Source organism: Macrotis lagotis, chromosome 2, assembly GCF_037893015.1.
Source record: "Macrotis lagotis isolate mMagLag1 chromosome 2, bilby.v1.9.chrom.fasta, whole genome shotgun sequence".
Taxonomy (NCBI): Eukaryota; Metazoa; Chordata; class Mammalia; order Peramelemorphia; family Peramelidae; genus Macrotis; species Macrotis lagotis.
The window spans coordinates 180,132,764-180,276,942 of NC_133659.1; the positions used below are offsets into that span (position 1 = coordinate 180,132,764).

General features: G+C 33.5%; 1 pseudogene; it reads right to left on the reverse strand.

The window, feature by feature from the left end:
- Positions 1-8,517: 8,517 nt before the first annotated feature.
- LOC141512031 (brain mitochondrial carrier protein 1-like) lies at positions 8,518-101,717 on the reverse strand (annotated as a pseudogene).
- Positions 101,718-144,179: the final 42,462 nt, after the last annotated feature.

The following is a 144,179-nucleotide window of genomic DNA, read 5'->3' on the forward strand; positions in this document are numbered from 1 at the left end:
TTAGTATCAAGTTATTTGCTCTCCTTTTAAATTAGAATCTTTCTTCAAAACATATTAATTGATTAAAATTTTGTTATGTTTTATTGTGTTGCAAAATCTTATGTGATGTTAATATTTCTAATTCATATGTAAATGATTGAGTCAATCACTCAATCCTGCTTAGTCCAAATAATTTATTAGATAAGAAGATACCCAGATAAAATACATCTGAGTTATGAACTAATGGGAGTCTCCTTGAATCATAAATGAAGCAAAGCCAGTTTAATTGCATGTGACTGAAATATTTTTATGGATTGGTTGAGAGACTTGGTTATGCCCTATTGAGCCAGTATAAAGCACTCAAATTGATTTTAAATAAAAATATGTTTATTTGGAAGCCCAAGAAGAAAGCCATTTAATCAAGTCCTTAAGAAGAAATGATCGGGGGCAGAAATAAGCACTCTGGTTCTTGGTGTCTGTCTCCTTTCTTCACCTTGATCTGAGGAGGATCTCGTGAACTTCACAAGGTCTAGGGATTTATGTACATTCAACTGACATTGTACCCATGTCCTTAGAACATCTGGTGTCATCTACCTTGAGAGTCAGAGACAATTTGAATGCAATGTGAAAAGGAAGTTTTAGGGTTCTATCAGGAGTCCAGTAGAAAAGAATCATCTTGAAGGCTTCATCAAGAGAACTTCCATAAGATGTAAGCTATTCAATATGGCCCCAAACTTTTCTAAGCTGTAGCCCACTTTCCTTTAGATTACATATACATATATATGCATATGGATGAGTAGACCCCAGGTTTAGCAGAATGACTTTATAACAATTACTTTTTAATATTACCTTAATAATTATCTGCTTAAAATTTAATTAAGTATGGAATATCATCTACTTATCAATTGAGATAGGGTGGGGGAAGAAAACGAAATACACTGGAGGTATAGGACAAGTCTGATCATTAGCAAAATGCTTTCCTCCTTTCTCCACTCCCGAAATCCTGATGAAGAAGTAGCAGTTGCCTCTGTGAACTTAGCACCCCTACCCTTTTTTCCCCCTTACAGAGATATAATTTCATTTTTATTCCTTGCTTCATTTATTTTGAGGCACTTTTATAGTCCTTATGAACAAAATATTTTTTTTGCCTCCTCTGAATCTCTCTATATAGAGTTTTCTTAGATTAATTCTCTTCATCAGGGTTTAGCTCTTGAGACTCTCTTAACTAACCTTATTTCTTTATTATATTGGGTATTTGTTTTAGTCTCATATCCTTTTTATTCCTGGTTTGAACCTTTCTGCCAGGCTCAAACTCCATTTTACATTATGAAATTTTAATTTGGATACAAATTTGAATACAAATTTATATTATTTAATAGAGTGGTTACATGCCTTTTGTTCTGTGCCTGACTTTTGGAATTTCTCTCCTATTTTCTACCTCTGTTCAGTGTTTCTGAGTTTATACCTATAGAAGTCCTAACCTTCCAATTTCCACCATACAGTAGCCATTCTTAACCTTCCTGAAGTTTCCCTAGATAGTGTACTGAGAGCTTCTGGGTTTCTGCACCATTCCTGGATTAGCATCAGGTCTCTTATCTTGAGTTTGCATTTGCTGTCTTGGCCCTCTCTCAATGCCCAGTCTTCTGGAAATTTTTCTGAAGATTTAGCTCAGATGATGGAGAACACTGCTTTATTTTCATTTCTGAATCATATTCAATCTGATTACTTGTAAAAATATCAGAAAAGTCAGGCTATCATTTGACCCTTTTCCAAAAAAAATCTTAAATTTTGTTCAAACCCCACATGTTCATAACAGACTTTATTATCATTTCCCCCAAATCCTTTTCTCTTTCAAATTACCTATTACACTGGTTAAAAGTCTGAGTTTCATCCATAGCTCCTTATTTCATCACAATATCCAACCAGTTGTCAAATCTTGCCATGTCTTTTTTTTAATGTCTCCTTAGTATTCTCTTTCTTTATGGGCACACAGCCATTATTCTTATTTAGACCCTCATCACTTTTTTTCTGGACTATTGCAATAGCACACTATTTGGTCTTCCTGCATCAGATTTCTATCTATTACAATTCAGAGAGTATGTGCTACTATCTGACCAGGGAACTCTCCAACTCAATGTAGTTCAATGGCTTCTATTGTTCCCAGTCTCAAATAAAAGCTCTTCTTTTAATTTGTAAATGCTTATATCTGGCCTCTTCTTTTCCAGCATTTTAATATTTTCTTCCCTTCCATTGAACTCAATTATCTTTACATTATCCCCTTGGTCAGAGATGTCCTTCTTCAATTCTTTTTCTTGGAATTCCTAGTTCCAAGAATCATGGTAGCATTATGGTCTTTTCGATTAAAATCTCTTTGGAGATATCAACTTGTATCAACCTTTAGGTATCACTTGTATAACCATATATGTTCATAGAAGTTCCCCCTTTAGAATGTAAATTTTGGGGGGGCATAGATTACTTTTAAACAATTAGCAAGAATTTCTTAAATATTTGCTATATGCTTATATTGTACTAAGGACAGAAGAGACAATAGGAAAAGTATGACTGTTTTTACTGTCAAGATACTTATGCATCTGGAAAAATTAAATGTACCCATAAATTATCGTTGAGATGCAGCTATATCAAACTGTGTCCAATTCGTCGTGAACTGATTTGGGCTTTTCTTTTTTCTTTTAGGTTTTTTATTTTTTCAAAGCAATGGGGTTAAGTGGCTTTCCCAAGGCCACAGAGCTAGGTAATTAATTATTAAGTGTCTGAGGCTGGATTTGAACTCAGGTACTCCTGACTCTGGAGCTGGTGCTCTATCCACCTGCACCACCTAGCCACCCCCTGGGCTTTTCCTGATATAGTTATTAGAATGGTTTGCATTTCTTCTCTCAGCTCATTTTACAAATGAGGAAACTGAAACAAACAAGATCAAATGACTTGTCCAGGATCACACAGTTAGTATTTGAGTCTTGATTTGAAGTTGGAGCTTCCTGACTCCAGTCTGGATGCTCTATCTACTATGCCACCTAACTGCCTTTGCACCTATATAAGAAAAGAAAATTTACATAAAAAGCAAATGCAATGTAGTTTATGTCGGTGGGGTTAATTTCTGTGGGAGGAGGTTCTAGCACTTGGGATTCAGGGAAGGTCTATGTAGGAGGTGTCACTAAAACTGAGATTTAAAGGTACCTAGATATGCAGAAAAGAAACTGAGGAGTCAGTGAATTCCAGGGATTAGGAAACAGTTTCCAGAAAGAAAGGGAAAATTTCATGTTTCAGGTGTGACAAATTCTGGAATATTTCATTTCTGTTGACCCTGAAAACTCTGGCAAATAGACTGTGCCCACTCTATGAGCCCTAGGTAGAATATCAGACTGACAATAAGCACTAAATATTGAGTATACAGATAGATAAAACTTTATAATTAACTCCCAGTTTTATATTTTATTAACTGTATATTGAATAATGTGTGGACTGGCTAAATAAAAGTAATCAGGAAATTGGACCTTTTATTTTCCTGCTGAGAGTTATAAACAGAAAGTTAATTGTTCTAAATAGGAGCTGTCTAAGGATTTCCTAGTTCTATACCTCTATCATAAATGAACCTTGTCATCACCACTTTTATACCTTCATAAATGACAAGTAGACCTTTTAATTCTAAGTGCCAAAGAGGCAAGTCAAAGAGAAGCTAGACCCCCATAGACATAGAAGGGAAACTTTGTTTGCTGGCGCTAAGCTAATGCAGTTCATTTTCTGATGCTCACACACAGATTTACTGAACTAGCCCCTGGGCTGTTGCTTTTTAAGTGACAAGAGCATTCTTAATCTTGGGAAATCTTTTTTTTTTGACAAATGTCAAAGAGAATTCTGCATTCTTTGATTTGATGTTTCATGCACATATGTAGTTATGGTGAAGTCCATGCTCCTTAAATTCTTGGAATCATTGCTTTTTGGAGACTGTCAGATCTTCCATGCAAAAACCAGATGGTGTGTGCAAAAGAAAAAATTTTAAAAAATTTAAAAAGGAAAGAAAAACCTATATTTCCTAACATGGTTTTGCCTCTTTTAAAAATGTCTCAATTAATTGATTTTTATCACATATAGTCATTTCTGGGAAAACAGGTCCTCCTCCAACCACATTAGATTGAACTCTCCTTGAGTAAGCAAAAGGAAGCCAAAAGTGACCATATCTAACTCAATATAAGGTATTCTCTCTTAATAGTCCTTCACTTCTTTCCTGAGAAGAGGGAGGTAAGTTTCATTATTGTTCCTTTAGGACCATCATTATTTTCTGTTTTTGCTTTTTTTTTTTTCAGTTGCTTCAAACCTTCTACCAAACTGTTTTCCAATTTTTAGCGGTTCTTTCAAAAAGGTTATCCTTCATCTCATAATTTGTATTCTTGAGTTTATCAAACACTGAGCTACCAAATTTCATTGAAGTCCATTTAGTCATCTTTCCATTTCTGTTTCATTCAATTGATGTATATTATCATTTTGGTTATGATTATTTTTTCTGTTTATCAATTTGTACATACCATTCATTACATTTAAAAAATTTCTTATGTAAAAGTAATAATAGCTAGAATTTCTATAGTGTTTCAGCATTGGCTTGAAAGGGCTTTACCTTTGTAATCTCATTTGATCCTTACAATAATCCTGAGAGATAGGGGTTATTATTAATTATCTCCATTTTACAGAAGGGGCAAGCAGATGAGACAGAGACCAAATAATGTACTCAGGATAACACAACTAGGAAATGTTTGAAGCCAAATTTGAACTGAGGTCTTCCTGACTCTCAGACCAGTGACATTGATGCATTTACCAATCATTTCTTATTGCAAAGAAGATATCTTCATTACATTTTCATGCAACTTTTCCCAGTCTTTCCTCACATTGACAGGTTCCAATTTTGTTTTTTTGTCTTTATTCTTTCACAGGATGCTATCGATATTTTGATGTGCTTTAGACTATCCTCTTATGGCTTTGATTCCCCTAGAATTATGTGACCGGAGGTAGGATAGATGAATCAAAATTTATTAGAGATTTAGTCACTTTTCTTGTATATTTTTGCAGGAGGTATATTCAATATTATTGCCTTTCAATTAGCATCACAAAAAATTATCCATTGAATCCATCAATCAAAGATGTAAACTTTGCTGTGAACAGGATTGTAATCCCCTAATTAATTAATCAAGTTCATAAACTAGGGATGAGTGAAACACTCCCAGGTAATATTTTGGGAGAGGTTGAAAGAATCATATATGTATTTGGAAAAATTAATTAATCAATTAAAATAAAGATTCACACATGTCTCTAGGTCTTTGTATATCAGAGAAGGAAATTCTGGGAAAGTTTTTAAGATCCCTATATTTGTACCTCAGAGCATCAAGTTGGTGAGGATTGAAGCCAGAGATGGTGTTACACTATCCTCCATCTGCTTCTGATATTATCTTCTAGAGGATGAACCTATAAACTTGAAAAGTTGTTAGAAGATTGGAATTCTCCATTGACTTCGGCAGCCAGATTGTCTAAAAAAAGAGGCAAGAAGTCCCACTGTCATTGACCAAAGGCAGCTCTATGTAGACATTGGCCATCAGTGGCAAGAAGAGAAATACATCTAAAGTGAAATGCATTAGGACTCCAAGAAGAGACTAAAAGATTTTATGTAATGAGGTATTGAGCTAACCTCATAGTTAAAATTTTTTTTGACATAATTGCTTGCTAAATTTCCTAAGACTTTGTACAGAATTGATCCTAGATACTTGAGGGGATCATTTTTGAATAGACTCTTCTTATTGTAACACCTTAAGAAATACTCCTTTCTAAAAGTTAGGTAAAATAATTAAGTAGCACTTTGAACATGGGTTCATAAGAGATAGTAATAGAAACCTCAGACCTTAGGATTATGTCTGAAACCATCAGAGGAAAAGTGAAAGTTGTATTCTAGATACTCAGCTAGCCATTTCCAGTGGAAATTTAAGAGGAAAACTAAAGAAAGTGCAATATTCTAAATAAATCATTATCCAAGCTGGAACTAATTTATCCCTTAGCAAAAAGTATAATAGTGTGCCTCTTTTCCTTTTTTTCCCTCAGTCTTCCTCCATAGTTTGCAGCAGTTTTTTTTGTTTTTGTTTTTCATTTTACCAATTTTCAAAATTTATGAAATCACAGGTTTGTTTTAATTTTCCTGTCTCATACTATCAATAATTTGGAATCATAGATGTGCTCAGTTCAATTTACCAGAGTATTTTTTTCTTTCTTTTTCTTTTTTTTCTTTTTTCTTTTTTTTTTAGCTTTTTGCAAGGTAAATGGGGTTAAGTGGCTTTCCCAAGGCCACACAGCTAGGTAATTAAGTGTCTGAGACCAGATTTGAACTCAGGTACTCCAGACTCCAAGGCCAGTGCTTTATCCACTGTGCCACCTAGCCGCCCCGATTTTTTTCTTTTAAAGAAAATTTGATTCATAAAAATATTATTTCAATGCATCAACCAGACTAAAGAAACTAACTAAAGAGAAATGACAGATTAGAACATTTTTTAAAATTGTTCATTCATATTGAAAAGGATCATGGAAGATTATAAACATTTCCATCTCATAAAATTGATGAAAGCAATATCAGGACTGAGGTGTTTAATTTCCTTAGTGAATAAAACAGTTTTCCTTTAATTGAGACAATAGATACAATATTTAATAAGCCCCTGTCAACTAAAATTATTATGAGAAAAAGAGATTCATTAAGAATGATGGTGTTCCATTTTTTTTTCATGCAGACTCTTGCTACCTTAGATTTTAAACCCTGTGGATATTCATTCCTACCACTCTATTTACTGAGCCTCCACTGATTTTCTTCTCATGAACAATCAACCAGCAGACTTGAAGAGTTTCTATCAAACAAATAGGAAGATTGGGCTCATTGCTTGTGAGGAATAGAATAAACATGTGGCAAAACATAATTCACAACAGCAGGTATTTCATAGCCTGTACAGTGTGTGTGTGTGTGTGTGTGTGTGTGTGTGTGTGTGTGTGTGTTTGTGTGTGTGTATTTTGTAGTCTTTATCAGGTTTCCTTTATTGGTTCATATGGATATGATCTTAGTAGTTACTCCAAGTCTATCCCCAGGTTTATATGCCTTTTCTCATAGCTGGTTGCATTGCCTCCAAGTAGTCTAATAGATCAGCTGAAAGACTGACAAGGAAAAAGAAAAGACAGTTCTTCCTCCCTTAACATGTTATCCCTTAAGTAGATAGGAAGGGACCTAAGTCTACAAAGCACCCTAGAACCTATATTGACAACAGTTGACTGGCTTGTGTTTTTGTCTGTAGAACTAAGAAGAAGACCAATTCTCTCTGTCAATCAAAACATGTTTTCTATTACAGTCATTTTCTTCCAATGACAAAGGTCTCAATCCTCTCATTTTCATTAAGGATATACTGTCTCCATTGTGGTTGGATTGTAGGAAATATTGCTAACACCTTTTTTTTCCTTGGTTACACTGAGAAAATTGGTGGGAAAAAACTTTATTTGTCTTTATGTATATAAATATAAATATATATATATATATATTTGTATTATATATGTATTTATAAACCATGCAAATAATGTTTTGATCACTAACATTATATGAGATGTAAAAAGAGGGAAAGGTGAAATATTTTTATTACATTTGCCATGTTCAATCCTAAGTATATTTTTACAAAATATTATTTCTTTCATTCTGCCAAGAAACACTTCAAGGTAGATATGATTGTTATCTTTGTTTTATAGTTGAGGAATGGAGGCAAACAGTAATTAAGTGACTTGCCAAAGATCATATAGCAAGTTTCTGAGACTAGGTTTAATATGGAGGTTCCCAGGCCCAGAACTCTATTTACTGTATTACTAACTGCCTCTACAAAATGAGTAAATAGACATATGCTCACCAAAGGTGGTTAAATCTATTAAGGAAAACTGCATAAATTCAATTGAAAGGATATTTCCTATGTATAATAAGATAATAGAGATGTTACTATTATAATCATATACTGGCAATAATAGTCATATGGAAGAAAATTCAAGAATTTGCATAAAAATAGATAATATAAATAATATAGGTAGTATAAATAGATAGAAATATGGAATAGTTATATATATTATATATATTTATGTCTATATGTAGGTAATATTTATCTATGTACATATGTACATCATATACCCCCACACTCAAATTTATAGGATATCAAATTTGGAGTCCTCCGAAATTTTGCTTTGCTAAATGTCATATTTTAATATTTACCTTTAATTTCCTTCTTTCTTATCTTTCTTTTTTAAAAGAGAGCAATATGGTATAATTGATTATCCTTAAAATATAAAAGGTTTTTCTCTTCTTTATTGTTTGTGCAATTTGTTATGTGATAACATTCTGGACTGAAATGTTTCTTGCTAAGTTAAACTTTGTTTCTGTATTTTTTCTACTGCTATACTATATAATCTTGCCATCTATGCTTTGGGATCTGCTTTTCCTGCTTCTGGGAAATTTCCCCACATGATTTCACATCACATCAACTGGGTTAGAAGCAAAGTCACAGAAAAGCTAAAAAAAAAGTGGGTAAAGACTGTGTCTCCCAGGAGCCATGAAAATATTAAATGTTTTTGTTAATATCATAGAACAACATCACCACTCCAAAATATGGCAACAAACTGAGTAGTCATGAACACACCCCTCCATAAGCCCCTTGTGCCTCCTTGTTTGTATGTATTGTTGAAGTTGCCAGTCATGCGCCCTTGAAACACCTTTCCTTAAACTAGCCTTTAAATCATTAAGGTATTAGTGGGGCTGGCTATGGTGGATGATATCCTAACACCACTCCACAGATTATATTAATTAAAAGGGTTCCAGCTTCTGAAAATTCATAGATATTAATCTTGATGGTGCCATAGGATACCTATCTTGTAAAATGAGAACAGTTTCAGAGTACAGGGATGGAATACCTTCTTCTTTGAAGACATGGAACATTCCTTTATATTTTATCTCTTTAAAACAAGCTTCAGTGGTTTCGTCTTGAACCTGAAGACATATTTTGGTAAGATCCACTGAAAAGATTTCAAGCTCTGCATCAATAGAAGGAAGGTCACTAGAGATAAGGATTTCAAATTCAGCACAGACATCTTATTATTGGGAATGGTGTTAATTACCATTTTCCATGATGTTTTTTTTTATAGAAATTATATAATTCCAGAATAGAGAATGAGGAAACAAAACTTTCGCTCTTTTCAGATGATATTAAAATATTAAAATCAACTGAAAAAGTACATGAAGCAATGAAAAACTTTAGCAAAGTAGAAATATCTAAAATAAAACCACATAAATAATCAGCATTTCTATATATAGTTAAGAAAGTTCAAGAAAATAGAAATGGAAAGTGACATTCCATTTCAAGTAATTGTAGACATTCTTGGGAATCCAATTCCCAAAACAAACCTATAAACTATATAAAAAACAAATACAAAATGATTTTCACACAAAAGTCAGATATAAACAATTGAAAAAATGTCAATTGTTCACTGGTTAAGCCAAGTTAATATAATAAAAATGCTAATACTATGCAAATGAAATAACTTATTTAGTGCCATAGCCATCAAACTACCAAAAAAAAAACCTATTTAAAGAGATAGAAAAAATGGTAAGAAAAATTCATCCGGAGCAACAAAAGCTCAAGAATTATCCAAGAAATTAATGAAAAAAAATGCAAAGGAAGGTGGCCTAGTTGTTCCAGATCTAAAACTATATTTACAAAGTGACAGTCATCAAAATTGTCTGGCACTAGCTATGAAGTAGAGATGAGGACCAGTGGACTGTATTTAATCCAAAGAAACAGTAGTAATAAATGACTATAGTAAACTATGCTTGGATAAACCCCCAAATACTAACTTATGGGATAAGGATTCACTATTTGACAAAAATTGCTGAAAACAAACTGGAAAATAGTATGTCAAAAACTAGTCATAGACCCATATTTCTGATCCTATGCCAAAACAAGATCACAATGATTACAGATATTAGATATAAAATGTGACAGCATTGACTAATTAAAAGAAGAAATCATCTATCTATTAGATCTATGGAGACAGAAAAATAGTTTATGACCAAACAAGAGAGAGAGAATATTATAATCACATAGTGGATAATTTAGACCAAATTAAATGAAAGATGTTTTTGCAGAAACAAAATCAATGCAGCCAAGATTATAAGCAATTTTCAAAGTTAGTGTTTCTGATAAAAGACCCATTTCTAAAATATCTAGACAACTGAATCAATTGTATAAGATTATAAGTCATGCTCCAACTGATATGTGTCAAAGGATATGAAGTCAATTTTCACGGAAAAAATTAAAACTGTCTTAAGTTATATGAAAAAATGCTCCAAAACATTATTGATTAAGAGAAATGCAAATTAGAACAACATTGAGGTAATACCTCACATCTATCAGATTGACTAAGATTACAAAAAAGGAAAATGATCAGTGTTGGAGAGGATATGGGAAAATTTGCACACTAACACATTATTGGCAGAGTCATGGACTGATACAAACAACTCTGGAGAGCAACTTGGAATTATGCCAAAAGTGAACTAAAACTGTACCAATACCACCCATAGATTCTTATGCCTATAAGATTAAAAAAAATGGCAAAAGACCCACAAGTACAAAAATATTTGTAGCAGTTCTTTTTATAGTGGAAAATAATTAGAAATTGAGGAGCTGACCATCAATTGGGGAATTGTTGAACAAATTATGGTATATGATATGCTGTTCTTTAAAAAATCATGATCAGCAATGTTTAGAAAACCTGGAAAGATTTACATGAACTGATTTTGAGTGAAGTGAGCAGAACCAAGAGAGAACACTTTACACATTAATGTAACATTATGAGATGATGATATATGATGGTTGCAGCTCTTTTGGGCAGTTCAGTGATCAAGGGCAACCCTGAGAGATCTGTTATGGTAAATGACATTCACATGTAAAGAAAAAAACTATGGAGTCTGAATGCAGAGCAAAGCATACTATTTTTTATAATTTCTTTCATGGTTTTTTCTTTCTTTCTTATGTTTTTCCCCTTAGTTCTAAACCCTCTTTCACAACATGACTAATATGCAAATGTGTTTAACTCTATTGTACATGTACAATTTTTACAAGATTGTTCACTGACATGGGGAGTGGGAAGGGAAGGGAAGGGAAGGGAAGGGAAGTAGAAAACTTCAAAACTCATAAACTTGCAAGTGGATTAATTTTGAAAACTACCTTTTCATGTAATTTGAATAAGAATAGAGAAAAGATATAAAATTCCAAAGTTATCATGTCACATAATGAAAGTGAATTATTCACTGTTGTTTTATAGAATGCCTTCCATTCTTTAATTTTTGCTCTATTAATTCTCCTTCCAAATTTTTGTTTTCAATTGTTTTCAGAAAATTTTGGAGTTGAGCCAATGATCTTTCAGGGGGTTTCTGAAAATGATTCACATTTCTCAGGATTTACTTATTTTATCAAATTTTGTTTATTTTGTAACACTTTATTTTTGGGGGGCAAGGAGGGTTATTGAAAGAATAGACAACATGTTTTGACTTGCCATTGTAGTTAGAACTCTGTGGTGGCTCAGCTTTGTTTACTAAAGCATTTAGTAGACCCAAAGGGAGCTGCACAAAATCACACTGCAGGATTCATTTTGAACAGCCTTGTATTAGGTTCTAATAAAGGGAACTGAATTCTAGGTTTTCCTCAAATTCTGCCACCTTACCAATATTTCCCATTTTATTATTTTGTAGTGTCAGAACTAACAATTAAAGATGATATCTACCTATATATACATATACCCTTATCTCTATATCAATCTATTTACATATGTATATATATATATATATATGTATATATATATATATATATATAAATTCCACTCAGTTAATTTTCCTTTCTGAAAATAATTCTGGTATAATCAGAATATAAAACATCAATATGCTACATATGGAAAAATTAAAATGTAAAATATTTATATTTAACAAAGACAACAAAAATAGGCATATCATAGGAAAGATATGAATGTGTATTTGAGACAGATGACTTAGCATTCTAATAAAATTATTTTGGCAGTTAATTCTCATGTGAAAAAACTAATATTTTTTCTTTTAATAGTTTTTTCTCATAACTTTTTAAAAAATTTTATTTAATTTTATTTTTTTAATTCTCATTTTGTACAAATTTTTTTTACATTAATAAAATAGTCTTGCTTAAGAGTAAACAAAATACCCCTCCCCCATGAATATAGACTCACTTGGGTGATAAGTAAAGGGGAGAGAAAAAAATTAAAATTAAAAAAATAATAGTAATAATTGTAGGTATAGAGTGGGGGGTGGCTAGGTGGCGTAGTGGATAAAGCACCGGCCTTAGAGCCAGGAGTACCTGGGTTCAAATCCGGTCTCAGACACTTAATAATTACCTAGCTGTGTGGCCTTGGGCAAGCCACTTAACCCCATTTGCCTTGCATAAAAAAACCTAAAAAAAATAATTGCTATATCTTTGTACAAATAATAATTTTGAGAAAGTGTTGTTCTTACTAACAAGGCATATTAAAACCAAGATACTGACAGAACAAAGAAACCTAGCAGTAATGGTGAAGTGATTCTGGTTAGTTTCAGCCTGACAGCTCAATGATACAGAAAGGCAACAAGTAATTGCATTGAAGACAAATGCTAGGGAATTTATTTTATGAGTGTTTCTCAATAAGACTGAATTATGGAAAATAGAAAATGCCTTCTCCACAAATTACTATAAAGTTGTGTAATATTGGAGAACTTTGGTAAAACTGATGTAGCTGGCGGTTTTTTCTGTTTTCTCAAAAAAATATACTAAAAGCTAATGTGTTCAGTATTTTATCAAAAAAATAGGAAGATAACTGATAATTATAATTACAATCAAAAACCCTCATCATTAAATGCTTGCCTTAATATTTTACTGCATTTAAAAAAATTACATTCTGATACTTACTAAGGAATCTCCCCTCAAAAATTCCAATAGCATCTCTGGAATCCTTTCATATAATAAAGACATAAAGCAAAAAGCAATTGAATATCCCAACTCATTATAATTATCTGTGAATGTATGCCTCACTCTGGAGCTAGAAGGCACCATTTTGATTTCACTACCTGTCTTGTGAAAACAAGATTGATCAATCCTTATGTCAGTTCTGATTTCTTTCAATGTTGTCTTCCTTTACACAGTTCTATCATACTCTGCTTTCCATTTGTTCATTTAAGTCTATCTATTTTGTCTGAATTATTCATGTGTGATTCTCTTCAGGTTCATATTAATAATATTTGCTAAATTCAACCAAATTCTATAATTTATCGCTAAGTGTAATTAGTTCAAAAATTAATGCATAAGGTTTTTTTTTTGTAGGAAGGTGGGATTTTCATTGGTTAATTCTATAATTCAAAGAATTCCATTTAAAATTCTGTCATTCCTCCATATTTTATAGATAAATTTGTTTTGTATATACCATCACAGAGCTCTAAATACATGGTAACACTTAGAACTTGAATGAAATCTAATAAAGACCATATACAATAAATAAATTAACCACCATACCAGTGGAAAGAGCAACAGGCAAAAAGTGAACAAATATAAAATTCTAGTGAGCAAACATAATCCCTAAAGGAGATAGAAGAAAATACACTTTCCCTAGGTATTTTGCAGAGTTGTGAGAACAATGCTTTGTTTTCAGTTTTTTTCCAATATACTAATTAGTTTTGCTGATTTTTCTCCTTTCTCTTTTGTTTGTTTTTGTAAAAAATCCTTTATGATATGGATGACCTTCTAGGAGGCATTGGTGGAGATGGATATACAAAGATACATAGACATGCAATGATATGTTAAATTAATATAAAAGCAAAATAAATCAATAATAGTTGTTTAAAAATAAATTTAATTGGGAGTTTCTCATTTCTCTTACCTGTTGGTTACATTCCCCTTGCCAGTTTCATTATGCAAGGTTAATTTTCTGTTGTTTTCACAGGAAAATTCTTATGGCATTGAAAATTAGGAATCAGAGAAGGATTAAAGTGGGATAAAAAATGGAAGACTATGAAACCTTTATGTATGTGACAAAGTTGAAGAATGATGACCATTTGAATGCTTTTAATTCCATCTTTAAAACTAAACACAAATCTTTACCTTGAAAATCAGTCTTTCTCACCCTGTGTATGTGATTTAGCTACTGTTCAGAAAAGCACAGAGAAAGTATATATTTATGGTAAATGATATCAAATTAAAACAACAGTTTAACTCATCCCTTTTTGAAATACAAAGAAGCAATTTATACTGGGCTGTATAACTGATTTCTCATTTGTATAGGCAGTGCTCAATGAATTTACTTTTCTTTTCATAATAACTCCCCATTCTCCTTCTCTTGTATTATTACAAAAATAACAGTACCCGAGGAAAAATAACAGTTAACAGTTCATTTACCAGAAGCCCAATTGTATGGGATACCAGGGTAAACTCTCTAATGGAGATACCAGGCATGATTCCTATCCTCTTAGAGTTTACAGACTGTAGCATTGATACTATGAATCTCCTCTCAGAGAGAGAGGGAAGAAAGGAAACATGTGCTTGTTAACCACCTACTATGTGTCAGTTATTGCATTAAGTATTTTACAAATGTTATCTTATTTGAGCATGTTACATCTTTCCCTCCTGGATCTTCTGTTCCCTGAGGAATTTGTGGAATGTAACTTCTGTGATATATATTGGAAGTACACTTTACTAATTCCTCTGCATTTTAAGAGACTAATTACTAGCAACATAGTTGTATTTAACCACTTAATGTTATGTAGGCTTTAAAAAGCTACATTTATTTCAAAATTATAATATGAAGAATTATGTAATATGATTGTAGCAGGGGACTTCATTTTCCTTCATTGTCAAGATGGAGAAATTAAAAAAATATTTTATATTATTATAATAATCTTGCTATCAGAATAAACATAAACCTCTCCCCCCCCACCAAGAAGATGAGAAACTATAAAAATAGTGAGAGTGGAAAAAAGTATACTTCAGTCTGTGCTCAGATTCCAATGGCTCTGTCTCTAGGATGAATTGCCTTCTTTATTGTAAGTCCATCAGGGAAGTTGCTTCAATATTTCTCCCATAGTTACCATTACAAGCTGTATTTCCCTCTACTCTATTCCTTCCCACTCTCATTTATTATTTTCTCTCTCTCTCCTTTTATCCTGTCCTTGTGCAAAAGTGTGTTGTATCTGAGTACCCTGTCCCACAATCTTCCCTCTCTTCTATCACCTATTCCCCCTCTTCCTTCCCCCTATTCCCCTTTATCCCATCCTTTTCCTAATTTTTTCAGTAGATAGATTTCTATACCCTAATAGTATGTATATTATTTCCTCTCTGAGCAATTTCTGATGATAATGAAGGCTAACTAATCCCCCCCTTGCCCACCCCCTTTCCAATCCTTTGTAAAAGCTTTTTCTTGACTCTTATGTGACATTTCTTAGCCTCTTCTTCATCCCCTTTTCCTTCGTCCCTGCACATTCCTTTATCACTCATTAACTCCATCTTTTTACTATATTATACCATTATATTCCACTCCTTCCTATGTCCTGTCTATATATGCTCCTTCTAACAGCTCTTATAAATGAGAAAGTTCATATGAGTAATCAATATCTTCTTCCCATGCATGAGTACAAACAGTTCAATATCATTATGGTCCTCATAATTATTCCTTCTCTTCCACTCTGTCTGTGGTTCACCAGAGTGCTGTACTTGGAGATCAAATTTTCTGTTCAGCACTGTTTGTTTCAACAGGAAAATTTGTAAATCCCCTGTTTCATTGAAAGTCCATTTTTTCTCCCTGAAAGAGGATGTTCAATTTTGATGGGTAGTTTATTCTCAGTTGTAAACCAGGATCTTTTGCCTTCCAGAATATCATATTCCAAACTCTATGAGCCCTTCATGTAGATGCTGCCAGATTCTGTGTAATCCTAACTATAGAGCCATGGTAGTTGAATTATTTGTTTCTGGAAACTTTAAGTACTTTCTCTTGGACTTTGGAGTTTTGGAATTTGGCTATAATATTCCTAGAAGTGATTCTTTTGGGATCTCTTTCAGGAGGTGACTGGTGAATTCCCTCAGTTTCTACTTTATCCTCTGCTTCTAGGATCTCAGGACAATTTTGCTGTATTATTTCTTGAAAAATGAAGTCTAGGATCTTTTCCTGGTCATGACTTTCATATAGCCAAATAATTTTTAAATTATTCCTCCTGGATCTGTTTTCAAGGTCAGTTGTTTTTCCAGTGAAATCTTTCACATTTTCTTCTAATTTTTGACTTTTTTGGAAGAGTTTTATTTCTTCCTGATTTCTCACAAAGTCATCAGCTTCATTTAGTTCTATTCTGCATTTGAAGGAGTTATTTTCTTCAGAAAGCTTTGTTATCTCCTTTTCCAGCTAGCCAATTTTGCTTTTCAAGACATTCTTCTCCTTGTTTGTCTTTTGTTTTGCTTTTCCATTTGGTCTAAACTGTTTTTTAACACATTATTTTCTTCAGTATTTTTTTGTATTTCTTTCAGTTTTCATGTTTTATCTGCATTGCTCTCATTTCTCCTCCCAATTTTTCTTCCACCTCCCTTAATTGATTTTCAAAGGGTTTTTTTTGAGCTCATCCATAATCTGAGCCCATTGTCAATTTCTTTTAGAGGCTTTGGATACCTTCTACTTTGTCATCTTCTGAATCTTTGATGGGACCAAAGTAATTTTCTATGGTCATATTCTTCTTTTTCTGGTGTTTGCTCAATTCCTCAGCCTAAGACTAATTTATTGTACTTCCAAGGCTTTGGGGGGTTTTGGAGATACCCACTGATATCTTTATTCCTTCAAGGTCTTATGCTTTCTTGCTTGTGCTTTGATATATAGATGAGCACAGGGATATTTCCCTCTGTCTTGGAGCTGTGAGGAAAGTTCCTGCTGAGCTGTCTTAGTATGGAAGCCTAACCTGCAACCTGGATCTGAGTGTGGGCAAACAGCAGAGTTCTGCTCCAGGGTGAGCAGAGATATTTCTGCAATCTCCCCCTACCCCCTTACTGTCTGTCGGCTGCAGGCTGGCTTCTCCTATTACCACTGCAGGTTCTCACCACAGGGCTGTTCTGAGGTCCCCGCTCCCACACTCTGGTGCAGCAGAGTTTTCACAACATCCCTTAAAGCTATTCCTGGTGATCCCTGGACTGGGCTGCTCTGTGACTTTGACTTTTTCCCAACCCCAGGTCCCAGTGAAACATGCCTTTTCTGTGGAACTTCTAAGTTGTCTTGGACTGGGAAATTGTATCACTCAGTCTTTCTGTTCCTCTAAATTTTGGCTAGAGTCATAATTTGATTGCTTTTGGAGTTTTGGGGGAATGAGTTTCAGGGAAATCCTGGCTTCAATTTGCCATCTTTGCTCCACTCCCAAAAGGGAGAAAATTTAAATGTACAAACATTTTCCCCCAAACATTAGGGGCATAATTCCCTTTCTCTCATTTGGAGCTGGGGATTAGATTCAAAACTGTCAGATGAAACAAAGCATTGGTCTACCAAGTTTATCAAATTCATATCCAAGAGCAACATCTCTACTAAAGGAGTTCTCAGCTGGGATTCTTAAAGATTTGCTCCTTGCTCCTTTGGTCAATGAAGATTACTTGTGGCAAAACTAAGACTACCTATGGTTCCTAGAATCATTTGTCTTATTTTACTGCTCTTTGAAACACCACTCACTATATCTTCTGTGGAAAAGAATGAACTAAAAGAGTGAGGAAGCCCATTATTTATAAAAACTCTATGACCTCATTGAAATTAGGTGGTCCTTCATACTACTCTTTCTCACAGGCCTATACTTATGCTATTTGTGATTTTCAGTTGGAATCAATTAGTCAGATTAAATTAGCTAAAAAAAATTATAATGTGTATTTAATAACATTGTATAGTAGGAACAGTTGGCATAAACATTCTTCTTTATCCCATCCCAATCTTTGACATATTCTCTAAAAATTTTAAAGTGTTAAAAAAATTAAAAAGTGAATAGTAGAAAGTGGGCAGCATGCAAAATAAAGGAGGGAATTTAGAGCTCTTGAAATTTATTTTGTTAGTCCTTAGCTTGTTCTCCTTTGATGCAGTGTGATTTTCTGCTAAACTTTGAGTAGAATCCTAAAGTTTTATTTCCTCAATGTGTTTGGTTATTTTTTCCCCTCCATTGCAAAAAAATGCTTCCAGTCAATGCTGATAGTAATTTTGAAAATACTACTAGGAGTTTAACAAGTTCAAACTTAATGGGACCTTCAAGACTTAAAAGAACTTTCTCTAGTAAAGGGAGATAAGAAGATAGTGGCATTTATTTTCCATCCAAGAAATTTTCTCTCAAAAGTTTGGATAGAACTGTGGTCTTCTTTGTAGATCATATACTGAATGACCTATTCAAATGACCTATTTTGTTTTTATACAGATCCTTAAAGGGATGACAGAGTGTCCTCAATCAAACCTAATGTACTTCATTTGCATCATTTCATCTCATTCAATATCTGGAACTATATGATGCCTTCCCAGTTTGATTAAATAAATTTTAGCATTTAGTTCAATATTTTTGATTGATAGATTGGAAATGTCTAAATATTTTTCACACCGTAGTTCATCCTTTGATTGCCTCAATTAAACATTGTGTCTTCCTTAAATTAGTGATGTAAGAGTTTGAAAAAGCCCTCTTTCATAAGAATTATATGAGTTAGATATGGGAAGAGCATTTCATATATTAAAGATCATCTTGAAAAAAAGAGGTGGTAGAGAAAATTCTTTTTGCAAACTAAAACTTGTCAAAAATATTTACCATGAATTGAATATGAAATCAGAATGAAAAGAAAATTGATGTTAGTTTTCTTGCTGCAAAATTTTTAATACCATATTAAGGACTATATATCATATATGTGTTTTATGACTATAGATTTGATAACTGAAGGAAATTGGAGTATTTGAAGGCAGGAGATCAATATTCAATCTGTCACAATACATCAAGCTAGAATTCATGATTTCCTGTTTGAATCAGGGAAAAATCCAGGAGGGATGTGAATGATATTGTGAAGAAATACAGGGATTACAATGAGTAAGGTGGTGGTGGTTATGGAAAGGTAAGCGTCAAATACTAACTTTCATACCTAGATGATTAGAAAGGTTGCACAATCAAAGTTTGAGAGATAGGTGAGATTTGGGGAAAATGCAGAATTCCATTCTGAACACATGGAATTTAAGATATTTATCAAACCCAAGTGGTAAAATAGAATTTGAATTTTGAATATTTTGTGAGATAGAGAAATTTGGGAGCCATATAAATAAAGATTAATATGTGAAGTCATGGTATCTGATGAACAAGATAAGAAAGATACCCCCACTGCTAGCATAATTTAGAATATAGCATATTATGGACATTGGAATTGAAACAACCCCAGAGATCAACTGCTCCAGTCTTCTCAATTGATGGAGAAGTTAACTAAGAATCACAAGTATGAACAGATTTGCCTACCATCAAACAAATAGTGTAAGAGCTAAGATGTGAATCCAGACCAAGGGATCAATTATTCATATGTTTAGATCTGAATAGTATCTTTGAGATCATCCTGTTGAACTCCTTCTAGCAAATGAAAATATTGAAATTCAGGTGCCTTAAATGTTTTTCCCAACCTTGGGCAAATCATTTAACAACATTGCCTTAAATAAATAATGATTTCCCTAAGGTCACAATTAAGTTATAACTAATCTAGGATCCAAATTAGTTCCCTTTTCTCTAAATACATTTTTCTCTCCATGACATAAAACTGCTACCTATGTTTACACTTATATTCCATAAAAATGCTTGCTTTGACCTTCAACTGGCTCAAATGTTTATAAAAGTACACTTCTGGAGGGAATTCTAGTTGGATGATATGTTCCTATTAACTTCCCATGTGGCCTTTACAAAAGCTTTGAAAGAGTATATTTGGGAGAATACTGTAACTCTTTTCTCTAATATGGGTTGGCACCTTCTATGCAATTTATAATTTTTAGAGAGTTCCCTACAATAATGAGAGGGCAAATAAATTATCCAGAATCACATAGCCAGCATGTCTCATATATAGGAATTGAAACCAGGTCTTTCGTGATCTAAGGCAAAATTCTATCATCTACTTTTTGCCTTCATGAAAAGACAAATACATGCAAAGACAAATACATGTAGTCCATATGGCAAACTTATAGCAACTCAGTATTATTATGATCTTTTCTCCCTCTGTAGAGGAGAGACAGGAAAATAATAGTCTTTCTTGGTGATTGAAAAAAATGAAATACCCTGAAGTTTTTCACCTGTGATATGATTTTATTTCCCAATATGATCAAATATTTCCACATTCATCAAGAATGCTCAACATTTTGAAATTTTTATATTATTTTAGAATTATATATTAATTATATAAATTTATACATTTAAATAAATATATCCTTTACCATGAACTCAGTCATGTATAGCAAAGGTTTATACGGTAGTGAATTCATTATGAAGATATTAAAGTTTTGCTATTCACATCTCATTTGATAACATCATTACTGAAACGAGTTTTCTCTATTCTCTCTTCAACATTTACATGACTTTTATGGGTTTATGTTATGTCACAAGTACATTCTGCCTTCTTTTTTCCTCTTCAAATGTTATACATTAAAAAAAGAAACTATCTAAGTACCACTTTGACTAAGATATTCCATTTGGCAAAAGTTTTTATTTTAATTTGTACTTGTTTATTGCCAAAATGCTACTCCAACGCCTACTTAGAACTTTTAACAATAATTATTAAAATAAGTCACACATGAAGAAATTTTTAATTTAAATATAAAAATTAAGTTGCCTTTGCCAATCTAAGGCACAGAATACAAAGGATTTATACAATTGAACACAACATTTCAACTCCCCAATTCTACATTATTTCATTACCTATTCTTATTTGCATTTCTACTTCTTCCTCCCCCTTCAATCATATATATTGCATAATAAACTTAGGATAACTACATATAAATTCAACTTGAGATCCCGCTCAAGTTCCAAGGTCATAAATAAGTAGCAGTGGAGTGTAGAAACAGGAAAAGATGACAATATCTAGAAACTAAGAAATATACTGAAGTGTGGGGTACAGGTTAAGCCACCATAATATATTTTTGAAAAGAAAAAAAATCAGATAAATAAAGGTTGGGTCAGAGAGAAATAGCTGAATATAATAAAATAGTTATCTGGTAGAAAAGTAGCAATAAAATAATACAGAAGAGGTAGGACAACCTGAAGGATAAGGTGAAGTGGTTGGCTGAAAGTTAGCAGTAGGGATCATCAGAGACTGACAATGCTGGAGATACAAGTACAAAAAGAAAGGCAGAATCCTTTCTCAGGAAGCTTACATTCCAATAGATAAGAAAACAAATGTAAGGTAAACAGTGTCCAGAAAAGAAAATATTTGTTTGAAAGCATGTAATGTTAATGAGTAGAATTGCAGGGGAATATTTTAGTAGCAACAGCAACATTGATTATGATTCCAAAAACAAAAGGCAAAGATTTAGCTGAGCTGAATGGGTACATATGGCTTTTGAATAGAAAATATAAACAAGCAAAACAAAAACCTGAATTATAGCTGCAGCATACCTAGATAGAGTAGACTATATGAGGCACATCAGTAGGATGAAAAGGATAATAGAACAGACATTTCAGATCTTCAATGAGTCAACCCAATTGGGGTTATTAGTGTGAGTGGCAAGGTGAGGAAAAAGGACTCTTGTGTGTGAAAACAAACTAGCTGGATTAGACCCTTGAAGTGGTCAGGATCTTCAGTTTTTCTCACTTGAAATTCTTGGTCTTCTGATAACTAATCCAAATGACCTATTTTTGTGAAGATACTTGGAATACCATCCAAAAACTTTCTGTCTGATACCAAGATGAAACCTAGGTCAAGTAAAATTTCTGCCATATAGATCAAGAAATAAACAGAAAAAAGACAAGAGTTGAATGGTACTGTTAAAACAAAATGGGGGCAGCTAGATGGCACAGTGGATAGAACACCATCCCTGGAGTCAGGAGGACCTGAATTCAAATCTCACCTCAGATACCTAATAATTGCCTAGCTGTATGATCTTGGGCAAGTCACTTGACCCCATTGACTTAAATAAAAAAAATTAAATGGGAAAACCTTGAAAGTGGCTCCTAATAATTATTTAATTATTATGCATATATACTGGCATTATTTAGTACAGTTCATGTTTCATATAAATCTCCAACTTATAAGAAAAAATTATTTGTCTGTTGTGCCAGTTGTTATGATTGATCTTTGAAAAATTAGATTTTAAAGTCTCTTGTATTGTTAGCAACTTCATGTTACATATTATGATAGAATGCAAAAAGGTTTTGGGATGGGGTAGAAATCCATTTCCTCTCATTGGAAAGTCTAATAATCTCCCTGTTAATGCAATCAGTTGCTACACTACAGCACCTTGGATTGACTTCTACAACCTGAAAGAAATATAAACCTGAATCCCTGGAGTCATCTTTACTATGCAAAATATTCCTCTAGTTATCTGGTTTTATTTATGTATTTCCCCATGTTTGTTTTGCATATTTATTTTTGAACATAAAATTTTGTTTCTTTGGTTGATTTTTGATAGCTAAATTAGCATATTCATAACTGTGAGAATATAATATTCGTAGTATTGAAAATATGTCTCTAGTGATACACTTTGGTAAATACAAGGAAACAAAAATGTATAACACTGCATAATCTTAAATTATCCTAAAACTGAATGTGTTACTATGTGAAAGAGAAAATCTCAAGACTTGAACAAAGCACTTTCTAATTTATTTCCAGCTTTAAGGTATGCAAAGAGAAAATATATAATTATCTTTTAACAATAGTTTTCAGAAATTCATTCTAAAAAGAAGCAATATACAATCTATGTCTCAGTGTGATAGAAAAAAGAGTAAGGGTTTCAGTATCAAAAAACCTGAGGTTGAGTCTTATTATTAGTGACTGACCTTGAAGAAGTCAAGTTATCTCTGTCCCTCAGTTTCCTCCCTCTCTGAAAAAAAGGTTGGACTCAAAGTTTGGCAGGTTTATAATGATATTAACACTCTATGATTTCAATATTCTATTTACTATTTCTATACTTTACACTTGGCAGCCTCCACTTCTGTTATGCACACTTTCCTCTCCTCTAGGTCTAAGCATCACAAGTTTTGTTGAAATCTCAGTCTGAATGTCATTTTCCTACATAGAGTTTTTATTGATTTCTCTAATTGGTAGTGACTTCTCAAATTTCTCTGTTTTGTATATTCTTTATGTATGGGAATACTGTCTCCCAAAAGAGGGGTAGGTTTCTTGAAAAGAGGAAACCATTTTAATATTGAATTTATATCTTTAGCATCTAGTCATATATATGAGGTATAATAAAGCATTCTTGATTGCATCATTAACTCATCTATAAATCAAAGATAATAAATCCTTATTCTACCTCTTTGTATAATATGCTTTGTAAGAGACATTCAGTAAGATAATATTTGTCAAAATTGGTTGAAAAATATTTACCATCCTAGATATAAAAGATGTTAATATTAATAAGGGACTGATCAAAACAATTTACATAATCCTTTTGATCAATCGATCTTCAATCCTATAATCATTATCTTAAAAGACAAAACAGGAACCTAAGAATGCATAAAAATTCCAAATGGATTGATTTAGTTGGATGGAATATGAAGTTAACTAGGTCAAGATCTAGGCTTTAGAATAAATATAGTAATGACTACCACTATATTCTACTGTCTCAGGTAATATTCTCTTTTTTTTGCCAGGAATGGAAAGTATTTTTTTTCTAAATTTTAATTTTTAAAATCTTCTTTTGGAAATTGTATTAAATTTTTCCAATTACATGAACAAGTACTTTTCAGCATTTATCCATTTGCAAGTTTATGAATTCTGCATTTTCTTACTACTCTCCCTTCCCATGGCAGTAAACAATCCCAGGTAATACTTTCATACCTAGACAAATATCCAGGTCAAAAGCACATAAAGGCAGTTAGATGGCATAGTAGATATAGTTCTGAATTGAAAATAAGAAAGATCTGAGTTCAAATGTGACTTATGAAAGGTTTGTGATACTTGGCAAGTCAGTCAATCTTTCCTTCATTGAAAAATGAGGTTTTTTTTTGCACTTGATGACCTTCACACTTATTTCCACTTATAATTCTATGATCATATCAAATTTATCCATGTTAATAATAGCACATTACAGGTAAGATGAGTGTCTTATTTAACATCCCTGGCAGCTGGACAAAATTTCTGAATGTTTAGTGATAGGGAACATTACATTTCAAGGCAGCTTTCTGTATTTTTGAACACCCTTTTAAAAAAATATTTTTCCTCAGTTACATGTAAAATCTAGTTTTAATATTCAATTTTAAAGCTTTGATTTCCAAATTCTTTCCTTTCTTCCCACCCCATTCCCTTCATTGGGAAGACAAGTGATTTATGAGTTAAAATATGTAGTAATACATACCATTTGCATAATATACATGTTGTAAAAGAAAACATATACCCTTCCTCCCCAAAAAAGAAACTTCAAGAAAAATAAAGTAAAAAAATACACTTCTGTCTGTATTCAGACAGCATTAGTTCTGTCTCTCTTTCTTTCTCTCTCTGCCCCTTAGGATGGAGTGCCTTTTTTTATCATAAGTCCTTCAGTGTTGTTTTAAGTCTTAGCACTGCTGAGAAAAATTCAGTCATTCACAACTGGTATTCTTTAATATTGCCGTTATTTTGTATACAGAACATTTTACTTTACATCTGCTCTTGGAAGTCTTTCCAGGTATTAATGAGAGCATACTGTTCATCATGTCTCAAAGCAGAATAGCTTTACATCATAATCACATACATATTTTGTTCACACATTTCCCAACTGATGGCCATGCCCTTAACATACAATTCTTTCTCACAAGAAAATAGTTGTTATAAAAATTCATATATTTCTTTCCTAGTTTTCATCTCTTATAGAATATAGACCTAGTAGTGGCATGCCTGGATCAAAGGGTAAGTATGGTTTTACAGTCCTTTGGGCATAATTCCAAATTTCTCCACAGAATGATCAAATCATTTCACAACCTCTCCAACAATGCATCAGTGTCTCATTTTCCATCAATCACTGTGAACATTTGTAATTTTCTCTTTCTGTTTTATTAGCCAATCTAATAGATATGACAATACCCCAGAATAGTTCTAATCTTCATTTCTCCAATCAATAGTGATAAAACATTTTTACTAAGGCCATAGATAGCATTGACAACCTCTTGAAAACTGTTCATATCTTGTGTTCAATTGGGGAATAGCTACTATTTTTCTCATACTGTGCTCCCTGTTAGATTTAATTTCTCTTTCCCAAAATGACTGATATGAAGATATGTGAAACATAATTGTGACTATTTCTTTTACCAGATTGCTGCCTCGAAGAGGATAAAGGAAAGGGAACACAATAGAAAAATGAATAAATGTCAAAACTACCTTTGCAGATAATTGGGGAAAAAGAAATAAAACAAAATGATATTTATAGTAAAAATAATAATGATGATGAAAATAATTTGTTAAAAATAGAATTAGCCAAATGGAAAAGGGAGTACAAAAGCTCACTGAAGAATATAATTCGTTAAAATACAGAATTGAACAAAGGAGAGCTTCTGACTTTGTGAGAAATCAAGACAGAATAAAACAAAAGCAAAAGATTGAAAAACTATAAGACAATATGAAATTTCATACTGGGAAAAATACTGACCAGGAAAATAGATCCAAGAGAGATAATTTGAAAATTATTGGATTACCTGAAAGTCATGATCAAAAAAAAAAAATTAGATATCATCTTTAAAGTAATTATTAAGGAAAACTGTCTAAACTAGTCATTGAAAGAATCCATTGACCACTTCTTGAACAACATACTAAAATGAATACTACCAGGAATATTATAGCCAAATTTCAGAGTTCCCAGGTCAAGGAGAAAATCTTGTAAGCAGTCAGAAAGAAATAATTCAATTATCATGAAGCTATGGTCAGTATCTCACAAGATCAAATAGATCTTACATTAAATAATCATATAACTTGGAATATGATAATCAGGAAGATATAAGAGCTTGGATTACAACCAAGAATCAAGTATCTACTAGCAAAATTTAGCATACACTTTCTAACAAGAAAGTTGTTTCTTATATCAAACTAAAATATCCCTCACTTTCACTTTACCTTAGTTAAGACCTCATGGCAATCGGAGCATACATATTTATTTTGAAAACCATCTAATATTGGAAGAGGATCATGCCTTTCCTAAGCCTTTTTTCCAGATCACTGGTTCTGTCTTTGATTCCTTTTATATTATGATTTTTAGAACTTTTGTCATCCTGATCACCATTCTTTTGATGCTTTTTTTTCTTTTTGTACAAATGTTTCTTAAAAACATTTCTTAGGGGCAGCTAGGTGGTACAATGTATAGAGCACTGACCCCGGAGTCAGGAGGACCTGATTTCATATTTGGCCTCTTGACACTTAATAATTGCCTAGCTGTGTGACCTTGGGCAAGTCACTTAACCCCATTGCCTTGCCAAAAAAATTCTTAAATTTTTAAAAAATGTAATAAGGAGAAATAAACATGATTTTTTATAGGTGATCTTATATTTACAAAAAATGGAAGAATTATAATCTCCCATGATACATTTCTTTTTAATGAAGCCTACATTTATATTAACTTTTTTTTGGGGGGGGCCAGTTTCACATTTTGGGTTCATGTTTGGTTTTTAAAAAATATTTAGGGGGGGTGGCTAGGGGCACAGTTGATAAAGCACCAGCTCTGGAGTCAGGAGTACCTGGGTTAGAATCTGGTCTCAGACACTTAACAATTGCCTAACTGTGTGGCCTTGGGCAAGCCACTTAACCCCATTTGACTTGCAAAACCAAAACCAAAATAAAAAAATAAAAAATATTTAAGGATCAATGCATATCTCCTCCAACCTACACTTCATTATCAATAGAAAATTTCACAGTACCCTAATTAAATATTTCTCTGTGTGGTTTCAGGTCCTTTTGACAAACTGAGGTCAATTTGTATTTTCAGTCAATTAATTATAAAATCAACAATCCATTATAGATGTTTATAAAAATTTCTTCCATAATCTTATCTGAGTCATTGATTAAAGTGATAATATAATTAAAAAGCAGATTCCTATACTAAGTCATGGAATACTTTCCCTCAGGTGGAAATGAATGCATTTTTCTGTGCTCTTTGAGCATGACTACTTAACTACTATTATTCCAATCAACTGCTAGAATCTAGGCCACATATATTTCTCTTGTCACCAAGAGTATTTCAGGAGAGTCTCACAATGACCTCAATGAAACCAAAATATAAATTATCTATGACATTCCCTTATTTTTATTCAAAAGAGCAACTGAGGGATACAAGGTTGTGCTAGAACAGAACTTAATAAATCATCCCATTCAGGAGTCCATAACTTGAACATATATATTTGATAATGATATTTCAATATCATTGTCTTCTTTTGTAGTTCTATGTATTTTATTTTATGAATTGAAAAATGTTTTCCTGAAATAGGGTCTATAAAATTCATCACACTTTCAAAAATGATATTTTTCGTATATCCATGCAGTATATTAACAATCCATCTAGGGCAATTTCTAAAGACAAACAAGTCTAGGTCCAGGCAGTTTAATTGACTTAACCAAAATCATTCCTGTAATAAGGAAAGAGAAACAAAGATTGTTCAGTATATGAACACTTGCTGGTTCCTAGTGATCACCTGTTTCTTTGTAAAGAATCGGAAGTCATTTCTTTCATGATCTGTTTTTATCACTTTCTTCCCCCCAAATTTCTCTAAATACAGAACTCCAGGGTCACTTTCACTTTGTGTTAGTTAAGACCTCTATTAGAATCTTGATAGAGTTAAGAAAGACCTATTAATTTATTTATAAGCATCAACAGTTTAGAAACAACCCCTCTCTTTTCCATTTGGTTGCCTTTGTCCTTGACTTGAGTGAGGTGAGTGACTGCTTTTTATGCTTCTCTAGGGGCAAGGAAGAATTTTCTGACAGTAGTATTATGAAAGGTATTAAAAACCACTGAGTAAGCACTTCTTTCAGCTGGTAGGTTCTACTTTCCTAGCTGTGAGCCTTGCACTAAGAACAAATGCCAATATCAACTATAAACAATGAGGAATAAATTCATTTCACAGGAATAAAGCATAGCAAATATTTATAGGCTTTACATTTTCATGGGTGCACTATGTTAATATTCCTTGTGATCTAGGATCCCAAAGCCATTAACTTCTTTTCAATAAAAATTGTATTAGATTCAAAAGTGGTGGGTCAAGAATGCATCATTTTACATTTTATTTTGCATAATTGAAAAAAACTTTAGATAGCTATTTCTTCTTGTATGTATTGAAGCAAAAGAAGGTCATACCTTCCTTTTTGCATTTGAGAATGGGGATATGGGAAGCCATCTCTGTTTAGCATTTTAATATTTATTCTCATAGTAAACATGCTTCACAAACAAAAATCTAACCTCCCACTTTGGAATGCAAAACCAGTTGAAATTTACCATGCAAGCCAGCTTGTGAATGCATTTATCCTTCAGTTCATCCTATACTTAGAGAAAAAAAATTACTTGCTTAATTTTGTAGCTGATGCTCATACACTCTTCTATATCTATCTCTCCAACTACTTCTGGCTCCAGAGACAGGGCCAGTGGTAGCTGGAGAATGTTTGCTAATTAAGGCAAGAAGATATAGAATCGGAGAGAGTGGTGACAAAGAAAACATGTGTGGGCATTTGGAACTTGATGCTATTTTCTCATCTCTTTCATTTGTTATTCTTGAGAATAAATAGATTGAGGTATAGGCAATTGGAACCTGCAGGGCTCGGTGTAGGCAGTTGATGGCCAGACAGACTAGCAGCAACAGCCTGTAGAAATTGAGTCCATAAGATAATAGGGATTAATGGAGGCCACCAGATTAATATAGCCACAACTATACAACCTTTCTGGCGATGTTTCCTTTATCGGGCACAGAGATTGAGGAAAGAGAGACAGAGATAGAGACAGAGACAGGGAGAGACAAAGAGACAGAAATAAAGATAGAGACAGAAACGAAGAGTCAGAGAGACAGGGAAATAGACAGAAAGAGACAGAGACAAAGATTCAGAGCCAGAGAAAAGGGGGGGGGAGAGAGAGAGAGAAAGAGAGAGAGAGACAGAGAGACAGAGAGACAGAGAGACAGAGAGAGAGAGAGAGAAAGAGACAGAGTGCCAGTGAAACAGAGAGACAGAGGCAGTCAGAGACAGATATAGAAAATAGAGCCAGTGAGCCAGCTAGCCAGAGCGAGAAAGAAAGTGACAAAGTAAAAGGGTCATAGAGATAGAAAAAGAGAAAGGGAAATGAAAGAGAATGAATCATTTAAATGTTAAATTTAATGGCTAGTTAATTACTGCTCTATTCCCAGAAACTGCAATATTTTGTTTAAATGATGGAGATTATTTTGTGATTGTATTTTGTTTAATATTATTACAATAATCTTGTTGTGAGAGTAATCATAAACCCTCCCCCAGCCCCCCCAAAAAGATGAGAAGTCTCAAAAATAGTGAGAGAGAAAAAAGTGTACTTCAGTCTGTGCTCATATTCCAATGGCTCTGTCTGTGGGTTGAGTTGCCTTCCCTGTCGTAGTCATCAGAGAAGTTGCTACAATATTTTTCCCACAGTTGATATCACTAGCTGTATTTCCCTCCACTCTATTCCTCCCCACTCTCATGTATTGCATTGTCTCTATCCTTTTATCCTGTCCCTCTTCAAAAGTGTGTTGTATATGATTATCTTCTCCTACCATCTTGCCTGTCTTCTATCCCCTAATCCACCTTCCCTCCACCCTGTTCCCCCTTATCCCATCCATTTCTTCTTATTTTTCTCTAGGGTAAGATAAATTTCTATATCCTATTAAGTTTGTGTGTTATTTCCTCTCTGAGCTATTTCTGGTGAGAATGTAAATACTTTCATTCCCCCTCACCTTCCCCTATTCCACTCCATTGTAAAATCTTTTCTTGACTCTTAGGTGAAATATCTTAGCCCCTTTTTCCTCTCCTTTCTCTCCCTCCCAGTACTTTCCTTTATCATCCATTGATTCCATCTATTTACTATATTATGATATTATATTCCACTCTTTCCTGTGCCTTGTCTATACATGCTCCTTCTAACTGCTATTATAAATGCAAAAGTTAATATGAGTTATCAATATTTTCTTGCCATGCAGCAATACAAGCAGTTCGACATCATTAGGTTCCTCAAATTAGTCCTTCTCATCCACTCCCTCTGGTTCCTTGAGTCCTTTACTTGGGGATCAAACTTTCTAGTTGACTCTGGTTGTTTCAATAGGAAAGTTTGAAAATCCCCTGTTTCATTGAAAGTCCATCTTTTCCCCTGAAAGAGGATGTTCAGTTTTGCTGGGTAGTTGATTCTCTGTTGTAAACCAAGATCATTTCCCTTCTGAAATATCATATTCCCTTACAGAATATCATATTCCAAGTCCTACAAGAGGTAGATACTGCCAGATTCTGTGTAATCCTGGATATTAAGGCACAGTAGTTGAATTGCTTATTTCTGGCAGCTTTTAGTATTTTTTCTATGATTTGGGAGTTTTAGAATTTGGCTATAATATTCTTATAAGTTTCTTTTTGGTGTCTCATTCAGAAGGTTATTGGTGTATTCCCCCAATCTTTACTTCATTCACTTGCTTCTAGGATCTCAGGGCAATTCTGTTATTATTTCTTGAAAAATGAAGTTTAGGCTCTTTTCCTGGCCATGACTTTCAGGTGTTCCAATAATTTTTAAATTATCTCTTCTGGACGTGTTTTCCAGGTCAATTGTTTTTCTAATGAAATATTTCACATTTTCTTCTAATTTTGGGTTTGTTATTATTTTGGTATAGTTTTATTTCTTCCTGAATTCTCACAAAGTCATCAGCTTCCTTTAGTTTCATTCTGCATTTGAAGGAATTATTTTCTTCATAAAGCTTTTTTATCTCCTTTTCCACCTGGCCAGTTCTACTTTTTAAGGCATTCTTCTCTTTATTTGCCTTTTGTGTTGTGTTATGCATTTGGCTTAAAATCATTTATAATATGTTGTTTTCTTCAGTATTTCTTTGCATTTCTTTCACCAAGTTGCTGACTTGATTTTCATGATATATCTGCATCATTTTCATTTCTCCTCCCAATTTTTCCTCTACCTCCCTTATTTTTCAAAGGCTTTTCTGAGGTCATCCATAGCCTGAGCCCATTTTCTATTTCTCTTAGAGATTTTGGATACAGAAGCTTTGATTCTCTTGTCATCTGAGTGTATATTTTGATCCTCCATGGGACTAAAGTAATTTTCTATAGTCAGATTCTTCTTTTACTGTTGTTTGCTCATATCCTCAGTCTATGACAGATTTACCACACTTCTAATGCTTTAGTGGGTTTTGAGGACAACCCACAAGGACCTTAATTCCTCCAATGTCTTATGAGAGACTCTGCTCTCTTGTCTGTGTTCAGGCCTTCCGTCTGCCCTAGAGCTGTGAGGACAGTCTCTGCTAAGCTAAGGTACTGTCATGGGGGCCCAGACTGCAACCTGGATAGAGTATGGGCAAACAGCTGAGTCCTGCTCCAGAGAGAGCAGAGGGACCTCTATGGTCTCCCCAGACCCCCTTACTATCTATGGGATGAGAGCTCTGGATGTGCTGAGTGGCTTTGCTGACTCCAGATGCAGATTGTTACTGCAGGTCTGCTTTGAAGGCGGAGTTCCACTCTGCACTCACTCTGGTGCAGCAGGGTTCTCTCACCATCCCTTCTAGCAGTCCCTGATAATCCCTGGGCCAAGTGGTCTAGAAGCAACCCCCTCTGCCATGGACCCAGCCCAACTGTGCCAAACTGTGGCTTTTTCCTATTCCCCAGACCTGGTAGAACAGACCTTTCCTGTGGAACTTCTAAGTTGTGTTGGACTAGGAAATTGTGTCATTCAGTCTTTCTGTGGGTTCTATCACTCTAAAGTTTTGCTAGAGTCATAATTTAATGGCTTTTGAAGGTTTTGGGGAAACAAGTTTCTGGGAATTCCTGCCTTCATGCTACCCTCCATCTTGGCTCCACCCCATCATTTACTTTCTTTTTTAAACATTTTATTTATTTAAAGCAATGGAGGTTAAGTGACTTGCCCAAACTCACAAAGCTAGGCAATTAAATATCTGGGGCTGGATTTGAACTCAGGTCCTTCTGACACCAGGGCCAGTGTTCTATCCAGGAAATTACTTTCAGACAAGTATTGCATGAGGCTTATGTCACCAATCTGAAGACAAAAGGTACAAGTATCTAACAGGACAGAAACTAAATAAGATTGGCTAGATGTTGTCAAAATAACTTTCATGCATTTCAGTGATATCACTTCCTTGTTCTCCAAATGTTTCTCCTTTATTGTGCTGGTTGTGATGATCAAGTAGGCATTAGTCTCTTTTTAAATCTTTCTCATGACATTTTGGAATAGAGAAGGGGCAGCAAGTGCTTCCAAAATATCACTTTGATGGCTCACAACGAAATGTCTATCAAATTCAAGGAAAACATGACTTGAGTAGACCTGGGCTCTTGCCAATTATGATAGCTCCTGAACTATCTGATCTCATCTGTGATATGTCTCAAATACATCTATAGGCTACTTTGTTCTAAAATTAGGAAAAAAACTGAATCATAGATATAACAAGTGCTTTCAAATCATCACCAAGCTGTGGATCTACTACTAGGGACATGAAACTAATTTCTATGAGCCATTTTTCCCACTTCAATCTATCTTATACATTGCATGTAATTCTTTTTATTTCATTTTTTATTAGAGATTACAGTATGCATTTGAGCATATGTCTGAATCCTGGCACATCTCTCTCAACTTTTATTTCCTTATCAATACAAGCACCTCCCTTCCAGAGCTGTGGTAAAGATCAAATAAGTTTGTTTTTTACAAACTTTTAAGTACTAAATAAATGGCAACTTTCATTAAAAGTCATATAATGTGTTTTTATTTTCTCCAGTTACAGTAATACCTCAAAGTAGTTTGGCTCAATAAAATGGTGTGTTATATTACTCACAGATAACAGAATATTAGCATTGTCAAGAACCCTTAAGTTTATTTAAATATAATTCCTCTCTCTAATATCTCTGAAATATGGGAAATCAATTTCTATTTGAAAACATAGTATTGGGAAATTAATTCTCTGTAGGGACAACACATTCTAATTTTAGACACCTTGAACTGAGCTAAAATCTTTCTGTAATTTCCATTTATAACCATTAATTTTCCTCCTTGGGCCCAAATGTTAAATAATTCTGATCCCTGTTCTCCCTGATTGTCTGTCTAACTGAAGACCACTATTCTGTATCATTCCCTGCTTCCTGTCATCCATGTCTTCTTTCCTCCAGGCTTATCAAGGCTAGAGACTTCAACCAATTCTCAATTACCTTCATCTTTATTCCTTTCAACCTCCTACTCACCCAGTCAATAGCTAACATTCTTCACTGAGAAATGAACTTTTTACACTAGATATAATCTCACTAGAGAAATGCATCCTCCATAAAAAGGGTCATTGGAAAAAAATACTGAATACTATAAACACTAGATTATTAATTATTTTCTTACTGATTAAGGCAAATATTTAATTAAAATTAGTGAGATGGAGAAGAGATTCTCTGATAACTCACAGTAACTAGAAAAGGCAAATTGAATGAAATTTGAGTACTTAAAAATAATTGATTTATCTTTACATTATTATCATTTCTATAAACTTACTCTTACTTTCAAAATTGAACCCTCTCTCTGATTAAAAGAATGGTTAAACAAAAATATTTGACATGGTGCTCACCACACTGAACCCATATTTTCTATCCTTACTATTCTTTAACCTCTTCACTGAAAAAAGGGAGTTGTTCTCTGTCTCTTTCCTGGGATTATAATTGGTTTTGTTTTTAAATTCCTCAGACTTTGGCTTTCTCCAATGGTATTTTTTTTTATATTTTTTGCAAGGCAATGGTGTTAAGTGGCTTGCCCAAGGTCACACAGATAGGTAATTATTAAGTGTCTGAGGCCAGATTTGAACTCAGATACTCCTGCCTCAAGGCCTGTTGCTCTATCCACTGTGCAATCTAGATGCCCCCTCTCCAATTGTATTTTAAAAAGAACTTGTTATAGTTGTTGTCAACATTGTTTATTTGATTACACTTCATTTTACATCAGTTCTTACAATTGTCATTTTTGTCTGAATTCTGCCAAATAGACATTACCATATCATATTATTTTATTTTATTCACAACAAATTCCTTAATAATTCTCTCCAAAATTTTCTTTTTCTTTGCTACCAAAAGTATACATTTATGAAAAATTCATATCATATCTATTTTCATTCCTTCTTTGACTATATTGAGGAATGGGAAGTTTTTTCACATTCATTTCATAGTTTCCCTATTATATCCAGAGTGATTCAAACAATTAGTATCTCCACCAACAGTCTATTACTCTTCCCATAGCCAATCAAACTTCTGACCATTCTCAGTTGAAACCTTAGTTTGCTACTTGAAAAAAAAGAGTGCTTTTCTGATTTTCAAATTTATTTTAAGACTTATTCCTTTGTTGTTTTCAGGTTATTCTGTAACTTGAACTATTTATTAACAAAAATATTGCCTAGGAGACATTTTTTCAGGATTTATTTTTCTAGTACTGTTTACTTGATATGACTTTTGCAATTAGTGTATTATATTTGCATATATAAATAATTATTGCTTTATTCCTTAAAAGTAACATTTTGGTCCTCATATTGCATGCCCCTCTGTAAATTTGCTTTCATTTTATTGTGAATTTGTCTACATAAACCCTAATTCCATAGCTAACACAAAAACAAACATTAACAATGACTGGATAGAGTTACCAAAAAAAAAATTACTCAGTGATTTCTAAATTAGCGAGAATTTACTACATTATTTTTGCTTTGTTTTATCTTCATACTTGAGTATGATGTTTTTCTAATTGAGTATTTTCTGCTGATTTAGCCATTTTTGGCTTTGTAATCCACAGACAAAATCACTATTCATTAATCCTGACTCTATGTTGTCATGTCAACAAATGCAGCTCAAACAGGGCTTCCCAGTGGAGAACATCATTCACCAGCCTGCAGTCTCTATTTCTGAGAAATTTGGAAGATGAAACTACCAAATAATCCTTAAAAGCATTTTCCACATTTCAAAAAGAAAAAAGAAAGGAAAGATATGCTATAGTGAAGGATAGGGAACAAAAAGTAGATATAGAATTATAGAATCAGGGAGAAAAAAGAAAAGTGGAATATATTTATTATCCTTATTACAATAGTTAGTAAAACTTCTTAATCAGGATAATGATTAATCAGTCCTGTATTACTAGAAACTAGAAGAGCAATTTGACAGCTCTGTAAATAATGGATTAGAAAAGGGAGATCCTGGAAGTATGGGAACAACCAGAGAATTATAAGCAATTGCCCAAGCAAAAGATGATTAGGTCCTGAATTAGGGGATTGATAGACATGATGTGGCAACTGTTTGGAAATGAATGTGAAGAGTCAAGATTCCTAGGTTCACAGATTGGTTGTCTAGAAGAATGGTATTGCCTTGGACAGAAATAGAAAAGTAAGAATAGACTTATGGGGAAGGATTAATCTTGTTTTGTACATTTTGAGTTTGAGATTCCTAGTGGCCCCCATTTATACATTTCTGAGACACTAATGCATTGTGGTGGAGTTATGAATTGATTGATCCTTACTGGAGATGAATAAAGAATGATACACTTAATTAAATTCTGATCCAACAATATCACTGCAAGGTCTGTAACCCAAAGAGATAATGAAAAAGGAGAAAAGATCCACATGAACAAAAATATATATAGCAGTTCTTTTTTTGTGGCAAAGAACTGGAAATTGAGGGGATGCCCATCACTTGGGAGTGCCTGAACAAGTTATGGTATGTGATTATAGGGAAATATTCTTGTGCAAGAAATAATGAGCTTGGAGATTTCATTAAAACTTGGAAAGATTTGCATGAACTGTGACTGAGAGAAGTAAGTGAACCTAGAAAACATTGTTCACAGTAAGAGCAATATTATATGATGATCTACTATGATAGATATAGTTCTTCTTAGCAATACAAGTGATCAAAGACAATTCAAAAAGATCTGTGATGAAAAATGCCATCCCATTCAGAGAACAAATTATGAACTATCAATGCACATTAAGGCATATTATTTCCACTTTTTTTATTTGTTTTTGTTTGTTTTTCTTTCTCATAACTTTTCCCTTTTGTTCTGATTCTTCTTTCACAACATGAGTAATGTGGAAATACGTTTAACATGATTGTGCATCTATAACCTATGTCGTGTTATTTACTCTATTGGGTAAGGAGAGGAGAGAGAGGGAGAAAATTTTAAATTTTATAATGCATATGAATGTTGAAAGCAGCACTATTAGGTATTTTGTCGTGGTGATAGGAGACCATTCCTGAGAAAGACTTAGGTAGTTAGATTTTGGAGTTATCTACATATTGATAATATTGTAACTCATGGAAATTGTTGAGATCACTAAGAAAGAGACAATGGAGAAGAAAGAGAACATGATCTGAGGCCAAGTCCCAGAATAAACCTGTGTGTTAATGTTGATTTAGCGATAAGATTGAGAAAGAATGATTATTGTTGAAGAAGAAAGAATGAAAATTTCAACTGAAGTTGACTATCAAAAGCACTGGTAACATAGAAGAGTTCATTTTCAGAGAAATGGAGGGAAAATTCATATTTCAAGAAATTCAGATGAAAGGTGAGCAAATGAATTTAATAAATGTGGCTCATTTTTTATAGAAAATTAGTTCTGAAAATGGGTGACAAATATTGTGTGATAGCTTGAAGGGATGACTTTGTCTTGGAAAGAGGTTTTATTTGGTTATATTGCTTTTCAGATAGGGTAGATCTGGGCATAATTGTAGGAAGCAGATAAAGAAGCAGTAGATTAAAGCAGATTGGAAATTTTTAAAATAGAATGGGGAGTCCTTGGAGGAGAAAATCAATTAGAATTGTCTTTCAGTGAATTGACTCAGGAGGAAAAAAAGAAAAAAAACCAGAAGATTCAATTACAAACTGTGGTACAAATTCTGAAACACCTAGAAAATTACATATTGTACTATCATTTTTTTGACTTTTATCACCATGACTAATTGTCATGGAAAGTCTAAAATTTCACTCCCCAGTGGCATAGAAGAGGGAAAGTGAAGCTTTTCTGCAGTTTGAATAACCTCCAAAGGAAGAAGTTGTTCCTGATTTTGTGACCAATATGCCTTGGTGCATCCTAATCATGAAACCATATGAACAAACAGGACCTTTTGAATCATGCATGCTCTTTAGCAAAATATCTGATCACATGTTCCCCAGAACACAACTATTATATATATATATATGTATATATATATATATATATATATACATATATGTGTGTGTGTGTGTGTGTGTGTGTGTGTGTGTGTGTGTGTGTATGTGTGTGTGTATGTGTGTGTGTGTCTGTGTGTGTGCATGCTTCCAAGCATCACTCCTGCTACATAAATAATCTTATAGACAAAAATTATAACCGCAATAATAATTCAAGCAATAGCATTGCTGCAATTTGCATACTCCAAAGCAAATGTAGTAAATATCTTTTATCAATCACTGAGAATATGGAAAATCAAATTTTTTTTTGTCAAAAGCACTTTGATGACTTCTTGACCCATAGTCATTCTAAGGTAGCCAAATTAAGTAAGGATACTAGTTGTAATTAATATGGTATTTCTGAGTTGTTATTTAGTTTTGAGCCATGATTTCAATAGGGTAAAGAAATTCTTGGGGCAGTAAGGTGGAGAAAGAGATAGAGGACCATATTACATTAAATCAGATCTAAATAACTAGGCAAATATTAATTGCTCATTGGTAGGCTGAGCTAATATAATAAAAATGACAATTTTACCCAAATTAAATTCCATAAAAATCAAACTTCTAAAAATTACTTTTGTGAACTACAAAAAATAGCAATTAAATTCATTTGGAAGGAAAAAAAGGTCAAGAATATCGAGGAAATTAATTTTAAAAAATGCAAAGGAAGACTGCCTATTCATACTAGATCTAAAATTAGATTATAAAAATAGATTATAAAACATCAGTCATCAAAATTGTCTGGTACTGGCTAATAAATAGAAAAGTGGATCAATGGAATCGATTAAGTGTCAAAGAGACAGCAGTAAATGACTATAGTTATTATTTGCTGTTTGATAAACTCAAAGATTCCAACTTCTAGGATAAGGATTCGCTGTTCAATAAAATCTGCTGGGAAAACTGGAAGCTAGTATAGCAGAAACTAGGAATAGATCAAAGTCTCACATCCCATACCAAGATAACATCAAAATGGGTGCAGGATTTACATATAAAAGATAATATTATAAGCCAATTAGGAGAACAAGAATAGTTTACCCATTGGATCTATGGAAAGGGAAGCAGTTTATGACCAAAGAAGTGATGCAGAACCCTATAAAAAACAAACTGAATAATTTGATTACATTAAATTAAGAAGTTTTTGCATAAGCTAAACCATTACACCCAAGATTGTAAGGAATGTAATAAATTGGGAAACAATTTTTACAACTAGTGTTTCTGACAAAGGACTCATTTCTAAAATTCATTAGAAAACTGAATCAAATTTATGAAAAATCCAAAACATTTCCCAATTGATAAATTGTTAAAAGATATAGAAAGTCAATTCTCAGATTAAGAAATCAAAGTTGTCTATAGTCACATGAAAAATTTCTCTAAATCATTATTGATTACAGAAATGCAGATTAAAGTATCTTTTAGGAATCACTTCACAACTGTCAGATTGGACAAAATGACTAGAAAGGATAATGATCAGTTTTAGAGGGAATGTGGAATCTTTTCTATTACTATTTCTAATGTTTTCTTTTTTTCCCTTTTGGATTTCATTCTTCTCTTATGACACATTCAATTTTGATCAATGTTTAGTGAGGTTGCAAATATAAAACCTATATTAGATTGCTTTCGGTGGGGGTGGGAGAAGAGAGAGACAGAGGGAGATAGAGGGCCAGACCTGGAGTCAAGAAGACCATGAGCAAGTCACTTATCTCTGCTGGTTTTATCGATAAAATAAAATGAAGTAAGAAATGCAAATGCCAAATGGTGTCTGGTGTCAGGCCATGATTGAAAAATAACTTGACAATATGGAACTCCATCTGATAAAACTCTCACTGCACTATGAATTCAAACATTCTTAAGAGAGTCATGAGAGTATCCTTGTATCACTTTTTTTTCCTGATCCACACTTCCAATCTCAGTACATACCTTATATGAATTTTCTAAAAAATAATTTTTTTTGGTAAATGTACATTTTGTGTTTGAACAGCACAGCCAGTTCATCAAAATTGTGCTCTTCTACTAATAACATTTGCATGTTTGGCAGTTAAGCTCACAAAAGGGCATCAGAGTCTGATAGCTTCTCCTGCCAAATGACCTTCAGAATCTTCCTAAGATAATTTAATTGAAAGCAATTCAGTTTCCTAGCATGGCCCTGGAAGACTGTCCAGATTTCACAGACATACAACAGTGACATCAGTACAATAGTTCTGTGGATCTTCAATTTAGTAATCAGTCTCCCACACTTTCTTCTGGAGCCTCCTAAATACTGAACTAGTTCTTGTAGTGCATTGCCAATCACATTATCAAGTGAACTTACTCATAATATTCAGAATTTCCTATAATCAGTGGTTCCACATATGGAGGATACAGTGCTGGCTGATGGAGTATCTGTGTTTTCTTAGGGTTAATTGCTAGGCCAAAATTAGTACAAGCAGCAGAGAATCAATTAATCTCAGTTTAAGAGGCTGCAATGAGTGTGAAATCATCTGCAAATAGAAAATCATGCACCAACACTCCCTCCAATTTGGTCTTGGCTTGAAGATTTTTCAATTTAAAGAATTTACCATCAGTGCAGTAACTGACCTTGATGTTGTGTTCATGCTCTGTGAAGGTATTTGGTAATATTACTGAAAACTTCATGCAGGAACACAGCCTTGTTTCACTCCACTAGCGACTGGGGAATCTCAAGAGCATCATCCATTATCCAAAACCCAGGCAAGACTGCCTTTATGAAATTTATGTACAGTATTGATGAACTTCCTTGGGCAATCAAATTATGACATAATTTTCCATTAGCCTTCATGTCTGGCAATAGTAAAGCCTTGATCAGACCTACAAATGTGCATACAGACCTATGTTCCACACCTGGCATTTTTTTAGAGTTGTTTGTCAGTAGATACTACCTCAACTCTTTCTCAACCCTTTCTGAAGCCACACTGTCTCTTAGGTTGGTGATCATCTTCCAGGTGAAGGATCATCCTATTAAGGAGGACTATGGCAAGAATCTTACAAGCACTGACTAAAAGAAAAATAAACTGCAAATGTCACAATAGAATCTATTCCATTTACTTTTATAGACATGGACAATAGAAGTGTTCTTGAACTCCAGAGTAGAATAACCACCTCATGACATGTAACTTGAAAAATTTCATTCAGTTTTTTTATAAGCAATGGATCCCCCCCTCATACTCCATAAATCTCAACTAAAATAGAATCAGAAGTGGGATGGAGTCAAGATGGCGGCATGAAGACAGGAATTCCCAGAAAATCTCCAAAAGAACACTCCAAATGCCTTAAAATCATGACTCTAACCAAACTCTATGGTAGCAGAACCCACAGAAAGACTGAGTGAAAAAATGTTTTGGCCCAAGACAAGTTGGAAGATCTGCAGAAGGGTCTGTTCCACCGGGGTTGAAAAGGGCTGCTCTGGAGCAAACTAGCTCCAGTCTTCCAGGAGCAGCCAAAGGGGTACCTGGACCTCTAAGGGCATCTGGGCCATGGCAACAGGAAAAGTTTCCAAACCTCTGAGCCTAAGGATCACCAAAGACAACTTGCAATGTCAGTGGAAAAATTCTGGTGTACCAGAGTGAACTTGGAGTCCAGAGGAGCATAGGTCTCAGCACAGTCCCACCCAGAGAACTGAAAGCAGGTCTGTGGAGCCACCCAGCACCTGATTCAAGAATATGTACCCCACGACTTCTGGCCAAGATGGCAGAGAGAAGACAGGCACAGTTCTAAAGTCTCCTGATCTCTTCCCCATCTATCACATGAAACAAACCTCTTAAAAGAAATCTGAACCAGGAAACCCAGAAAGAAAAGCCAGGAGAGGAAAATCTACCTCAGGATTTGTCTCCCACAGCAGCCTTGGCTGAGTACTGGCAGGTGAGTCTGAGCTCCCAGGGAAGATCAGCCAGACCAACAGCTGAATCAGAACCGGGAGGCTAAGGGTCCGAGAGCTGGACTTGCTGGATCAGTGGTGGGGCTGGAAGAAGGGGGCTTGGGTCCGTGGGGAAGCGGAGGCACTGGTGTTGGTGCTGTCCCCTTGGAGCTTGGGGAAGGGGCTGTGGGGAGAGGTCTGGTGTAGGAGAGCTGCGGACACCATCCCTGGGCTCCTCAGGTCTGAGAAACACTGAGCCCACGCCTCCATTGCACTGAGGCCTCCTCCCAAAAAACTGTAAATTATTTCTGCCTGAGGCCCAGGTGTGTGAGCAAAAGAACCAGCCCAGCTGAGGAATCACCTCAGACTAGGGTAAAGCCCACCATTGATTGAAGGCAAAAGAATTCAATAGCTCCAATTCCCTCCCTCAAGCAAAGGGAGAAGGCCTAGCAACCAAGGTCACAGAACCCCAGACCTCCTACTGGCCAGCCAGATAAACTGCACTCAGTAAAGCCTTTAGCGATCCCAAGACCAGGTGAACCAGCCCCACCCAACTCAAGGTCTTAGCATAATGAAGAAGGGTCAGCAAAAAGGTGGATCCATAGAAAAATTCCTGGAAGGGAAAGACCCTAACCCAGAGAGACCTGGAACATCTGAGGAGAATACAATCTGGTCTCCAGCACTTAAAGACTTCCTTGAAGAAATAAGGAAGGAGTTTAAAAATCAACTGGAAAATTTGGGGGGAGACAATTAATACCTTGCAACAAGAAAACAAAACCTTAGAAAGTAGAATTGGACAATTACAAAATGAGAACAATTCTCTCAGATCCTTAAATGAGCAAATGCAAAAAGAAATTAATTCTCTCAAAACCTCAATTGCTCAAATGGAAAGCTCTTTCAAAAGTAGAATTGCCCAATTGGAAAAGGTTAATGAAGAAAACTCCTAGCCCCCCAAAATAATGGAGTCTACAGAAACTAATGACTCCATGAGACAGCAAGAGTCAGTTAAACAAAATCAAAAAATAGAAAAAAAATAGAAGCAAATGTGAAATACCTCATCAACAAAACCACTGACCTCGAGAATAGATCGAGGAGGGGAAACCTGAAAATTATAAGACTTCCTGAAAACATTGAAGAGAAAAAAAAGCCTGGACTTAATATTACAGGATCTAGTGATGGAAAACTGCCCTGACATCATGGAATTGGAGGGCAAAGTAGTTAGTGAAAGAGTACATCGATCCCCACCAGAAAAAGATCCTAAAAGGAAAACACCAAGGAATGTTGTGGCCAAACTCCAGAACTATCAGATAAAAGAGAAAATCCTGCAAGCAGCCATAAAGAAACAATTTAAATATCAAGGAGGCACAGTAAGTATCACACAGGACCTGGTTGCATCAACTTTAAGGGATCGAAGGGCCAGGAACGAGATATTTCGAAGAGAACGGGAGCTTGGAATGCAGCCAAGAATCTACTTTCCTGCAAAGCTGAGCCTTCTCTTCCAGGGAAAAAGATGGACATTTAACGAAATGGAAGAATTCCAAAAATTTCTGATGAAATGACCAGAGCTAAGCAGAAAATTTGGATATCAAACAGGAGGTTCAAGAGACACATGAAAAGGTAAAAAAAAGAGGGGGGGCAGTAAAAGAAAAAAATGCAATCCAGCAAGTTGAAACTGGTTATATCCCAGCATGGCGGGGGGGATAGAGACTCTCATAAATACTGAGAAATGTAACTCTAACAGAGAGAATATACCTAGCCAGAAATGCTGGACATCCATGACCTATCCATGAGACTGATATCTAATGGGATGTAACTGGCTTTAACTCCACTGGGGAGAAAGACTCTAATAACTCTCCGGAATTTGGACTCTATTCAACAGAATATACTGAACTAGAAGGGACAGAAACTCAGAATTTTCTATGACTTAGATATAATGATCTAAAAAAAATACACTACCTCCCTACAAAGGGGGACAGGAAAGAGACAGGAGGAGGGAGGGGATTGAATGGGACAAATCTCATTACACTAAGAGGTACAAAAAACCTATGGTAATAGAGGGGAAGAAGGGAGTAGAGGAGAAACACCTGAATCTTCTTCTCATCAGACTTGGCTTAAAGTCAACCGACACGTACTCAATTAACTTAAAAAACATCTAACCTTTCAAGAAGTAAAAGGGGAAAAGGGGAGGGGGGACAGAGAAAGGGAAGGGGAGTGGAGGAAATAAGGGGAAATAACAAAAGGAAGGGAAGGGAACAGGGAAAGGGGAAAGAAAGGGGAGGGTGTGATATAGGAGGGCAAACACACTGAAGGGGGTGGTATTCAAAAACAAAATACTGGGGAATATGGATAAAAGGGGGGGAAGGGGGAAATACAAACAGAGGGAAGATAGCACAGAGGGCAATAAAGAATTAGTAATCATAACCTTGAATGTGAATGAGATGAACTCTCCCTTAAAACATAAGCAAATAGCAGAGTGGATTAAAAACCAGAATCCTACAATATGCTGCTTTCAAGAAACTCATTTGGAGCAGAGAGATACATATAGAGTAAAGTTAAAAGGTTGGAGCAAAATATATTTTGCTTCAGCTGAAGTAAAAAAAAGCAGGGGTAGCAATCCTTATCTCAGACAAAGCAGCAGCAAAAATAGATAGCCTTAAAAGAGATAAGGAAGGAAACTTTATCCTCCTAAAAGGTACCATAGACAATAAAGTTATTTCAATATTGAATATATATGCACCCAGTGGGACAGCACCCAAATTCTTAGAGGCCAAGCTGAAAGAATTACTGGAAGACATAGACAGCAAAACTCTACTAGTAGGAGACCTCAACCTCCCGCTATCAGATCTAGATAAATCATATCATAAAACAAACAAGAAAGAAATTAGGGAGGTAAATAGATTGTTAGAAAAATTAGATATGGTAGACTTATGGAGGAAACTGAATAGGGATAGGAAGGAATATACCTTTTTCTCCGCAGTACATGGAACTTATACAAAAATTGACCATGTACTAGGACATAAAAACTTAATGATCAACTGCAGAAATGCAGAAATAGTGAATACACCTTTCTCAGATCACAATGCAACAAAAGTCATATGCAATACTGGGCCAAGGAGATATAGACCCAGAGCAAATTGGAAACTGAATAACCTCATCTTAAAAAAAAATGAGTGGAGCAAAAAACAAATTATAGAAAGAATTAACCATTTTATCCTAGATAATGATAATAACGAAACAACATACCAAAACCTATGGGATTCATTCAACTCTCAGGGGATATATTATAGCTTTAATGCTTATATAAATAAATTGGAGAAAGAGGAAATCAATGAACTAAACATGCAACTAAAAAAATTAGAGAAAGAACAAATCAAAAATCCCCAATCAAATACCAAATTAGAAATTTTAAAAATCAAAGGAGAAATTAATAAAATTGAAAGCAAAAAAACTATTGAATTAATAAATAAAACCAAACGTTGGTATTATGAAAAAACCAATAAAATTGATAAACCTCTGGTCAATTTGATTTAAAAAAGAAAGAAGAAAACCAAATCGCTAGTATTATAAATGAAAAAGGTGAACTCACCACCAATGAGGAGGAAATTGAAGTAATAATTCGAAATTATTTTGCCCAACTTTATGCCAATAAATTTGATAATCTAAGTGAAATTGATGAATATTTACAAAAATATAAGTTGCCCAGGTTAAATGAAGAATAGATTAAATACCTGAACAACCCTATCTCAGAAAAAGAAATTCAACAAGCCATTAGAGAACTCCCTAAAAAAAAATCTCCAGGGCCTGATGGATTCACAAGTGAATTGTACCAAACATTTAAGGAACAATTGGTTCCAATGCTATATAAACTCTTTGGAAAAATAGGGAAAGATGGAACTCTGCCTAACTCTTTCTATGAAACCAATATGGTACTGCTACATAAACCACGAAGAATTAAAACAGAGAAAGAAAATTATAGACCTATTTCCCTGATGAATATAGATGCAAAAATCCTAAATAAAATCTTAGCAAACCTACTACAACAAGTCATCACTAGGATAATACATTATGATTAAGTAGGATTTATTCCAGGAATGCAGGGTTGGTTCAATATTAGGAAAACTGTTAGTATACTCAATTATATCAATAACAAACCTATCAGAAACCATATGATCATATCAATAGATGCTGAAAAAGCTTTTGACAAAATACAGCATCCATTCCTATTAAAAACACTAGAGAGTGTAGGAATAAATGGACTGTTCCTTAAAATAATTAGCAGTATCTATCTGAAGCCATCAACAAGCATTATACTCAATGGGGAGAGGCTAGAGGCATTTCCAATAAGATCAGGGGTGAAACAAGGGTGCCCATTATCACCACTACTATTCAATATTGTATTAGAAATGTTAGCATCAGCAATTAGAGAAGAAAACAAAATTAAAGGAATTAGAATTGGGAAGGTAGAGACAAAACTCTCACTATTCGCAGTTGACATGATTGTCTACATAGAGAATCCCAAGAAATCATCCAAAAAACTACTGGAAACAATTAGCAATTTTAGCAAAGTTGCAGGTTATAAAATAAACCCTCATCAATCCTCAACTTTTCTTTATATGTCTAGCGAGAAACAGCAGGAAGAGCTAGAAAGAGAATTCCCATTCAAAGTAATCTCAGACAATATAAAATATTTGGTAATCTATTTGCCCAGACAGATTCAGAATCTTTTTGAAAACAATTATAAAACACTTCTCACACACATTGAATCAGATTTAAATAACTGGGCAAATATCACCTGCTCATGGATATGTAGAGCCATAATAAAAATCACAATTCTACCAAAACTACACTAACTGTTTAGTGCCCTACCAATAAAAATTCCAAAAAATTACTTTAATGAGCTAGAAAAAATTGTAAGTAAATTCATATGGAGAAATAAAAAGTCAAGAATTGCCAGGAGCTTGATGAAAAAAGGTGGCTTAGCACTACCCGATCTAAAATTATATTATAAATCATCAGTCATCAAAACTGTTTGGTATTGGCTAAGAAATAGAGTGGTGGACCAGTGGAATAGACTAGGTGTAAATGCAGGAGAGGATTATAGTAATCTGCTGTTTGATAAACCCAAAGAGTCAGGCCACCTGGATAAAAACTCCCTCTTTTATAAAAACTGCTGGGATAATTGGAAGTTAGTATGGAAGAAACTTAGATTAGACCAACACCTAACACCCTTTACCAAGATAAGATCCAAATGATTACAGGACATAGACATAAAAAACAATACTGTAAGCAAATTAGAAGATCAAGGACTAGTCTACCTCTCAGATCTATGGAAAGGGCAACAGTTTATGACTAAGGAAGAGTTGGAGAACATCACTAAAAACCAATTAGATGATTTTGATTACATTAAATTAAAAAGTTTTTGCACAGATAAAACCAATGTAATCAAGATCAAAAGAAAAGTAGTAAATTGGGAAACAATCTTTACAGCTAATGATTCTGACAAAGGACTCATTTCTAAAATATACAGAGAACTGAGTCATATTTTTAAAACAAAAAGCCATTCCCTAATTTACAAATGGTCAAAGGATATGCAAAGGCAATTTACAGATGAGGAGATCAAAGCAATTCATGGCCATATGAGAAAATGCTCTAAATCATTAATTATTAGAAAAATGCAAGTTAAAACTTCGCTGAGGTACCACCTCACACCTCTCAGATTGGCCAGTATGACCAGGATGGATAATGCTCATTGTTGGAGGGTATGTGGGAAATCTGGGACACTATTACACTGTTGGTGGAGCTGTGAGCTCATCCAACCCTTCTGGAGAGCTATTTGGAACTATGCCCAAAGGGCAACAAAAATGTGCATACCCTTTGACCCAGCAATACCACTACTGGGTCTATACCTTGAAGAGATGAGGAAAAAGGGTCAAAACATTACTTGTACAAAAATATTTATAGCAGCCCTGTTTGTGGTGGCCAAGAATTGGAAATCCAGTAAATGTCCTTCAATTGGGGAATGGTTTAGCAAACTGTGGTATATGTATGTCATGGAACACTATTGTTCTATTAGAAACCAGGAGGGATGGGATTTCAGGGAAACCTGGAGGTATTTTCATGAACTGATGCTGAGTGAGATGAGCAGAACCAGAAAAACACTGTACACCCTAACAGCAACATGGGAGTGATGTTCAACCTTGAAGAACTTGCTCATTCCATCAGCGCAACAATTGGGAACAATCTTTGGCTGTCTGCAAAGGAGAGTACCATCTGTATCCAGATAAGGAGCTGTGGAGTATGAACAAAGTACAAGGACTATTCCCTTTAATTTGGAAAAAATAAACCCAGATGTCTTATGGTTTGATCTGGTTACCTCTGAGAATTCTGTTCTCTTTAAGGATATGATTTCTCTCTCATCACACCCAATGTGGATCGAGATACAACATAGAATCAAAGTAAAGACTGACTGTAGAGGTTTCTCTACTGTTCCTGGGACAGGACTCTGTCATTTTGCCCATACTCACATGCAGATCACAGTCTGTGGCCCCATATTCCATAGAGGAAGGCAGAGAGGAGTGTTTGTGATCATTGACAGACCAGAGCACAGGCCAGGAGAGCAGTGAGAGGATCTCATAAGACCTTGAAGGAATTAAGGTCCCTGACAAGGTTTCCCCAAACCACCCAAAAGCTTGGAAAGTATGTTAAAATCAAGTCATAGACTGGGGAAATGAGCAAACAACAGAAGAAAAAGAATCTGACTGACATATACTTTGGTCCATGGAGGATCAAAACACATACTCAGAAGATGACAAAGTCAAAGCTCCTGTATTCAAAGCATACAAGAAAAATAGGAATTGATCTCAGGCTATGGAAGAGCTCATAAAGATTCTGAAAAGTGAGTAAGGGAAGTAGAAAAAATTGAGAAGAGAAATGAGAGCAATGCAAGAAAATCAGGAAAACCAAGTCAGTTGCTTGGTCAAGGAGATGCCAAAAAAAAAATCCTGAAGAAAATAATATCTTAAAAACCAGTCTAGGCAAAAGGAAAAAAGCAGCTCAAAAGGTCAATGATTAGAAGAATGCTTTAAAAAACAAAAGTGACCAGATGGAAAAGGAAATAAGAAAATTCTCTGAAGAAAATAATTTCTTCTAATGTAGAAATGAGTTAAGGGAGACAGATTACTTTGTGAGAAATCAAGAAGCAATAAATTAAAACCAAAAGAATAAAAAACTGTAAGATAATGTAAAATACCGCATTGGAAAAACAACTGACCTGAAGAATGGATCCAGAAGAGATAAAGTAAAAATTAGCGGACTACCTGAAAGTCATGACCAGGAAAAGAATCTGGACTTCATTTTTTAAAGAAATTCTCTGGGCAATTTTCCCTGATATTGTAGGAGCAGAGCGTAAGATAGAAATTTAGGGAATCCAGTGGTCACCTGAGAACCCCAAATAAAAACTCCCTGGAATACTATAGCAAAATTCCAGGACTTCCAAGTCAAAGAGAAAATATTACAAACAGCCAGAAACAATTTAAATATTGTGAAGCTATAGTCAGTATTTCACAGGATTTAACAGCATCTATATTGAGGGCTCACGTGACTTTGAATATGATATTCAGGAAGGCAGAAGAACTTGAGTTACAACAAAGAATCAACTACCCAGGAAAACTGAACATCCTCATTCAGGGAAAAAGATGGACATTCAGTGAACTAGGTGTCTTTCAAATTTCCCTTTGAAATGACCAGAGCTGAACAGAAAGTTTGATCCTCAAGTACAGGATTCAGGTGAAGCATAGGGAGGGTAGATGGGAAGGGTTAACTATGAAGGATTTAATGATATTGAACTGCTTGTATTCCTGCATTAGAAGATGACTCGTATGAACATTCTCATTTATTAGAGCTGTTAGAAGAAGCAAGAACAAGACCCAGGGAGATTTTAATAAATTAGAAAGATGAAGTCAATGGGTAAAAGCAATGTACTAAGAGAAAGGTACAGGAGAGGTAGAATAGATTAAGATATTTCACATAAAACAGTCATGAAAAAGCTTTTGCAATGGAGTGGAATAGAAGAGGGTAAAGGGGAATGAGTGAGCCTACATTCACAACAGAATTATCTCAGAGAAGAAATAATATACACACTCAATAGGGTATAGAAATTTTTCTTACCTGAGAGGGAAAAAGGGAGAGGAAAGGGATGGGAGATAGGGAATATTGGTAGGGAGGGGAAGGGGAAGTGATAAAAGAGAGGGAAGATTGTGGGAGAGGCTACAACACACTTTTGAGGAGGATCAGGGTGAAAGGTTGAAGTAAAGAGATTAAATGGGAGTGGAGAGGAATAGAATTGATGGAAATATAGTTCCTTTATTAACTGTGGGAAAAGAAAATGAAGCAACTTCTCTAATGGATACATGATAATATAATGGATACATCTATCCAAGAGACTGAACAGTCTGAAGTATAGTTTTTTCTCTCATTTAATTTTTCTTGAGTTTTCTCTATCTTTGTGGGGGGAGGGGGTTTATGCTAACTTTTACAACAAGACTATTGGATTGATGTGAAAATAAACAAACAAACAAATAATTAAATAAATGAAATGTAGAATAGAATCAGCACTAAGTGCTTTGCCACATGAAAAGGACCAATAGCATTCAAAACCTTTATTTGGAAGTTCAACTAGAGACAGATTGACTTCAACTTGAGGTAAAGTGCCAATGCTTTTGCAATTTTAAATCTGAACACTTTGCAAGAATTCAAATCATCTACTTAGGATCCTGTCTCTATCAATATGCTTCCATTAGTACTGAGTAGCTGAGGTGCATCATATGTCTTTGACCTATAAATAGTCTGCAGGGTATTATAGAAGCACTTCAGATTGTTACTATCTGCATAAAACTGAATTTCATCTTCCTTCTTATTGAGCTTGGAATCCTGCATCTCTCCAAGATTCTCTTGTTGTAATTAAATCCTGCCTTCTTAGAAGTGGATGACCTATCCTGATGGTAAAACTTCAGATTTCTCATTTTTTCATTTAGTAGCTTCTATATTTCTCTATTTTTTTCATAAAATCAGTATTGATGTTTGTCAGTGTTCTGACCTAGATGAGCAGATGCAGAGCTCTATAGCAACTTTTTGAAAGCTGCCCACTTCTATTCTGCTTGCCTGTTGCCAGCTACATGTTGAATCAACTTTCCCTCCAAATCATTAACAAACTATTCCTGCTCAGAGAATTATTCTAATCTCTAGGCTTTAATTCTTCTGATAGTCATTTTGCCCTGGAGTTGTTGCTTCAATTCAATGTGAATATTGAGCTTGTAGAGGATGTCTGTGACCAATCCAGTACTCTGCTCCATACTCTGCCTTTGCCAGTCTCATATCTTGTCTGTCTATTCTCCTTATAATAACATAGTCTATTAGATGCCAGTGTTTGCATCCAGAAAGTTTTATTCCATTTGGGCATATGGATGACAGTATTCATGATGAGAAGGTCATGAATACTCAAGTGTTCCATAGCAAATGATCATTTCTATTGTTGTTTCTAATTTTCTTCTTCCCAAGGACTCCCTGCTTTGTCTGGTAGTCTGAGACTACTATAGCATTAAAGTCACCAGAGTTATAACCTTGTCCTTTTTTTAGAATATTGTTGCTAAGTATATCCAGGACTTCATAAAATTTTTCATTGACCTCATCAGGGTTTATCATGGTGGGAGCATAAAGCACTAATGATGGTAGAGAGGCATTTTCCTGAAAGTAACAATCACATTGTTGTGAGTCTGTTAAATATTCTTTGTAGTGGGCATACAAACTTGTTGATTAGATTAATTTTGATTTTGGCATCTCCTTGACCAGTTTTGTGGTGCTCCCCTTCAGTGCAGCCACTCCAGAAAAAATGTGTATCCAACTCTGATTTCACTAAATTGTCCTTCATTTGGAAGCTTTGTTTCATCAGGGTTACTATTTGGATGTAATACCTGCTGATTATGCTTACAACAAGAAATATTAATTTTTAAGGTCTACTAGATCTTGGGTTGTCTATGAATGTGCACACATTCCATGAACTGATGGTTAGTGAAAACACCTCAGAAGTTCTTGTACATTTTAAAATTTATTTGTTTGTTTCAACTGCTGAATGAGATCCCTTCCTGCCACAATAATCAGATCAGGGTTTGTAAGCAGACAATTTTTAGGGCACCTTTTATAACCCCTTCCTTATACCAAAAGGTGAGCAGTGCAATCCTTAAAAGGCTGCTGAGGAAGGGGCTGTTCAATTCCACTGCTGCTTCCAGTACAGAGATGACACTATGGACTGAGTCACTTGTGTGCAGGGTTATGACTCTAGCTCCCATCCACTGAATTGCCAGTTCTCTCTTGTCACAAGTTTTTGAGATAGGAATGGTAAATGTTCTGGATGAGGTCTTTTTATTCATAAATAAATTGAATTTAAATAAGACAGAGTTGTATGAAGTCATTGGTATCTAACTCTGCCTTCCAAAGCTCCTCACTTTGTATTGGGCAGGGTAGGGCAGGGCAGGGCAGGGCAGGGCAGGGCAGGGCAGGGCAGGGAAGGGAAGGGAAGGGAAGGGAAGGGAAGGGAAGGGAAGGGAAGGGAAGGGAAGGTCTACTACTATCAGACAAAAACATTTTAATTATATTGCCAGAAATAATAATTAATTTATGAAGTGCTAATGGGAAACTTGCACATTCTCATAGTAAAAATAAATCAGAATACAAAAGATAACATTATGTAAACCATTATTTTCTCCTCCCAAACCATAATTAGAGCTATACATAGATTGCAAGAGTTGTACCTGTCTCCTTCTGACTTTTATCTTTTTTTTTTTTTGCAAGGCAAATGGAGTTAAGTGGCTTGCCCAAGGCCACACAGCTAGGTAATTATCAAGTGTCTGACACCAGACTTGAACTCCTGACTCCAAGGCTGGTGCTTTATCCACTGTACCACCTAGAGCCCCTTTTATCTTTTTTCTAATGACACCAGTGTACTTCTAGTCACTTAGACCTCCATGACTCAGGCTTTATTGACTTCTTCTTCCTTTGTGTCTGGTAGGTCTACAGATCTTATTAGCATTTCCTTAACAACTTTTACCAGCATCCTTCTCTTATTTGATATTAGCATCCTTTAAAACTCTATTCAGGATCTCTTAGTGGCACAGTGCATAAAGCACTTGACCTGCCATTGGGAAAACTAGCAATCTAAGTGACTTAAAATTTGACCTAAGACACTTAGTGACTGTGTGATTCTAAGCAAGTCACTTAACCCTATTTGCTCAGTTTCCTCATCTGTAAAAAAAAAACAGAAAGGAAACAGCAAATCCTCCAGTACCTTTGCCAAGAGAAACAATAAATGGGATCACAAATAAGATTGAAATAAATCAACAAAAGTCTCTATTCACCCACTTCTGAATATTTCAGTAGTCACCCTTCCCTGACTCCATTCTGTACTCTGATGGTAGATTAATTTCTTAAAGCATCATTTTGACATTTTTTTTCTGAAAAAAAATAGCAACAAAACCCAAATTTTAAAAAATCCTTCAAACATTCCCTTTCTCTTTTTTTGCTGTCAAGCATTTGTCTTGCCCGGGGTTGTCTTATCATTTTCTCTAATTTCTTCTCCAAAGAATACAATGAGTAGATCAGAAAGCCATGATTCTTTCATACTTAGGTCAGAAATTTAGTTTATTATTTCATAGTAGTTCATTCTAGTGAAATGATATCTGATGGGAAAAGTATGGTATATTTAACAAGTGTCCAGCTACAGGACCTAAATTTCATTTGTGTTGTAGTGATAACACCTGCATTATCTACCTTATAGAGTTATCATGAAGACTAAAGGAGATTATCATGTTTATAAAATTTAAAGCATTAATATGAATTATATGATTACATTGCTGCTGTTATTATTATATCATTTTATGGGAGGAGCTAAAAGTTAGATCAAAGATCTACTCTCATATATAATCTTTCTCACATCTGCCCTCAATACATTTCTATCACCCCACAACTTAACACTTGATTTAATATATATCTACTTTCTCAGTTATTTGTTACCCTTCATAATAGTACTGAAATCATCTGCACATTTAATTCAATTCAAGAAGGGATTATTAATTCTCAGATTTAATCCAGTATTTGACAACACAAACATAAAAAAGAAAGAGTTCCTTTCTTTGTCAGATATTCCATTCTCCTAAACTCTAAACTGTGCTCAAACTCCAATCTCAATACCAGTCTTTCTTTTGCAGTCTTATCCATTTGAACAAATAGAAAGTTGGGTTAGGATGAGCTTGGTTCCTTGCAATTTAAGGTATTCAAGGTCAAATTTCACCTTTCAGAATTCAAGGGAACCAAGAGTGGAGTCTGAGGTGGGGGCTTGATTATAATGGACACTAGTAAAAAATTGTGCAGTAACATGGAAAATCATGTTTAGTGATATTGGAATTATATGAGCTGCTCTATTCACTCCCACAGTGATGGGAGTGGTGGGGGAAGTTATCCTCTTTATTACACATTTAGGAAAAAAATACAAAACACTGTATTGATGGAGAAAACATTTGACATTGAATGGTTCTTTCTGACATCTACATATGACTTTGAATCTGGAGAACAGAATGTTGGTATTTATTGTTCTGATTTTTCTCTACCTGAAAACAGGAAGCTAAGTTGCAAAATGCATTTGCACTTGAATACCTACTTCTTATCTGATTTCCCTAGGAGAGGTGCCTACTGCTTTCAGCTTCCTAGATGACTTTGCCATGATAGTTTTTTAGGAGTTGACATCCAGATTCTCCTTAGGTCCCATTATGCTGTATCTGACAGGTCATCTTAACACTGTGATTACTTTCAGTCTACTCTGAAAGGCAGAGACTGCTTTCCCTAAAAAACACTATGATCTTCCAAGCCATAAGACTCCAACCCTTTTAGTTCAGCTGAGATATAGTTTCCCTGAAACTTTGCTTTTGCCTGCCATCTGCAAGAGACATTTCCTTTCCAAAGACTCTACTGTGTCCTTGGTCTAAATCAAATTTATGTTAGGTAAACCTCTCCCTTATTTCTTCCAAATCCATATATTCTGAAACTGCTATTTCATGTGTTAAAGATTTTTTAAAAGATATTCAGTGATATCAATATTTCAGGGAACCTCTAATGAGGGAGGTATGTCATGCCTATCAACAGGACAATTAATTTGTAAGACAGTTTTAGTGAGTTTTCTGGGTCTGAAGAAGATAAAATGACTTATTTGAGTTACACAGGCACTATGAGCTTGAGTGTGCACTTGAACCCACATCTCCCTGTTTCTGTAACCAGTTTAATCCCTAAAAAATCATTCTGCCTCTGACAAAAATATGAGTTAGAAATATATTGCATTAAGGGGTGGCTAGGTGGCACAGTGGATAAGAGCACTGGCCCTGGAGTCAGGAGTACCTGGGTTCAAATCCAGTCTCAGACACTTAAGAATTACCTAGCTGTGTGGCCTTGGGGAAGCCACTTAGCCCCATTTGCCTTGCAAAAAACCCTAAAAAAATAAATATATTGCATTAAAAATCATTATGAAAATATACTATATAAGCAAATTTTGATTTTTCTACTGTATTTTATGTAACATCACCTTGGGTCATGAGAGAGGACAAAATTGTAATTATAGAAAAGACAGCATTTGTCCTTTTTTTTGCTTGAAATACTTAAATTCTTTAAAGATATTGAGATCATTTCTTAGATATCATGTGACTTTCTACTAGTATGCAATCCATGGGAAAATTAAACTTTTATTCAAACAATACTTCAAATTAAAAAAAAAGCATTACTTAGTAAAAACTGGGGATGTCACCATGATTGGATTGGGACCCTTTTGTAAGTTGTTATATATATGGGTGTGTATGTATATAGTTATTTGTATGTGTGTGCACATGTTTGAATATGCATATATGCTTCTAAAATGTATATACAAATTGTAGGAATGCTTAAATATGCAAATATATACACAAACATGTATGAATGCATATGAAATCATTGCATAATCTGTTTATATATGTATATAAATTCATGTATTTATTCATTTATATGTTTCTCTAAATATAGTATGTGTACATATGTACTATCAATTTCTAATTTTCTAATGGTAATGAAAGGTGATGAGCCTTTCCAAATTTGTCAAGGCTAGTCTTCAGGTTACAGACATGTCATACATCTTTGGGGTCAGACAAAATCTTTTCAAGTTTCAAAGAACTGCCAAAACTTTTATTTTATTTAACTTTCCCTAGTCACCATTCCATATAAGGCATCAGAGTGTAATGGCAGTGAAAATTATTTAAAGTGTTAGCAATATAAATTAAATTAAATAGTATGTTTTACCAAGTGTTGGATCATTTTAAAAGCAGATGAGAGAAAATGAGGTTAAGGAGAAATGTATTGACCAACATGTTTCAGGAAAAAAAAGGAGAGAAGTCAAAGGCATGTCAGAAGTCTCATGGTTTTTTATGATGAATATTTTTTAAAATGAAGCTTGCTTGATTTTTCCTCTACCCAGACAATCATACCTTATTAAAAAAGATGAAAATGAGGAAACAAGTGAAAAACTTTAACAAAAAGACTGACATAAAAGTCTCATTGTAACATGTAGTGTAAAACACCCTAGGTGACAAAGAAAAGGAAGTGTGGGATGTACCATCTTTTACCTTCTTTGGGATTAAATTTGGTATTCATAGTTATATAGCATACAGTTTCAATTATTTTGCTGTTGTTATTTCTTCTTATTGGATACAATTGTTGTATAAATTGACTTCCTCATTATACTTACATTGTTTTTCTTCAATTCCATTGTTACCACTAAAGAACTATCAATGTTCCATACTAAAATATTTAGAACTAAGTAGTTTTATTATTTTCTTTTATAAAAAAAAAATATTGTATTTTACTACAGATAATGAATCAGTTTCATCATGAGGATATTCTAAATTTGGACTGATTACTTTGAGAGATTAAGATGCATATTATTTTCTCATTTATTAGAAAGTAATAAAAGTGGGGCGGCTAGTGGTGCAGTGGATAAAGCACGGGCCCTGAAGTCAGGAGTACCTGGGTTCAAATCCGACCTCAGACACTTAATAATTACCTAGCTCTGTGGCCTTGGGCAAGCCACTTAACCTCATTTGCCTTGCAAAAAAATAAAACTAAAACAAAAGGAAAAAAAAAGAAAGTAATAAAAGTGATAGCATCTGTATTCTAGTGTATTATCAGTTAAATTCTGTGTACATATTCAAGTAATCATAATTTAGGATAAATCTACCAAATGTATTAAGAATTGTGCTTAGTTTAACTTGAGTAGTCGAAAAAGCATTTACAAAAAAGCTTATTGGCTTAATTAAAATTTGACAGTAACAACACATTTGCCCCTTTCAAATCACTCTCAATCTAAAATCATTGCTTATGGCCATGCAGTAAACTCTTGTTAATTTTAAAAGACATATTCATGTGGCTGTAATTAGATCTGTCAGCATGTCTGTGGGAGGGAAGGAGGAGAGCTGAATGAATTTGGGTTGAATCAGAAGTATTAAAATAACTTCCTTTACATCTTCATAGAACTCAATTTTCTTCAACAATGTGAATGATTTCTTTGAGAAAGATGTTGTTCTGGTAGTCTCCATGTCCTTGGAAGATCAAGCAAGAAGGAATGGGCTTATATTAAATAAGAATTTCTTCATATTATCAGAGTAATAAAATAGTCTAATGAACTATTAATTGAATTTGTGGATTTTTCATTAGTAGAGGTATTTTGAGAAGGGAAAAAATAACTACCTAACCTGGGTGGTTGAGATATTCACCTGTCAGAAGGCAGATTGAAGCATTTCAAATTCTATGATTGTCTGTATCACTGGAAAATAATATAGTTCATATTTCTTAAATAAAATAATGTATTTTGAAAGCTTAATCCATGAATCAAATGCTTAGTATCATTTTCTTTATGACATTTGACACAAAGTATAGAGTCCTGTATCTAGAGCCAGGAAGACTCGTCTTAAGTTCAAATCTGGCCTCAGACACTTATTAGTTATGTGACCTTAGGCAAATAATTTAACCATGTTTGTCTCAGTTAGGAAATGACAATCCACTTCAGTATCTTTGGTAAGAAATCCCAATTGGGGCCAAAAAGTGTCAACTGTAACTGAAACAACTGCAGCAACAACCCCTAGCTACATTTGCTTGATATTTTTCACTGACCAGCTTCTGAATTGTCTATTCAAAAGTTATTTCAAATCTTAAGAGATGTTACTAAAATGTAAAACATACACATTAAAATTTTCATATTATTCACATTGTAACTGAAAGATATTGTGATAGTGGGAAATGTTTGCTTTCCATGTTAACTTCAAAAGGTTAAGCCTGGACTTCAAATATTTCCACTTTATTGCATTATTAGAATGGTTCATGACTTTATCTGAACAATTGCTTCACCTAGATATATGTTTAGTCTATAATATTGTTTTTGTTTTTTAATTTATTTTTTCATCCATAAGCACATGTATATTTTTAAGTTACAAAATTTCCTTCTATTTCCCCTTGCCACCCCTCTCCCCTCAGTGGCAAACAGTCAAGGTAGCATTGTACATACATATTTTTGATAAACATATTTACAAATTATTCATATTCATTATGAGAATTTAAGATTAAGGGAAAGAGAAGCAAAAGAGATACTTTTTATAAAGTGTTCATCAGATTCTGAAGAGTTGTTTTTCTTAATGTTGTTTTCTTTTGTTTTCTTTTTTTCCCTTACTCTGGATGGGAATAACATTGTCCTTAACTGGTCTCTGAACTGCTGAGAGGAGTTGCTTCCATCAAGGTTGATCGTCACACAATGTTATTGTCAAGTTCATATAGTTCTTAGTTCTTAGTTCTGCTCCATTAGAACTAAGAAAAGTATATAAAAAAGTCATTTCACACTTTTCTAGAGATCAACTATTTGTGGTTCTTTATAGAACAATAATATTCCATATTATTCATGTACCATAATTTGTTTAGTTATTCCCCAATTGATGGATATCACCTCAATTTCCAATTCTGCCCGTTACAAAAAGAGCCACTATGAATATTTTGGAACATGTTGGACTTTTCCCATTTTTCATGATTTCTTGTGGATATAGGGCTAGAATTGTAATTGCTGTGTCAAAAGGAATGAACATTTTTATTGCTCTTTGGCATAGTTCCATATTGCTCTTCAGAATGGTTGCATTCATTCAAAACTCTACCAACAATACATCAGTGTCCCAATCCTCACACAACTCCAACATTAATTATTTTCCTTTTTTCTCATCTTCACCAATCTGATAGGTGTGAGGTGATAACTTATTGATGTTATAATTTGCATTTCTCTAACCCATAATGATTTGGAACATTTTTTCTTATGATCATATATAGCTGGAATTTCTTCATTTAAAAACTGTCTATTCCTAACCTTTGACCCTTTATGAATTGGGGAATGACTTGTAAGTTTAAAAATTTTGGCAGCATTGATTTTATTAATACAAAAACTTTTTAATTCAAAATCATTCACTTTGCAGTTTATAATGTACTCTGATTCTTGTTTGATCATAAGTTTATCCCATTTTCAGAGATCTGATAGAGTATTTCTTGGTCTATTGAATTATCTATGGTGTTGCCCTTTATGTCTAAATCCTGTACCTATTTTGACCTTATTTTGGTTTAGAGTATGAGATATAGGTCTATGCCTAGTTTTTGCTCTATTATTTTCCAGTTTTCCAAATAATTTTTGTCAAATAGTGAGTTCTTATTCCAGAAACTAATGTCTTTGGGTTTGTCAAACAGTGGATTACTGAAGTCATTTACTACTGTTTCTTTTGAACCTATTCTAATACACTGGTCCATTAATCTATTTCTTATCCACAATCAGATGGCTTTGATGACTGCCACTTTATAGTATAGTTTTAGACCTGGTAGAGCTAGGCCACTTTACTTTATATTTTTTTGCCATTAGTTCCTTTTATTTCTCCAGAGAAATTTATTTTACTATTTTTTCCTGATAATTTGATTGGTATGTTAATGAATGAGTAATTTAATTTGGGTAGAATTGTCATTTTTATTATATTAACTTGACCTAACTATGAGCATTGACATTTTTTCACAACTATTTACATCTGACTTTGGGTGAGAAGTGTTGTATAATTGTGTTCATACAGTTTCTGAGTTTGTCTTGGGAGGTAGATTCCCAAGTATTTAATGTTTTCTATAGTTCCTCTAAATGACATTTCTCTTTCTATCTCTTGCTTTTGGGCTTTGTTGCTCATATATAGATATGCTGATGATTTATATGGGTTGATTGTATTTCCTGCTACTCTGATGAATTTGTTAATTGTTTCAAGGAATTTTTTGGATGATTTTCTCAGGTTGTCTAAGTATGTCTTTATATTATCTGCAAAAGTGAAAGCTTTGCTTCTTGATTGCCTATTTGATTCCTTCGATTTCTTTTTCTTCTTTTATTGCTACAGCTAACATTTCTAATACTATATTGAATGTTAATGGTGATAATGGGTATACTTGTTTCCCCCCTGATTTTATTGGAAATACTCTAAGTTTATTCCAATTACATATATTTGTTGATGATTTTAAATATTATTTATTATTTTAAGGACATCTCTACTTATTCTGAAACTTTCTAATGTTTTAAATAGGAATGATGTTGTATTTTATCAAAGGCTTTTTCAGCATCTATTGAAATAATCGTATGATTTCTGTTGGTTTTGCTATTTTGATATATTCAATTATATTAGATGTTTTCCTAATATTGAACCATCATTGCTTACCTAGTATAAATCCTACTTGATCATGGTATATTCTCCTAGTAATAACATGCTGTATTCTCATTGCTAAAAATTTATTTAATATTTTTGCATCAATATTCCTTAGAGAGATTGAACTATAATTTTCTTTGTATGTTTTGGTTCTTCTTGGTTTAGCTATCAGTACCATGCTGCTGTCATAAAAGGAGGTTGGCAGAACTCCTTCTACTACTTTTTTTTTAAATAGTTTAAATAAAATAGGAAGTATTTGTTCCTTAAATGTTTGATAGAATTCACTTGTAAATCCATCTGGACCTGGGAACTTTTTCTTAGGGAGTTGATTGATGGCTTATTCAATTTATTTCTCTGAAATAGGGCCCTTTAAGTAATTTATTTTCTCTTCTGTTAATCTGGCCAGTCTGTATTTTTGTAAATATTCAACCATTTTGCTCAAGTTGTCCTATTTATTTGCATACAGTTCAGCAAACTAGCTCTGAATTATCTCTTTGATTTCCTCCTCATTGATGATTAGTTCACCCTTTTCAGTTTTGGTTTTTTCATAAAACCAGCTCTTAGTTTTATGTATGTGATCAATGGTTTTCTTGTTTTCAATTTTATTAATATCTCCTTTGATTTATAAATTTTTCTAATTTAGTATTTAATTGGGGATCTTTAATTTGTTCTTTGTCCAGGTTTTTTAGTTGCATATTCAACTCATTTTTTTTCTTTTCTCTCTATTTTATTCATTTAGGCATTACAAGATATAAAGTTCCCTTCAAAACTGCCTTGACTGTATCCCGTAAATTTTGGTATAATGTTTCATAAGTATCAGTCTCTTGTATATATTTATTGATTATTTCTATTATTTGCTTTTTGATCCACCCATTTTTAAGATGAAGTTATTTAAATTCCAATTAGTTTTTGGTTTTCTTTCCATGACCTTTTACTACATGTGACTTTTATTGCATCATGGTCTGAGAAGTATGTATTTATTATTTCTGCCTTTTATGCATTTGATTAAAAGTTACTATTGTTTTCTTAGTACTCAGCATTTTCTATAGATTTTATGAGGCTTTTCTTATTACTATGAGGTACAGTAAAGTGATGCTAGCATAGAGGATTGGAATGGAAAACTTACTTTACTGAGTTCAAATTTCACAACAGACACTTAATAGCTATATGATCTGGGTATAACTATGTTTGCTTCAGTTTCCTTACTTATAAAATGATTTGGTAAGGAAAATGTCAAAGCATTCCAATATTCTCACCAAGAAAATTCAGAGTCAACAGATTAGGATATGGCTAAGCAAAAATTTATTAATATTCTGGTATTTGATGAGAATTTTCATATTCACTGAATGCATAGATCACCAATCAAATTTTATGGCTTTCTACACTACAAGAACATTGAGTCTAATTTTGTTAATGCCTCTCCCTCCTACTGATCCTTTTAGTTGCCTTCCATTGAAATATGCAATAATCAAATATGCCAAGTTCAAACAACTGATTTTGTGCAAAGGTAAAATAACATTTGGTTCATGTTTATTGTATTCTTCCAGATGATGTCAAGCCTTAGTGGTCCCACCTTTATGTAAGAACTTCAAAATGTTTGTGAGCTACCAGAAGAGATTATATTCTTTCCTCTATTAGATACATTCAAGGGGAGGAAAGAAATCATTAACTTTTATTTAGATGTGTAGTACTTTGAAGACAGCAGGTTATTTTAGAACCCATTCAGATAGCAGATTCTCTAAGTTAAATGTCTTTTCTTTTGGCTAACCAACATGTTGGTTTATTTTCTGTAAGTAGTTAACCAATCAGCCAATAAATACAATGTGATTAGAATTATGATAAGTAATATGTATGTGCACATATACATATAAACCTATATATGCATGTGCAAAATTCATATATGAATGGATATAGAAATATATATAATATGTATGTATGGCTCCTATTCTAGTTAATAAGCTTCAAGGGAATAGAGTAGATACATTGTTGAACTTAGAGACAGGAACAACAATAATTAAAATCTGGACATTTTGTAAAACTTATAGTATGCAATTATATTGTGTAACATGTAATATGTAAAATATATAATGTTTTAAGGTTTGGAAAGCAATATTCATATGTTGTTTCATTTGTTCCTTATATTAGCTCTGAGAGAGGTGGTATTATTATTCCTGATTTTTCAGTTGAAGAAATTGAGGTTTAGAGAGATTAGGTCATTTGTTCAATAACTAATAAGTGTCTGAGGGAGACACAGATTTCATTACTGAATCAGATAATTAATAATTGAATTGCATTACATTGATTTTTGACTTAACTCAATGGTTTGTTTGCTTTTTCTTTGTTTTCAATTTTGTAAAATGTGTCTGATTTTTTGGACTTTAGTTGCTTAAACTTGCCTCAGTTTCTTTATCTGAAAAATGAGAGAGGAATCTATTGTCTCTAAAGTCCCACTGAGCTATGAATCCATGATCCTATAACTCTTAAGCTTTTTTTCCTTGAATGGTATCCAGTGCTTCATTTTCTACTCTTATGTTTTGGATATTGTATACTAATTTTCCTAGGGGCATTTTTATCATCTCTATTTGAGATGTAGTGTACTTGAGAGTACATCATATTCCTCTATCTATCTCTGTTCATAACTAAATGAATGACATATCCATATTCATAGCTTGGTATTAGTCTTCCCATTTTCTCTGTATAAATTTTCATCCAGAGCTCAGCTCTCTTCTTATTTCATTTCCAAGCAGCCACCAACATGTCTTTGTAGTAAAAAAGTGCTAAAAACTCAAAAGAAAGTTCATAGTCAAATTATTTGAAAAGATAAAAAAATTAGAATATTCACTATATGTTCAGATGCCATTCAAGGATTGGAGACTAAATGATGACTGTTGAGAGGTAAACAATTATTTTAATTATTTTTATGGGCAGATATAAACTATATTTTTCAATCAGAATATATATATATATATATATGATTTTCAAACATTTTGATTGAAGATAAATAAAATTTTATATTGTTTATACATTGAAAATTAATGTGATTCCCATTTGAAGAGATTTTGTTTGCAAGGAGCAAGCAAAAATATCAATGTTTATCTCATAAATCAAAATTCTTTTAAAAATGTTTAGTTTTATATTTCTTTTAAAAAAATGAATTTTGAATTCTCTCTCTCTCCCTTTCATTCTTCCCCTGCCTATTGAGAAGGCAAAGAAAGATATATTAATTATAAATGTGAAATCATGCTAAATATATTACCATATCAGTCATGTTGCAAAAAAAATAGCGAGGAAACAAAGAAAGTGAAAAAAATATGATTCAGACTGCTAAGATATCATTATTTATCTCTCTGGAAGAAGACAGCATTTCTCATTTAAGTCCTTCAGAATTATCTTGGATAAGACATTCACATTTGAGCATTGTATCATATTGCTATTGCTGTGTTCTTTCATTTCACTTTTAATTAATTCACATAAGTCTTCTCAGATTTTTCTGAAATCATCCTGCTAATCATTTCTTATAGCCCAATAATATTCCATCATAATCATATATCTCAGTTCTCTCAGTCATTCTCCACTTAAGGAGCATCACCGCAATCCTTTATTTTTTGCCACACCGAAAGAGCTGATATGTGTTTTTTTGTTCCTATAGGTACTTTTTATTTTATTTTTTTTTAGGCATTGACCTATACTGATGAATGCTTAATTTTTATTCCTTTGACCATTGTTTCAAATTTTCCTCCAGAATGGTTGAAACAGTTCACAACTCCATTATGTTAGTGTCTCATAAATTAGAACTTCTTGGTGTTATTATTAAAAAGAATTTCAACCTCCTAGGTCTTTTGGGCTTTTCATTGATTCTTAAGGATCCTCAACTGTCTCATTAAGATGATCCCACACTGTGCATGTAAAATATCATTTAAAGATTTCATCAACTGGAAAATTTCCATTTCAGTCTTATACAAGAGACAGAATAGAGCTTTTGTCCCTTGGAGATTGTGAGAATTGTTAAGTTAGATCTATGTGAAAGTGGAATTGGAAGTTATTTCTCACTGTTTCATATATTCTTCTGCTGTGGATCATAACTATGATCATTCTGTTCTGTTTTCTTGAGCCAATATTGAATAAATCAGTATTCCCACCAGTAAGGTTTGTCTTAGAAAGTCAAATCATATAGCAAAGAAATCTAATTTTGTTCTATGTTCACCTCTAAAACATATTTGACTAGCAGAGTTAAAAAAAGATATTAGAATCAGTCTGCCTAAGATGAATCCAATCTCTATGTGAATCCAAAGCCCTTGTGGGGTCCCTAGATCATGGAAGTATGTCTATAATGTAAACATGAGAAAAAAAGAGATTTAAGGGAGTAAACACACTAGCTCAATATTACACAGTTAGTTAAAGAAGAGATTTCACCTCACTTTTTCAGACTCAGTATAGTAGTCTGTTCACTATAAGTACTATTTCTGGTCTGTCACAATGAATATGGCTCTACTAAGTAAAAAAAAAATATATAGAACATTAAGGTGACAAGTGAGGCATGCTTATAGTTACAGATTTTTCTCTTGCTATTCTGTTACCTCTGGTGGTAACCAGGTCATTTCAAGAGTCTTCCTTTTGCCACTTCCAAGGATTTCCCATACAAAGTAATCCCAAACTCATAAATATTGGTGTTTGTCATCTAAAGACCAGAGTTCATTATAGTTTTCTGGACATCAATTCATACTTTTTTTCTCTGACCCAAAGTGATTGTGTAACTTTCAGATGTTATCTCTATCCATGATATCATTTGAACTCCCCTGTCACTATACTTGTTGCTAAAAAAATTAAGCTGATTAGAGTTAGACACACATACACACACATACATATTTATATGTACATATAGATGATTCTTTATATAAGTACCACTAACATAAGTTTATTGAATATACCATATAACTTTCTTCTTGAATGAAATTGAATTTACCATATAACTTTCTTCTTGAATGAAAATGAATACTTTTTTGATTGATTGGAGCTTTCAAATTCAATTTCACAAATCAAATATTTACTGAGTGTCAGTGAATTAACATTTTAATTTACCATGTTGGTTCTTTAATGTAACACATCCTACACTATGTTTAAAAATACTTTTCTTTTCTTAAGTTATAGAAAGACACTTTAAATAGTTACAATTCTTTCTAAATATGGGGTCCCAGTTCTATAAACAAAAATATATAAATTTTTTTTGTCAGTTTTGTAAAGGATTTGGTCTCTCAATTGAATCCTAATAATGATTACCAGGATGGGATGAAAAGTTCTCTATTTGCATATGAGTTGCAGCTTGATTCTGGTCTATCAAAGACTTTTCAAAAGCAGCAAATAGGAGATTTTAATTGTAATCTCTTCAGTTTATAAACCTTAGTGACCTTTACCCCAGAGGAAAAAAACCCAAGCTAGCAAAGTACCTTATGAATCACTTCGACAACAATTTTATGAATCTTATTTTCCCAACAGCCTAACTTTATTTTATTTTTAAAGATTTCATTTATTTTCAGTTTTACAATTTTTTTTTAGGTTTTTGCAAGGCAAATGGGGTTAAGTGGCTTGCCCAAGGCCACACAACTAGGTAATTATTAAGTGTCTGAGACCAGATTTGAACCCAAGTACTTCTGAATCCAGGGCTGGTGCTTTATCCACTATGCCACCTAGCCGCCCCTCAGTTTTACAATTTTCCCCCATTCGTGCCCCCCCCCCCCCACAGAAGGCAGTGTTAGTCTTTACATTATTCCCACACATTGATCTAAGTTGAATGTGATGAGAAAGAAATCATATCCATAAGGGAGAAGAATTAAGTAAAAGAGATAGACAAATTACATACTAAGATAATGCCCCCCCCCCCCCGAATTGAAGGTAATAGTCTTTGGTCTTTGTTCAAATTGCACTATTCTTTGTCTGAATACAGATGGTGATCTCCATAGAAAGTAGCCCAAAATTGTCCCTGATTGTTGTTGCCCTGATGGAATGAGCAAGGCCTTCAATGTTGATCATCACCCCCATGTTGATATTAGGGTGTACAATGTTTATCTGGTTCTACTCATCTCACTCAGCATCAGTTCATGTAAGTTTCCATGCTTCACTGAATTCCCATCCCTCATGGCTTCTAATAGAACAATAGTGTACCATGACATACATATACCACAATTTCTTAAATCATTCCTGAATTAAAGGACCTTCGCTTAATTTCCAATTATTTGTCACCACAACCAGGGCTACTATGATTATTTTTGTACAATTGATGTTTTTACCCTTTATGTAATCTCTTAAGGGTATTTCTCTAATAAATAGTGATTTAGATAAATTTTTCATATGGCTATGCATTGTTTTAATTTCCTCATCTGTAAATTGCCTTTCATTATCCTTTGACCATTTGTTAATTGGGGAATGGCTTGTTTTTTTTTTTTAAATTTGACTCCATTATCTGTATATTTTAGAAGTGAGTACTTTGTCAGAAATAATAGTTGTAAATATTGTTTCCCAATTTGCCACATTTGTTTTGATTTAGGTTACAGTGGTTTTGTCTGTGCAAAATCTTTTTTAATTTAATGAAATCAAAATTATATAATTTGTTTTTAATTATATTCTCCACCACTGCCTTCGTCATAAACTGCTTCCCTTTCCATCGATCTGACAGGTAAACTACTCATTGATCTTCCAGTTTGTTTATAATATTGTTTTTTATGTCTAAATCCTGTATCCATTTTGATCATATTTTGGTATAGGGTGTGAGGTGTTGGTTTAATCCCAGTTAATTCCATACAAATTTTCAATTTTTCCCAACAATTTCTTTCAAAGAGAGAGTTTTTATCCCTATAGCTGGACTCTTTGTGTTTCTCAGATAGCAGAATACTATAATCATTTCCTGCTATTGCACCTATTCCATTCCACTGATCCACCACTCTATTTCTTAGCCAATATCAGAAAGATTTTATGACTGATGCTTTACAATCCAGTTGTAGATCTGGTAAGGCTAAACCACCTTCTTTTGTACTTTTTTCATTGAATACATGGAAATTCTTGACTTTTTCTTTCTCCATATAAATTTACTTAACAATTTTTTCTCATTCATTAAATTAATTTTTTGGAATTTTGATTAATAGGGCACTAAGAAAAGAAGTTTAGTTTTCATAGAATCGCTATTTTTATTATGTTAGCTTGACCTATCCATGAACAGTTAATGATAGCCCCATTATTTAAATCTGATTTTATTTGTGTGAGAAGTGTTTTGTAACTGTTTTAAAAAAAGTTTTTGACTTGGCCTTGACAGGTAGACATGCATGTATTTTATTTTCTCTGAGGTTACTTTGAATGGGATTTTGCTTCCTAACTCTTTCTGTTGTATCTTGCTAGGCATATATAGAATTGTTGAGGATTTTTGAGGTCTTATTTTATATCCTGCTACTTTGCTAAAGGTGCTAATTATTTCTAGCAGTTTTTTAGATGATTTTTGGGGGATTCCCTAGGTGTACCATCATGTCATCTGCAAAGAGAGAGTTTTGCTTCTTCTTTCCCAATTCTAATTCCTTCAATTTATTTTTCTTCTCTTATTTTGGAAGTTAACATTTCTAATACAATATTGAAGAGTAGTGGTGATAATAGGCATCTTTGTTTTACCCCAAATCTTACTGGAAATGTCTCTAGCCTATCCCCATTGCAAATAATGATTGTTGATGGTTTCAGATAGAAACTGCTTATTAGTCTAAAAAACAAGTCATTTATTCCTACACTCTTTAGTTTTTTTAGTAGCAATGGGTGCTGTATTTTGTCAAAAGTTTTTCAGAATCTATTGATATAATCATATGATTTTGATAAGTTTGTTATTGATTTAATTATTATACTAACAGTTTTCCTAATATTGAACCAACCTTGCCTACCTGAGATAAATCCTACTTGATCATAATGTATTATCGTAGTGATTAACTTGTTGTAAGTGTTTTACTAAGATTTTGTTTAAGATTTTTGAATCGATATTCATCAGGGAGATAGGTCTATAATTTCCTTTCTCTGTTTTAACTCTTCCTGCTTTAGGGTTCAGCACCATATTGATGCCATAAAAAGAGTTAGAAAGAGTTAGGCAGAGTTCCATCTTCACCTATTTATTCAAAGAGTTTATATAGAATTGAAACTAATTGTTCCTTAAATGTTTGATAGAATTCACTTGTGAATCCTTCTTGTCCTGGAGATTTTTTTCTTAGGGTGTTCAATAATGACTTGTTGAATTTCTTTTTCTGAGATAGGGCTATTTAGGTTTTTAATTTACTCTTCAATTAACCTGGGTTAGTTATATTTTTTGCAAATATTCATCCAGTTCTCTTAGATTATTCAATTTATTGTTACAGAATTGGCCAAAATAATTCCAAATTATTGCTTTAATATCCTCCTCTTTGGTGGTGAGTTCACCTTTTTCATTTATGATACTAGCAATTTGGCTTTCTTCTTTCATTTTTTAATCAAAGTTTAATCAATTTTACTGTTTTATCATAAAATGAATTCGTGGTTTTATTTATCACATCAATGGTTCTCTTGCTTTTGATTTTATTAATTTCTCCTTTAATTTTTTGAATTTATAATTTGGTATTTAATTGGGAGTTTTTAATTTGTTCTTTCTCTAATTTCTTAGTTGTAAATTTTGTTCATTGATTTCCTCTTTCTCCAATTTATTCATGCAAGCATTTAAACATATAATATATTTCCTGACTGCCACCTTGAGTGTATCCCATAAGTTTTGGTATGTTGTTTCATTATTGTCATCTAGGGTGAAATAATTATTTCTTTCTAAAATTTGTTGCTTGATCCACTTATTCTTTAAAATGAGGTTATTTAGTTTCCAATTAGTTCTGGGTCTATATCTCCCTGGACCAATATTGCATATGATTTTTATTGCATTATGATCTGAGGAAAATATATTCACTATTTCTACCTTTCTGCAATTGATCATTAGGATTTTATGCCCTAGTACATATTCAATTTTTGTGTAAGTGCCATGTATTACAGAAAATAAAATATATCTTTTCTATCCCCATTCAATTTCCTCCAAAATTATCATATCTATGTTTTCCAGCAATCTATTTACCTCCTTAAATCCCTTCTTATTTATTTTATTATTAAATTTATCTAAATCTGAGAACCAGAAGTTGAGGTCTCTCAATAATAGTGTTTTGCTGTCCTTGTCCTCCTGTAACTCCTTCAGCTTCTCCTCTACCAACTTGGATGCTGTCCCATTGGGTGCATACATATTTAGTATTGAAATTACTTTAGTGTCGATGGTACCTTTTAGGAAGATTCAGTTTTCTTCCTTATTTATTTTAACACTATGTCTTTTTGCAGCTACTTTGTCTGAGATAAGAATTGCTGTCCCTGCTTTTTTCACTTCAGTAGAAGCAAAATATATTTTGCTCCAACCTTTTACCTTTACTCTACATGTATCTCTCTGCTTCAAATTAGTTCCTTGTAAGCAACACATATAGGGTTCTGGTTTTTAATCCACTTTGCTATTTGCTTATGTTTTAAGGGAGTGTTCATCCCATTCACATTCAAAGTGATAATTACTAACTATTGCTTTCTGTGCTTTCTTCCCTCTGTTAGTATTTTCCCCCCTTTAGTACTTTATCCATATTCCTCAGTATTTTGTTTCTGAATACTATCATCTTCAGTGTTTGCCTTCCTATATCAAATATCCTCCCCTTTCTTCCTCTTTCCTTTTTCCCCTTCTTCCTTCCCTTCCTAATGTAAGTTACCTTTTGTCTCCCCTCCCCCTCCCCATTCCCCATCCTCCTTTCATCTTTTAATATTTGAAAGGTAAGATAAGTTTCTTAGTTGAGTTTGCATAAGTTAACTTTAAGCCAAGTCTGATGAGAGAAAGATTTTGGTGGTTCTCACCTCCCTTCTTCCCCTCTATTACAATAGAACTTTTGTACCTCTTAATGTAATGAGATTTAACCCATTCAGTATCCTCTATCCTCCCAACTCCTTACTGTAACACATTTTTAAGGAGGTATTATTTTTAAATCATTTCATCTGAGTCAGAGAAAAATCATGAGTGTCCATCACTTCTCACTAAGCATATTCTCTTTAATAGAGTTTTAGTTCTCAAGAGTTATGAGAATCTCCCATGTGGGGATAAAACCTTTTTCATCTCATTGGATAGCACTTTTTTTTTACTTTATTCCTTTTTTTTTTACCATTTGATGTGTTGCGTCTCCTGTTTGATGTCCAAATTTTCTATTTAGTTCTGGTCTTTTCATCAGGAAATGGTGGAAGTACCCTCTTTCATTAAATGTTTAACTTTTACCCTGGAAGTGAAGGCTCAGCTTTGCCTACATTACAAGCTCCCTTGCTTTTTGGAATATCTCATTCCAGGCCCTTCAATCCCTTAATGTTGATATAGCCAGGTCCTATGTAAATCTTATTGTGGCTCCTTGGAATTTAAATTGTTTCTTTCTGGCTGCTTGCAGAATTTTCTCTTTTATCTGATAGTTCTGGAACTTGGATGCAATATTCCTTGGTGTTTTCATTTTAAGGACCTCTTTCCAATAGGGAATTGATGCATTCATTCTATAATTATTTTGCCAACTGGTTCCATGATATAAGGGGAATTTTCCATCACTAAATCCTGTAATATTAAGGCCAGGATTTTTTTTCTCTTCAATATTTTCAGGTAGATCTACAATTCTCAGGTGTCCCCTTCTTGATCTATTCTCAAGGTCAGTGGTCTTGCTGATGAGATATTTTACATTTTCTTCTATTTTTTTGATCTTTTAGTTTTATGTAACAGAATCTTCTTGTTTCTTGAAGTCATTAGCTTCCACCTATTCCATTCTTTTTATTTAGAGAAGAATTTCCTTCATTTACCTTTTGCAACTCTTTTCCAACTGGTCCATTCTATTTTTGAAGGAGTTTTCCATTTGTCCAAGTGTAGTTTTGAAAGAATTATTTTATTTTTGCATTTGCCCAATTGAGGATCTGAGAGAATTATTGTAATTTTATATTTGTCAAATTGTATTTTCCAAGGATTTGTTTTCTTATTGTGAGATGTTAATTTTCTTGTGCAACGTGTTAATTTTCTCTTGAGTTCCTTTTCCTAATTTTTCCAATTGATTTTTAAATTTCTTCCTGATTTCTCCAAGGAAGTCTTTCTGGGTTGGAGACCAATTCATATTTTCATCAGAAATGCTAGATCTCCAGGTGGCTAGGTGGCATAGTAGATAAAGCACCAGCCTTGGAGTCAGGAGTACCTGGGTTCAAATCCGGTCTCAGACACTTAATAATTACCTAGCTGTGTGGCCTTGGGCAAGCCACTTAACCCCATTTGCCTTGCAAAAACCTAAAAAATAAAGAAATGCTAGATCTCTTTGGGTTAGGATCTATTTCTTCTAAATATTTTTCCATGTGTCGCCACCCTTTTGATGGCCTTTCTTCATTTTCCTAGGATCTTGTTTTAGGATAGGGCCTGGCTCTCAGAAGTTTGCTTTTGAAACCCCTAGATGCTTTGATCACTTGGCTTAATAATTCCAAGTGTCGACCAGTAGGACTCTGGCTGCTCTCTCTGGATTGTCTGAGGCCCTCAGCAGCAGAGTCTGAGTTGACCTTGAATAGTGGACTGGGCCCTGGGGGAGGGAGTTAATGTCCCTTTCAGCTGAATGAACTCTGTTGCATATACCTGAGCCTGGGGTGGGGGAGAGCATTACCATTCCTTGTGGGAAGAGGGCTGTGTAAAATGTATGGAGCTCAGATCCCTTGCCCAAGTTTTCATTTTCCAGGTGAGACCTGAGATCTCTGTATTTCAACTCATCCTGCTGCTGACTGAGGCTCACCAGAGCTCCTCTCCACCCTGGCCAAAGATTCTATAGTTAAAATTAGTCTGTGGACTAGCCACTCACCAAAGTATCTGCAGCTAATGCCAGTTCCCTGACTTCCCCCTACTGCTGGCTATGCACTGGCCCTCTGACCTCTGCTTCTAGTTCACCCATGGTCTCCTGAGACAGACCTTGTTTGTAGGTGTTCTCCTAGCTTCTCTTTCTGGGTTTTGTCAATCAAATTTCTGTTAAGAGGTTTCTTTCATGTTATTTTTGAGGGGGAACCACAAGCACTTAGAATAGTGTCTGTCTCCTCTTCAATATATTGGCTAGAAGTCTAATTATATTAGTCTTGCTGACAAAGAAAAGAAAATTATTTTGAGCTTTGCCAATATTTCAGGTAGGCACTTTTGCTAGGTATTCACCATTCCTTTTCTTCAATCAGAAATTTTTATCATGACCTCTGTGATTAAGATTCATTTTCAGTGACCAATATTGATCATAAAGGGATGCTGGACCAAATTATACTAAGGTAATCACTCCATTGTACAAGGCCAGATGAGCGTTAACATTTTCACTGTGGGAATAGGGATTTATTTCAAAGGCAATATCTCAAGATGAAACATACTAAATATACAGACAGAGATATAAATGACTTCTAGTGGTAAATCAAAGCTAAAATGTCTCCTTAGGACTTAAGAACTGACTCAAACAAGATAATGTACATAAAGCATTTTTCAAACTTTGAAGTATAAAATCATTATCATCAATATTGTCATTTCATTCTTCTTATATATTCACTGAAGTTTAGATGTAAATGATCCTAAGAAAAGTATATATATATATATATATATATATATATATATATATATATATATATAACCTATTTTTTTTTGGACAAAGATACTTGTTACTGAAATAACTAATTTTTAAAGGATTAAAACTATTTTAAAGTTGTAAATCTATTAGGACATAAATTCGTTTGCTGTGTGCTCACTAAAAGGATCTTTCATGCAATTTTCTTATTAATAATAAAGATTAAGCACTGTGGTAAAGAGTGGGGATACAAATATGAACAAAGAAAGTTCTTGCTCTCAAGGAACTTACAGTCTAATTGAGGGGAAAAGAAAACGCAAAAAGAAGTTATAAAATGGTGTGTGAATGGACAAGGGCAGAGAAAGTAACTGAGGTTTATAGTTATGACCCCAACTCTGAGGCTACTACTATAGAAGCTAAGGATGGAGTGAAGAACCAGGAATATGAGATCCTACAGGAAGATATAGTTATCCAATAAGAGCCACTTTAGGTATGGTGGAAAAGTCAGAAAAATTCCAGAGTTTTCAGTCAGGTGAAAAATGAGGACAGAAAATAGGATGACATTCTACTTTGTCCTGTTGCAACATGATTTGGATATCTTTGCTGAGCCTCTTCAACCCTTTGTGAAAAAACAAGATAATTCTATGCAGTCTGGACATTATGAATAATATAACATCTATTAACTTATATTGAATATCTATTAACATCCATTAAACCATTTATTAAAAATAACTTATTAAAAATTATTTAAAATATGGCACTTAAACTTTGGTGATCAGTGTTGTTTCAAGGCAAATGTGGTCAGAATTTTGTTCTAAGAAAATGATCTGTTTAAAATCTCCAGAGAATTTTGAGGCCCCTCTGTATATTTTATGAAATTGTAATCTGATGGATCATGAAAAGATCCCAAGATTCTCTTTCAAAATTCTGGCTTCCTGATCTTTTATCCCTAGGTATTTTGTAAATGATAATTTTATTCAATCTAAATAGATATATTGTAGTTTCTTCTATTTTCTTACATAAACTTCATTAAACATGAAACCTGAGATCATCAGAGATTGCCTTTGTATAATATGTTGTGGGAAAAAATATTTGAATCAACTTTCAATCAGAGGGAAGAGCTTTTCAGTTATTTTTCTTGATTCCCTGCCAAGAAGAAAAAAAAAATTGCACTGGATATGACAGAATACAAGTCATTAGAAACAAGTTCATTCTCAAGATAAATAAGAAGGCAAAAATAGAGAACCTCATTGCCCCTGGTCAATTAAAGCATCTAGTCCATCTTAGGCCCTAGAAATTGAAAGAACAGGCAGATGCAAATTCTGAGCTGCTGTCAATGATTTTCGAAAGGTCATGAAAAATGGGGCAAAAGTGGTACAAGATTTTTGAAAGGTCATGGAAAATGGGCCAAAAGTATACAAGAGTGGAAAATGTCCCAATTAAAATAAAAAAAGAAAGAGAACAGAGTATTTAATCCTGGGCCAGTGAGTTTGAATTCTTTTTTAAAATATTTGTTTATCCATCTTTATCTATATGCACATGTATATTGTTTAAGTTACAAACAATAAGCTTGATTTCAATTCCTAGGGGAAAAATTTAGAATGGAATAGTAAAATTCTAGCTGACAAACATCTAGAAAGGAAAGTGGTCACTTCAGAGAATCAGCAGCACTTTATAAAGAACAGATTTAAGTAATTTGACAGCATATATACTGACACTATAACTAAACAAACAATAAAGGCACTTCTGTGGTTATAGTTTACCTAAATCTTAGCAAAGCTTCTGATAAATGATCTTATTCTATTCTAGGGACTAAAGTGGTGAAATGTAGATTAGATGTTAATATACTTACATAGACTCAGAATTAGTTGCATGGACAGACTCAGAAAGCCGTTGTATGCTTCTCAATGTTAACATGGCAGGTGGCATCTACTGGTTTATCTCATTGATTTGTCTTTATTCCTGCTCTCTTTAATATTTTTATTAATGATTTGGATAATGGAAGAGATACCACTCTTATCCATGATTCTTTTTAAAGATTAACAACTAGGAGAAATAACAGAGGTAGAAAAAAGAGAATCTTCAAATTCTAAAGGACAGCTTATTAACCAAGGTTTTATGACCTTGAAAAAATAATCATTTTAATTCATTGCTTTCTTCATTAATCCTATGTATTTTATTTTATTCATTTAAAATATTATTCTTAGGAGTTAATTAGCTTTGTCAGTCTGCCACAGGAATCTGTGACATAAAAGCATTAACAATCATTAATCTTGTACATTGTTCTGCATGCAAATTCAATATATAGATATGCAAAGTTTTACATATGTTTACACAAAATTAAATTAACAAGTACAAGTTTAGGGACCCATATTTAATTATTCAATCAATCAACACTTATTAAGTACCTATTATATTTCAATCACTCTATTAAGCACATATCTAATGTACAAGCTATATAGTGGAAATGCCAAAGGGCACACTTACCCAAATCAAGAGAATCAAGATTACAGTTCACATTATGTCAGATGAATCAGTTTAAGGACACTCTCAAGGTATCTCTGAAGAATTTTGAAATTGAATGTGAGATATGGGAAACACTGATGCAAGACCATTCATCATGGTATGATCACATAGAAGAGAACATTATATGCCATGAGCAAAGAAGGATGATAAAACAAAAAGGAAATGTGAGCTTCTCAGGTTCAGAACAACTTCCACCCTAAATATTAAAATGAACAATTTGTAAGTAATCTGAGACCATGTCTTTCAAATTTGTCAGATTTATGTGTGCAACATCCAAACACTTTGCATCCTGACTGTTATTGGTCTTTATTTTTTGCAAGGCAAAGGGGGTTAAATTACTTGACCAAGGTCACACAGCTAAGTAATTATTAAGTATGTGAGTCCAGATTTGATCTTAGGTCCTCCTGTCTCCAGAATTGCTACTCTATTCACTGCTCCACCTAACTGCCCTTCATTTATCTTCTTTTAAAACAAAGAATGATCAACAAATTTGTATTTATCTTGCTTTGTATTTATTTCTTTGAATCTCCCCCCTCAGTGATATTGTAATTTCCTTGAAGTCATAAACTTTTTGCCTTTTTTTATTCATTAGTATTAGTATGCTAAGTATTTTTCCCAGTAGTTTTTTTTATCAAATATCTCTATTATCAAATAACTCCTTTAATTTACTTTTTGTCTCTTATTGCTTAGACTAATATTTTAGTACAGTATAAAATAATAGTACGTATAATGGACATCCTTGTTTCACCAATTAATTTATTAGGAACGCTTCTTTGTATATCCCCATCTTTTTTTAAAATCACAATAACCAAAGGTTTATCTATTTTCTTTGTATTTCTTCTCAAAATCAACCCTTAGTTTCATTTAATAATTAAATAGCTTTATTAATTTCAATTTTATTAATTTCTCTGATTTTCAGAATTTCTAATTTGTCATTTAATTGGTTATTTCTAACTTGTTCTTTTTCTAGTATTTTTAGTTGCATACCCAATTGATTTATATCTTCTTTCTCTATTTTATTCATGTAAATATTTAGATATATACATTTTCCCCTAATAACTCCTTTGTCTATATCTCACAAGTTTGATATGTTGTCTCATTATCATTTGTTTCTATGTATTGCTGTTGATTCACTCTTCCCTTAAAATGTAATTACTTAGTTTTTAATTAATTTTAAGTCTATATTTCCATTGTCATTTATTGCATTTTTTTCAAGAGAAACATATATTTAATATTTTTATATTTTTGCATTTTATTGTGAGGTTTTTTTCATCCTAATATATGGTCAATTTTTGTGTAGATTCAATGTTCCTCTCAGGAAAAGGTATAATCATTTACATACCCATTCAATTTTTTCCAGAAATTTATCATTATTTAACTTTTTAAAAATTCTATTCACTTTCTTGTTTATTTTGTGGTTAGATTGATATAATTCTGAGAGAGAGAGAGAGATGAAGTGCTCCTACTAGTATAATTTTGCTGTCTATTTTTTTCTTTTAGCTCACTCAGCTTCTCCTCTTACCTTGCTCTCTGCATTGGGGTCACCTGGTGCAGGTCCAACTGTGGTACTGGTGTTCCAGGGCTCAAAATATGTCTTCTACATTAAGGTTGGGTCCGTTGTTACTAATCTATTGTTCCATTCACTTGCCAAATTGGGACCCAGGGGCCTCAGTTATGGATCTACACTGTGACTAAGAACCTCCTGCTGGCTTCTCCACACATCACCTGTGCTGAGCTATGCTCCCCTATTAGCCAAATGAGACAGATCATCCCTAAAGTCTCTCCAAGATAACTTGTATTAAAAAATTGCTTCACTCTTGTCTTTTTGTTTTCCAACACTCCAGGATCTGTTTAGAGCATTCATTTAAAGTTGTTTCAGAGAGAAAATGGGAAAAGCTCATGGCTTCCTAGCTTTTCTTAGCCATCTTGGTTCTATCCCCTTCTTGATTATAGCTTTTTAAGAACACTATGGAGTGTTCAGCCCATCTCTCTCCAGGATCTTGTCCTTATCACTGATCATTGTGGCTCTCTCAGTGCATAGTAAGCAAAGTATATGAGATCTTTATCCAAAAATCATCTTCAAGGCATCATAGAAATGCTTGGGGTTACTGCTTAATAGGATTGAATCTCATCTGCCTTCTTGCCAAGCCAAGAATCCTGAATTTATCTAATCTTTATTTAAATTTTGATTTTGATGAAGTTAAATGTTGTCTTTTGTATAGACTAATGTTTATCCTTCTGATAAACATAGTTTCTAAATTTTCTCTTTGTTTTCTTTGAACCAATTCTTATGCTTATGGGTCTGGTCCAGATGCTGTGGTCCAAATGAGGAAATGCTGGACTGTACACTAAGTCTCTGAATGCAACCCACTTCTCTTTTGCATTGTTGCTGATTTTGTGCTGACTCAACCTCCTCTCCAGATCAACAACAAACTTTTCATACAAGGAGAAACACCCTAGACTGTTAGTATTGAGTTTCCTGGCTATCATCTTGCTTTGGGGTCACCACTTGTGCTGAATGTGAATTTGTAACTTGAAAAGAATGAGTTTGTGATTGGTCCAGCACTCTGTGTTACATATTGATTTTGTCATTCCCTCATCCTGCCTATCTCTTCTTGTGGATATGACAGAGTCTGTTAAATGCCAGTGCTTGCTACTAGTGTACATTAACAATGTTTTGTTCCAGTTGGGTAGACAGAAAATAGTATAGGTGATGAGAAGGACATGACTGTCCTTCAGTGATAAGTGACTGTTGTTATTGCTATTTTACCCAATTCCTCCCAAGAACTCTCACTCATTTATGATAATTTGTGATTTCTTCAGTTTTAAAATTACCCAGATTTATAAACCTGCTCACTTTTGGCACATTGATGTTGGGGTTCTCCAGGTCTTAATAGATTTTTTTTGTTTTCATCATCAGGTTCACCATGGTGAAATATACAAACTAATGACAATAGTAAGGCATTTTTTTCAAAACAATCATGTTGCCTTGAGCTTATCATCTATACCTTTTTGAAGTTATGTAACCTCTTTTTTTATCAGATTTATCTTATTGAGAAGGCATACCCTATCATTACTAGCACTCCAGAAAAATCTGTATACACCTCTGACTTCAGTAAACTGCCTTTGTTTTCTGTTTTTTTTTCATGCATAGCTGCTAATCCAATGTAATAGCTGATGAGTTCTCTTACAACAAGAGCTATTTGTCTCCTAAGACTATTGGATTTCATGTTGTCCTTAAGTGCACACATATTCCATGTCCAAATGTTGAGCAGAATAATTTTAGAAATTACTTCTGTGTATATGTGTATGTGTGTGTGTGTGTGTGTGTGTGTGTGTGTGTGTGTGTGTGTGTTTATCTTCTAGGATGGGATCCCTGATATGCAGTAAGAAGACCATGTTTGGGTGAAGCAGACAATTTTTATGGTATATTTTTTAGCTCCTTCCTCCTGCCAGAAGGTGAGCAGTGTAGTATTTAAAAGGAGAGTTCAAAAACCAGAGGTTGCCTAATCCCAATGATTCTTTGATCTATTAAGAAGGCAACCCAAAGTCCTTGGTCACTAGAGTGGAGTGACTGATTACAAATCCCAATATATCCACATCTATTATTTCATCATTCACATGTTACTATGGGATATTAAAATTGATGAAGCATTAACTTATGAGAGATTCCTTTTTTATTGATACTTTATTTTTCGAAATACATGTTACAAAGTTTTTCAACATTCATCCATATGCATATGTAAATTTTTAAGTTACAAAATTTTCTTCCACCCTCCCTTCCCACCCCACCTCCCCTCAGTAGTGAGCAATCAGGTTAATATTGTACATTCACATTTGTATTAAGCATGTTTTACAGTCATTTTCAGTATGAGGAATTAGGATTAAGAAAGAAATCCATAAGAAATTTTTTTTTTTAAGTGAATATAGTGCTCCTCAGATTCTGAAGGGGTTTTTTTGGTTGTTGTTTTGTTTTGTTTTTCTTCCTCTGGATGGCAATAGCAATGAGTGATTTCTTAATTTCCATATGAACTTGATTTAAGTCAAGTAGATTTGCACAGAGTCATCAGCCTCACTCTCTCTTAGTCTCAAGTGGCAGGATTGTTGTTAACATGACTGGTGATGACCTGAGAGGTAATGGACCTACTTGGTCTCTTGGATGTCTCACCAAACTCTAAGCATTCCATAGAACCTGCTTTAACTGATTTCATGGTTTTTTGTTTTTTGTTTTTTTTTAGTTTTTGCAAGGCAATGGGGTTAAGTGGCTTACCCAAAGCCACACAGCTAGCTAATTATTAAGTGTCTGAGACCCAGTTTGAATTCAGGTACTCCTGACTCCAGGGCCGGTGCTCTATCTACTGTGCCACCTAGCTGCTCATTTCCTGGTTCTGAATGCAAAATTTCTCTCATCCATTCATTCTACCTAGAGGGATTTTCATTCAATTAGGTAGGTAATCTTCTAATCAACCATGGATTTGGGACCTATTGGCTATCTTCTACCTGGTTTGCCCTATTTGTTGAGACAATTTTACCAGAGAGTGATTACTGTATATGCTACAACTTTTTGGAGCCAGAGGTGAGAGTGAAAGTGGCAAGTAGACACCAAAGGTAAATGAGAAGCCCTTGAAGGGCTTAGCAAGCTCTTTTCCCAGAGGGACCAGTTCTCCTTGAACACTGCATATGCTTCAAATACAGAATAAATAGAAACGGTCAGCAAGAAGTCACTAAAATTAAGATGAATTGTGGATGGCTTTCTATAAAAGGCAAAATTTTGATCTGTACTTAAAAGAAACCAGGGACCTAAATTTGAAAATTCAAGTAAAAACATAATTCCCACCATGGGATGGAAATCCAGAGGAAATGACCAGAGTTGAAATAGGAATGTCTTATTTGTTGATGGGCAAGATGTTGATGTCATGACTAAAAAATAGGTAAGAAGGTAGCAATATAGAGTAGGTAAGAAGATTAGAAAAAGAGTAGGACTAAGTTATAAAGAGCTTTGAATGCCAAACAAAGCATTTTTTATTTGATGCTGGATGTAATAGGAAAGAACTGGCATTTATTGAGGACTAGGAGGATAATGTGATGAGATCTTTGTTTTGGGGAAATCATTTTAGTGATTAAATAAAAGGTGGAATGTAGCAAGGAGAGACTTGAGGTAGATAGAAAAGCAGGCTTTTGCAATAATCCATGAATGAGATGATGAAGGTTTACATTAAATTGGTGGCAGGATTAGAGGAGAAAGGGAAAGTTATTATGAGAAATATTGCAAATGCGAATCTTAGGAGTTTATATATTATTTAGGATATTAGTATTAGGCCATAAGATTATTTTAGGAAAGAAAAATAATTTTGTATATTTTTTAGTTAGAATGAATAAATGAAAAAATTCAAATATGCTATCAGAATTCAAACTTATAGTGTATATAGAAATAGATATCAAGTTATAATGTCATCATAGAAATGATAAATAAAGATAGATAATATCATCAGTTCACCAAGAAATGTAAAAAGTAAAATTCCATTGACTGGATTTTGGGTAATGACCATAGTTAGGGAACTGTAAGGTAAACAGGATGTAACTGATCCAAAGGAGAATAAATGATTTGTCTGAAAGATAGGTGGAAAACTAGAAAAGTACCTAATTTAAGGCAAGTCACAGAAATGAGAGGTTCTTCAAAAATACTAACTGCTTCAAAGAAGTCAAAGAAAAAAAAGAATTGAGAAAATAGAGATGTGTAAAATGATGTAAATCAAGTGATTCTGGGCTCATAGAGGTGAGCCATCAGGTCACTTCCAAGTAATGTTCACACTATTTCCAAACCGCTTTTGTATATCACACACCTCTGCCCTCTTCCAGTTTCTCTTTACTTGTTATCTTCTCTCACTAGTTATGTAAGTTAGTTGAGGGCAGGGACTGGGAGCATGCTATGTCCATGCAATTGTGTCACCAATATATTTTTGCACAATTTTCAGCAACATGATCTGGTCTCAATAAAATGTTCTTTCTTTCCATATAAATGAGAAGAGGAGGAAAGCATTTGAATTCTTTAGTTTAGGGAATTCCCAGTTGAGAAATTTATTCAGCTAATCCAGATTGACAACTTCTCTTCAATTTAAAGTGTTGGATATGTGCTTGAGTATCAAAAAGTTAAATAACCTTTTAGGGAGTCACAAAGATAGGACCTAAATCCAGTATTTCCTATCTTACAAATCAATTATTTTTCCACTCTACTTACTTTACATCATCTCCTTATTTGGGTTCTAATCTTATGCCCATGTAATTTTCAAGAAAATGTCTTAAACTATCAAAGTCACATAATAGCAATTTTTCCTTCTAAAATTATGACAGTATTTCCTTTGTCCTCTGTCTTATTGCTGCAGTTAGGATGCTCTTTTTAGAACATTTGCTATTTTTTATTTATTCTTTGAGCATTTTTTAAAGTTGCTTTTATACTCAGAGTGACATGGAATTTTCTGTTGTGCAAAGGTGAGAAGACTCAGAAAGCCTCCCACCATTGCCAGAAATAAAATGTACCCTGTCACTTTCTGTAATTGATATCACTGTTATTTCCTTGAACTCTGAAAGTCCCACTGCTCTAGAAAAATCCTTTTCCCTCTCTTTTTCTTTAGAGCATTTGGTTGATTTCAGAGTCATGCCCATAGAATTTATTTGCTAGTCTTATAGTAAAAATTTTTAAAGAAATTCTATGAACAAACCTGTTCAGTATATAGTTTCAATGCCCTGGCTTAATTCATTTCCCTCATTTTAGAGCAAGAGAAACTATTATTGTTGGACATTTTCTCCAAATGGAATGAACAACTTTCTACCATATCCTAGGTTTTCTCTCCTAGGTTATCTCTTGGTTATCATTCCTAGGGAATTGAGTCTGGGAGTGGACTGAGATATTCATCTCCTGTTCTTTTGCTGATCTCTTAGGGGATATTTTTCAAATATACCATAGATTTAAAGAACTAAAGAACATCAAGAACATCAAGAAAATTCTCTATATCCTTCCATCTTTTAGAAAAGAAAACAACAAACACAATGATCAATGAGGGGAAATATATTATATATATATATATATCTATATAGATATAGATATAGATATAGATATATGTGTGCATATGACACATTGATATATATATATATGTCTGTATATATACATATATCTATATAATATATATGTGTACTTTGTAACCAATGTGAACTATCATTAAGTTATTTCAGATTAAAATAGTTAAAGTTGGAAGAGACTAATCATTTGTTGTCTAATTGTTATCTAGTTTCGTATATTGATTATAGAAATGAGAAAACCAAAATACAGGGAGATTAAGAGACTTGACAAAGGTTAAAAAGTAGCAAAATCAGTATCTGAATCAACATTTTTTTAACTCTAAATTGAATTATTCCATCTCATCATGCAGATTTGTGTAGGTCAACTAAGATTTGAGACCATCTGAATCCAAAGTTCTTTATTCTATTCCTATCAAGTACTGGACAGAGAAGAGCTTGTCAACTCTTTCTTGGTTCCCTCAAATTATAAATGTAGAGTTTTTCCTAGTTAGTAGTCTGTTCTGGGTCACCCAGAGTTTCCACCTCTTTGTTCACAGATTGTTTACTGAGTGTATCATGTTCTGTACTAAGTATTAAGAAAACAACAACAAAGAATGGAGTAGCTCTTTCTTGTGAGGAGCTTATAATGTATATAAGTAATGAAAATCACAGAGCAGATAGCAAAATGCTGATTATATGGTATGGCTGACAGTTCTATGTATGTTCAACATTACATTTTCTCCTTGAGATATATCCATTTTTTATACTCTCTGAATAAAATTTTAACCCCAAATTAACTTCCAACTCTAAATCTATGATCCTATGAGTTTATGATAATGTTCAGTGTATTCATATCCTGAATTTTTACTATTGTTGTGTACTTAGGGAAAGTAAATTTCATTCTGATATTAACTCAGTCCAAAGTGAAATTAGCAAGGTAAATTTATTGCATAAAAAATAAAATTCATTTGAAAAACAAATAGAAATGAAATCAGGATTATCTATGTTTTGGATTATTCACATCAGTGCTCCATGCCATTAGTGAAGGTAATCAAGAGAAAAAAATATGCCCAAAATTTGTCCTCACGTGTACTGTATGCATTTCTTTCTCTTGCTCTGAAAATATTGGATTTGGGGGTTTTGTAGATGCTAGAATCTCATATTGATGTACTAGGATGTAATCCCAATCGTCAATGATGCTAACACCAAATATTGGGCATTGTCCAGAGAACAATTAGTCAATATTTCTATTAAAGTATTATCCAGAAATTCAGAAATATGCATTTGTAAATACACTGAATATCACATGCTAATATAAAACACAGGGAGGTCCAAAAATCTTGCTGCCGGTTATTTTACTACTCCTAGCAATGATGTTGTATCCTGTCTTTGGTCTGCAGTGTTAGCAAAAGACATTAAATGCTTCTGCTGTGATATTTCCTTTGCAAATTATTATTTTTAAATTAAAATTTCATTCTCTGTGTGCAGATTCTTTGAACCAAAAATGCAAAAAGATATTAAATGTCCTTCCCTTTGGGGATTCATTTACTGATAAAATGGCAATTGAATCAAGAATTATCACAGTAAAAGGAGATATCAAGGGGATCCTTTGGTCTCTATGTCTTTTCTGGCACAGATTGTCAATTGTCCTTTTATAGGGTGTTTCTTGGTACGATATGACCACACAATATCTATGAATCCCATATTAATAACTTGGCATAGTGAATTGTTCCCTTTGTTTCAAAGTCTCATCATGAGATGATATTTTGGCTTGACCTGAATTGAATTTAAGTGAGATAGAGTTAAGTGAAATTGCCAGTTTCACTATCTAATAACGTCATTTAACTCTAGTAGTAAGACAAAACTCAAGATGACTGATAATGTATCAAAATGCAGTAGATTGCCATCTTGAATATCTAACCAAGCTCCAAGCACACCACAGCACTTGTTTCAGATGTCTTCGTGGCCAAAAAAACCAAATTGTTCTTATCTGCGCATTTTGGTAGGAGAAATCTTTGAATGTTGAGGTAGACATTCCCCTAACTCACAGATAAATTTAAGGTCCATTAGTTAACCCTATTGTCAAGATAATTTTACTTGGGTGTGATCATATAAAAGGTGGACACCAAAGATGGATTAGCAGCCTGAAGAGGACTTGCCAAGCCCTCATTCCAGCAGTTCTGGTACTGCCTAAATATTCTTTATACCCAAATAGGTCACTTGGCTGTAGTGAATACTTGTTTCTATATTTCATTTGAAGAATTAGGTTTTGAAGGCTCTGACCACCCCAACTGCCAGGCATAATATGTACCCTGTTACTTTCCCAATTGTTGTTACTGTTTTTTTTCCTCAAATATGAAAGTTCCACTGCTTGAGCACTCCTTTCACCTATTCATCCTTGAACATTTGTTCAAATGTGTCATATGAAAAATTACGTATTCAAGATATACCCCTGTAAAGAAAACTATAAGATCTATTTGGTGAAGGTAGAGGAAGGTCATCAATATAATTGCTTTCTCAAGCTATCCTGTGCTTGTTTCCTTATGTATATGCTGTATCTTTCATGAAAAGTGAAAGGTCTTGAGGGCAGGAATTAGTGTTTGTAATGGCTCTTAGCCCACCATGATGCCTTATGCAGATCAAGAGCTAAATAAATTGTTAGTGAATTAAACTGAACTATATCTTATTTTTTTAGCTTTTTGCAGGGCAAATGGGGTTAAGTAGCTTGCCCAAGGCCACACAGTTAGGTAATTATTACGTGTCTGATACTGGATTTGAACTCAGGTACTCCTGACTCCAGGGCCAGTGCTTTATCCACTGAACCACCTAGCTGCCCCAAACTGAACTATATCTTTAAAGTTTCCACTGTTCATTAAAATGCCTAAGATCTTTAGTACAAAGTCTATAAAACAAAAGAGACAGACCTGCCTTATACAGGCCTTTGTTACAAGTATATGTGTATTTTAAAATTGCTACATAACAATTCCATTTCTTTGTATTTCACCCAATATACATTTATTAAGTACTAAAAATATCAGAGGGTTCTAAAAAGTAATTATTGAAGTTATACAAACTGTCAAGGTACAAAAATGATCCCCATTTATTTGATTTCCTCAAAACCTACTATATGGATGAGCAAATTAAGTCCATCAAAAAACTGGGTGATCATGTAATCTGCTAAAAATAGGAGTGGAATTTTTTTTAATAAGCACAGTTTTGGAGGCAGCAACATCACGAAGTAAGCCTCAACATGACTTTTCCTACCACTGGAAACCGAGCATGACCCCTACAGTCTTTTAATGCATGTGCATTTTGGTTATCTGACTTTTCATAATAGGTACAAACATATCATTTATATTTTGATAAAATAACTAAGTACTTAGGAAAAAAGAAGTGGGGGAGTAGAGAGAGGCACTAGGGAAACAAGGGAAAAATTAAAAGCTACAAGAAGTGGTATTACTTCTGCTTCAGGATATACAGAGAAGTATAAATAATTTGAGAGGGGGAGAGAGAGAGAGAGAGAGAGAGAGAGAGAGAGAGAGAGAGAGAGAGAGAGAGAGAAACTAAGAGCTAGAGAGTATTGATAATGCTTCATGAATAAAGAGATACTTGATATGATCCTTAAAGGAAACTAGACATACAAAGATGTAGAAATGAAAAGATTTAGCATCCTAGTGTGACATTTCTTATAACTTTATAGCCTAGGGATCACAAGGATTCTTTCTATTTAACAATTATTTCTTAAATCCTAAAACTGTATTTGGAATTAAGGTGATTGGTGATAATGATGATGATGATGATGATGTTTATATGGCACCTAAGATGTGCCATACACTGTGCTAAGTATTTTACAAAAATTATCTCATGTGATTTTTAAAACCACCCAAAGACATAGGTGCCATTATTATCTCCATTTTAAAGATAAGAAAATTTAGGCAGACAGAGGTTAAATGAATTTTGCAGTATCATGCAACTAGTGTCCAAAGCTGTGCTTGAACTCAGGTCTTCCTGCCTCCAGACCCAGAACTGTGAAAATTATATTGAAATAATTTTCTACTTAAATATTTGTAGTTCTATTATACACATTAACAACATTGTGAATTGATCAACTATGACTATGGTGGGTTCCCAGCAGTTCAGGGAGCTAAGACAAGCCTAGCAGATCTATTATAGACAACACCTTTCACATCCAGATGAAACACACACAGACAAAATTTGAATCCACACTATGTTCACTTTTTAAAAATTTCTCTTATGTTTTTCCTTCCCATCCCATGATTTTCTTTCTTTTCCCTTAGTTCAAATTCCTCATGCACATAATGACTAATATTTGAACATAATAAACTTAAATGTACATGTACAATGTTCACTTAGGGGAGGAGGTGGGAAGGGAGGAAGAAATAAAATTACATAGCATAAATATGTTAGTAGATGAATGTTGAAAATTTTTCATAACATTTAATTGGAAAAAATAAAATACCAATCAAAAATATTTGTAGTTCTATGAAATGTTTTTATTTATTTATTTATTAAAGCAAACATAATATTTTCAGAATATTTATTACTTTAAAAATGATCAAAAAATAATTTTAATACCTACCATGCAGGAAGTATTTTGACAAAGTGTTAGGGATCTAAAACTTAAGAGAAAAACTACATGATTCCTGAAATAAAGGAGTTTACAATCTATTATGGACATGTTGACCTAATACAAAGTAAATTGTTATGGCATTGAAAATGAAATTCAGTGCTCTGAGAAAATTTGAAGAAGAGAATTTTCAACTAGGAAGATCAAGGAAATATTCCTTGATAACTTTGATTGATCCACAAACTTATTGATTTGGCTATTTCTTCCCACATTGTAAATTCATTCTTATAAAATCCTGCATCTCCTCTATTATATTTTTCCAGGTCTCCCTAAAAGCTATCATAAAAATTTTGTTCAATGTGTTGAAGAAAATCACATAGAACTTTTAATATATCAAATGTACCAATGCAATGACTGAATCATCCATTTCTTATCCCTTGCCATGTTTTACAACTGACCCATCTCCTTTTATAATTTTTTATGTTCTTAATTGATTGATTACTTTTACATTATTTCTTCCTTCAAGTAATCACTGGTAATGTATTACATACACACATACATATATATATATATATATATATATATATATATATATATATATATATATTACATATAGTCTTATACAACACCTCTCCATTATCTTTTTCTTTTAGGTTTTTGCAAGGCAAAGGGGGTTAAAGTGGCTTGCCCAAGGCCACACAGCTAGGTAATTATTAAGTGTCTGAGACCAGATTTGAACTCAGGTACTCCTGACTCTAGGGCCAGTGATTTATACACTACACCACCTAGCCACCCCATCTCCATTATCTTTTGCAAAATCTGTAATTTTGTAGTTTGGAGGATAGAGATTTTATATTTCACATTTTTATGTAGCCAAGAGAAAATGTAACTTTTGACTCATAGTGAAATATCTAAGTTTACACAAGAAGAGTTCAGTCATGATTCTCACTGAAAGAAATAATAATTCTACTGCTGATATTTCCTAATTATGTGACTACAAAAAACAAAACAAAAACTTTACTTAGCCACTTCAAGCTTCAGGTTCTTTGTCTGTAAATGGGGCTAATAATATTTTGAGTACTTATTCTAGAGGATCAAATGAGACAATCAGTCAATTAAGTATTTATTTAATATTTGTCTCAGTGCCTCAGATTCTTCATCTGTAAATAGAAATAATATTTTGAGCACTCATCAAACATGACTAAAAGAGATAATGAATCCATCAAGTATTTATTTAATAAGTCACTGTGTTAGGTTCTAGAGATTCAAGTAAAAATAAATTGAAGCAATCTGCAATGACAATTTTACCAAGTCTGTGTTTGTATATACATATATGTATATATAATGAGAGTGTTTGCACACATGTGCATGCATATATAATATATATACATATTTTTATGTATATGTGCATATGTATGTACTACATATTGTCAGTTGGTAGCTCAATGGATAGAGCACTTGGCCGAGAGGCCAGAAGCCTGGAGTTAAAGTCAAGACTTAACCACTTCCTAGTTTTGTGACTCTGGGCAAGTCAGTTAACCTTTGATTATCTCACAGAAAGATACATCGAAGAAGGGGATGTGTCACCACTCCAGTATTTTTGCCAAGAAAATACCATGGTCATTTGATCCACAGGATCACAGAGATAGATACAAGTGATTGTATCAATTAACAACAATAAAAATGTATTTGTGCATATATGAAGAAATAGAGAGCATGGTAGGCTAGGTGGTACAATGGATAGAACAATGGCCTTGGAGTCAAGAGAACCTGAGTTCAAATTCTGCCTCAAACACTTAATAATTGCCTCTCTGGATGACCTTGAGCAAATCACTTAACACCCTTCCCCAACTGCCTTGCAAAAAAAAAAAAACTAAAAAAATATGTGTTTTGTGGAGAATGGATTAGAGAATGGAAATACTTGAATCAGGAAGTTGCCTGAATCAGGGAGTCACCTAGGTGAGAGATGAGAGGAGAGAATGAGCTTTACATTAAATTTAAAAGTTTTGTATGAATAACACAAATGTAGTTAAGATGAGAAGGAAAGCAGAAAATTGGAGGGGGGGAAGTAGAATTTTAGACAGTTTCTCAAGTAAAGGTCTCATATCTCTAATATATAAAGAATTGTCAAATAAGAATATGTCATTCCTCAATTGAAAAAATATTCAAAAGCTATGAATAGGCAGTTTCTTTATGAAGAAATAAAAACAATTTATAGTTATATGAAAAATATTATTGTTGATTAGGAAAATGTAAATTGTAAGAATCTTGAGATATTGTAACAGAAGATTGATCTATCAGATTGATCAAAATGATTGAAAGAAAGAGCAAAAAATGTTGGGGCAGATGTGGAAAACTTGGGACACATTCATTGTTGAAAAAATTGTGACCTCATGCAACCATTTTGGGGAGCAATCTAAAATTTTACTCTTTGACCCAGCAATATCATTACTAGGTCTATTTCCAAAGATGAAAGGGTAAAAGGAATAGAACATATATTGTCTCACCTCATTCTTTCCTCTCCTCCTCATCATGTGATGTTATTTACCCCATTCAATCTCCCCCTTCCACCCATCTCTTTACTATTCCCCCCCATTTAATGAGACATTTTTTAAATCATTCCATTAAAGTCATGGACATATCATGAATGTCCTTTCCTTCTGTCTAAAAATATTCCTTCTAACAGAGTTACAGTTCTCAAGAGTTATAAAAATCTTCCTCCCAGGTGGACTTGTAACCAGTTAAAACTTATTAGATAACAATTATTTTTTCTTTTCCTTTTCCCCTGTTTACCTTTTCATATATCTCTTGAATCTCCTGTTCGAAAACCAAATTTTCTATTTAACACTGGTCTTTTCATCAGGAAAGATTAAAAATATCTCATTTCATTAAATATCCATCTTTTACCCTGATAGAGAAGGCTTAATTTTGCTGAACAGTAAATTCTTGGTTGTAATTAAAGCTCCCTTGTTCTCTGGATTATATTCCATGTCCTTCAATCCCTTAATATTGATGCAGCCAGATCCTGTGCAATCCTGACTATGGCTCCTTGGTATTTCAATTGTTTCTTTCTGACCACTTGTACAATTTTCATTTTGATCTGATAGTTCTGGAGTTTGGCCACAATATTCCTTGTGTTTCATTTTTGGATCCCTTTCAGGAAGGGATAAATATATTCTTTCATTGACCATTTTGTTCTCTGCTTCCAGGATATCAGTTTTCCTTCACTATATACTGATGTATGGAGTCTGGGCCTATTTTTTTTTCAAGGTTTTCACACAGTCCTGTGATTCTTAAATTGTCTCTCCTGGTTGTATTATTTTTTAATTTTGTTTAACAGATTATTGGTATATCATGAAGTCATTAGTTTCCACAGATTCCAATATTTTTAAGAGAAGAATTTTCTTCCTTTGCCTTTTGTATCTTCTTTTCCAATTGGTCAGTACTATTTTTGCCTGATTTTGTTTTTGAGGGAATTATTTTCATTTTGAACTTTTCCATTTGAATTTTCAAAGGATTTGTTTTCTTCTTGTAAGATGTTAATTTTTTCTTGTGCTTCTTTTCCAAATTTTTCCATTTGATATTTTTATATAAACATTTTGTTTCTTTTCCAATTTTATACAATAGAAGTTTTTTCCTATTATTTTTTGGTAAGGTTTTGAATTTTACACATTTCCCCCCTCCTTTCCCTCCCCCTTTCCCCTCACAGAAGACCATTTGATATTCTTTACTATGTTTCCAAGTTGTACATTGATCAAAATTGAATATGTTGAGAGAAAAATCACATCCTTGAGGAAAAAATAAAATATTAAAAATAGCAAAATTATGTAGTATATAAGACAACTTTTTGAAAAACATTGAAGGTCTTTGATCTTTGTTTAAACTCCACAGTTCTTTCTCTAGATATGATGGTATTCTCTATCACAGATTCCCTAAAATTATCCCTGATTATTGCACTGATAGAATGAGTAAAGATGAACAATGTTTTTCTGGTTCTGCTCAACTCTCTCAGCATCAGTTCATGCAAAACATTCCATGCTTCACTGAGTTCCTATCCCTCCTGGTTTCTAACAGAACAATAGTGCTCCATAACGTACATATACCAAAATTTGTCCAGCCATTCCCCAATTGATGGACATTCACTCAATTTCCAATTCTTTGCTACTACAAACAGAGCTGCTATGAATATTTTTGTACAAGTGATGTTTTTACACATTTTCAGGATCTCTTCAGGGTGTAGACCCAGCAGAAGTATTGCTGAATCAAAGAGTATGCATGTTTTTATTGCCCTTTGGGCATAATTCTAAATTGCTCTCTAGAGAGGTTGGATGAGGTCACAGCTCCACCAACAATGTATTAGTGTCCCAGATTTCCCACATCCTTTCCAACATTGATCATTGTCCCTTCTGGTCAATCTGAGAGATGTGAAATGGCGCCACAGAGATGCTGTAATTTGCATTTCTCTAATCAGAAATGATTTAAGCACTTTTTTCATATGACTATGGATAGCTTTGATTTCCTCATCTGTAAATTACCTTAGCATATCCTTTGACCATTTGACAACTGGGGAATGGCTTGTGTTTTTTTTTTTTTTTAAATAAATTTGACTCACTTTTCTATATATTTTTGAAATGAGATCTTTCTTAGAAATACTAGTTGTAAAAATTGTTTCCCAATTTACTACACTTCATTTGACCTTGATTACAGTGATCTTGTTTGTGCAAAAGCTTTTTAATTTAATGTAATCAAATTCCCTTTCTAAAACTCTAACAGTAAACTATTCCTTGATCTCCAGGTTTGCTTATCATATTGTCTTTTGTATCTAAATCCTGCACTCATTTTGATCTTATCTTGATATAGGGTATGAGATTTGGTCTAATCCAAGTTTCTGCCACACTAACTTCCAATTTTCCCATGAGTTTTTATCTAAGAGAGTTCTTATCCTAGAAGCTGGGCTCTTTGTGTTTATCACACAGCAGATTACTATAATAATTTCTTGCTGTCTCTTTTGCACCTACTCTATTCTAGTGATCTATCACTCTATTTCTTAGCCAATACCAAACAGTTTTGATGACTGATGCTTTTTAATATGATTTTAGATCTGTAAGGCTAAGCCACCCATTTGATTTTTTTTAAGGGTTTTTTTTTGGCAAGGCAATGGGGTTAAGTGGCTTTCCCAAGGCCACACAGCTAGGTAATTTTTACGGGTCTGAGGCCGGATTTGAACTCAGGTACTCCTGACTCCAGGGCCAGTGCTCTATCCACTGCGCCACCTAGCCACCTGCCATTCTTTCTGTCCTGTAGATAAATTCATATTCCCTGTGAAGCTCTACCCTTTCTGGCCTCTTTTTCTGCACTGTTATCCTTATCTCTAAGGTAACATTCCTGAGACCTGCTTTGTGCTGGTCTTATTTGATTTTGCATCTTTTCCTAGGGTCTCTTGATGGGGGAGGGGTTAGTTTGCAGACTTTTGGTGTTGAGATCCCTAGAAGCTTTGTTCACTGGGGTTAGGAACTCCAGGGATTTACTCAGTGGACCAACCAGTAAGGAATGCTAGAAACTTTCTTTGAATCCTTTGTGCCAGTAGTGTCAGTGGCCTACTCCCCAGGTCTGAGGCAGGATCTGGACTGTCCTTACACAATCTGAGCTGGGCCCTCAGGCTAGAAAAGCCACAGACATTTTCTAGGTAATCAGTGCTGGGGAAGATCTGCCCTCTCAAAATAACAACCAACCAGGTAGAAACACCAGGCTTCCTCTTCTGGAACACGGGGTTCTTGGTCTGGGTCTTCCAGATAAATGAAGCTGGCTAGATGGATGTTTGGCTGCCATGCACATGACAAAGACTTCTACCACACAGTTCTCAGGTTAGTCCCAGGCCTCTCCCTACTGTCCCTACACTGGGTCTCTATTCTCTGTCCAGGGGCACATCCAGATGCTCCCCTCTGTTTTTCTTTAGGTTTTGTAGAGTTAAAATCTGTTCAGAGGCTTGGTTCATATTAGTTCTGAGGGAAAGTCAGGAGAGTTTAAAACAGTACTGGCTTCTCTACACCATCTTGGAAGGAAGTCTCTTGAACATATATTTTCTAAAATGTTCATAGCCATTCTCTTTATGGTGGAAAAGTTTGGGAAATTGCAGTGATACCTATCTATTGAGGAATGGCTGAACAACTTATGATCTATGACTGCAATGGAATACTACTGTGATCCAAGAAAAGATGAACTCAATCATCTCAGGGGAAAAAAATTGCACAAAATAATGGAGTAAAAAGAACAGGTATAAGAAAACATTACAAACAGTAATAATATTTTAAGAATGATTTTGAGTGGATAAATTATTTTGATTATTATGAATATCTTGTTTTTGTTTGTCCTTCCTTTTCAAATAAATTGTATTTACTTCAGAAAGGGCAATGCAGAGTCATTACTCTCACTTTCTTCTCCAGTGCCATCTGTGTCTAGTGGAGAGGAAGACCGTGAAGGTCTCTGGTAAACAGTAATAACTGCTGTTTACATTCACCCTGAGTCAATCAAGGTCCAAATTTTGACCAAGTGGAACCTGATTTTGGATCTGTTATTAGAGAATCAATGAGAGTCATAGTGATAGTAAACCCCAGATGTTTTGACAATAAAATTGTTCATTCTTTTAGGCAGAGTACCTGTAGGTGAGGGTGGAAAGAAAAAAAAAAAACAATTGTTTTTCTTTTATTCCTGAAGAGAGTTATGACATCAGGAGAATGGTGCTATGGCATGCAAGTGAATTGGATTTAAGTGAGGGAGGGCTGGGAAAAATCACCAGACTCACTTTCTCTTCTGGAGCTTTCTGAGTCCAGTGGACAGATATCAATCAGGATACACAAATTTACTAAAACGGATATATATGTATATATGATATGTGAAGGATATGTGAAGAAAAATGATACCTGGATCCAGATAAAGGACTGATAAATAGAAGTATGTTTAGAATAATTTTTACATATATTTGCCTATTTGAATCTAATGGTAGACATCTCTAAGGGGGGAGGGAAGAAAAATGAGAAAAATGAAAATGTATATTTAAAAGGAATAGTAGGTTTTGCATAATAGATATGCAGTTTCTTGTGCAATCATCTTTTAATATGCTATTTTATGGTAAAACTTGCTTTGTTACATAAATTAAAATAATAAAAATTTTTAAAAATAAAATCAAAAAGAGGATGCTGCTTACATTGTATATTAAAAAAGAGAAGAATTCTCTAAGATAGTTAAAAAATACTAGGTATTGCTGCTTACATTGTATATTAAAAAAGAGAAGAATTCTCTAAGATAGTTAAAAAATACTAGGTCTTCAGAGTGGACAACTCAAGGGCAGATACATGGAAGATGGAAAGTGTGAGGAAAGAAAGAGCATCAATTATGCTGGTTGAGATTTTGAAAAAGGGAATAATTTCAGTTGTGGTTTGAAATTTAGGACTCAGAATGGTTTTAAAGATAAATGTTAAGACTTTATATTTAATCCAAGATGGAATATGAAGCCACAGTTCTTTGAAAATATTAAAATATTAAGTAATAGGTGCTTAATAAATAATACCTGTCTAACTAAATACATAAATAAGTAAGATTTTTTCTGTTACTGCTGCTATTATTTTTATGAGAGTCAGTGTTATATATGGGAAAACATATGGCTTAGTGACTGGAGAGACCTGGATTTCAAAACAGCTTCTGCTAAAAATTATGTAACCAAAAGTTGAGATATTTCACTTTGATGAGTCTCAGTTTTCTTATCTGTAAAATGAAGGCAATAATATCTGTTTAGCAGTACTCAAATGTGATGCATGAATGTGGTAAGGTATGTAAATTCTTTGCAAATCTTTACACTCTATATAAAAATCTAATGTTTTTGTGATTGTGGCTGCTGTTATAATCTAATATTGTGGCATAGTTTATTCTATAGTATGGAATATCATCAATGAAAGTCTGCTTATTTTCATATTTTTATCATTACTGTGATAAAACAGTTTGATAGAACATTTTTATGAAAAAGTTATGAAAGTACATAATGGATCTATAGTTACTCACATTTTTTAAATTGACACTTGGGATTAATAATACCTTCTATAATCCTTTGTATTCTTTTTATGTCTTCCCCTCTTCAATATTTCTTAAAAATTGAGCAAAGTGCTTTAAAAAAAATGCCATGGATTTTTTTCTTTGTTTTCTTAGTCAAATCTAGATGCCATTTCTTTGCAACTTTGACTTATATGTCATTTTTGTTTCCTCACATAACATATTGAGTCAATTGCAAGATGGTAGAATTCATATGTGGTGGTTTCACTCTAATAAATAATTAAGTTAAATCACTGAAAACCAAAGCTGTCTATTACATTTTGTATGTATTTGCCATTCTCTTTTCCTTGTCATAATTTGAAAGGAGGCATAATATAGTGATGTTCTTGTGCAAGAGAGGATCTAATTTTGAATCCCATCCTTGAAATGCAGTTTATTTTTATTTTAGCATTCAATTAAAAAAAATTAAGTTCTTAATTCTTGACTCCTTTCTTCCTCTCCCCATGTGCAATCAGACAAAACATTTCTATATTAGCCATATTGCAGAAGAAAATGCAGACCCAAAATATGTAACAAAAACAAAGGAAGAATAATAAAGTGTTTCTTTTTAAAATAAACTTCTATCTCCATTAAGAATGCACCAATTCTTTCTCTGGAGGTGAATAGAATTTTTTATCAAGATTTTTTATCAGATTATTGTTTTGCTGAGAATTACTAAATCACTCACAGTGATCATCATACAGTGCTTTTTTTCTGCTTCTTATCATTTCCTTTAAACAGTTTATAAAAATTGCACCAAGTTTTTCTGAAAGCATACTTTTAGTCCTTTCTTATACTACAATAAAACATTCATATCCCACAACATTTTCCATCATTCATCAACTGAAGGGCATCTTCTCAATTTCCAACTCTTTATCAGTATAAAAAGTGATAGATATATGCATATATATATATATACATACATACACACAGTTTCTATGTATATGTAAATATGCATGCTTATGTATGTGTGCGTATATATATATATACATACACATATATTACATATGTATATATGTCCACATAGAGTTCTTTTTCTTTCTTTTTTTCTTTTTCTTTCATCTGTTTGTACCACTGTATTACTACAGACCTAAAAATGATATTGCTGGGTCAGATGGTATGCATAAGCTTATATCTTTGGCCATAATTTCCAATTATTCTTTAGAAGAGTTGGATCAGTTCACAACTCAACATCTCACAAAACTGCATTAGTGACCTATTTTTCTCCATTTCCTCTAATTTTCTTGGTGATACTTCAGTGGTTTTAATTTTCATTTCTCTAACCTATAGTGTACATATGACTATAGATATCTTTGATTTCTTCTTTTGAGAACTGTTTATCACAATTTATTAATTGGGAAATGGCTTATGTTCTTCTAAATTTAACTTGGCTCTCTCTCTCTCTCCATTCTCCATATATGTGTGTGTATAAATATACAACTGCAAATATATATATATATATATATATATATATCTGAGAGTTAAATATTCCATGTTACCCCTAAAATATTTATGATATTACCCCTTATTTCTAAATCATAAACCTGTTTTAACCTTATCTTAGTATATGTTTTATCTAGCAATTTTTTTCAAATAGTGTTCTTGTCCCAAAATCTTTCTTTGTATTTGTCAAACTTTAGACTACTATACACATCTAAAATTAATGAGCAATATGACTATAAATAAATTACTTAATCTTTCTGGACCTCATCTATTAAAAAGAAGATCATACCTGTATAATCTATTTCACAGTATTTTTTGTAACTCCAGTGAGATAATTATATGGGTAACTGGGTAAATAGAGCATGGAATCTAGTGTCAGAAAGACTTACCTTATTGAATTAAAATCTGACTTAGACACTTACTAGCTATGTGACATTGTCCAGTCACTTGAATGTGTTTGTCTCAATTTCCTTATCTTTAAGATGAGCTGGTGAAGGAAATGAAAAACCCATTCCAATATCTCTGCTAAGAAAATTCAAAAAGCTTATATGCAGAATCAGACATATCTGAAACAACTGAACAAGAAAATGGAATTGTATATGTGAATGTGTTTGTATATACACATACAATATATATATATATGCATAAATAGTATATCTTCTATTCTATCTTCCTTCTATAATTGAGATTTAGAAATGTTATGTGATTTGTCCATAGTCATACAGCATATAAATATAAGGTCTTAGAGGTTATGTGACTTGCACAGAGTAAAGAAGAGGCAAAGGTGGTATTAGTTTTCAACTATCTTACCTCTAACCCTTGCTCTCTATCCAACTGCAAAACATTGTCTCTGGGATATTTTATCAACCTGAAAAAGCGGTTTATAGTCTCGGCAAAAAAAAAAAGATAGACAGGTGATGGATAGATAGATAGATAGATAGATAGATAGACAGACAGACAGACAGACAGGAGACAAAAGATAGACTTCTGAAGGCTAGCCTAGGTAAATATTTAGCAACTTATTGATTAATTCTTTGACCATGGCAACTTGTCTGTGAAACTAAAAAAAAAAGTCTACAGTATCTATTAGTCCTGAACAAACTAACCAATTAGATTTTATACTAAGAACTATAATTTTTAGGATGAGAACTGTTACTTATTAATAGTGGTATTCTTATCCAGTGATAATGAATGGATATCCCCCAATATGGGAGAAAACAACTTATATCAGTTGCAGAATTGTCATAGATTATCCAAAAGACAAAGTAGGGATACCTAGAAGCTCTTTGGAATCTAATCTATCAATAAACATGCTTGTTCTTCAAGGAATATTAAATGGAACTGAGAACAAACATTCCTTATCTATACGAACCTATCTCCCAACCTTCACTGACTTCTCACTGGATCTATCAAAGAACTGTAATATCTACCAAGTTGGTTCAATTTAATATGATATCTGGTCCTTATAATTTTGAGATAGATTTATTCCATTGTCACTACCGAATATGGCAAAAGCCTTGCAATCTTTTTTCTTTTTTTTTTTTAATTTTTAAGCTTAGAATTTTTATTCTAATGGGAGAAATCTAATACTATACTTTGCTACCAACCGAAATAAGGGACTGTTTTTCTTTTAAAGTCTTTTGCTTTTCCTTACTAACACTATTCATGGCCTACAAAAGAAAGAGATAACATAAGCCAACCTCTATTAAAGCCTTTTCTGATGAGAAAGGAATTTTAGAATTACTATAGTAATTCAGACCTCCAGCTAGAGAAGGATTGTCCAATTCTGTATATAGACTACTTAATTTCAGCATAATTAGACCTAAATTCTGCAGCTAATGAGGCTATTTAGAGGTCCTCTAAGGTGAAAGTGACACCTACTTAAGCCATGTGCTCTCATCATCTTGAATTTCCAATTTTGTTTCTTTATTTGGGTAGTGAGGTTGTCTCCATCATGTAGCAAGGGGCTGTCACTAAATGTCTCAAGGAAAGGATAATAGATATTTCTATACTATTCTCCCCACCTTCTCCAAGGGAAACTAATTCTGGCCATAAGGAGTTACAGGGAAAAGGCAAACTACTCTGCTCTCAACAAAGAAAGAGTTCCTGGGCTAGTATTTAAGCACACTGTAGCAGGTACTTAATATGTTTTTTTAATTGATACAATTAGATCCCTTTAAATGATTATTCTAGATAATGAGATCTTCAGTTCAAAGTAACTTTTTTTGGTAAATTTTTCATTCATTTTAAACAAATAAAAAATGAGAAAAAAAAAAAGCAGTATTTTGCCTGTACACAGAAGAATATAGGAGAGAATTAAATATATTGTAACAAATTTCCATTTCAAAAAAATCTATATAATTAATACTACACATTGTTTTCAAAGCTCCCCAGGTTTTCTTTGCTTTCTTCTAGGTCAGGACTTTCCAAAATGTGACTCATAGGCCTCATATAGCCCATAGGACATATTTATGCAGTCACCTGTGGGTTTACTAAATGCTTTAGTAAATGAAGCAGAGCTATGGCAGAGCTCTCACTAAAATGACAAATCAAACTTTTAAAAAACCAATTGTTTCAATAAAAACTTTTAAAAGTAAGACTGGACTACCTTGTTCCAGGTTTTCTTTTGTTTGCTTTTTACGTTATGTTTTCCTCCTTCCCTCCATCCCTCTCTCCTTCCTACCTACCTTAAAAAAGATTATAATTAAACATGGATATAACTATTTATGCACACATATATATACACACATATATACATAGATAGATAGATTGATGGATAGAGAGATAGATAGATAGATAGACAGATATATATATATATACATATATATATATATATATATATATATATATATATATATATATATATTTACCTCAAAGTCAAAGATGGGTAGGACCACCAATTAGTAGAACAACTGCCTCACCTTATATCAGATTTGCCTTTGAGGTTTTATTCAATTCCTGTCAATTGTTAGATGTAACTCCATTCTGGAAAATCTCTCCAGACCAAATACTTTCTTCTTTCTCTTTTTTACCTCTTACTGGCACATGCTTCTAAATCTCCTGTTATTGTTGTTGTTTTTTGACTTTTGTTCTTGAAGAAGGCCAAGGCAAGGAGGTGATGCTGTGCTATGCAAGTGATTTGAATTTAAGTGTGTGTAGGGGGGGGCTTGCCCGGGGGGGGGGGGGCATGGGACTCCTCCAGAATCATCTGGGTTTAGTGGCAGATATGGATCAGAGTAACTGGAGATGACCCTTAATGTAGTGAGAGACCTTAATCTTTTAAAAGTATGGTATTTCTGAGATCTCATGATGACTAAGCAATGACCACTCAGTGGTTAAGACCAGGTAAAAGAAAGATGAACTAACGAGGCCAATAATGATGATTTTTACTTAGTCCAAAAGAAAAATTAACCAAGAGAGTAAAGCCTATCATGGTTTCTCAGTGATTAAAATAAGTAAGAATGAAATGAAATAATGAATGACTTCTTTTGTATAGTCTAGAAAAAATAATCTGGGAGAGAAAGGCCCTCAAGCTTTCTGTCCAAAATAGAAACAGATAGCGTATAATAACTGTGATACAAGCTTATCCAGAAACTCCAAAGAAAGCTCACCTGAAAACATTACAGTTTTACCCCCACAGGAAAAGTGGTCATATACCAGTCCAAAAAGACTACCCTTATTTCAAGTTCAACTGCTCTTTATTCAGTTCCCTCTCTAGCACTTCCATTCATACTTCTGTCTTTCTTTGGTTCCTAAGATTTGTAAAATGAAAGGAAAAGCAAGTTTAGACTATGGAACTGAGGATGCTTTAGGAAGTATTTCACAGGTGTATTGCTCAAGAATTAATAAGATAATAACAGCTAATTTGGTACTTCTCTACTCCACCAGGGGAGGAAAGAGGTAATTTCATTTCCACCTATCTTGGACTTTTTGGTGTTCTGTCTTCCACATGAGTTACAGCAAGAAGGAATGGATGTGAATAAAAGTGAGATATAGTAAAAAATTAAAAGAGAAATGTAGAATAGATCATAACCAATTAGTCATTATCAGGCTGCCTGTGCCTGTAGCAGTTAGAATTGGACATTTTCAAGAAGTAACATTTCATTTAATCAAGTACAATACCTTGCAAGTGAGCCCATGAGAGTGGTACTGATCATTTAATTCCCACAACTTTCAAAAGACTATTTCCCCCTCTCTGAGCTTGCCAAAGTTAAAGTCAGAAAGTATAGATGGCAAGCATATAGCTATAGTTTAAATTATTGGGAACATACCTTCACATCTTGAGGTAATTGAAAAGAAAATCCCAAACTGACTGTACCCTGCAATGTTTTAATGTTCAGGAATTGGTGGGAATGTCTGAATCAAAATTTATGGCAATAGAAAACTGTACCAGACTGACAACAGAAATTCATATGAGGGAAAAAATAGAAATAAGAAAAACAACAACAAAGCCATGTATAATTCTCAATTCAAAAAATTATCCCCTCATTAAAATCATTAGATACTATGTCTTAAAACAAATAATCCAATAATATGTTTCAAAATTGACTAATTTATATAACAAATTGATTCCTAGTTGGGAAAAACCACCCAGTGTTTGCCTGTTTGCTGAAATATGAAGGAAAATAAAGTTCCTTTTTCTAGGAAGAAAAGAAGTTGATATTTAATGTAATTTTGTGTATATATTTGTATATGTATGTGTTCACAGGTTTGTAAAGTCATAGTAGTCACAGAAAGAGCATTGACTTTGGAGTCAAAAGACTTGGGTTCAAATATTGACCCCCAAAATACACTCCCTAGTTCTGTGATCCAAATACATACTATGACTGTGTGACCAAAGTAACTATAAGTTTAAGCCCTGTGGGCTTCAGATTCTTTAACTGTAGAATTAAGAGCTTCAGTATGATGCCATCTAATGTCCTTTCCAGTTCTAAATCTGTTGTCTTAAACTCAAACTGAATTTCTATAGCTATGCTGTGCAATGTATGTACTTCCTCCATTGACACAAATAGTATCACTTTGTAGGTAATCTTTATGCTTTTATGATAGCGAAAGATACTGTCCACCATTGACTCTCCTGCAAATGAGAATTTTGGACTTATCTACTTTGACTCAAGTGAAAGGCATATATATGTAAGTTGTGATTGGCACTTACATAAATCTGGTGAAATCTGGAAAAACCTTATAATAGACTAGTATAAACTTTAAGAAAATAATACTTGTTCAGAGAGAAGATGTTGGAAGATTTTCCTGGATGATTTAACTCAAGAAAAGAAAAATGAACTTTGAAAAAAAATGGTGGGGATCAATTGTGCTGGCAGTTGGGTTGATATTGCTGCTGCTCTTGCAGGATCAGCCTTGGAATAAAGAGCATTGTTGTTCAAGAACTTCCCTTTTGAAAAGCTATTCATTTTTTTTCAACTACATGCAATGATATTTTTGAGCAATCATTTTTTTCAAGGTTTAGAGCTTCATATTTTTCCTCTCCCTTACTTCTCTCTGTCCTTCCCCTAACAGAAAACAATGTAATATATGTAATAAATGTATAACTATGTTAAAATTAAATCCATATTAATCATGTTGGGAAAGAAAAATCAAATCAAAGTGGGGAAAAGGTGAAAAACAAAACCCTAATATATAGAACTACTTTTAAAAATTGAAGGTAGTATGCTTTGGTCTGCGTTTAAACTCCATACTTCCTTCTCTGGATATGGATGGTATTTCCATCACAGATATTTTAGAATTGCCTTTGATTATTTTACAACTGAAATGAACAAGTTTATCATAGTTGATAATAACCCAGTGTTGTTGTTAATGTGTACAATATTTCTTGATTTCATTACCAGTTCATAGAAGTCTTTCCATGCTATTCTGAAGTCCCATCCTACATGATTCTTATAGAACAATACCATCATATTCATATACCACAATTTATTCAGTCATTCCTCAATTGATGGGTATCCCCTCAATTTCTAATTCTTTGCCACCATGAAAAGAGCTGTTATAAATATTTTTGTACATGTAGTGTTTTTTCTTATCCTTTTTTTGTTTTCTCTTTAGTTTACAATCCTAGTAGTGGTACTGCTGGATCAAATTATTGATCTTTGGGAGTAATTCCAAATTGTTCTTGAGAATGGTTGTCATAATGTCCAATCTGATAGGAGTCAAATGGAACTTTGGTGCTGTTTTGTTTTTGTTTTTGTTTTTGTTTTTGTTTTTGTTTTGTTTGTTTGGTTTTAGGTTTTTTCAAGGCAAATGGAGTTAAGTGGCTTGCCCAAAGCTAGACAGCTAGGTAATTAAGTGCTTGAGACTGGATTTGAACCCATGTACTCCTGACTCCAGGGCTGGTGCTTTATCCACTATGCCACCTAGCTGCCCACTGTTGTTGTTTTAATTTGCATTTTTCTAAGCAATAAGCAATTAAAGTATTTTTCATATGACTCTAGATAGTTATTATTTCTTCATCTGAGAATTGTCTTTTCATATCCTTTGATCATTTATCAATTGGGGAATGTAAGTTCTTCCTTTTCTTAAACAATCTCACTATCATGGCTAGGAAAATAATTTAACCCTTTAGTGTCCTAAAGAAATCTAATTATCACTTTTACTTTTCATGAAGACTTCTACCTTTGGAGTTCTCTATACTGATTAAATCAAATACAATAATGAAATAGATAAGGATAATGATGATGAAAATATTTGAAAATGAGTGAATAAGTAAACAAAGTTTTGTTAAACAGCTAATTTCTACTAGACACAATGCTTGGTAGTATAAATACAAAAGTTCAGCTATTATACATTCCATCTATGGACACTACATATACATATATGAGTACATATGTATATATTTTTGATTCCATGTGATGAAAGACAAAAATATCAACTGAGAGGTATTATCCAGGATGTGAAAGTTGAATTGAGGCTTGAAAAAGACAAGGAAACAAAGAGGCAGAGTTGAAGAAGGATCATATTCAAGGCATGAAAGGGAGGGTATCCAAGGAGATAAGAAATGAGGTGCCATGTATAAGGAAGTAGAAGATCAGCATGACTACACTCTGCAGAGTTCAGGAATGGGAAAAATGCATAATAGCACCTTCCCTCTGACGATATACCTTTTTTCAAATTTATCCCATGTACGACATACTTGTTCTAAATTGTTTGTTTGTTGGCTCCCCCATTAGATTGCAAGCTCAGTGAGGGCAAAATCTCTCTTTTGCCTTTTTTTGTATATTCAGGCTTAACATAGTACTTCCCACATAGTATGCACTTAATACATGATTATTGACTGACTGACTAACTAATAAAGTGGAAAGATAGATTTGGTTCAAGTTAAGAAGGTCCATGAAGGTCAAATATTGTTATCTGATCTCATAGGTAATATATAGCTACTGAATTTCATAGTAATACCCAAATATTCAAATGTAGCTACTGAATTTCATGATAATATTCAAATAATTTCATGGTAATATACAAATATTAAGAAAATCACTTTGTCAGTTGTATGTAAGGCATAAAGGAGAGGGGAGATACTTTTGGTAGGGGGACTAATTAGGAAAATTTTATAATAATTCAGTAAAGATGTGTTGGAGCTTGAGTGAAGGTAAAGAGAATGTGGAATATCAAAGAAATATACAAATACAAAAATGATAAGATTTAAGGATTGGTTGAATATATGGAAGTATTTTATGATAGTGAAAAGATAAATAAGACATATATTGAGGTAAAAAAAGTGAGTGTCTGGTTGGTTCCTTTTATAGAAACATTAAAATTTAGAAGATGGGTAGATTCAGGGCAAAAATATATTCAGTTTGGAATATTTGAACATTAAATATTTATAGAAAATGCAGCATGACATGTCCAAAAAGTAATGGGTGATGCAGATTGAGGGTCAGAAGAGAAGCTAGTGTTGTTGCTGATTTGTTTCTTGGGTTTGGTTCTACCCCATGATGAATCACAACTCAGACTCCAGACTGCAGGTTTTGGAAAGAAGATAGAGATTTAGTAAAGGAAGTTGAAGCATATTAAGAAAGTAATAGTAAAGTTCAAAAGAGTTTAAAGAAAGGACCATGTGGATTGCTGATTGAATTGTCAAGGCCAGCTGGCCAGAGTTCAGCAGGAGGCTAGAAGGTAAAGGAGAGTTAGCCCTTTCCTCAACCCCCTTAATTGTCTCCCAGAGTCCATGGGAGGGGGTGGTGACCTGGGAGTGACCCAAGTTAAGTGACCCTGGAAGATTTTGCCATTTGGGGGAGGGTTCTCTTTTGGGTGGTTTTGGGTGTTTCCAGGGTCTGTGCTCCCTGACTGCCCCATCAGAAAACAATGCAATACAAATCTGGTTGAAGGTCAGGCCCTCAGGTGTGCCCTTAGATGATAAAGGAAGAAAGACGATTCCCTTTATTATGCAAACAAAAGATTTACAAAGTTTGTCTCCAACTGATCTCATCACTCCCATGCCAAGGTTCCTCTGCATCAGTAGTACTGGATTTGGTATGTAACTGAGCATCATTTTGCATAGTGATGACAATTAACTATGTTGATGTTGGTCAACAAGAGAAAGAAGGTAGAGAAGAAAAAGAAAGAGAACCCAGGATAGAAGCTTAAGGTACATTAACAGTATACCTTACAATTATCCAGCAAAGAAGACTGAAAAAGAGAAGTGAAATATTTAGGATAACCAAAAGGTAGTGGTATAAAAAAAAATCCCAAAGTAAACAGTATCAAGAATATGCTGTAGAAAAATGGGGAAGGATGAGGAGTGGATAAAGATCACCAAGATGTAACAATTAAGAAATGGTTGATTATGCTGGGGGAACAGGGCAGGCAGAATAGTTCCAATTATGTGATAAAAAAAATCAAGGAAAAACAAATAAATGGGGAGGAAGTTGAGCCAAGGATGGTAGATGACTTTTTCTATCAGTTTGAGTTAGAAAAGGAAGAAAGATAAAGGAAAATATCTAGAAATCAATGATCTAATAAAGGTTTTGAGGATACAAGATATTTGGTTGTGCTTTTAAGTAGTTAGGAAGTAACTGTTAGAAATTGATGATTGGAGAGGAGAGGAATGATGATGTAAGAAAATTCTTGGGAAAAAAAAACAAGAGAAAAATGAGGCTATGGGTAAAAGTTGCTCTCTCTTCAAAGGGTTCTCTCATCACAGAGATATGAGAAGTTTGAGAATTGAAGTTGGAAAGAGTAACTATGTTAAATAGATAATATCTGTGGAAGTTGACTGGGGGAGGCAGTAGTAGTGATGTTACATTGCTCTTGGCAGCCCAAAGGACAGACCCCAGAATCAGCCAGATCTGTTGTAGCATGGGGAAGATGAAAAAACAAACAAATTTTAATAAACACCTAATGTATGTCATTTTCTGTGCTAAGCACATATCAAAAAAGCAGCATTCATCCTTAAGTAATTTACATCCTATTGAGAAGATAACATACTGACATACTAAATAAATGCTAGACAATAGTTTTAAAAGGTAAAGATGAGGAGGGATGGTATTCTATACATTCTAGCTAGGGGGGAACAGGTTGTTCAAAGATGCAATGATGGCAGATCAGTTTCTTTTTTTAATTTATTTTTATTAAAGATATTATTTGAGTTTAAGCAAAATAATGTGTAAAAAGATTTTAAAGTAGGGGCAGCTAGGTGGCGCAGTGGATAAAGCACCAGCCTTGGAGTCAGGTGTACCTGGGTTCAAATCCAGTCTCAGACACTTAATTACCTAGCTGTGTGGCCTTGGGCAAGCCACTTAACCCTATTTGCCTTGCAAAAAAAAAACCTAAAAAAAAAAAAGATTTTAAAGTGAAGTTAGAAACTGATTCTGAGGAGCTTAAAATGCCCTAAAGAGGACAGTAGTGCTGAAATAAGAGAACAATGAATGGTGAAATTGTTAACCCTAACCCGAACCTGAACGAACCCGAACCCTAACCTGAACCCCAACCCTAGAGTGTCTCTAAGATACCGAAAAAGAAAGAGAAAAATGATAATGAAAGCTGGATAATCAGTGACAGGGAGGAGAAGGAGACTTCAGTGTATTTCTTGGCTCTGCAGTTTGATTTCTCCTAGTTTCATTTTGAGGAGAATAAAGAGTAGGATATTGAAGCTTCATGATGAGTCAGTATTCCAAGACCTTGAAGACCTGCTTCTAATAGATATGGCTGCTGTTAGTACAAGAAATATCTCTTCCATAACTTGCAAAAAATGGAAAAAAAATGGTTAAGAGTTTAGGTATGCAGATAAACTATTCATAGAGGAAAAGGAGGGGGAAAGAAGGTCCCTAGTACTTATTAAGTATGGATTACTTACCTGTGCTGAGCACAGGGATTCAAAAAGATGCAAACTATAGTACCTACCCTCTAGGCACTTACAATGGGAAAGAAAACAATCAAATGAATACATGCAAAACCAGATATATTCTGGCTAGGGAAAATTTCCTACAGAAGATGGAATTTTAGCTGAGACTTAAAGGAATTCAGAAAGCTCTGTTTTCATAGCAGAGGAGGAAGGGTATTTCAGGCATGTGGAGAACAAAAGAAAATGCCATTAGACGAGATATAGAATGTCTTGTGCCTGAAACATTCAGTAGACCAGTGTCATTAAATAAGAGTATATGTTGGGGAATATGGTGTAAGAAGACTGGAAATGTAGGCATAGACTGTGTATGAAAGGCTTGGAATTCAAGAAAAGCAATTTGTACTTGCTCCCAAGAGACAATAGGAATCTATTAGAGTTTATTGAATTAGAGAGTTATTATTATTCCCATATTTCAGTTGAGGAAATTGAAAAGAGACAAAAACTAAGAACCTTGCCCATAGTGTTTGAGGTTGAATCTGAATTAAGAAATGTTTGACCCCAAACTCATTCCTTTCACCAGTATGTCACCTAACTTATCACTCTCTGACCATAGGGCCAATTTTTGATTCTGCTAGTCAGTCAGTGGTTTCAGGTCAAAATAGTGCCATCCTGTCAAATAACAAATTCAGCATTTATTTAAACAATGGACCATTTGAATATAGAATTAAATTTGTTACCAAATTTAGAAGCTCTGATAAAAGATAAAGATATACTATATTAAATGAGACATTCCACAATTTGGAATTCAAGAAAGATGGTGAGGTGGCCAAAGAAAAAGGGGAAGGAATAGAATATACATTTATAAGGGGACTATTAGATGTCATGCCCCATGTCATTCACTTTTTATTTCTTAACAAATATCATTTCATTTGATCCTTATAACAAATCTGCAAGTTTTTTTTTTTTAATGGTAAAGGATACTGAAGAACACCAAGGTTAAAGTAACTGGGTAGCTAAAAAATGAATGTTGAAAACTAGCTGTACATTTATACACACACACACACACACACACACACACACACACACACACACACATATATGGATATGTGTCAAAAGAGGGAAGGTTTTGGTTAAAAAAATATGAGGATTTAAGGAATTTTAGTTTTTTTTCTTACTTATGTGTAGGTTCAAAGAGTCAGAACAAGGCAATATTACAAGAAGCTTATTTCAGCAATGTAACTGCATTATGCCTACCTTTGGTTTTCAGACAACAGATGGCAGAATAAATCAAAGAAACTTGTTTCAATCATTCATTGTCCCTAGCCTTGGATTAAAATTATCTAACATCTTTTAGTTAGTACAGTGCTGTTCCAGATACCAAAGGCCTCCCATATGATAATCATAAGATCCAGGTTCTTCTTAGCCCATTGTGATTAACATTTTGTGACAAGAACAAAAGATGATTGAATGTGTTTGTGTTTGGGGAATATAAAATATAAATACTGACAAATAAAAATTTTAAATTTTAAAGGAGAGAAATTATGCCTTGTTAATATTTAATTTATAGATTGACAGTAATGTTTTCATCCCCTGTGTATTAGTCACATGTAACACATGATATGCAAGATATCCTTAGGCAAGCAAAGGAGTTTCACAGTGTAGAAGAAGACTGGTGCATACTCTTGCTCTTTTGTTTTCAGCATATTGCATAGTGTTGTTTTATCACAAAGCATTAAAACAATATTTTTATAAATAATAAAACATGTTCAACTATATTATTGATAGTTTAGTGAGAACAAAATCATTTTAAATACTCAAATGTCAATGAATCAAATTATAATATGTTGAAAGTATTTCATTCTGATTTTATTTTGTGATATGCTTTCTTTTATTGTGTCATTTAAAGGTTATTAGTATACTGATACATATATAATTTAATATATACCATAAATACAAACATATTGGAGGCTGTGCTAAAAATAATACTGGTAATGTTTTAACTATGATTTTAAAAAGTTTCATTACTGAGATAGGGATTCAATCAGGAAAGAATAAAAACACTACTTTTCTGCAGTGAGGTCCCAGTTAATATAACAATTTTTTAAAAATAAGTTTTTTATTGATATACTTTTTATATCATGTTAGTATGCTCTGTATCCCTCCTTCAGTCCCTCCCATAGAGTTATCTCATGTGATTTTTTTGAAAAGGAAAAGAGGGGGAAAACACAACTGCTTGATATATGTGTAATACCTGCAAACATCCTTCTTCCATGAAAAGTTGAGATGACTTATTATGTCCTGATTTAAATCCCACCTGACTTTAAAATTTATTACATTTACCTTTTATTTTTTGCCATATCATTCTTAAACATATGCACTGTAGATACTGTGCTGTTTTCCTGACTCAGTTTACTTCATCTTGAGTCAGTACATATAAATCTTTCCATGCTTCTATGTATACTTTTCTCATATAATTTTATATAGCACAGTAATAATATTCCATGACATTCATGAACTACATTTTATCTAGAAATTCCCCAAATTTAATGTTTCTAATTTGTTTTTCAATTTTTAGCTACCACAAAAAGTGCTGCTGTCTTGTAGTATATGAGGACTAGTTAATATAACTTTCCTAATGGATCCAGTCAGCATGGTTGTATGATTTCTTATAGTTCCGTTCAGTTGTTGATTAGTAGCAAGAGAGGAGATAGATAGAAGGAAAAGTTTCAAATCAAGATTTGTCAAGATAGAGAATGAGAAAGGTGAAGGTTTGAGAGCAGAATAGAAAGTAGAATTAAAGTGGTTAATCAAATGGAGATTTGTAAAGAAAGTGAAGCTGCATCAGATTGTCTGGGAAACTATTAAGGGACTGCAGAATTGAAGACATGTTGAAATGACAAAGAAACATATGACAGACTTAAAATAATTATCATATTTTGATGCCTTCACATTTAGCCATCTGTGATTGGCTAGTGATATTTTCATGGTTATTATTTGCAAAATCATTTTATCTATATTATCAAAAGAAAAGGAAAGCTTGGTCATTACAATGGAAAATCTGGGCCACCTCAAATCTAGTACACTTTTGGACAAATAATTAAATAAGGTTCATCATAAAGCTGGTTAAGGATATTGTTATACCCTTCTTTCCACTAGGGAAATGTTTCATTGTTAACTTTTCTCTATTCCATGAGCTTTCCCCATCCTCAGCTCATAAATGCACAAAATTTTATCATTTGCATATTCAATGCAGCAATTGTTTGAATTGTAAAGATCAGGATTAATAATCTGGAATCCAGATTTATACAGAAACCAATCCAAAGACATTGGTTCCTGGAATAATAAGTCAATATATGACAAAAATTGTTGGGAAAACAGGAAAATAGTATGGCAAAAACTAGGCATAGAGCCACATTTCACATCCTATGCCAAAATAAGGTCAAAATGAGTACAGGGTTTGGACATAATGAGTGATACCATAGAGAAATTAATAGACCAAGAAATTATATATCAGATCTATGGAAAGGGGATAAATTTATGACCAAACAAGAATTGGAGTCATTATAAACTGCAAAATGAACGATTTTGACTTTTACATTAAAAATTTTTTGCACTAATAAAATCAATGATGTCAAAATTAGGATAGCAGAAAGCTGTGAAACAATCTTCACAACAAGGAATTCTGAAAAAGGTTTCCTTTCTAAAAAATTGAGAATTACATCAAATTTATAAGGTCACAAGTCATTCCTCAACTGATAAATAGTCAAAAGATATGAACAGACAGTTTTCAAATGAAGAAATTAAAGGTATATATATACATATATATATATAGATATATAGATATATAGATATATATATAGATAGATAGATAGATAGATAGATAGATAGATATAGTGATTATATGCATATATATTGAAGGTATATATATTTATATTTATATATATATATATATATATAAAATATTATGAAAAAATGCTCCAAATTATAGTTGATTAGAGGAATGCCAATTAGAACAACAGTAAAGCATTATCTCACATGTATCAGACTGTCCAAGATGAAAAAAGGGAAAATGATCAGTGTTGGAGAAGTTGTGGGAGGATTGGGAAATTGATGCATTGTTGGAGGAGTTGTGATCAGATCCAATCTTTCTAGAGAGCTATAGGGAAATATTGTCCAAATAGCAATAAAACTTTTCATATCCTTTGACCCAGCAATTCCAATTCTAAGTCTATATCCTGAAGAAATTATAAAAAAAAGGGAAAAGTCTTAAATGTTCCAAACTATTCACAGCAGCTGTTGTTGTAGAGGCAAAGAATTGGAAATTGAGGGTATGCCTATCAATTGGTGAATGGCTAAAAAAGTAGTGGTACATAAACACTACGGAATACTATTGTTCTATAAGAAACCATAAATGATTGCACTCTAGAGAAGTATGGAATGACTTAAGGAGTCTGAGGTTGAGTGAAGTGAGTAGAACCAAGAGAACAATGTACACATCAACAACAAAATTGTGAGATGAACAATATTGATGGAAGTAGCTCCTTTCAGCATTTCAGAAGGCTACGGAGTATGTTATCTCCATCCAGAGGAAGAAAAAAAAGCAAAACATTACAAAATGAAAAAAAAATCCTTCAGAATCTGAAGACTATTATATAAAAATTATCTCTTATGTATCTCCTTCCCTTAATACTAATTCTTCATACTGATAATAACTAATCTATAAACATGTTTATCAAAATAAATCTGTACAATGCTAACCTGACTACTTGTCACTGGGGGAGGAGGGGTGGGAAGGGAGAATAGAAGAAAATTTTGTAACTTAAAAATACACATGTGCATATAGATGAAAATAAATAGATATAGATATAGATATAACAATAATATTTGGTGATTTGGTAAAGCAATGAATAAATTTATTAATTTAGGTATGTTTATTTTATTATATTGGTTCATTATTTGAGAAATTGATATTTTTCTAGTAGATTAATTTGACTTTATATTGTGAAAAGTGGTTTGCAATTATATACATATAGTTTATGTTTTTGTCCTAGTGGGTTGACTTCAAACTACTTTATATTGTCTAAAGGTATTTTTAATGGAGTTTTTCTTTCTTGATGGGTTTTATTGGATATATATATATATACACATGAATGCTGATTTCTATGGCTTTATTTTATATTCATCCACAATGCTAGGTTATCTCACTTCTTATTTGAGTTGATTCTTTAGGGTTTTCTAAGTATACCATTATATTAGCTATGTTGAGTGATAGTTTTGTTTCCCTGTTGCCTATTCTAATTCCTTTTATTTCTTTTTCTCCTCTTTTACTGTTGTAGCTAACATTTCCAAGAGTATCAAAAAATAGTGAGAGGAATGTCTTCATTTCTTTGTCCTCTGTGAGAAATGGATGTGAGAAACATGACATAGGAGTAGCATGTTCCCGTGTTAACTGTCACACCGGACATGCTGCCTCTTCAATATGCAGCCAATTTCAGTATGATAAATTCTTTGGCCTAATTGTGTGGAAGGTGGTTTGAAGATCTAAAACTTAAGTACTTACCTAGCAAGAGAATCTGAAGACATAAAAGCTCCATATAGATGGAGAATAGGGGGGGAAATGATATTACCACTTTTTTATCTCATGACAATTTAGAGTAATAGAGATCATGCTAGTATAATTTTTACTATCAAATATTAACATGACAAATAGTATACAGTGAACCGAGCTTATCAAATATTAATGATGTTTTCACACCTAAAATTTATTCTTGTAAACCTTTACCAGAAATCAGAACATCTGATTCCAAATATCAAATTTTATTATAATTCAAATACCTCTAATTAAAATCAAGCTTAATATTTTAATTTGTAGTTTGTCTCTTTTTCCATCAACATATACTTCTACTTTGTTTCAGCTTTAGGTAGGTGGGTTATTAACCACTGACATTTTTTCTCTCAACTCTACATATCCTATTAATTTGTTGTTAATGATCTTTTACTTATTTTTATTCTTTGAAACATCATTCTCCAAATTAATTTTCTTAAGTGAGAAATGTGCAAGGAAATAAAAATATGCCTTATAATCTCACTATGTAATGTAGAGGTTAGGGTTCTCTCACCAAACTCTTATGCCAATAATCTGCTCAGGTGCAATTTGATTTAGAATGCCCAAATATTTTCTTGCAACAAAGGTAATGAAAATGTCTAAAGATAGAAGAGGAGGCTGGATCAGTCATCTAGGTCATGTGAGTAACAAGATAAAAGATTCATTTTCTCTTATTTCTATGACCTCTCAAAACTCTTCAACACAAAACAAGCAAAAAAATGAACCAAAGATAAAGCAAATTCAGCTCTTCCTTAAGCTAATACACCCAGAATCTATAGGAAGATTATAAAAAAGAACTGATGCTCACTGACTCTAAGTTTACTCAAAATATCTCACCAAACTCCCAGTCTAGCAAATGCAAGCCTGCATTTGAAATTTGAGGGACCTAACACACAGAATTGCAATAAAATGCAACTCCAAAAAGGGATCCTTTTTCCTTTTTTCTGAAATTCATGGAGACTTTGACTCAGGTCAATAAAATTCTGTTCTCATTAGGAAAGAGCCAGTTTATTCAGACAATCCAGTCATCAGGACCAGAAAACACTATAGAGCCAACAGGGAAAAATAGTTGATGACCATTGCACTTTACTAAGCCTGATAGAAAGGCTTAACATTCAGCTGGGGGCTGTTCTGTTCATCAAAATGTCAATTGGGACAGATACTTAAGCTGGTAAATAAAGATGCTGAGTCAATTTGATGATCACTGTCAGGGAAAGGGGAATCATAATGTCAAAAAAGACTGAAGTTAGGGGCAGCTAGGTGGCTCAGTGAATAAAGCACTGACCCTGGAGTCAGGAGTACCTGGGTTCAAATCTGATTTCAGACACTTGGTAATTGCCTAGCCGTGTGGCCTTAGGCAAGCCACTTAACCCCATTTGCCCTTGCAAAAAAAAAAAGACTGAAGTTACCAAAAACTTCAAGAAGAACAAAACTCCAATACTTTGAACATAAAAAGATAAACCATAAAAGAATACATCAGCAACATAGAATATATTAAAGACAGCAACATAACCTAAGGATCTTCCTAAAAAGCAACAGAACAAAAAGCTTCAAAACCATTATGCAGGAAAGAAATGAAAATAACTTTGAATTTTGAAAATAGATAATGGAATACCAATTGAAATAATTCATACACCACCTTCAGAAAAAAAAGCAGTATGTAAATTCCAAAAAATGCAGTTGTTAAATTCAATAATTCGATTCAAAAGCAAATTTTGCAAGCAATAAAGAGAAAGACCTTCAAACAAAAAAATTGAATAATTAAATACAATTCTACACAAATGGAAAGCATGGAAGGAAATGAAATAATTTGTTTCAAAGAAGAATAGTTCTTGGGAAATCAGAATATCTCAAATATGAACTTTACCATAATTGAAAATTAAAATAAATGTTCAATAATAAAAAATACATTTGAAACATTTTGTAAGGAAAATCAGAACTGAAAAGATCATTTGCTCTTTGAACCCCCAAGCTACAGAAATACAGAAGAGAATAAGTGCAAGAAAAAAGAATAGCAAAAAAGTAAAACTGTTATCAAGAGACTTTTAATAGAATTTTGTTCTAAGTGCATACAAGGAGGCATTATTCCAGGGGAGGTAATAGTCCTGAGGCATAATGGGGAGAACTTATCAACACACTGAATCAATAGTTGATATGAACACATGTATATGCATAAACATATATATGTCTCTGTTTTCATAAAATGCATGTATAATTACATACACTATATATGGATATATTTCATGCAACTCACTGGTAATCTATATTCACCTACAGTTAATTTTTATCCCATATACTTATATGTGTATGGATTACAACATGAAATACTCTACAATAGGAGGGAGGGGAGCAGAAGGATAGCGAGGAAAATAGATGTTTTAATTAAGGATCAAATCAAGAGTGAGCAATGAGAGGAAAAATGACTCCTGTGATATCAGAGAGTAATGAGACTACAGAAGAATGGGTAAGATGAGGGCAACAAGGATTAAAAAGTAGGAAAAGGAAGAAGGCTTAACTTTAATGGTGGAAGGAAGTTCTACTAATAAATTTTCCTGTGGGTGAAGGGAGATGATGATTGTGATCTGAGGAATTGGGTTTTTAAAAAGTCTACTCATTCAGCCTAGATGAGTAAGGGAAGGATTTACATGTCTTGGAAAAATATCACCTGAGGGAGTGTGAGAGTAGGTACAGAGGGAGTTTTTGAGGCAAGTTCAATGTGAATATAGGTTAGTAGGGGATTACTAATCAGAGATGTTTTGGGATTGGAATTCTAGCATGAAGAAGTGTCTTCTTTAAGATCTGCAACAACTGGCATTGCTTGAAGGTAAGGAACAATGGAAAAGGGAACCCACAGAGCAAACTCTATAAAAGAGTGGGAGTAACTTACTAGAAAGGAGATCCTAGAATGAATACATGGGAAGTTTTTATTATATGAGGAATAGTGAATAAAAGGAAAAATCAGATAATTATAAGGGTCATAAATCAGAGAAGGAAATCTATAATAACAGTAAAAATGATAGATAAGAAAGAGATTGCAATAAGTACTTCTTGAAAAGAAATACATACAAAGAAAGGTTAAATTAAAGGGGAAGAAAAAAGAAGAATTTCTCTGGATTGAGAGGGAAAAATGCAAAAGGAAACTAAGCAAAATGATTTAAACTATTTAACCTATATAAAAGGATTTAAAAATGACAGGAAAGAAAAGCAATAAACAAAATAAAATAAGCAAAAGGAAAGAGAAACAAAAAGGAAGGGAAGGTCAGGAGTCAGGAGAAAAGACAATGAGTATCGGACCACCTTAAAAATATTAAAGTACAAAACACTGTTTTCAACAGAAAAGAAAAAGCAACCTAATTCAGAAAAATAAAACAATTTTGGAGATATATGGAAGAAAATATGAAGTTAACAGTAAAAAATTTAAATGAGAATGAATTAAGCATTCCAATAATATGAAAAAGAATGACAAATCACATACAAGAAACACATTTTATACACAAAGACATACATAAAATAAAACTTAGAGCAGGAAGAAAAATCAACTGTAAATTCAAAAAAAGTAGGAATTGTAATCATACCATCTGAGAGAACAAAAACAGTAAAAATAGGAAGGGATAAAAAAGAAAGCTCTATTGTACCAAAAAATCTTTAATAACAAAATAATAATAGTTATAACAAATTTATAAGCTCCTAATGATATAACATTCAAAATTTTAAAAGAAATATTACCTTACTAGAAAAAAAGACATTTGCACAAAAGTGACAGGAAACTTCAATATCACTTGTGCAAATTTAGATAAGTTGAAAAGAACAAAAAAAAAAACAAAAGGGAAAAATAGATAACATAAGCAGATTGCTGTTTACTTATGACATTCTCGAGATGAGATTGTAAATGAATATACATAAATGCTAGCATCATATGAAATTTTAAAAGAAATTATCATGTTTTAGGGCAAAGATATTGCAAACAAATATGAAAAGGCAGCAATATTTAACGAGTCCTTTCCAGACTATAATTAATGAAATAGCAATTACTTCAGAAAATGATATAGACATAAATGATGATGTTATAATGAAATAATAATTGAGTTACAGAAAAAAATCATTGAAACAATTATAACAATGTAAAAGGAAAGTGAGAATGAGAATCAGAATGAATCCTGTGATACTATGTGACTTCTTTTATCTTTTCTGAAATGGTATTCTGAGGTCAAGGAAAAAAGAGGGGAGGAGGTATAAAAGTTGAAAAATGGTAAGCAAACCATCAAATATCTATAATTTACACTGATGTTTGTTGCAACTAATTAGTCAGTGTTTAAGAAAGATGCATTGTATAAGTAAACATATGAGGACTTCTGGCCAAGATGGCAGAGAGAAGACAGACATTGCATTGATTATTCCTTTTTCCCCTCAAAAATAACTTGAAAGAAACATCTTAACAGAAATTCAATCAATAAAACACAGAAAGAGAAGCTAGAAGAAGAATACCTACCAACAAAGTCAGTTTCATGGAACCATAGGGCAAAATACTTATTGAAATAATACATAGATCCCCTCCAGAAAAAGATCCTAATATGAAAACAACAAGGAATGTTGTGGCCAAATTCCAGAACTTGCAAATTAAAGAGACAATCCTGCAAAAAAAAAACAAACAGAAAGAAACAATTTAAATACCAAGGACACACAATAAGGATTACCCAGGCCCTGGCTGCATCAACATTAAGGGATGAGAGGGCCTGGAATGAGATATTATGAAGGACAAGGGAACTTGGAATGCAGTCAAGAATCCACTACCCAGGGGAAAAGATAGACATTTAAGAAAATGGGAGACTTCCAACATTTCTTGATGAAAAGACCAGAGCCAAATAGAAAATTTGCACATCCATTAAGAATCTCAAAGACACACGAAAAGGCAAAAAAAAGGGTAAAGAAAAAAAAAACTACTATCCAATCAGATGAAACTGGCTATATCCCAACCTGGGAGCAAGACTCTAATAACTCTAAGGAATTGTAACTCTCTTAGAGAGAAAATACTTAGCCAGAAGTCATAGACACTCATAACTTTTCTGTGGCTCAGATAGAATGATTTAAAATAATACTTCCTTAAGAAGGTGGACAGCAAGGAGATGGGAGGATGGAGGAGACTGAATGGGGTAAATTTCATTATATCAAGAGGTACAAAAGACCTATTGTAATAGAGGGGAAGAAGCGAGGAGGTGAGTACCACCTGAGTCTTCATCTCATCAAACTTGGCTTAAAGTCAACTTACACAAATTCAGTTAAGTTAAGAAACTTACTTTAGCTTTCAAGTGTTAAAAAAGGAAGAGGGAAGGGGTAGGACAGGGATGGAGAGAAAAAGGGGAACTAACAGAAGGAAGGGAAGAAGGGGGAAAGGGAAAGGGGAAAGAAAGGGGTGGTTGATATAGGAGGAAAAACACAATGAAGGTGGCAGTATTCAGAAAAACACACTGGGGAATATGGATAAAGGGAAAATACAAATATAGGGAAGATAGCATGGAGGGCAATAAAAAGCTAGTAATTATAATGGGATGATGGGGCAGCTAGGTGGAGCAGTGAATAGAGCATCGGCCTTGGAGTCAGGCATACCTGGGTTCAAATCCAACCTCAAACACTTAATAATTACCTAGCCATGTGGCCTTGGGCAAGCCACTTAGCCCCATTGCGTTTAAAAATCTAAAAAAAAAGTGAATGGGATGAACTGTCCCTTAAAACTTAAGTGAATAGATGAGTGGATTGAAAACCAAAACCTATAATATGCTGCTTACAAGAAACTCATTTGAAGCAGAGAGGTACATATAGAGTAAAGGTAAAAGGTTGGAGCAAAATAGATTTTTGCTTCTGCTGAAGTGAAAAAAGCAAGGTTAGCAATCCTTCTCTTAGACAATGCAGGTGCAAAAGGAAATAATGTTAAAAGGCATAAGGAAGGTAACTATATCCTGCTAAAATGCATCATAGACAATATAGTAATTTCAATACTAAATGTGTATGCACCCCCAATGGTATAGCATCCCAATTCTTAGAGAAGAAGTTGAAAGAGCTACAGGAAGTCATAGACAACAAAACTCTACTAGTGGGTGACCTCAGCCTCCCACTCCAAGATACTGATAAATCTAATCATACAATAAACAAGAAGGAAGACAAGGAGGTAAATAGATTGTTAGAAAACCTAGATATGATAGACTTTTGGAGGAAACTGAAGAGGATAAAAAGGAATATACTTTTTTTTCTGTAGTACAGGGCACTTACAAAAATTGAACATGTATTAGAGCATAAAAACCTAATGATCAATTGCAGAAAAGCAGAAATAGTGAACACACCTTTCTCAGATCATAATGCAATAAAAAAATTGTATGCAATATTGGGACAGAGAGATATAGACCCAGAATTAATTGGAAACTAAATAACTTCATTTTAAAGAATAAGTGGATCAAGTAACAAATTATAGAAAAATGAATTGTCTCATCATAGATAATGACTATGATGAAACAACCTACCAAAACCTATGGGATACACTCAAGGCTGCTGTCAGGAGATATATTATATCTTTACATGCTTACATGAATAAATTAGAGAAATCAATTAACTAAATAGGAAACTAAAACAATCAGAGAAATAACAAATTTAAACCCCTCAAATTAGAAATTCTAAAAAGCAAAGGACAAATTAATAAAATTGAAAGCAAGAAAACTATTGAAGTAATAAATAAAACCAAGAGCTGGTTTCATGATAAAACCAATAAAATTGATAAACTTCTGGTCAATTTGCTTAAAAAAAGAAAGAAGAAATATCCAACTGCTGTTATATTAAATGAAAAAAGTGAACTCAGCACCAATGAGGAGGAAGTTAAAGTAATAATATGAAATTATTTTGCCCAACTCTATGCAAATAAATTAGAAAATCTAATTGAAGTGAATGAATATTTACAGAAATATAAGTTGCCCAGATTAAATGAAAAGGAAACCATTATTGAAATCCATATTAAAAAAAACTCCAATGCCAGGTGGATTTACAAGTGAATGCTATCAAACATTTAAGGAAAATGTGTTTCCAATTCTATATAAACTATTTACAAAAATAGGGGAAGATGGAACTCTGCCTACATCTTTTTATGACACCAATTTGGTGCTGATACCTAAACCAAGACGAGGTAAAACAGAAAGAAAATTATAGACCCATCTCCCTGATGAATATAGATGCTAAAATGATAAATGAAATCATATCAAAATGATTTCAACAAGTTATCACTAGGAAGATACATTTTGATCAAGTAGGATTTAATCCCAAGAATGCATGATTGGTTCAATATTAAGAAATATTTTAATATAAGTAATCATATCAATAACAAACCTATCAGAAATCAGATGATCATATTAATAGATGCTGAAAAAGCTTTTGACAAAATTGAATATCCATTCCTACTAAAAACACTAAAAAGTATAGGAATAAATTTGTTATTCCTCAGAATAATAAACAGTATCTATCTGAAACCATCAACAATTATTATATGAAATCGAGATAGGCTTAGAGGCATTCATTCCCAGTAAGATCAGGGGTGTATAAGGATGACCATTATCATCACTACTATTCAATATTGCATTAAAAATGTTAGCTTCAGCAATAAGAAGAAAAAGAAATTGAAGGAATTAGAATTTGGAAGGAAGAGACCAAACTCTCACTTTTTCCAGATGACATGACAGTATACTTAGGGAATCCAAAAAAAAAAAAAAACCCACTAAAAACTACTAGAAATAATTAGCAACTCTAGCAAAGTCACAAGATATAAAATAAACCCTTGTAAGTACTCAACATTTCTACATATGACTAGCAAGATACAGCAGAGCTAGAAATAGAAATCTCATTCAAAGTAACCTCAGACAATATGAAATACCTGGGAGGCTCCTTGCCAAGGCCAACTCAGAAACTTTTTGAAAACAATTACAAAACGCTTCTCACAGAAATAAAATCAGATTTAAATAACTGGACAAACATCAACTCTCATGGATAGGTCAAGCTAATATAATAAAAATAACAATTCTACCAAAATTTAACTACTTTTTTAGTGCCCTATCAATCAAAATTCAAAAAAAAATTACTTTAATGAGTTAGAAAAGTTTGATTAAAAATCAAGAATTTCTAGGGTTTCAATGAAAAAAAAAATGCAAAAGATGGTGGCTTAGCCTTACCAGATCTAAAATTATATTACAAAAAATCAATCATCAAAGCTGTCTAGTATTGACTAAGAAATAGAGTGGTGGATTACTGGAATAGACTAGGTGCTATAGCAGGATATGATTATTGTAATCTGCTGTTTGAGAAGCCCAAAGAGTTCAGCTATTGGGATAAAACCTTTCTCTTTGATTAAAACTTTTGGGAAAATTGGAAGTTAGTATGGAAGGAATTTAGATTAGACCAACAATTCCCACTCTATGCCAAGATGAGTTCAAAATTTATACAGGATTGAGATATAAAAACAATATTATAAACAAACTAGCAGATCAAGGAGTAATTTACCTGTTAGATCTATGGAAATGGAAGAAGTTTATGACCAAAGGAGAGATGGAGAACATGATTTAAAAAAACTAGATAATTCTGATTACATTAAATTACAAAGTTTTTGCACAGACAAAATCACTGTGACCAAGATCAAAAGAAATGTAGTAAATTGGGAAACAATTTTTAAAACTAGTATTTCTGAAAAAGGACTCATTTCTAAAATATACATAGAACTGAGTCAAATTTTCAATTAAACAAGCCATTCCCCAATTGATAAATGGTCAAAGGATATGCAAAATCAATTTACAGCTGAACAAATAAATTGATCCATAGTCATATGAAAAATTGCTCTAAATCATTAGTAATTAGAGAAATGCAAATTAAAACATCTCTGAGATACCACTTCACAGCTCTCAGACTGACCAATTTGATCAGAAAGGAAAATGATCAGTGTTGAAAGGGATGTAGAAAATATGGAACACCAATACATCATTGGTGAGCTGTGAACTCATCTCACCTTTCTGGAGAGCAGTTTGGAATTATGCTCAAAGAGCAACAAAAATGTGCAAACCCTTTGATCCAACAATACCACTACTAGTTCTATACCCTGATGAAAAAGGGTAAAAATATCACTTCTACATAAATACTCAGAGATGCACTGTTTGTGGTGGTAAAGAATTGGAAATTAAGTGAATGAGATTCAACTGGGGAATGGTTTAATAAACTGTGCTATATGTATGTCATATGTCTTGTTCTATTAGAAACCAGGAGGGATGGAAATTCAGGGAAGCCTGGAAGGATTTGCATGAACTGAGGCTGAGTGAGATGAGCAGAACCAGAAAAACATTGTACCCCCAATAGCAACATGGGGTAGATGATCAGCCTTGATGGACTTGCTCATTCCATCAGTGTAACAACTAGAGATAATTTTTGGCTATCTGCAATTGAGAATACCATCTCTATCCAGAGACAGAATTGTAGAGTTTGAACAAAGACCAAAATCTATAACCTTCAAATGAGAAAAAAATATTTTCCTATTATGTAATTTTCTTAGCTCTTATACTTTATTTTTCTTCCTAAGGATATGATTTCTCTCTCATCACATTCAACTCAAGTCAATGTATACCATAGAAACAATGTAACTCAAAATAAATGAATTCTTTCTAAAAAAAATTAAAAAAAGGAAATGACAAAGAAATAAAAGTAGACATATAAGTTGTTATGCAGAATGACAGTAGTAAAAATGAGCCTAAGTGCTTACTTAAAATTGCCTTAGGTATGAAAATTACCAATTGTATCTCTGAATAAAATTATTCATAGATCTGAAAAATCTTAATTTCCATTCATTTTCTAAGTATTTGAGGGTTAATAAGAATCATATATGAAATAAAATTACTATTTGACAGATGCAGTATTATATAGTGAATAGAAGGCTACATTCAAGTCATAAGACCTGGGTTTGAATTCCAGATTTGGTACCTCTGTGACTTTGGATAGGTAAATTAACATGTTGCAGATTAGTTTACTCATCTATAAAATGAAGAGTTTGGACAAGATGAACTCTAAGTTCCCTTCCAAATATGGCACTATAATTTCTGTGTCTATGGGAAGGGAATAAAGGAAATCCTGATGAGTGTTTGATTTACAAAATTTTTACTGTTTATTGAACCGGAGTGTTTTTTCCAAGACCTGGACTTTTGACTATTTTGCATTCTGTCCTATGCCCATTATACCTTATCAGAGTGCTGTCAGCCATTAAAAGAACAGTGCAGATTAATTTTCATCTATACTCTCCCTAAAATTCTGCCTTTGAGAGTTATCTACTCCCAGGAGTCCTTGATATCTGCTACCAATAGCTAGCTTCCTTGCCCAAATCCAATTTCCATTGACCCCTCACTTTTTCTCTGGCTTTGCCTTTGTACCTGAGGCTTCTTTCAAGCTCTCACATGATCCAGTTTCATGGCAGTATCTGGAGAGTTAAATTTGGCATAAAGTGGAAGTATGAGTTTGGCTCAAGGCAAACCTCTTGTGAGTTGTAAAGATTGTCATTTGTTTCTATTCCTTGCTTCTCCAAACCCACAGGAAATAAATATGAAAAATATGGCTGTAGGAAAAAGATGTGAATAATGGATAGTGGTTCCCTGATATGGGAAAAATTGTTTCCCAATCCCCCCACCCCCATCTTTTTTTGCCTACCACAATGTGATAAAAGTAGTTATTTCAGTTGATATCTGACATAGTCTTGGGGATGTTGTTTGCCACTGGGAAGAAGGAAGGGTCTGGAAAAACTAGTCCTTGCCCTGGAAGTATTTTAGCAAAAAGTGAAAAGCCCCATGAAATCAGGAAGACACTGCGGAAAAAACAGTACTTTCCCTAGAAGTTCTTAAGCAAAAAAATGTTTCACATGCACATAAATGGCTGATTCCTAGATAGTTTGTCCATTAATGTTTGGAATATCGAGCAATACATCTCATGATCTGGGATATAGGGAAACCATTACCTTGGGAAATGCAAATTCTTATCCTGATCTGTGAAGTAATGAAAACTGTCTGAAGAGTAATGAGCATAAGACATTTGTATGCCTTGCTGTAAAAATGAAGTTTAATTTTGTTTCAGTTTCACAACATCTCTGTAAATTTAATCTTCATTTAGATCTGGGTTGTTTTGTGTGGTTCTATGGACTAATTTTTTTTTTTTATTTTATCAGTTGGAGTGAATGTTTTATACTGGATTTTATTTGTTTTTTTGAAGGCTTTCTCCTTTAACAATATCTTCAAAAATGAGATCTAGTGTCCACAAATACCAAAGAATGTATGATTTCTTTATTTTTTCTTTAAGGATTTTACCTTCCTTAAATATGAATTGCTCCAATAGTTTTAAGCTTGAAATTTCCCAGAGCAGTCCCTGTGAACTCTGTATACCTTTAGAAAAAATCTATCTAGAAATATTTAGAGATTTCAAATATTTTTTCAGTCTTATATTATTGGACTGCCAAGTTATTCCACATTTTAACAAGGTTGCTTGCTGCATCTACCTGTGTAGCATTAAATTCTGATTCAAGTCTCCATTTCTCAATTCATTTAGATATCTTGAATTAGATGCTCTCTGTAAAGACTTGTTTGTCACAAATATGGAGAAAATCAATCCAGTATAGTGCAAAGCTAATTCAGAGTTAACAATTTTGAGTTTCAATATGATTGACTCTAACTGCCTATGTAACCTTCATCATATTAATTTATTTTAGCCTTAATTTCTTCTTCTGGAAAATGGGGATCATTTAATTAATCACTTAATAAATCTATATTAAGAACCTATACATTTTTTTCAGGAACTTTAGGATTCAAAGAAACAAATGAAATAGTTCTTGTCCTCAAGGAGTTTATATTTTATCTGAAGAGATAATATATACATCTAAAAATATATACACACTACAACTAGTCCTTTGTTGTATTGGTTTTCTTATTATTATTATTAGCAATGAATTCCATGATGTGATCATGTTAAGGATTTCACAGTACATTTCCATTGGGGTACAAATCATTGGGTTTTTTTTTTACATAATTATAGCTGAAAGTAATTGTGAATTAAAAATACCTGTGATCACTTCAAGAGATTCATTATTCACACTTATTGGGACATGGCTGAGGTCAAAACAAATGGAAGGTTATTGGGAGGGAAGGAAGCATTGGTAGGAGAAAAGATGAAAGATTTTATATATAATGAAACATTTGAGTTGAATTTCAAAGAAAATGAGTGGTTGTAAAAAGCAGAGATGTGAAGGGAATGAATTCTGGAAAGGTATGCAGCCAATGGAAAGACACAGAGATGAGAGATGGAGGGTCCTCCATCTGTTTATCTGACAGGATCATAGACTATTGGAAGGGAAGAATATATAACAAAGTTGGACAGGTAGTCAGGAATTATGAGCTTTTATAAAAGATTCTACATTTGATAATTAAATATTTCTAGAAGCTAGATTTTTGGTTTTTTTAAGAAAAGTTTTATTTATATTGTTTTACAATTTTCCACCAATTTTGCTTCCCTCCACCCCCCTCCCCTACCCCCCACAGAAGGCAGTTTGTTAGTCTTTACCTTGTTCCCATAGTATGCACTGATCTAAGTTGAATGTGATGAGAGAGAAAGGATTTCAGCAACATTTATTATGTGCCTATGATATGCTTGTGTGATTGATTCTTAGGAAACAAATATAAAGGACGTAGGGTACTGCAAGAAATTAAGTTTATTATGAGTATATTGGAAATTCACAGATTGGTTTGAGAAATAATTTAGAAGATTACATGCACACTCACACATGCACACACACTTACACATATGCACAATGAGGAAATGCATCTGGAAAGAAATGATACGTAGCCAGCAAAGGTAGTTTCAGATCCCAAGATTCAATTAGGAGGAGGTGGTTGGGATGGATTTATGGTGACAGAGGAATATGAAGAAGTAAAGCCTGGCTCCTTTACAATGATTCAATAGACTAAATGCCAATAAGGAAAAAACAAACATCAAAAAAGGGCAGATGAACTAAGACAGAGGCATGAAGGGAAGAATCCTCAGCTCTTCTCCCTCCCAAAGAAAACTCCAGAAGTTGTAAAATTTTTACATCAAAACACATCAAGAGGGGCAGAACCCACAGAAAGACTAGGTAAAGCAATCTTCCAGTCTAAGATACCTTGGTGGATCTGCAAAAAAGCTTTGTTCCACCTTGGAAAGGTTGGGAAAACCACGCAATTCTGAAGAAAAACAGCTTCAACCCTCCAAGAACAGTCCATGGGATTCCTGAATCCTTGGGGGTGCCTAGGTCCTGGGAAGCAGGAGCAGTTTCCAGATCTCTTGGCCAGTGGCAGCTTGGAGTATGATGGAAGAATTTTGTTGCCCCAGAGTGAACATAGAGGCCAGGCCAGCAGTGGCCTTAAGGCAGTCTCAGAAACTTATATAATCACCCAGTAACTGCTTCCAGTGTGCTCAACTCACAGAAGGTAAGGGTGTGGGGAGAGACTACAGAGGTCTCTCTGCTATCTCTGGGACAAGACTCTACTGCTTTGTGCATACTCTAATCCAGGGCCCAGTCAGGGGTCTCTATCATAGAGGAACAGGGACCTCCTCACAGCTCCAGGACAGAGGAGACTAGAGAAGTGACCAGGAGAGCAGTCAGAATCTCTCATAAGACACTGAAGGAATTAAGGTCCCTGTGGAGGTGTCCCAAAACCTCCAAAAACTTTGGAAGTGTGGTAAATCAGATCAGTCATAGACCTAGGAAATGATCAAACAAGAGAAAAAGAAGAATCTGACCATAGAAAATTACTTTGGTCCCTGGAAGATCAAAATATACATTCAGAAGCTGGGCAAGTCAAAGCCTTCAAGAATGATATGAAATGGTTTCATTCTATGGAAAAGCTCAGAAAAGTCTTTGAAAAGCAAATAAGGAAGGTAGAGGAAAAATTGGGAAGAGAAATGAGATCAGTGCAGGAAAATCATGAAAAGCAAGTCAGCAACTTCATGAAGGATATACAAAAACCCCCAAAGAAAATAACATGTTAAAAATCAATTTAGGTTAAATGGAAAAAGCAGTTTAAAAGTTAAATGAGGAGAAGAAGCCTCAAAAAGCAGAACTGACCAGTTGGAAAAGGAGATTAAAAAAACTGGCAGAAAATGTGAAATATCTCATTGGAAAAATAAATGACCTGTAAAGGAGATTTAGAAGAGATAATATGAAAATTATTGGGTTACCTGTATGTCATGACCAGGAAAAGAGCCTAGACTTCATTTTTTCATCCAGCAAAATTGCCTTGAGATACTAGAAGCAGAGGGTAAAATAGAAATTTAGGGAATTTACCAATCACCTCCTGAAAGAGATTCCAAAAAAATTATTCCCAGAAATATTGTAGCCAAATTCCAGAACTCCCAAGTCAAAGAAAATACTACAAGCACACTGAAAGGATCAATTCAAACTACAGTCAAGATTTCAGAAGATTAAGTAATGTCTACACTAAGGGCTGGGAAGGGCTCAGCATATGCCATTTCAGAGGGCAAAAGAGCTTGGATTACAATCAAGAATTAAATACCCAGCAAAACTGAACATCCTTTTTCAGGGTAAAAGAGGGACTTTATTTTTTCTTCTTTTTTTGCAAGAAATGGGGTTAAGTGACTTGTCCGAGATCACACAGCGAGGTAATTATTAAATGTCTGAAATTGGATTTGAACTCAGGTCCTTCTGACTCCAGAGTCAGTGCTCTATCCACTGTGCCACCTAGCTGCCCCAAAAGATGGACTTTCATTGAAATAGGGATATTTCAAACTTTCCTGTTGAAATGTCCAGAGCTGAACAGAAAGTTTGATCTTCAAGAACAGAACTTCATGATGCACAGAGAAACTGATCAGAAAGGGCTAATTATGAGAGATTTAATGATACTGAACTGCATCTGTTCCTGAATGAAAAGAAGATATTGATAATGCATATGAATAAGATTAATACGAACTGTTTGAAGGAGCCTATATAGACAAGACATGGAACAGAGTTGATTATAATGGCATAATATAGTAACAATATGGAATCAGTTGTTGAAAAAAAGAAATGTATTGGGATAAAGGGCAAAGAGAGGTAGAATGGGCTAAAATATTTCACATAAGAGAGTCAAGATAAAGGTTTTTCAATGGAGTGGAAGAGGGGAAGGTAAGGGGGAATTAGTGAGCCTTCATTCTTATCAGAAATGGTTCAGTAGGGTTTAGAAATAAATCTTATCCTAGAGGACAAAGGAGAGGAAAGGAATGGGAGAAGGGGAACGGGGGCGGGGAGTGAAGATGATAGAAGAGAGGGATGATCATAGGACAGGGTAGTCAGACACAAAATCCTTTTGAAGAGGAACAGGGTAAAAGGAGAAAGGGAGAGAGAAGAAAATAAATGGGAGTGGGGAGGAACAGAATGGAGAGAAATGCAGTTTGCAATAGCAATTTTGGAAAAAAAATTATTGAAGCAAATTCTCTGATGTACTTATGATCAAGAATGCAACCTATCCCAGAGATAGAGTTGAAGGTATCTGAACATAGAGTGAAGTAATCTTTTATTTTTGTTTGTTTTTTCTCTCACTTTATTTCTCTTGAGGTTTCTCAATCTTTGGGGGGAGGGGAGGAGGATTTATTTCTACTTTCACAACAAGATTATTGAAGTAGTATAAAAATAAATAAATAATTAAATAAAATATACAAAAATATCAATAAGAGAGCCACTTTTCCTGTCTTAGACAGTTAAAGCAATCAAAGAATTTTTCATATATTGGGATCTCATCCAGAGATTGTTACACATAATAACCTTCCAAATTGCATGGACAGAGAATTGGGAATCAGAACCTAGGAAGGTTAGTAAAAATTGAAGGGGTAGGGGCCATTTGGCATCTATCACTCACTAGTCCATATTAGATTAGGCTGAGGCATGGAACCTACACCTACAGGCAGTGGAGAGAAATGACTACTAGCAAATTGTAGCTGTGAACTAAGCAAGAAATAAGTTCAGAAGCACATAATAACTGTATGGTTCTGCTTCCGGGGCAAAGTAGAATTCACTTCTCTACTCTAGCTCAATATGAAAACTTACAGTGAAACTAGCAGGAAAACAAGGATAGATGCTTACTGTAAACATTTCATCATTAGCAAACTGTTCCCAGAGCTAGCATAAAGACCAAAGACAAAGTTTGGAAGAATGGGCAAAATAAAACAAAAAAAAATAAAGCTTATATGTAATCAGCAAAGAAATAAGATACAAATGCAGAAGAAAAGAATGACTCAAAAGTATCTATAAGCAAAGCCTCAAGGAAAAACATAAATTTGTCATAAATGTAATCAGAATTCCAAGAAGAAATGAAGGAAGAAAGAAAAAGAAAGACAAAAAACATTTAAAAAGCAAATGAGTGATATATGAAAATTAGAAAAAGAAAATGGAAAAAGAAAAAATCTGTGAAAGGAATCATCAGTTTTACTTTTAGATAATGAAAATCAAATAAATGCTGAAGGATGAATGATGCCTTAAGTATTTTTAAAGTGTGAAAAATAATGAAAAATTAAGGAAATTACATGAAGTGTAAAAATAAGCATAACTGAATTGCAAAGCATATCAAGGAGAAATCATTTGAGGGTCATTATAAAAAATAAAAGAACCTGAGAAAATTTTGAGCAAATATACTCTTAGAACAAAGAATCAAATAATATAAAAATAAAGAAAAACAGAAATATTATGTTCAAAATTCAGAGATCACAAGTCCAAAAAAAATTGAAATACAGAAAAATCAAAGATAAGATCATATGCAATTTTGTAGTCATAACAACAAAGAGTAGGGAGTTAGCTAAGAATACAACATTCTAGAAAGCAAGAGATCTCCACTACTGGTCAATAAACTCTATTAAATAATATATTTTATGGCACTCATTTTAGGGACCCAAGATGCTGATGTGAAGCTAGCATAGTGCCAGTGCTTTTATTTGCACAAAGCTATGTGAAACCTCCACACAGACATTAAAACTACAGATTCCACAAAAAAAGACAATATTCAAAGAAGATTTCAACAGTAGACATCATAGGGGAACTTCATTGAAGGCCTGTCTCTTTGGGAGAAAAGGGGATGTAAAGCCTCATGAAGTGGAAGAGTGGAAAAGCCAATGGGAGACTTTTAGACATAGTGCAGTCCAGAGGCTTTTGCCTTCACAACACCTCAGGTCCAGGCAGCTATATTGCAAGGGGGCAGGGAGGACCCCAATTACAAACAAGGTCTGAACCCTGGGAAATCTGGAGCAAAAGACAGGACTGTACTGGAGACAAACAACTGCATAGACAGAACATAGACATAAAGGAGAACATAAATCTCTGCAAAGGCAAGGCATGGACAGCATAGGCAATGTCTTGGTCAATGACAAGTCAGTCATCAGATCCTAGTCCCAGAATAAAAAGCTTGGGGCTATACTCCCTGCACCCTAGTATTAGCACTTACATATTCCAAAATTATCCAAAAAAACTATCAGATCACTCACTACAGAAAGTTACTATGCAGATAAAGATGATGGACATATTACCTCAGAAGCAGAAAAGAGTGAAAAATTACCCACTGAGTAAGTCTCTAAAGAATTTATGTGTTGGACTCAAATAAAAAAAACACTCAAAAAGAACTTTAAAAAGAATTTAAAAACCAAAAGAAGAGAAGAAAAAATGGAAAAAAGTAATGAGAGTCATGCAAGAAAATTATGGAAAATTGACAGAAAAAATCAATTCCTTTAAAAGTAAAAATAACTAACTGAAAAACAAATGTAACTCTTCAAAAAATAAAATCAACCAATTGGAAAAGAAAAAACAAAAATTAATTGAAGAAAACAGAACTCTAAAAATTAGAATTGAATGATAAAAAATTTAATCTATGAGATTATAAGATTCTAGCAAATAAATTAAAAAAGTGAAAAAATGAAGACAATGTAAAGTAGCTTTTAGGAAATATAAACAACCTGGAAAATAGACCCAGGAGAGATAATTTAAAAATCATTAATCTACTATAAAGCCTAGATTAAAAAAAAAGAACCTGGAAAACATCTTGTAGGAAATTATCTTGGAAAATATCAAAATCTGCTAGAGCAAGACAAAATAGCCATTGAAAGAATGAATACACAGAAGTCCTCCAGAAAGAGAACCTAGGATAAAACCTTCAAGGGCTATCATAGACAAATTTTTGAATTCTCAAATAAAAGAGAAAATACTGCAAACATCAAAAAAGGAAACAATTTAAATACAAAGAAACACAATCAGACTTACACAGTACTTATAAGCTTCAACACTGAAGGACTGGAGGACCTAGAATACCATATATTGAAGGACCTTGAATTACAACCAAGAATTTACTACCCTGAAAAAATCAGCTTATACTGTCAGGGGGAAAGATAGTTTTTCAATGAAATGAAGGAGTTCCAAAATTTCTTGATAGAAAGACCAAAACGGAATAGAGTATTCAATCATCAAATACACTACTCAAGAGATGCACTGAAAAGGAAAATGAAAAAGGGGAAAGAAAAAGAAAATAAAGCAAAATGATTAGTAAAGACCATCATATTATATACAACCCTTTTAGGGGAGCTATAACACTTGTGAGAATAGTATTTCTCTTAGAATAGTTAAAGGATTGAATATAATTGAAGAGATTGGATTTAGAGGATATGGATATGGTCTTTGTCTTTCCATTGAAGAGGACCAGTATGACATCACTATGCTTGAGAGAAAATGTCCAAATGAAAATCATGGATGTTTCCTCTAAACTTATGTGTCTCACTTTCCTTTGACTTACTTTAATTCTGCTTTATGCATAAAGGATAGCACTTTCTCTGATGATGATAGCCTGAACCAGTGTCTCCTAAATTTGCTATCATAAAAATTCTTAAGAGAGACCAGTACTTAGAGCATTTTGAAACTCTGTAGTTAATTAAAGCAGAAGTGACTGCAGGGACACAGGGTCAGAACCTATCTAGAATGGTCGAACTTAACCCGTACTTCATTCCACAGGGGTTTAAATACCAACAGGGGAGAGTTTGAGAGAGAGTATGATTGAAGCGGGTACAAATGGTTCATGAAATTATTTGACTTTGGATGTGGTTCATGCAGACTGTGTGTCCTTGGAGGATACATGAAAATGGTGTAAGGTATACAGTGATTATAATTTGAAGTAATTCAACACTCTTGAGAAGTGTATTTCTAATGAGATAGAAGAAGGGAGTGTGCCTAGGGATTTTGTGGCAATGTTGTTGACCAATCAATCAATCCATGATTGTATTTGGTTTGATAGTACTTTGAGGTTATCAAGCAATCAATTAATCAAACTTTGATTGATGGCATATGATTGATAGTACTTGAATGATAAATAATAACAGGTGAAGAGATGCAAAGATCTATTATATTAGAGGGGAAAGAAGGGAGGATATGAAAAATGAGTAACTTCAATTCGATAGATTTCACCCAGAGAAGGAATAAGATACATTCCCACATGAGTTTAAGAATCTATCCTACTCTACAGGGAAAAGGTACAGAAGGGAAGAAAGAGAAGGGACTGATAAAATGGAAGGCAAAGGTATAAGTGAAAATAAACTGAAAGCTAAATTTTAAAAGAAAATTTAAAGGGAAGAGTGAGTAAAACTTTGATGAGGAGGAACAAGAGGAAAGCAAAGAGAAAAATATAATTGGGGGAAGAGAGAATGAAGGATAAAACAGGTAATCTTAACCATCAATAAGACCTCTCCCATAAAATAAAAGTGGATAGAAGAATTGATTAAAACCCAGAATTCTACAATATGTGTTTTACAAGAAATGCTTTTGAGATACACAAAGGTAGAAGGATGGAATAATATTATGCTTCAGTTGAAGTAAAAACCTCATTAAAAGAGATAAGGAAGAAATCTACTCTTCTTAAAAGGCACCATAGGTAATGAAGCTATATCATTATTAAATATTATCCATCAACCTAGAGGAAAAGTTGAGTGAATTACAAGAAGACATATAAAACAGAACTTTAATAATGGGGGATCTTAACCTCTCTCAGAACTAGATAAATCTAACCACAAAATAAAGAAGAATAAAGTTAAGGAGATGAATAAAATTTTAGAAAACTTAGATATGATAAACCACTGGAGAAAACTTAATGGGGATAGAAAAGAATATACCTTTTTCTCTGTAGTACATGCCAAAACTGATCATTAACTAAGACATAAAACCTTACAATCAAATGCAATACATCAGAAATAATAAATATTTATGTCTCAGCTCATGAAGCAATAAAAATTACATATAATGAAGGTTCATGGAAAGATAAACAAAGGAATTAATTGAAATCTTCATAACTTAGTTTCAAATAATGAGTGGATGAAACAGCAAATCATAGAAATAATCAATAATTATGTCCAAGGAAATGATAACAAAGAGACATCACACCAAAATTTATGGGATGGAGCCAAAGCAGTTTTGAGGGGAAACTTTTTATCTCTAAATGCTTATATGAATAAAAATTAGAGAAAAAGGAGATCAATGAATTGGCTATGCAACTAAAAAAGGTAGAAGAACAAATTAAAGGTTTCCAATTAAATACCAAATTAGAAATTCTGAAAATCAAGGGAGAGATTAATAAAATTGAAACAAGAAAAACAGCATTCTAATAAATAAAACTAAGAGTTGGTTTTATGAAAAAAATCAATAAAATAGATAAACATATAAATCTTTGGTTAATCTGATTAAAAGGTTTTGCACTAATAAAATCAATGCTGCCAAAATTAGAAGGAAATCAGAAGGCTGGGAAACAATTTTTGACACTTATGGGTTCTGATAAAGGTCTCATTTCTAAAATGTATATAGAGAGAATTGCATCAAAATTTATAAGGTTACAAGTCATTCTCCAATTGATAAATGGCAAAAGGACATGAATAGACAGGTTTCATATGCAAAAATTAATGCTGTATATAATCATATGAAAAAATGATCCAACTCATGATGGATTAGATAAATGCAAATTAAAACAACTATGATGTTATTACCTAAAATTTATCAGATTGACTAAAATGACAAAAAAAGGAGTTTGTGTGATGATTGGAACATTAATGCATTGCTTTTGGAATTGTGCACTGATCCATCCATTTTGGAGAACAATAAGGAATTATGCCCACGCAATAAATTGATCATAACTGATACAGCAGTTTTAATTCTAGGCCTATATCCAGAATAAATCATTAAAAATGGAAATAGTCCCATGTTTTACAAAATATTCATAGCAGTTCTTTTGAAGTGGTGAAGAATTGTCAATTGAGGGGATTATGAACAATTAGAGAATGGTTGAAAAAGTTGTGGTATATGAATGTTACTCCTTGAAAAAATAAGGAAGGACTTTAAAAATCATTTGGAAAATTTGGGAAAAGAAACCGAAGAGAAAATTAACACCTTGCAACAAGAAAACAAATCCTTGGAAAATACACTTGGACAATTGCAAAAAGAAAATAATTGTCTCAAAATCTCAAATGAACAAAGGGAAAACTCTTACATAAATAAAATTGACCACTTGGAAAGGGAGTCACAAAAGGTAAATGAAAATTCTTCCCTAAAACAAGAATTGGTTAAACAAAACCAAAAAATTAAAAAAAATAGAAGATAATGTTAAATATTTTGTCAGCAAAACCAGTGACCTCAAGAATAGATCAAGGAAAGATAACCAAAAATCATAGTTCTTACTGAAAACATTAAAAAGAAAAAAAAAGCCTGGACTTATTATTATAGGTTTTAGTGATGGAAACTGCCCTGATATCATGGAACCAGAGGGCAAAATAATTTTTGAAAAAATACATCTGGTGGGGTAGCATAGTGGCATAGTGGATAGAGCACCAGCCCTGGAGTCAGGAGTACCTGAGTTCAAATCTGGCCTTAGACACTTAATAATTACCTAGCTGTGTGACCTTGGGCAAACCACTTAACCCCATTACCTTGCAAAAACTAAAAGAAAAAAAAATACATCGATCCCCTCTGGAAAGGGATCCCAAGGAATATTGTAGTTAAATTCCAGAACCATCAGATAAAAAAGAAAATCCTTCAAGTAGCCAGAAAAAAAAATTTAAATAGGATGGAGTCATAGTAAGGATTACACAGCACCTGGCAGCATCAACATTAAGGGACCAAAAGACCTGGAATGCAATATTCTGAAAAGCAAGAGAGCCTGTTATGTAGCCAAGAATCCAATATTCAGCAAAACTGAGCCTTCATTTCCAGGGCAAAAGATGGACATTTAATGAAATAAGAGAATTCCAACTTTTCTGATGAAAAGACCAGAGCTTAATAGAAAATTTGGACTTTAAACAGGAGACTCAAAAGACAAATAAAAAGGTAAATTTTTTAAAAGAAGGGAGGGAGAAGGGGGGAAAAACTGTTATCAAATAAGATGAAACTGACAATATCCCTACCTGAAAGAAAGACTTTAACAACTCTCAAGAACTGTAACTCTATTAGAGAGAATTGAATTAGCCGGAAGAGATAGCTACACATGAGTTATTTGAGAAACTGTTATCCAATAAGATGAAACTGGATATATCCTTACTTGGGAGAAAAACTCTAATAACGCTCAATAATTGTAATTCTAGGAGAGAGAACAGCCAGAAGTGATGGACACTCGTGACCTTTCTGTGACTCAGATAGAAGAATTTAAAAATGATACCTCCTTAAAAAGTACAGTAAAGAAATGGGAGGATGGAAGGGACTGAATGGGTTTAATTTAATTACATGAAGAGGCACAAAGGACTTATTGCAATAGAGGGGAAGAAGGTGGGAGGTGAGAACTGCCTGAATCTTACTCTCATCATATCGGCTTAAAGTTACCATACACACACTCAGTTATCTTAAGAAATTTATCTTACTTTTCAAGTATTAAAAAGGGGTAAAGGGGAAGGGGGAAGAAAGGAGAATAAATGGAAGGAAGGGAAGAAAGAAGGGGCAAAGGGAAAGGAGGAAAAAAGAGGGATGGCGGTTGGATATAGGAGGAGAAATACACAGAAGGTGGTGGTATTCAGAAACAACACTGGAGAATATGGATGAAGGGGATAAAAAGGGGGGAAATACAAAGAGAGGGAAGACAACATGGAAGGTAATAAAGAGTTAGTAATTATAACTTTGAAAGTGAGTGGTAGGAACTCTCCCTTAAAATGTAAGCAAATAAGAGTGCATTAAAAATCAAAATCCTACACTATGCTGCTTTCAAGAAATTCATCTGAAGCAAAGAGATACAGATAGAGTAAAGGTAAAAGGTTGAAGCAAAATATATTTTGCTTCAGCTTGAAGACAAAAAAGCAGGGGTAGCATTTCTTATCTAAGACAAAGCAGTAGCAAAAAATAGATATTAAAAGAGATAATGGAGGAAACTACACCCTTGTAAAGGGTACCATAGACAATAAAGTAATTGCAATACTAAATATGCATGCACTCAATCGTATAGCATACAAATTCTTAGAGGAGAAGTTGAAGGAGCTACAGGAAGACATAGAAAGCAAAGCTCCACTAGTAGGAGACCTAAACTTCTCACTCTCAGATTTAGATAAGTCTAACCATAAAAATAAACAAGAAGGAAGTTAAGGAGATTGTTAGAAAATTTAGACATGATAAATGTATGGAGGAAACTGAATGGGGATAGAAAGGAATATGCTTTCATATCTGCAGTGCACGAAACTTAAGCAAACATTGACCATGTAGTAGAGCATAAAAACCTAATATTTGCAGAAAGGCAGAAATAGTGAATACATCTTTCTCAGATCATGATGCAATAAATGCAATGAAAATCATATGCTATATTGGGCCAGGTAGTTATAGACCCAAAATAACCTCATTTGAAAGAATGAGTGGATCAAACAACAAATTATAGAAAGAATTGATTATTTTATCCTAGATAATAATAATAATGAAACAACATACCAAAACTTATGGGATGCACTCAAGGCAACTATCAGGGGATATAGTATATCTTTAAATGCTTATATGAATAAATTAGAGAAAAAGGAAATCAATAAACTAAATATGCAACTAAAAATTAGAAAAACAACAAATTGAAAACCCCCAGTTAAATACCAAATTAGAAATTCTAAAAATTAAAGAATAAATTAATAAAATTGAAAGAAAGAAAACTATAGAACTAATAAATAAAACCAAGAGCTGATTTTATGAAAAAAAGCAATAAAATTGATAAATGTCTGGTCAAATTGATTTAAAAAAGAAAAAAGAAAACATAATTGCTAGTATCATAAAGGAAGAAGGTGAACTCACCACCAATAAGGAAGAAATTAAAGTAATAATTAGGAATTATTTTGCCCAACTCTATGCCAATAAATTTGATAATCTAAATGAAATGGATGAATATTTACAAAAATATAAGTTGCCCAGGTTAAATGAAGAGGAAATTACTTAAATACCTAAATAACCCTATCTCAGAAAAAGAAATTCAGCAAGCCATTATTGAGCTCCCTAAGAAAAAATCTCCAGGTCCAGATGGATTCACAAGTGAATTTTATCAAACATTTAATGAATAACTTGTTCCAATTCTATATAAACTTCTTGGAAAAATAAGTGAAGACCAATCTCTGCCTAACTCTTTCTATGACACCAATATGGTCCTTATACCTAAACCAGGAAGAGTTAAAACAGAGAAAGAAATTTATAGACCTATCTCCCTGATGAATATAGATGAAAAAATCTTAAATAAGATCTTAGCAAAATGACTACAACAAGTTATCACCAGGATAATTCATTTATTAGAATAATTCCAAGTAAAGTATCTCTGACATTCCACCTCACACCTCTTGGATTGGCCAATATGAGCAGAAAGGCCAATGATCAATGTTGGAAAGTATATGGGAAATCTGGGACACTAATGCATTGTTAGTGGAGCTGTGATCTCTCCCAACCTTTCTGGAAAGCAATTTGGAATTATTCCCAAAGGGCAACAAAAACTGTGTATACCCTTTGATCCAGCAATAACACTACTGGTTCTATACCCTGAAGAAATTATTAAAAAGGGTACAAACATCACTTGTACAAAAATATTCATAGCAGCCCTGTTTATGGAGCAAAGAATTGGAAATCAAGTGAATATCCTTCAACTGGGGAATGGTTTAAAAAACTGTAGTATATGTATTTCTTGGAACACTATTGTTCAATTAGAAAATGGAAGGGATGGTAATTCAGGAAAGCCTGGAAGGATTTGCATGAACTGATGCTGAACAATATGAACAGAACCAGAAAAAAACATTGTACACCCTAACATCAGCACGGGGGTGATTATCAAACTTGATGGACTTGCTCATTCCATCAGTGCAACAATCATGGACAATTTTGCAATGGAGAATACCATCTGTATCCAGAGAAACATTTTCAGACTTTGAATAAGACCATTTCATTTAGGAGAAAAAAAGTTATCTTATTTTTTGCTATTTCTTGTACTTTCTTTTTCTTCCTTGATGATATGATTTTTCTCTCATCACATTCAATTTAGATCAATGTATATCATGGAAACAATGTAATGACTATCAGACTACTTTCTGTGGGGGTTGGGGCGAGAGAGGCAAGAATAGGGGAAAAATTGTAAAACTCAAATTAAATAAAATCTTTCTTAAAAAATAAAATAAAATAGAAAAAGATATGCATTAAATTTCTATTCAGTTTTCTCCATTCTTCTTTTCATATTAAATTTTACCAAAATTCTTTTCATTTTAATTTCCTTCTTAGATATTTTGGTTAGATCTATCCAGTTCTGAGAAAGGAAAGTTAAGGTAACCACTAGTATATTTTTCCTGTCTATATCTTCTTATAACACATTTTATTGTTCCTTTCAATATTTGGATGGCATGCCATGTGGTACAGCTATATTTGACATTAATATTGCTTCATTGTCTATGACATTTAACAAAATATTACATGATTTTCCCTTTTCAATAACTTTTGTTTTGTCTGAAATCATGTTTGCTCCTCCCTGATTCTTTTAACCCTGTTGAAGTAATTACAGCTTTTACTCTAGTAATACAAGAGAATTTTCTTTTAAATGAACATATTATCCATTCAGAGTCTGTCTTAATTTTTTGTTTGGTTTGGTTTGCTTTATTTTTTCCCTCTGGATGTAGATGGCATTGTATATAACAAGTCTTCCATGCTTGTCCTAGATGTCTAAACTTCTGAGAGAAGCTGCAACCATCATAGTTCATCAACTCACAATGTGATTGTTAATGTGCATATTGTTCTCTTGGTACTGCTTCCTTCACCCATCAATGGTTCATGTAATTCTTTCTTTGCTTCTCTGAAGTTTGACCACTCATATTTTCTTCTAAAACAATAGTACTCCATAACATTCATTTACTGTAACTTGCTCAGACATTCCCAATATATATTCCTTCAATTTCCAATTTGTTTTCACTGCAAAAAGCACTGCATAAATGTTTTTGAACATGTGGAATTTTTTCCCATTCTGCATGATTTCTTTTGTGTGTGTGTATATATATATATATATATATATATATATATATATATACACACCTAGTATTGGTATTGCTGGATCAAAGAGTATGATCAGTTTTATTGATATTTGCATAGTTCAAGATTGCTCTCCAGAATGATTGGATGGGTTCACAACTCCAACAGTGCATTGATGTTCCAATCTTTTCATAACTTCTCTGACATTAATCACTTCCCTTTTTGTCATCTTAACAAATCTGATAGGTGTTAAGTGGCACCTCATAGTTGTGCCAATTTGAATTTCTCTAATTAATAATTATTTGGAGCATTTTTACATGACTATATATAGTTTTATTTTCTTCATTTGAAAACTACCTATTCCTATCTATTGCCTATTATCAACTGGAGAATGACTTGTAGCCATATAAATTTGATTCAATTCTCTATATATTTTAGATATAGATAGGTTTAGTCTTGTTTTCTCTCTTTCTTTCTACTTTTATCTTTACTTTTAATTTCATTTTAACGTTGCACTCTCCTTCCAGGGCATAAGAGGTGCTATTCCAACCTTTAGGTGTTGCATGTAGCTGTTTCAGAGCTAGTTCTGGGGTTTACAAGTATTTATTGCTTCCAGAATGGCAAGATTCAAGTTGATTCATGGTTACTTCTCACCTGCCCTATATTCTTGTCTTTACCCAAGAGGTGAACTTGATCCACCACATCCACATCTAGTGTTCTTGACCTTGCAATTGTAACTTATGTTCTGACTGCTGCAAATAGTAGTTCAACTTTCTGTCTTTGAACTGAGATCAGGAATAATACTCCTAGATGAAATCCCAAAAGAAATCTCTGGGGAGCCAGTATGGCAGAATAAAGGGAGGGACTCAATCAAGCTGTCCCCTAAATCACTCCATAAATTATGACTTTAACCAAATTTGAGAATGTCAGAGTCTAAAAAAAGACAGTGAAATAATATCCCAATCTAAGATTCAGAGAAGTGTCTGCTTCACTGGGGTGAGAGAGGAGAGCACAGCAGTGCTGGCTGTTCTAGACTAAACCAGTCCCAGAAATCCAGGAAGAGAAGTGGGGCTCCTGGGTCAGTGGTAGTGGTGACTGCTTCTAGACCTTTCAGCTCTCAGCTGGGAGGTTACCAAGGACTTCTTGGAAAGTTATCAGGAAAACTGATGCAATGGAATGAGACTGAAGCACAGTTCATTGCAAGCCTCAGCAGTGTAGACCAAACCCCAGAAGATGAGGATCAGGATTCTAGAGCCAATGAATCATCATCAGCAGCTGCTTTCAGAACTCTCAGTCTAGGGGTGGTAAGGGGGAGTCAGAAGGGGATTACATTAGTCTCTTTGCTATTACTGTGGTAGGACTCTGTTCCTTTGCTCATACTCAGATCTGGGTCACAGTAGGAAGAAGAGAGACAGTAGAAGAACAGATTTTACTACCTAAGTGGAATAGGGACTCTTCTTACAATTCCAGGGCAGACAGGAGTATTTGTAATCACCCACAGACCATAGAAATAGACAAAAAGACTAGTCGTAACCTCCCATAAAACCTGGGAGGAATTGAAAACTCGCAAGTCCCCAGAAGTATCTCTGAAAACAGCTGCAAAACCCTTCAAAAACCCTCCACTCTGGAAACAGAGCCCCACCTTAACAAAGAATTAAAATCAAATTATGGACTGGGGAAGCAAATAAACAACAGAAGAAACTAAACAAGATAATAGACAGTTATGATGGTCATATGAAAGATAAAAAAATACACATTTGAAAATAACAAAGTCAAAAATCCAAAGCCTCTAAGAAAAGTATGAATTTGTCTCAGGTCTTGAAAGAACTCAAAAAATGATTTTGAAATTCAGTTAAAGGAGGTAGAGGAAAAACTGGGAAGAGAAATGAGTGATTCAGGAAAATCATGAAAACCAAATCAACAGCTTGCTGAAGGAGATACCAAAAATACTGAAGAAAATAAGATCTTAAAAACCAGACTGGGTCAAAAGGGTAAAGATATCCAAAAAGCCAAGAAGGAAAAGAATGCTTTAAAAAGCAGAATTGGCCAGAAAGAAAAGGAGATACAAATGTTCAGTGAAGAAAAATAATTCTTGGAATATAGAGTGGAGCAAAAAGTAAGCTAATGATTTTGTGAGATATCAAGAAACACAAAAGCAAAACGAAAAGAGTAAAAACTAGAGGAATTTGTGGAATATCTCATTGGAAAAACAACTGACATAGAAAATAGATCCAGGCAAGTTAAATTAAAAACTACTGGCCTACCTGAAAACCAATACCAAAACAAAAACCCAACAACAACAACAATAAAAAAAAACAAAACAGCCTAGACACCATCATTTAAGAAATTATCAAGGAAAACTGCCCTGACATTCTAAAAACAGAGTAAAATAGAAATTAAAAGAATTCATTGATCACATCCTGAAAGAGATCCCAAAATTAAAAAACTTCCAGCAATATTATAGCCAAACTTCAGATCTCCCAGTCAAGGAGAAAATGTTGCAATGAGTCAGAAAGACACAACTAAAATGTTGTGGAGCTACAGTCAGCATTACACAGAATTTAGCAGCTTCTGCACTAAGGGTTCATAGGGCTTGGAATATGATATTGTTAGGCAAAAGAGCTTGAATTATAACAAAGTATCAATACCCAGCAAAACTGAATATACACTTTAAGGGGAAAAGCTGGGCATTCAATGAAATAGAGTACTTTCAAACTTTTCTGATGAAATGACAGAATGAACAGAAAATTTGATCTTCAAATATAATATTCAAATGAAGCATAACAAAGTAAACAGCAAAAGCAAATCATAAGGGACTTAATGATGTTGAACTACTTATAATCCTGCTTGGGAAGATGATGCTGATAACACATGTGAAATTTCTCATTAGGGCAGTTAGAAGGAGCATATGTGGTTAAGGAACAGAAGGAAGTCATAGTTGAAGAAACAATATATTAAAATGTGGAGTTAATGAGTGAAAGAAATGTACTGGGAGAAAGGGCAAGGGGGGATGTAGAAAGGGATTAATTATTTCACATAAGAGAGGAAAGAAAAAAGCTTTTTGCAATGGAATGGAACCATCAGCATTGCAATGGTGTTCAAGCTTTTCCACATCACCTCCAACATTGGTCACTTTCCTTTTACATCACATTGACCAATCTGAGAGGTATAAGGTATACCTCAGATATGCTTTAATTTGCATTTCTCTAATCAATAATTATTTAGAGCAATTTTTCATATGACAATGAACAGTTTTGAATTCTTCATTTGAGAATTACTTTTCCATATCTTTTGACTATTTATCAGTTGTGGAATAACTTGGTTTCTGTTATAAATTTGACTCAGTTCTCTATATGTTTTAGAAATGTGTCCTTTGTCAAAAACATTAAAAATCATTCACCAACTTGCTACATTTCTCTTAATCTTGGTTGGAGCAGTTTTGCTTGTGTAAAACTTTTATAATTTAATATAATCAAAATTATTCTTTTTTAAATAATGTTTTCTATCTCTTTGGTCATAAATTGCTACCCATTCCATAGATCTGACAGGTAATCTATCTCTTGTTCTCCTAATTGGCTTATAATACCTTTTATGTCTAAATACTGCACCCATTTCGACCTTATCTTGATATAGGGTGTGAGAAATTCATGTATTCTTAGTTTCTGACATACCAGCTTCCCAGCAGATTTTTTTTGAAGAGTGAATTTTTATTCCAGAAATGAGTATCTTTGAATTTATTAAATAGTTGATTACTTTAGCTGTTTACTGTTGTCTCTTGTGCACCTAATCTATTTCACTGAACTATCACTCTATTTTTAGCCAAACTTTTCTGATGTTGGATGTTTTATAATATGATTGTTAGTCTGGGATGGCTAAGGTACCTTTATTTCATTTTTTCCAGTAACCCCTTTGATATTCCTGACCTTTTAATTTCTCCATATGAATTTAGCTACAATTTTTTTCTAGTTCGATAAAGTAATTTTCAGAAGTTTGATTGGTATTGAACTAAATAAATAATTTAATTTAGATGGAATTGTTATTTTAATTACATCAGATTGGCCTACTCATGAGCAATTGCCATTTCCCCACTTATTTAGATCTAATTTTATTAATGTGAAAAGTTTTGTTACATTGTTGTTTTCATAAAACTTCTAAATATTCCTTGGCAGGTAGACTCCCAAGTATTTTATGATGTCCAATGCCATTTTACTTGGGATTTCTCTCTTTCTATCTTGCTGATATATCTTGTTAGTACTATGCATGTATATCTATCTATCTATACATAAAAATTGTGATGATTTATATGGGTTCATTTTATATCCTGTGACTTTGTTAAAGGTGCTAATTGTTTCCAGTTTTTAGATAATTTTCTGGGATTTTCTAAGTATGCCATTATATCATCTGCAAAGTGTAAGAGCATTGTTTCTTCATTGCCAATTCTGATTCCTTCAGTTTTGTTTCCTCCTCTTATTGTTAGAGCTAACATTGTTAATACAATATTGAATAATAGTGGTGATAATGGTCATTATTGTTCTATCCCTGATCTTTTTGGGAATGCTTCTAGCTTATCCCCATTACATTTAATGTTTGCTCATGATTTAGTTAGATACTGCTTATAATTTTAAGGAAGATTTCATTTATTCCCATTTCTCTAGTGTTTTTAGAAGGAAAGAGTGCTGCATTTTGTCAAAAGTGTTTTTCAGCATCTATTGTGATAATATGATTTCTGTAAGGTTTGTTTTGATATAGTCAATTATACTGATAGCTTTCCCAATATTGAACCAATCCTGCATTCTCAGTATAAATCCTGATTGATCACAGTGTATTATCCAAGTGATAATGTAATCACTTTGTTAATATTTTATTTAATTTTTTGCATGCATATTCATTAATGAAATCGGTCTATAATTTTCTTTCTCTGTTTCAGCTCTTCACTGTTTAAATGTTGGCACCATATTGGTATCACAAAAGGAATTTGGTAGACCTCCATCTTTACCTATTTTTAAAAACAGTTTATATAGACTAGGAACAAACTGTTCCTTGAATGTTCCTTGAATTGTTCCTTCAATGTTCTTTGAATCTGGCCCTGGAGAGTTTTTCTTAGGGAATTC